At 41.8% G+C, this 144,179-nt stretch overlaps 2 protein-coding genes and 1 long non-coding RNA gene across 3 annotated transcripts; 1 reads left to right on the forward strand and 2 right to left on the reverse strand.

Annotated features, from left to right (window-relative positions):
* Positions 1–9,585: 9,585 nt before the first annotated feature.
* tnfsf10l (TNF superfamily member 10, like) lies at positions 9,586–62,467 on the reverse strand. Its single transcript, XM_070855090.1, has 7 exons — positions 62,116–62,467; positions 38,008–38,157; positions 12,996–13,032; positions 12,781–12,888; positions 10,544–10,707; positions 9,979–10,089; positions 9,586–9,884 (listed from the first exon to the last, which is right to left on the reverse strand). Exons 1-7 carry the CDS (start codon positions 62,362–62,364, stop codon positions 9,699–9,701), a joined length of 1,005 nt encoding a protein of 334 aa, XP_070711191.1. The 5' UTR covers positions 62,365–62,467; the 3' UTR covers positions 9,586–9,698.
* Positions 62,468–70,259: 7,792 nt separating this feature from the next.
* LOC139222887 (uncharacterized) lies at positions 70,260–75,054 on the reverse strand. The gene is made up of 2 exons (XR_011585941.1): positions 75,014–75,054; positions 70,260–72,283 (listed from the first exon to the last, which is right to left on the reverse strand). It is a non-coding gene; the product is annotated as an uncharacterized lncRNA (long non-coding RNA).
* A 2,818-nt stretch (positions 75,055–77,872) lies between these two features.
* Positions 77,873–84,573, forward strand: ccnb3 (cyclin B3). The gene is made up of 12 exons (XM_070854727.1): positions 77,873–77,986; positions 78,228–78,363; positions 78,557–78,640; positions 80,332–80,444; positions 80,549–80,702; positions 80,804–80,902; positions 81,079–81,171; positions 81,755–81,892; positions 82,143–82,298; positions 82,443–82,592; positions 83,648–83,778; positions 83,897–84,573. The coding sequence occupies exons 2-12, from the start codon at positions 78,280–78,282 to the stop codon at positions 83,964–83,966; spliced, it is 1,272 nt and encodes a 423-aa protein (XP_070710828.1). The 5' UTR covers positions 77,873–77,986; positions 78,228–78,279; the 3' UTR covers positions 83,967–84,573.
* The last annotated feature ends 59,606 nt before the right edge of the window (positions 84,574–144,179 follow it).

Consider the following 144,179-nt stretch of genomic DNA (forward strand, 5'->3'; position numbering starts at 1 on the left):
AAGTGCTTCGTTCACACCCGCGCACAAAAACACCAGCATCACAGCTAAGAGCACGCCGATGTTATTAAGACCACCGGACTGGCGTCAGTCAGGAGAAACACATCTGCTGGATTTATCTTTCACCAACATCACACAGCATCTAGTCCAGACAAATCTGACTGTTACGTTTAACGGGGGGGGATGTGTCTGAACATCTCCATCCCCGCTGCTTCCAAATGCTTCCAAACATCTGATTTTCAGCTTCAAATGCAGATTGAAGTTTTTAGCAAATGGATGATTTCAGCAAACGAATCAGACACGCTGTAGAGACTGGAACATAGACAGAGAGAGAGAGAGAGCGAACGTTATTGTCCCTGAGGAACCAAAGCAAAGCGATGAGAAGCAGGTTTACTTCAAGTTCAGTCTAAGTTTTGAATTGAAAAAGTAAAACAGAACGCGCTCATGCTCAATCCATCACACTCAGTCTTAAGCCTGATTTATCTACACAGAGCCTACAGCGAAGCTCTTCAGGGGACTAGTGGCTAATGGCAGCCAGGGTTAGCTGACTTAAGCTGGATATTTACTGTGTTACTGACATTTCTGACTCATTTTTCAGACTTTGAGTGTTTTTTTTCTTGTGCTTTTTGCAGCAAAAGTCTGTGTTCAGGTGCAGCAACGAATGTACAAAGAGTCTGAAGTTGCTCATTAAAGCATGACGCGAAAAAGTTTGACTTCCCAAGTATAAGATTAACTCCATCTTCCACACGTGGACGTCGATGCTTCTGCACGGTGGGGTCCATAGAACAAGCCTCCTGGTAAACCCTCCGCTAAGCCCAACGGGGATAAAATGACCAGTTTTCAGACGTAATGATTAAAGTTCTGATTCTGAAACGAGTCATTTCACGTTTAAAAAAAAAAAAAGCTGATTCTTTTCTCTCGATTGTGTGCAGGAAAAATACTTTTGGGCCCAATGCCGTCACATGTTGGACACCATTGTTGTAATAACACGCTTTGGCCACTGTGTTGAACTTATATCAAAGCCCAACGCACTTCCTGGAGTCTTGGGAGGAGCCCACAGCTGAGTCAGTGACTCCATGACAATACGTCCTGTTTGGATCAACCAAAGCAGGACTGGAAGTGCTGCGCCAAAACTTGAAACATATTCACCCCAGTCGAAAACAAATCCAAAGGGTTTAGGAGCTATTTGTGGTGGATATTTCTGACGATATGTTGCTGATGAATTACCCGATGACCTTTCGGCAGCTTGTTCAGATAAGATAAAGCAGAGTCTGTAATTCACTTCACATTTTGTTGACATGATTTGCTTCCAAAGTCATTACAATAAAGCAAATAGGCTTAATCTTCCCCAGTGCTTGCATGCATCTAATCTAATTCTTTATCTTCCAGCAATGGATTTATTTGTCCATTGATTTGATTTAGCCTCATTGGTCTCAGCTGCTGTGGGGTTTGCACTGTGAAGGAAACCAACACCTCCCTTCATTAATCTCCAGCATTCGTATTGCACATAATTTGAAATCATGTGTCAAATTTATATCTGCAGAGAGTTCAGTTTTCACAAGATCTTTATTACCAGGAAACCTCCATCTTAACAAAATTATAGTTCCAAATATGCCTGTCTCTGCAATTATCACAAATTACTGGACGTCCCCAGATAATAAAATCCCAGTATGATTATGCCGTGTAAGCTTCAGTTCTGTATTAACCTATTAACCCAACGTTAATGTGTGATTATGGTGCCAGATTTGAAGTAAAGACGGCATCTGTAGACGATCACAGCTGCTGCCTGGATCCGTTTGGGCAGCTGGGTCCAAAATTTCAAGATCAAATGAAATGGTGCTCTATTATATACGGTATGTGCAGAGAAGCTGTGATAATAAGTTACCAAAACTTACAAATCTGACCAAACTGAAGCATTTTAGAGCCTGTTAAAAGTGGAGAAAGCAGTTTGCCAGTAAATGTTCAAGCTCGTGAAACTTCAGTGTTTTAAATCTGGTTCAGTAATGGCTTAACTGCCTGCTAATAAAGTGCAATTTAATCCCCTTAACCTGAAACATCCAACGCAAGTGATACGTTTTCTTTTTGGGTTTAATTGAGACAAAAATAAATGACTTGACACTGACGTCCCCGTCTGACAAAAGGCGCTTTATTTGAGCACAAAACAGCACAAAGGAGCATTATTTTAAAAGGCACTGGGGAATCAACACAAGAACTTTACATGTACATTCCTCAAGTGGTATCAAATTAGGGTTCTAAGAAAGGAAATATTTGAACAATATCTACATTCATAGTGTTTTTTTGAAGGAGTGTTATGTGTCTCAGATGTGAAAACGGAAATATAAGTGTACAAAGATCAGGAGAAATAATTGAGGAAACAACAGAACAGCTATATTACAAGTCTAGTTATGGTGATGAAATAAATTAAGAGTGAGTTTTAAGCATTAGGTTGCTCATTCAAATCCCTGGAACAGCTGAGAAATTGTTGGATGATGTAGTACGTTGCCCGTAAGCAAGGCTCTGAAAGTTTTAATCACACAAGTGGAGCTGCTCAGTTTCCAGTTACACAGAAGTGGGAGACGTTACAGTAAAACTTTGGCGAATGAGGCCATGATGCTTATGTTTATGCTTAAAACTGTGTGAGTAGCACGTGTTTCCACTCGCTGCAAATGAGTTATTGTATATGTGTTCAAGTGAGATCCAAACACCCTACAGACCTCTAAAGTGAGGACAATTTGCCTGTCCTCGCCTCAGCAGCGACTGTATTTACGCTTTGATGCAAGGTTAAGTTTAGAGTCCTCACAAGTGTAGTTGTACAAACCCAATTATATTTTTCCTCAAACATATTCTGAAATGGAAAATTCTGGGGGGCTGAGGGTCTGGATTGCATTTTACTCTCTTGAGTTGCGGCATTTGTTAAGTTTGCCAAATGTGATTACACCGCTGCAAACATTGTTTCTCATTTGTGTCACGCTCGGACAAAAAACTGGCAACAGGAACACTTTCGAGTCGGCGGAACAATGTCCGTAATCTGGTCCTGATGGGTCGATATGTTGATCCATCTCGATGCCAGCAACGTGATGTCACAGCGTATTTGCTACAGTCAAAGCATGTTAATCACCAGGAACGGTCGGGGGTGGATTTCAAAGCTCACTACCCACTTTTGCTTTCAACGACCATAAATTTTATGAGCCGCAGATGTTTCTTGGACCTGGTGTGGAGGAAGAAATAAACTCATTGGTTCAGTTGCACCTAGAGGAGTCGTTGAATTCGTTAATAGAATGTAAATGTGAGCTCGTTTTACATGTTCGTTAAGGTGGTATTTGTGATGAGAGAAGCTCATTTTAAACTTGGAGTAAGGCTAGTAAGTGTGTCCCACTTCCTCCAGCACATCTTTTTTGGTGAGATTTAACTCAAACAATGAGATTATTTCTGCCTTGAATGTGTGTAGCCCATGCTGCATAGCTACCACTACAATCTGCTGCTGGTTTAAGGCTCCCTGCAGAGGTTTTGAGAGTTTAGGAGAGGGAGCAGACTATATACTTGGGCGGCCTGATCGTTTCGCACTATTCCCCAACAGTTATTGACATTAACATGCTGAAAAATGTAACAATTCGCCAAAAACAACACGAGGAGGAAGGATGCTAGCTAACAAACATAGAAGTTAATGATGCAGGTTTAAAAAATGTTTCATGAGGATGGAAATGAACTGTTTTTACTTGTCTTCAAAGATATATGCATTTTGGTGAAGTTCAGCGTTGGAAGTACCACACAGAACAAGAGCAGACGAATCTCAGTCACACCTTCGTTTCTACCACCATTTTAACAGAGTTGGTGCTTTTCCAGCCTCTCCGAAGTATTTGCAAAAGAAACTGTTGCTTTTGGACAATCAGTCTGTCAAACAGAAACGGGGCTCGTGATGTACTTCCCATATGAAATATATAATTATGCTCAGCTAGCCGCACTATTTTCAATATATAAACACTGCATGGATCTTGGATGGGAGCTCAAACGAAACACAGCTGGAAACTGGTCTCAGCACTGATTTATATGAGGTCTAGAGCTCAGAGAGCTGCTCAGTATCTTTTTCCAGGTCTAGCAAAGAGCAAATGATGAATAACGTGTCTGAATCTTGGTCTGGCAATTTCTAATATAAAGTCACACAGGCACTTTGGTCCAAAACCACTTTCACATATAAGACGAACACACAAGACATAATCATACAGAGAAGTGGGTATTTTACATTATTCAATTATACAAATGGAACTGCCAGGTTCAGGAGTATCGAGCAGTTTTCATCCGTGGGAATGTAATTGATTAAGCTGGCCTCTTATTGGATTCACTGCAGACCGCTAACAAAGTGCACACATTAGGCACACACACACACACACACACACACACACACACACACACTATCCCTCACTCCCATAGATAAACTGACAGTCCTGTTCTTTTTGGTCCAGCTGATCTGATTTTAAGATAATTGGTTGTTTTCCTTTAGATATCTGCATGTTTCAGTGCAGCACTGAGATAAATGAAAATTCAATCACCTTGGTTGCACAAGATTTCATTGGGCGCCTCAGTGGCTCAGTGGTTAACAAAAACCTGGGTCCTGGGTTTGGACCCGACCCGAATGGCTGTGAAATTTGGGTACGGTTTGACTTTCTTCCCGTTTCTTTGTGGGTTTTTCATGTGAATTGGAGACTTGAGTGCAGCCATAAAGTACAGTGACACATTTTTGATGTGTTAACTCAGAACTCCTGCACACTGACTATGAAATAAAACAGAGACCGATGTTAAAGTCTCAGCTTTAATTTGAGGGTGTTTACATCCACTTAGACACTTAGAACTGTTGCTGTTTTTATACAAAGTTCCCAAATTTTGGGGGACTGAAGGTAATTGAACAAGGCAATAGAAACTTAAATGTAATTCCAGCAAACACGTTTTCATAAATCCTTTCAGCGAAGTCTCTGGCCACGTTGACGCCACTCTGCCAGGCCTGCACTGAAGCCAGCTTCACTTGAGCCAACATGGATGTAAACACTAATAAAACTGAAATTCAGTATTTGACCTCCTACAAGACAATTACAGCCTATCAACAGGCACCAGGACCTCATGCTGAGTCGGTATCTTGGGTATAACTGGCTTCTACTTTGGGAGAGACGCTTGTTTTTACTTGACTGCTGAGTTGAAATCTAGATTTGGAGTCTATTTTTACGACGGTAAGATGATGAACTTTTGTCTTTAAGCCTCAAAATGCAGCCTTGGATTTAGATGTCTCCTATTACTGAGATGATTGGGCATGACATGTGCCCCGCTGTGCAGGCAGGCTTATGATTTTCATGTGTTTAAGCAACTAGAGAGAGCTACGACAACATGTGTATCCAAAAGCCCTTTTATATTTTATTATTAATGGAGAGTAAAGAGTTGTGACAGTGCTGATAGATGAATAAACTCGCTCTACAGGGTGCCGCAAATGAAAAACATTTTAAACTCCAGAAACTTGATTAGTCAAAGCAGGAAACAGCGGGAGTCATGGGTTGTATTTCCAGCAAAGAAACTTTACAAAGTGAAATTTGGACTAAATCCCAACAGAACTACTGCCAATCTTTTGCAGCAGTGATGTACCTTATTGATCCCTGGGGGTATTGGCTTGTCTCAAAGGCCCACCGCCATGCAGGGAGGTCAAAGGTCCTGAAGACCGGAAACCGCCTGAGAGCATTCGCCATCTTTGGCAAAGTGATTGCATCCTGAGCACTTGGAGAACGGAGGTCAAACGAAGTGTAGAAGTAGAAGTCTGCTTGCAACCATTTGTCACATGTTCCAGACGTGTTGTGTGCAGTTACACCGAAGAGTGGATCTCACCTCTAAACATCTCCAACTATCTCGAATTCACAATTTCACAAAAAAAAAAGCAAACATTAGAGAAAAAATCCCCAAAATCCAATGCAAATGTGTATAGCTGAACTTTCTTTTTTCTTCTTTGCTTTCTCAGTTTCTCATTTTGGAACCCCTCTAGGTGATCTTGTGACCAGTTGGTTGAGATCCCAACCCCCAGGTCGCCTGAATAACTATAATGGTGGATCTCATCCAAACTCTGTGCTTTTCTTCCACCTTTGTTTGCCTTTTCGGTCCAAATTGCTTTGCATATAAACAATGCAAGTCTGCCAATGCAGCATTTTCGCCGTTCAGTGTGTAGTAGCTAGTATATTTACTCAGTCGTGAGGTTCATGCTCCTCCCTGACTGTCAAAGACTTATGAATCCGTGCAAGGTAGAAACAATCTTTTGACCTTCGAATTACCAAAACCATGCTGGCTGGGAGGCTCTTTGCTCACTACACTCGCTTCTCTTCCCATGAATAAAGTGTTTCTAATTCTGGTTCTGATACATCACCGTGTTGCCACACAGCACTGTAGATCTCCACATACACAGGGAAAGTTCAAATATTTGTTTATTTCCTCAGCAACAATGTGCTACACATGTTCACAGCTACAAAACTGTCCAGTACAAACACGCCTCAGACACATTCAATGCAAAAGCTTTCCCCGCTGGCCCAAGGATTTATGTTATAAAGTAAGTGTGCATGTTGCGTTATGATCATCGCTGGACCTGTTTCAAAGAACAGTTTGTTCTGTTTGGAGTGCAAGACAGAAAAGGCTGTATGGTTGTTGAAGTTATCCCTGGATAATAAACGGAGTTAGGCTCAAGTTCACGGAGGGGGAGCGAGCTCAGTGTGTGTGCGATGTGATGGAGCGTCGGAGGGCCGAGAGAGAGCCACGACGGAAACGTGACCAGGTGCATGACACCCAGCAAAAAAGCAGCTAAAACAGCAAACAAACACAAAATGAAATTTTGTGCTTTGCACTGAAAAATACACAGGCTGTGTTGTTGTGTTTTCATAGCTTCCCTAACTAACCTAGAGTGTAACCTTGCATACACAGAATATACACAGGCATATGTCAACCACAGTGCCAGAAGGATAGACTTAGATTTAAAGTGTGTGTGTGAAGCGTATAAATCCTTTTCTCTCATGGAAAACAAATTGAAGGTTTCATACGCAAACAAAGAAATGTGTGTGTGTACGTTTGTTTGACCTCGTTTTATGAATTGTCCATGTGAACCAAGCCCTCTGGACAAACATGTCATGTAACTGCACACACACACACACACACACACACACACACACACACACACACACTGCATGCCTCTGCCTGATCACTGACAACTACCAGATGGCACGGGGAGGCTAGACAGTGTGGATAAATGAGTGTGAGTCAGAGTGTGTTTTATCTTTACATTAGATGTTACACTGGATGATGTGTGTGTCTGAGGAGCACAGACTGGCCTGCCTGTGTGTGTGTGTGTGTGTGTGTGTGTGTGTGTGTGTCTCTCCTTTATGTGCATACATGTGCATGTACATGCCAGAGTAAAGAACGCAGAGGGGTTAAGTCTACACATGGTTTATGTCTATATTTACCTTAAATTCACCTTTTCTTTGGCTGCTAGACAAACTGTTCTGCTGGGGCACGCTGTGCTCCACATTTGGATATTATGGATGTTTCCAGTTGGCACATAGTGTCAAAATGTTTGCTTGTGGTTTTGTAAACGAACCCATATCTGCTGGATGATTACTATAATGTTGAAACGTATCTGGTGGTTGCATATGCAGTTTGACATTTTGGGAAATGTGCTTATTTCCTGACTTATAAAGACGTTTAATACCATAGTGTTAACTGTCTGTTATATATGAAGCTGAGCTGAACCAGGACAACGTGCTGCAGTCTGGCCAAAAGAGACAACATCCTCCCCCTGCTTCTAGTCAAGGTGCGAAGCTAAACTAACTGTCTCCTGGCTTTAGCTTCATAATTAACAGACAGACACCGTATTTTTCTTTATCTGGATCAAGGGTGTGAGGATGGAGGGAGTCATACTGTAAAGCCCCCACAGGCACATGGTGATTTGTGATTATGAGCTATGTAAATAAAATTTGACTTGACTTGACTTGAGGGTGCGATCAAAGCCCTGATCCTTGCCAAGAAGGCGAATAACCATCTTTCCCCCGAATGTCAAACTATTTCTTCAATGTTAATCATAGTTTCTGTGCCAAAGTAAATGAAGTCTGTCCCAGTTTCAGATCATCCGCTTTTATTATCCAGATGTTGTTTGGGTGTTTTTGTGTGCCCTTAATTCTCCAGTGGACGTTAATATTTGCGGCAACTTTCATTTTTTTTCATTTGTGATAAAAAACCAAAAAGCAAATAGTTTTGGTGATTTACAAAATAAAAGCAGTCAAAGTTAACTTTGGCTAAATGTGACATCCATGTGTCCAGTGTGACACTGCCCTTCAAATACTGTGGAAACAACAAAAAAAAAGCCCCACCCACCTTCTTCTTTTGATCTGAAAATCACCGAAACCATGCTCTGTGAATATTGTATTGTGTGTGTGTGTGTTGTTCCTAAAAATAAAACTGAAAGCAGCTTCACAGGGTAAACAAGAAAGGCCAGATAGATACGATTCTTTACAGGAAAAGGAGGAGAAAGATCGCGAGAGAAAGCAAAAGAGAGAGAGGACAACAACACAGACTGGTCGGGCTGCATACCACCCTCTTTCATCCTCTTTCTCTCTTTCCTTTCATCCTCATCTGCTGGGCTCATTCTTATTGGTATTTACAAGATTTCTCCCACGTTCCCCTCCTTGTTTTCAGTCCTCCTTTCCTTGCAGACTCCTTTTGTCAAAGAGGCACTCTGTGTTGCTTCTCACAGTCTTGTTACTACATCCAGTACAAAAAGCACTTCTTCTTATCCTCCTCTAAAAATGTCTTTGCATAAAATCCACACTTCTAGTGTTGCGGGTACATAGTCCTCAGCAAGGTCCAAGTGGTTTAAGTCCAGTCAAGGTAAAATACATATGAATTACCTTTAAATCAACACAGTGCATTGTCTAAATCTCATTCTCAGCTATTCATATGTACAGTTCTCTCATGGCACATTTTAAAAATAAAAGTTATATTCCACAAATTTGTTTTGCTTTGGTTTGATCGCTTGACTTGCTTCTGCTACCATTCCACCATCCTTCCTCACATCTTTGATGCAGAGGATTCAGTTTTTTTTATTGTGAGTACATTCTTCGGTCTTGAATCCAAATCCGAGGGTCCGATTGCTTCCCACAAAAGGCCGTTGACGCGCGAGATACACCGAGATTCGTGTGCTAATTTGGGATACAGGCAGCAGGGTGGCTTCATTTTTTGGGTGATTCTCTTCTCACAGGAAGAGCTCGTGGTTTTAAATGTTTTTCTGGGGTTTGCTTGTCTTTTTTTGACATCCAAAAGGCAATTTCCTTCCCCAAGAATCAACAGAAAATCGATATCCTCACATTTATTTTTGTGTGATTGCACGTGTATCTTTGTATATCTTGCTCTCGACGATTAGGTTTCACTTAATGGAGAGTTAGGAAGACAAATCCGCTTTCTTTTCCCTTTGACTCCATCCTCTTGCAGCGTTCCCCTCTAGCCAAGCCTTCAAACCCCAATCCTTCCATTCTTCAATGTGTCCGTCCAAGCAAACATTAAGGATCCAAGATCCAGGCCAGCATCCCGCAGCTCCGTCTAAACGACCCATTTTCCAATCAACCGATATTCAAAAGTCTCCAGCCCACCCATTCATCCATCCGCCGTCCCATCTTGTCCTTTTCCATCCCTTTGTCTCAGAGGTCCAGGCGGAAGGCACCGAAGTAGCTGGAGGAGTCGTCTGCGTTGACCATGGTTGGGGAGGAGACGGAGACGAAGAGCTCGTCGCCGGCCCTCAGCTCAAACAGCCCTCCTTGGTAGACGGAGTGGAGGGCGTACTCGGCATCAGGAGCCCAGCATTTTGTTCCCACCCCCTTCAGTAGCTGCACAGACAGGAAAAAGACGGTAAGAATGATATTTAACAGTTTGCATCAATCATCGGGTCCATATTGTTTCCGCTGAGATGGGACAGTGTACCTGTATGGGGCTGGGGTAGGACGTTTTCTTGTAGACACACTGCACCAGCTGGTGGCTGACGCTGCGCTGGTCTCCGTCGCTGGCCGCTGGGGACGGATAACGAAAATACACCTGAAGGCAGGAGAGAGCAGAGGTGAAAATACTGGATTACTATTGTTCCACTTGGTGTAAGACACTGAGAGGCACTTTTCAGCAACTTTAAACATCGATTATTCTAAATGATCAACTAAGTTTAAAAAAAAAAAAATCCAATTATATCTAATGTGTGAGGATTACCAATGTGAGAAATGATAGCTTTTCTTTATTTGACATGATTATACACTAAATTCCTTTGAATTTATAACTTTTATGAACCCTCGGATGCAGTCATGTCAACTACCACTTTAAAAGTCATGAAAAAACCCAACAACACTAAAATATTTGCAACTAAAACAGTCATTTCTATCATAGACAATATACATTTCTGTTGGCTTTGTTGTGCTTTTATGGAAAGGAAAACAAAGTAAAAACCAAAAAGTTCAGTTTTGCTCTGAACTGAACAGTACAGAACGTTCGTTATGGTCACCTGTGAGTACAGGTAGTACCGCCCATCCTGAGGCACCCGCAGCTTTCCATTGGACAGGGTCATGTTGTGCAGGTGAGCTCCAAAGCTCTGATTGGCCCATGAGCGGACCACATGGCGACAGGACTGGTGGAGGTCCGGCGCGGGGATTGGATAGGGAGGGAACCCTGCAGGTGAGAGGGAGAAAAGAGTGGTTAGAAAGTAGGAAGGATGAGCTGCACCGTGACCGGTGAGCCTCTGATTACTACAGGGAAGGTTTACGATTTGTTTTGTCTCTGTGAGAGACATGAATCAGCGTTCGCAGAATTTTATAGTGGAAAAAGTGAGGAAGAAGATTTGGGGCTGTGTTGCGTGCACGTGGCGGTCATAACCTTGCAAACTACTGTACTTGAAGCATGATAGGAATTCTTCCTATCGTGTGGCACGTAAACTGGAAGCACATTATATTTTCACTTGGAGATAGGAGGGAATAGAGGGAGACGTGTTGCAGCAGGAAGAGCTCTAAGTGCTCCAGGAGAGCTTTGGGAAATGCTGGTCTAACATACTTTGCACATCGATTCAGCGTAGTTGACCTGTTGATCCTAAGTCTGTATGATGTGTCCTGTTTAATATGATCTTCACAGGCAGACAGTTAACATTCCACGTGTCTTTAAACACTAAGATGGCGGCTCATCTTCTTTTTTTTTTTTTTTTTTTTAAAACACACCACCAGCTCGTCTGCCAGACGGCTCAGAGCCAGATTGCCATTAGCCAGTAGCCACCAAGTCTGAGTCCTTCCTTCCACATTCAACGAGCATCTTTTCCTGTGCGGGCGGCCGTGCATCATTTCCTGTCTCCCTAATGAATGTCTTCATCCTTCATGTGCATATTTCAAATGCAGATATTCCCGCTGTAGTATGGTAATGGCTCGTAGCTACGTCTGTGTCAAATGTGGAATTTAAAGGTGTGTGTGTGTGTGTGTGTGTGTGTGTGTGTGTGGTAATGCTCTGGCTTGGCTAACACTGTTGTTTCCTTCACATTCACACTAGTTTATTAGAAAAAACATCAAAGGTCAACCCTCGAAGTCTCTTACTGCTTTACTTCCTTATGAGAAATCCAGGCTGAATGTGTGAACGTCACCCTCTCTTCCCTCTTCCCCTCCACACACACACACACACACACACACACACACACACACACACACACACACACACACACACACACACACACACACACAAAACACCATCCCTGCCCTTTGTCACCTCAATCGAAATAACATCAGGCGGCCTGTGCCAGATTGTCAACACCCCTCAGCTTGCACGCCAGTCTCAGATGAAATGATACAAAGGACTGGAGAACACACACACACACACACACACACACACACACACAGAAACACATTCCAGCTTTAAATTCACACACACGCTTACCATTATTCTTATCTCTGACCCTGACTTAATATGTCTGTTTTGCTGCTGCATATATTTATACACCTCACTGATTAAGCTGACAGCTGAAGAGTCTCCAGCGTGCAGGAAATGGTTTATTCGAAGAACAATCGGTCAGGCAGAAGGAAGCCGAAGGCTCCAATGCACAGTCAGATGCTTCATATGAGATTAAAGTGTAATGTGCACAGAAAAAGTAACTTTAATGGATAAAACAAATGAATTTGATCCCTAATACATCAAGTCTTAATGTTGCTTATTCTTCTTAGCCCACCTTTATTAAGGGATTAAGGGGTTTACCTAGTCAGTTTAAGGTATATTTAAGCAGCATGTTCCTTAAGCTTGCACAGTAAGGGAAGACTGAGGGACACAATTAAGCAGTCTAAGAGATCATGAGTTTTATGCGGGACAAAAAAAATGACAGGGCAGTTTAAAAGAAAGATTTTCAGGGATTTTTTCGTCTCCTTTGTGAGTTACCGTGAACAACAGCTATTCAGACTTTAATGCATCACAGTTTGAGTCTAATTATCTTTTTTCCAGCAAAAGAAAAGGTCTTATTCACTATTCACTGAGCACTGCTGCACCTAACATCTCACCCCTGCTCTTTTCTGTTGGCACCTTAATGTTATCATCTGCAGCAAGGAATAAATACTGCTAAGTGTCTTTTAGGGTTTTATTGCTTCAGTCATAAATCTTCCTCCAACCTTAACGTTAATGACACACACCGACACACAGAAATATCACTCTGCCCACTTCCTGAAACCTTTAACCCAAAGTAATAATCTCAGCCCAACCGCAGACACACAACTGTCTCACCTTGAGAGCTGGTGTCTCTGAGGGTCAAGTGGGCGGAAGGCCTCTGGGCCACCGAGGTCATGAACTTTGACCCCGAGTTGTTGAAAGGGCGAGGCATGGATCTTGCCTCTGGGGGAGAGAGGAAATGAAGGAATGTCAAACATAGCATTTGTTGCATGCTGGTCTGTGTGTGTGTGTGTGTCTGTGTGTGTGTGTGTGTGTGTGTAGATACTCACCTATGAAGGTTTGTTTGGAGATGATGTTCTCTGTCACCTGAAAGAAAGTGTGAAAACGTTAATAAAATGTCCTCTTGTACAGGGCACAGTCGTGGCGTTTAAAGTGTTTATAGAAGTTTTGAGTGTGTGTGTGAGTGTGAAGTTTCTCTGCAGAGATGGATGAATAACACTGGTTCAACACTGGTTCCACAGACTGAAACGGTTGTAACAAACCTGGTTGTAATTTCTTTTATTGTTAACTCAATTTTATTTATCCAACCCCAAATCACAAATTTGACTCAGATGGCCTTTCAGCTTTTATTTACGGCACACTCCTCCGACAGTTTTAGACCTTTGACTCGGGGGGGAAAAAAGGGAAAGACTTCATGTAAAAGAGGAAAACAGTGGAGAGACCTAAAGGAAAAGTAAAATTAAGATAAGATGAGACATTATTAGTCCCACGACAGGGACATTTACAACAGTATGGAGAATCAGAATGAGGTAAATAAAGTGCAAAAAGATATGAAGTAAATGCTAAGTTTGCTCTCAGGGAGAGTAAAAGAATGAATAACATACTTCTGTATGTCTACTTTGCTCTGCAGCTCCTCCACAAAGAGATTCAGTTTCTCCTTTGTCAAATCCTATAGTATATACACCGTATGGCCAAAAGTCAGTGGACATCCCTGCTAGTTATCGAGCTCAGGTGTTTCAGTCATACCTGCTGCTAACAGGTGAATAAAATCCAGCACATAAACATGAAATCTCCACAAGTTTCATTCATTCATTCACAAGTGAGTCTTAACTACACATCTATTGTGTGAATAAGATTCACCGAGCACAATAGGAGCTTTTGCAATTTAATTTTTTCACTCTCTCGCAGAAGTGAGCAGCTTCACCCCTCTAGGACAGTCTTCTCTGTCAACATCACTCTCAGTTACTTTACTACAGATGGGGGCATTTCAAACTCTCTCCAGTCCAGTTTTTTTTTTCAGTGAGAAAATGTGATCGTCGTCAAACTCGAGGGTAGAACTGAGTTAGAGTTTGGCTACAAGTGGGAATACAGGCCACTTCTTGTTTTGCCTTCTCTTCTCTGGTATCACCGCCTCCTCCTCCTCCTCCTCCTCCTCCTCCTGCCACCTTCCATCGTCACAGTAATAAAGTATAAATGTTCCCTGGTTTCTCCTTAGAAAGTGCACATCTCCTCTCCATTCTGTCTCTGTTTTATTTCTCCTGCTCCTCTATGTCATCCCCCTCCCCCCAACCCTCCCTCCAGCAGGCGGCCTCTGTTTCATCTCCCCAGATACACACACACACACACACACACACACACACACATGCAAACATACTCTCACACTCACACACTAATGCTTTCTGACCTGACTGTTGCTTCTTGTTTTTGTCTTCCACACTTTGTAAATCAACGTTTTGTCGCTCCTTTCCATATATTTTTGATTATATATACGTCTTTCTTTATCCATAAATCCCAACTCTTAGTCCTTTAGTCTTACCCTCTCTGCATGCTTACCTTTCACCTCCTTCCCCTCCTCTTTCTCATTCCCTCCTATTCTTATATTTTTCTCAATGTCACTCCTCCTTTCTATCTGTACTTTCCTCTTCATCCATTCACCTTTTAACCGAAAGGTCACGTTAAATCACCTGTTACGAGTAATGTGGCCTGTCTAGAGAGCCCCGAAGCAAGGCACCGAGCCCCCTGTGGCATAAATCTCCCTGATTAATTTGCTAAAATGGCACAAAATCCTGAATATGATTAATTTCACCTCTGTTTTTAATGGTCATCCTGCTATAACTGTGGTGTTATTCTTGGCAATGGACCTGTTTCTCCTGCACGAACACTCAACCCAACCTGCAAATTGGACATGATCGCTCTGGGGTTTGGCGTGTGTGCGTGAGTGTGTGGGTCTGTGCGAATGCAAGCACTGAGGCCCCCCACTTGTGTATACCCTATATACTCTAAGGGGATCCTAATACAGTAAAGTACAGAGTGTTGCCCCGGCCGCGCTAGCTCGTCTCGCTAGGCGTAGCGTGCCTGTCTCGGCCTCACGTTCCTCAAGTCCTGAAAGCAGAAAATTACCCACACGCACACCCACACACACTTAAAGAACAAGAGTAAATTGCCAACAGATTTTCTGCTCTGCATGTGGCTGCAGCAAAAAAAAAAACAAGGGATACTGTGGGGGAGTTCAGACGTTCGGGCCCACTGTGAGCTTTCAGGCCTCTGTCAGGGAGAACAACATGTTTTTAATATACAAGTTCAACATGTCGGCTGTCTTTAGCGCCCTAAAAGCTCACATGGGAAACTACTGGATGGCTAAAGAGTGAAATCAGCTGTAGATGCCACAGAAGAGAGTTACGCTCCTCACAGGCCCGGCTCAGACCTGCTGCGTTACCATATGTCTCTCCTGATGTGATCACAAGCGGGCAGCTCTGAGTGCAGGTGTGATGAAGACGCGCTGACATAAGAACACATTTGGAGGTAGCTGGGGTCACATATGAGCGCATTCTTTCAGCAGTGGGTACACGCGTGTGTGCTGGGCCACATGAAGGGATGCTTACTCAACTGATGTCCTCTGCCTAAGCTAAACTAAGCAGAACTAATAGAGTTTTATAAAAATCATCTGCAGAACCTGCAGCCTGCTGTGCATTTAGAGATGTTTCCAGTAGAGAGACATGTCTGCCTGCTGAGCTCTGTTAATCAGCACGAGTGCCGAGTGAATTTTAAATCCTTACTGTCTCTGTCCCGTCGATCTGACACCCCACATCTCTGCTCTCCATACGCCTGCTCACCAAAACCTTCCTCTGCGCTCCACAACAGCAGTTAACTGTGTGGATGTTTAGAAATGTTCCTACAAATGATGTAAGTGTTTAGTTGCACACAGAGCAGGGAGATGAGACGTACATGTGTTAATACCAGGAGTGAACAGAGCTCAGACTTCTGTGGAGCTGTGGTCCATTTGCAGTGTTTTCTTACTTGCAGTTTGATTCTGGTTTGTATTTAGAACACATTATATGTAGATATCAATATACTGAGTGAAAGAATTTTCCTTGGAGCTAATTACAAAGACTCAAGGAGTGAGGATCTTTATTTTTCAAAAGTTAGGCACATTGGCAACTTTAAATTGCCGCAGGTCTGAGTGTGAATTATTGTCTGTCTGCGTGTGTCAACCCTGTGATTGACTGGCAATCTGCACCCGGCCTCCCGCCCAGTGTCAGCTGGACCCCCGTGAACCTTTAAGGATAAGTGGGTCTGATGGGAGGACATTTCCAGAAGGAGCTTCCCATAAAGATAAGAAAACACTCAACCTGGCTCAATAAATTACAGATAAAACAGAAATAGATGTTCTCAGCAGCACACGAACGAACGTGAATGAGTATTTAAATGATTGATTAGATCACAGTAGTTATTGCACTTCTAACTATGCAGAAACAGGTGGTTTCAGTGAAGATGTTGTGCCTCATTTGGATGATCGCAGCTGGAAGTCATTAAGTCATTATTCTGCCCTTTTAATGAAATGTCAAATACGGCTAACATCATGGGACAATCCCAGGTAATAGAGGCTTTAGTTTGTTGTAGCAGCACGCTAATGGCAACAGCACGCACTGATATCAACATTATGACTTTTCCATTTATGAGAATGGGGTATTTATAGCATGTGTATACGAGGAGATCCAATAATGTAATGACATCAAATGATCTCTGCTTACTTTAAACTAAACTGTTGTCTTTGGAAAGAGGGAAATCAGATGAATGACGAAGGAAATCAAAGGACGACGCAGCAGGTTGCTTAACAACGTCAGACCAGGCAGGAAAATGTAGAGGACATACAGAAGTCCAAGCGAACACGCATCAACTTCCACCGCAGCTCGAGTCTGTCTGCGGGCTGAAACTCTGAAAGAGTTACCACGTGTCGGAGGTCGAGACAGTTTGAGTCCCTGCAAACGAGCTGGAGCTGCTATGTATGCATGCTGCACAGACAACATGTCACAGCTGCATACGATGTTTTTCAAAGTATTTTTATGGCATGGCCTGAGAGCTGTATAAGTTTATAACTCTTTCGTTGGATGTTTTGTAAATCACGTCTCCTCATGTTAGATATGTCTCCTCAACTCTTACGAGTTTGGAAATATTATGTTTTGCCTCTCTTTGACTTGTTTTTCAAACTATTCAGTCATTCATACCATCTGAAGTCAATCATTCTCTCACACGACCTGTCTGACAACAAAAGTATAGCAGGATATTGGCCACAGTGTCTGTAATAGAGCTAATATCAGCTGGCTGAGTCAGCCGACAGAACGTAGAGAGACAGAGACAGATTATCATACTTTAACCACCCAATAACATATTACAAAAAACGTGTCATGAGGAACAGTGTCTAAGGCATCATCTTTGCTGATTAGCAATGTTTGCAAAGTAGGATTGTAAAAAGATATATCTATCGACTATATGATAACACTAGATGACCTGTTTTAAGAAAGATTAAATCTGTTTATGTCAGATATTTAAGCTAGCATTGTACAAAGTAAGGTTGTAAACAGATATATCTGTCAAATATATGAAACACGGCATCTAGATGCTGTATGAAGAAATTCAGTATGCTAACATTATAATAGTATTTCGTGTCCACGGACGTGAATCAATAGGTTACATTTCCTGGTTATTTCACCAACTTCTGTGAGGCTGGGTTTTTATGGTTTGAAAAATGAAAGAAAACAGCAAAAAACTAAATAATAAGCACACAAATGTGTTAATCTTTTATCTAAATGACTCAAACAATAACTGCTGGCAGCAATTACTCAGCATGTCACTAATTCCCATTTTAATCTACAGGCAGGTGAGGCTGAGCATTTGTCTTAAGCCAAGTTGACCACCAACCTTCTAACTTTGCAGCCTTTGCGTCTTGCAGCCTCATCGTTATTTTCTGTCCCCCAATTCAGTGGATTCTAATTCCAACTACTGACTGCCATGTTTATGAGACAGTGGAGTTTTGGTTACGCAGGTCATTATTCAGTCTTTCTTGGCTACAGAGAGCAGAGTAAATATTTGGCTGTAGTCGGCAGGAGTTTTAGCAAATCTACCTTCTTTTCAGTCTGCCAAAACGCACTCCCAGGACAGATGGGACCTATATACTCAAACGAGTCAGACGTCTCTCGTCAAAAGCTGTAGAAGTCCCAGCACTTTCACAGGATATATATGTGCGACTACATTCTTCTCCACATTCCCTGCAAATGATCTTTTCCTTGAGGTCTTGTACCTCTAGTTCAAGCCCGGGCACTCCCTGTTATTATTATTCACCTCTTGTTTCGGGATTTCACTTAATCTTAGTGATTATTCCTGAGACGTTTCTCATTTAAAAGAGACCATATAGGATGGCTGAAAAGATCATAAGCTGGGCTGAATGGCATGCACGCCTGTGGGGGCACCAAGATGACCGCTGATAACATCTCTCAGGGGCTCCTGCAGCTTTACTTACCCCTTGACATCTGCCTTTATCTAAGACTTCTATCTCTTTGCAAGCATGATAGGTAAGCGAACAATATCATTATTTAGACTTAATTAGAATTAGAAGCATCATAGATTTCACGCTCGGTCTCAATCAGTTGCATCTTTTGCCTTCGTGAATTGACATTTGCAAATGCAGTTTGGTCAAAGTGTAATGCAATGACACCAGGCATGATCCTGCAGGAAAGTCTTCAGTATTTGGCCCCTGGGTCCACTTTCTGCCACCTGGAAGTAGGTTTTGTTTATGTGTTTGTGGGCTTTGCCCTTAACGAGGGCTTTATCAGCTGTCACATGGCGTTTTACGGTGAAAGACTAGACTCCAGCCCTCGTTTAGTTGTACGCTTTTGTTTCCAATAAATCAGCATTCAGCCTCTGATGTGACAACCTCAAAGTCCAAGTTCACTGTCAGCGTGACCTCATGTGTGTGCATATATAGGCTTGACTGACACGAGGGCACTTTGAGTGTGTTTGTCTGGGTTTCAGGGCAGCCTGAAACACCCGTATAAAAACCCTTCCAGCTGCAATAACACCAACAACAAATAAACCCTGAACTCTCCTCTTTTACCCAGTTTAGAACAACAGCCGGAGACTAAAATAGTCCGATTTCTTCACGTCATACTTTGTCCGGCCAAAAGCTAAAAGAAGTCGGCAGAAATAAGAGAAATGGTGGGAAAAGTGAAAGGTTACTGTGGGGGATAGAGATAGAGAGTACGATGATACGGTTTAAGTAAATCCTGAAAAATTCATCTATGGCATGTCGTATCCACTTCTACTGATGCTGCACTTGAGGCGACAGCCACAAACACTGATGTCACAGGTTTTTTTACCTCTAAAGGTAAAGGTGCACTCTGGCTGGGATCAAAATGAAAGTCTCAAACAGTAACTTAAATGGCAACCTCATGATGACGCTATAGAAGAAAAGAGTTGGATACACCTTCTGGGAACTATGAATGTCATATAAAATCCATGGTAACTCATCCAACAGTTGTTGAGATATTTCGCTCTGGACCAAACTGCTGGTTACACGTTATTTCCATCCCCTGCCGACATCATGACTCTATGGGGTCTCAAGCCTTTTTTGAGATATGATAGAATTATGAAAAGATTGGTGGCGTGCCCATTCAAAACACCAGATATGTGGTGGCTGTGAGACATGATTTAAGAGGTGATCATCATGTTCATGTGATGAAACATCAGTGATGGATCGAGAGCATTATTCCCATTATTTATAGCCTCAGTTCAAATGTTAAAATATCCTTTGAGAAATGTTGCGACGACAACCGATCAGTCATTTGTAGAGAGTGAATGTGAGTGTCCAAGCACGCAGAATGAGTGAGACTGCTGTGCCACAAACCATCAAGTTGGTGGGAAAAAAAGAGAGAACCGGAGAGCGAAAGATGATGGACAATTATGGGAAACAAGAGAAGAAGAGGAATGAGGATAAAAAAGTTGGGCAAACACAGAGGAGAGTCAGAGTGGACGAGTATGGAAAAAAAAAAAAAAGGGAACAGGAGGAGCACTGAAAGAGGGGATTGAGAGAGGAAAAGAAGGAGAGTGAAAGAGGGACAAGTATGCACATGAAGGAGCGTTTCTTCTGCAGATTAGCAGTAGCTGCAACCCAATACTTTAATATGCTGCCCGACCCCGACAGGTCTGGACCAGCAGTGTGTGTGTGTGTGTGTGTGTGTGTGTGTGTGTCAGCAGTGTGTAGTTCTTTGAGCTACAGTGACAAACTCTTATCACCACTAATCTGGGCTAAGGGGATACTCATTCCTCACTCTGTGTGTGTGTGTGTGTGTTCAGTTTTGGTGTACTTGTAAATGTGACTTATGGGAAGTGTAGTGCAGAAAAACCGGAGCAGCCGGTTGAGTGCATGTGTACCAAAGATGGAGACGAAAAACTTGCCTGTTTGTGTGTTTAATGGCTAATGTAGCTCCTTAAAGCTGGCTCGATGATTAATAAGTAACTCAGACTATGTTGAAAGCCAGATTAGTATGTTGATTTGGAGAAAAAGGAATGTACACAAAGCTTTTTTTTTTTTTTTTTTTTAATTAGCTTTGCTGTTCTTCCTGGTGAGGCTTCGTCAAAGGGAGCAGTTTAGTTTAAGATGTTTGTCATTCTCGGAAAGCGGCACCAGCCCCAGAGTGATAACACCACCAATTTCACGGGTCTTTTGAAGGGTTCCTTGCATATTTGTCTTAAAATAAACCAAACACCGCTGCATTAGCAACCTACCTACTTCTACTATGTCTTGTTTTTCTTTTTTCCCTTTCTGAAATCTGCCCAGACCAGCAATTGATGCTCGAGTTAAGCCCAATGGAAAATGTGACCTTAGTTCTTGCACACGTCTGCACTGATAAGGTTCTTTGTGCCAAAGTCAGGAAGCACTTTGCCTGTAAAACAATGTTCCAGTGAGTTAAACAAGGCTGTAACTACTGATTATTTTGCAATTAAAAGCAGGCTCAATATTTTAGAAACAGTTTTTCGTCGTATTTGTTGACCGTGGCAAAAGAGTTTTGTATTTGTCAGGCTGATAAGCTGAGAGAGGCTGTCAGTCCTCTACAGAACGACAGCGGCAGCCGGTCGTCTCATCACTGTCATGGACTCCAGCCCGGCGGTAACGTTAGACAGGAAGTGCATGTTCATGTATTTTGGGGGAAATGATAATAAAGAAAGGACAGAAGGGAGGGGGCGGATGATTCCAGTTATCTACTCTTGCTAGTTTCTCCAATTCTACAGGACCTGCCTTTAATCAATTAACTGTTGATTCTGTCAGAAAATAATGTAAAATGCAAATTGCAGTCCCAAAGCCTAAAGTGATGCCTTTAGATATCTTTGACTGATCAACAATGGAGATGAGGGGGAGGAAGGTTAAGAGGATTAAGTGTATCTGTATGCAGAAGGAAAAAAATATCCCTCACTGCATTTGCTGTACAGAAAGCAGTCCAGCCTGGTGCTGCAGAGCCGAGGTGGCCTGCCAGTGATAATGTGAGTCTTCACCGGTTCCTCCACACGAACAGACATGAGTGGAGGAGGAAGCCAGAGGAGCAGTGGAGGGTTTGGAAGAAATCAAGATATGTGGCTTATATGGCTTCTCTCACGGCATCTTTTGTAACTCACAGCTCTTCTTTGGTGTGCAAGTGAGTTTTTTCACATTTGTTCCAACAGTGTCAGCTTTTTCCTCTTGTTTCACTTACTTTAATTCACCTACTTAGTAATAATCACAAAGATTACCATTTAAATGAATGTCTGCTGAGTCGCTATCTATTGCCGGATGAAGTAACACAGTGGTGATGGACTCCATGGCTCACTGATGAAAGCCCTTGGATTTGCACAATGAGTGTCAATGGCGACATTTCTGGGAAAAATCACAAGCATCACACAGTTAATGATGCGTTTTCCATCACCCAGCAGTGGTTGCCCCACTACCGCAGCAAGACTCTCAACAAGACTCACTCTTATAATAAATCCAAGTCTTCAGCTCTCTCGTGTGTGAAGCAGCGGTCTGTTTTTGGCCGGTCTCTGCTGTGAGTAAACCAATGCATTCACCACTTACTGCCATAGGTTTCGCCAAAGAGAACCAAGCGCAGCTCTTTCAGATTGTGACTTTAAACAAGTTGGCCAGTTCCCTAAATCTAAAAACGTCATATACCTTACGGCACACGGATCTACTGCCAGTCACTGCGTGCATGCAGCACAGTCATCTGACTGCGATTTACTCACTCTGCAACCAAGCAGGAGTCTCTCATTAGAGGTTTATCGTTGAGAAGCACCGAGTAAAGGTTTTGTGACAGGTAACGCACCAGTGGCCGACTCGATGCCAGTCACTGATAAGCGACCTGCTTGGTGTGGGAGTTTCCGGCCAGACAAATGTTGTGTACAGCTGAGGAAGCAGTTGGTTTCACACACATGACAAAGAGGAGATTGATATCACCCTTTATTGCTTTTCGCGTTTAGTCACATAGACGAGACCTTCAGTTATTAGGACGTTTTTTTCCTCTTGCTCTTTTATCGATTTTCAGCATACAGTCTCCCAACCATGAACAAAAACAGGATAAAGCTGTTTACACACAGCAAACAGCGCATTATTGAGTCGGTTCTCACTTTAAATGTGTATTTACCTTCCTATATATGTTTGTTTGTGTTTCTTTCTCTATTGTTCTCTTCGGGTTCCTTTGCAAAAGACAAACAGCAGGAAAACTGTAGTGGAGGAGGCCGTTTCTACACAGCAGACAATTTCATTACTTCTCTCGCTTCCTTCTCTCTCCCAGTGTATCTTAATGTCTCTCTTTCTGTCACCCTTAATCTCTTTCACAACATGGTAGTCACTCCTAAAGACATAAACAGCATGAAACTAGGCCAGGGGCGGGGTTGTTTTACAACCTCAGTCTTCTGTTTCTCCGTTTCAAGTTTCGTTTCACTTAAACAAATACTAATATCGATACAGATGCCTGTATGAAGACGTCATAATAAAGAAAGAAGCATCTGGAGACATGCAATGTCTTTATATCATGTCTTTATATCATGTCCACAGATGAAATAGTTCAGGATTTTGGGATTTATCATTGCTTTTCTTTCTCTTCTTCCTGGCAAATACTATTTTTTTTACATATGTTGGGTTTGAAATGACCAGTCGTTACAAAGCATTTTGGAATTGGTCTGGTAGAGTGAGAATGGGCGGGGAATGGGTTGTCGTGGGCAATTGCACCCGATGAAGCACATCCACTGAAAGTGCTTGTTTTTGCCACCGACAGGCTCAGATTGTTCTTCAAATCATCTGGCAGCATTATGGAAAGGATCCCTACAGAGATAGACATGTAAGATCCTTTTTGTTTAACCAGAACCAGCCGTTGTGTTGCGCTATTCAACCCCACCAGACTCCATTTACAAAAACAGCCTTTTTAGCACGCAGAACCCAGGAGTGGCTGGTCTACTGCTGTCTTAGTTTGCTGCGGTTGGTTCGTTTGTGTTGTTGTGTTGGATCAAAACGTAGCCGTTAAAACTCTGAAGTTACACAATAATACAAACAAACTAACTGACTGTGACAGCGGTAGACCAGCAACTACTGTGTTAAGTTGCCATTTTTGTCAATGAAGGCTGGCAGCTTTAAAATGAGCCTTATAACTATGTCTGATTAAACAAAAAGGATCTTACAGGTCTCTCTCTGTAGGGATCCTTTCTGTAATGTCATCAGACACTTTGAATAACAATCTGAGCCTGTCTGTGGCAGAAACAAGCACATTTATGGATGTACTTTGATTTGTTTTTGTTAAAGTCATCTGAACTCATTTCTGTGTCCATCAAGATCTGTTCCCAGAAACATTTATTATTGTGATGTGATGTGCCATAAAAACAAGACCATCTCAGATGCTTGCCTCAGTAAAACTCCGCACATGTAAACACAGTTATTAACCTCCGCGTTATAATCCTCATATCTCCAATCTCAATCACTTTTATTGTTTCAGCAAGGACTCTGACCTTGTCAGTTGCTGCTGACACAAAGTCAGTCCAGGAATATTGTGCGAGACAAAACAAAACCTTTTGAGTAGTGCTGATAAAGCGAAACACTACTGCACGTGAGGTTAGGTAGAGAAGTGGCTCTGTGCAAAGTGATATATTGGCCTGTTAAATACATATTTGGTGAAATGTGGATGTAACTGCAATGAAGTAAATTGAAGTGAATTGTGGATATTTTGAACATTGAATCTTGTCTGTCAGGTCAGATCCAGCGTGTGCTACGGGCATCAGAAGACGCAGCATTGCATAATGTGGTCGGCCAACACAAGCTTGTCCAAAAATACTGAAGTCGAGTGAAGAAAAGCAGCGATGTAGATTTTTGGATTTGATGATCTATGATGACAGAAAGTGGGATTTCAGTCAAGTTAAAAGGAACTTGACTGAGACAGCAGTGCTTTGTTCCTTACACGCAAGTCTGAGTCAGTATCCATGGTGCATCATTTACTGTGCTCGTTTGTTTCAGTTAGAGTTTCAGTGAGATGGTATTTCAACATTTCAATATTAATTTGGTTGTTTTCCATGTAAATGGGATAGTGCTTGGTTAAGCCTTGTTTTTGCAACACCTAGTTGGGAGTTTTTTTGTTGCAGCTTGTCTCTGGCAAATGTGCAAGATAACAGTGTTCCAGCATGATAAAAAACGATTCATCAGCAAAACATCTTTCATATCGTAACTTTCTGTATTGTCCGATGACCCCAGCCAAAGCAAATGCTTAGATCCAGTTTAGCCCAGACCCGCCTGTTTGTGGGTTACACTAAATCATCTCTTAAAAGACTACAACTTCCTTTAAATGTGCTGCAACATTTGGAAAACTGAAGCCCTTCGATAATATATTTTCCATAAAAACAGTCTTTCTAAAGCCTGCAAGATGGTCAGCCTCAAACGCTTATTGTTTAGACTGTCAAAACGGGCCCATTTATCAAACGCAGAGCGCGGTTTCTGACTTTCTGCTCACAGTGCGATGACTTCATAGGAATGGTGTGTTTATTCTTTTATCTCACAGTCGTGTTTACGCCAGCTTTCCCATTTTATTTCTCATGCTGACAGCAGAGGCAGATTGTGGCCCTGGAAGTCGGTGCACATCTAGAGAATGGCTATAAATAATAAGAGATTAAGGGCTGAGCCAAGGAGACCGTGTGGTCAAGAGATGATATTAGACATGGGCACAACAATTTGAGGATTCACAGAAGCTCCTCCTGAGGCCGGGGGACTTTATTTTTACCCAGGAATGGAAGTCAATAAAACCTAATCAACAGAAACATCCTTGATCGTGGTAATGAAACCATGACTTCATCAGACACGACCAACATGTCACATTTTCAAGGTTGCAACACAGCCTGCAGTACAGTGCAGCCACAATGTTGGGCCTGTTTATCCCAATAGACCTATTGTTGGGCTTTTAAATGAAGCTGGAAACAAGTCTACCAGCCGTGATGCTATAACAATATGTGGTCTGTGATGGCTCTGTGTACATATGTTGTTAATGGGGACTTACCCAACGCTTCCCCAAGGTTTTATACCGTTTTAAGAGTTTATTGGGGCAGTGTGGCCTGTTTTAACCTAGAAAATATACAAAACTAAAGCTGTAACTACTGGTTAGCAAGCTTGTAAGCTCGTTCGCCAATGGTATAATTTACAATAACTTCACATAGTTTATTCATAATTCTGCAGCGGGTGGTTAAGTCGAATTGAATGGTGCAGCACAGCTACTAAAACTTTGTCCAGTTTGGACGCTCTGTTCCCTCAAACGTCAGCTCTCCCAAGAATTTGTGTGCCAAGGTTCATCAAAGTTGGACGAGCAATTCCATCTATCACGCCAGTTCTATCAGAAATTATTTTTATGCAAATAGGTTCCACTTTTATTGCTGTTTTCATCAATGTTTCGTTAACCAGTTGATAAAATTCTCCATTTATTTCATACTGCATAAGGAATAAAATCCAAAGACTTTAATTCAGTGTTATTTCCCTTTAGCAGCTGTGAGCTGAGTGTGTTGCAATGTTCCTTATTGCTCACACATGTATTGTTAGGTTCCATCAAGAGCAATAAAAATCTTGTCTCCTTGTCTCCTTTTTTTTTCTCTTGTTTTCCACGTTCACTTCTCATCTCTCACTCTGGTTGCCATTTAAACCCTGAAACCTCCAGTTTTCTTCATTTTTGTCTTTTCTGCATTTGTTTCTTCATGAAATGTAACTTATTGGATTGAAAGCCTTCAAAAGAACTTTCATTCTGGCTTTGTTTGTCTTTTATTATCACTCATAGTCTGGAGAATAGAAAGGGAATATATGAATAACATCATTCTCCAACTCCTAAGTTACACAAGTGTTTTTGGCTGATCATCAACAGGGTCACCGAGTCATATTTTAAATTTGTTTACAGGTTGTGAGTTCAACTGAACAAGGATCGCAGTACGAAAGCTATAGATGAAACCGCCGCTTTGGGTCAAAGAAGCTCAAACAATAACACAAACAAAGGTGCAATAACGAAAGGCTTTCTGATGTTTTGCAGAACTGGTCAGTGAGATAAAGATGGAAGGGTCAGAATTAAACCTTTGCATTGGCTGGCTTATGTTGGCACATATCCATCTCTGCAGTACATGTTCCAAAAGCATCAGTAGATTATTTCTTCTTTATTACAGTGTGTGACCTCAAATGTTTAGCTGAAGGTTGGTAGGAAATAGATGGGTGAACCTATAGATCTTTCAAACATTGCTTCCTTATTTTTATTTATGCTTTAGTAGTATGAGGGAAAATGTAGTGTTGACATGGAGAGGCAAAGTCTCATCAGTATATATATATACATACATATACATATATATATATATATATATATACACTACTCACTAAAAGTTAGGGATATTCAGCTTTCAGGTGAAATTTCAGGATGGACCTAAAATGCATTCTAACCTTTCCAGGTGAACTTAATGTGACCTTCTCTAAACCTTTGAATGCACATGTCCAACTGTTCAGTGTCTCAGTACTTTCTGCACCGGCTGCTGTTCTCTAACAAGAAGCTTAACAGCAACATTCACAACAGGTTTGATCCCTGAATCCACCAATACATTTCCTGCTTCAGTTAGAATTGGTATTTAAACAGTCCTCCTCATCCTGCTGTTCACATTCTGACATCATGAGACCAAGACGACACCTAACAGTTGATCAGCAGCACCTCAACAATGGAGGCTTCAAACAGGAAGTCCTCAGACGGAGGTGTTCACTGAGCTTAGAGGGTCACAGAGTGTCATCAGGAGGTTGGAACAGTGATACAGAGACTGGAAGAGTCACAGAAAGGAGAGGAGTGGACGTCCTTTGGCCACATCCCAATTTATTGAGACACTGAACATTTTTTGTTGTGGTATACCTACCACTGTTGGTAGATTTTAACAAGAAGATGTGCATGCACACTGTTATGTTGTTGCAAAACGAAGCGTGGGGCATCATTGAGCAGTGAACCATGTTAAACCTGTTCTAGTAGAACCTCCAAATACAAGTGTGAACTTGAATAATGATCAGAATATGCAACCTTTCATACATATGCAGTATATTGTGACGCTGATGAAGGAACTCAAGGGGAGTGAGTTGGGATGTAGAAATGGGGGGATTTTTGGGGGTCGCTGGACAGGAACTGGGCCCGAGGGATGAATGAGGAGAGGGAGGGTGGTAGACGCCAGACACAGAGGCCTTTTGTTTTTGTGTATCAGCTGGAAATCACTAACAACACTGCAGCCCTCCACCCCTCCTTGTGTGTGCGTGTACAGCATGTCAGAGAAACTTGCTTTTGAATAGTCAACTGTAGAACAGATTATAAGAAGATAAGGAAGCGGTGCTCAAAAAACCCCAGACCAGAGCAAGTGACTGTGACTGTCACCCTAAATAACCGTGTTTCTACAGTTACGTCATGCCGCCCCACATCTCATCATTCCCAGAGAGTGAGATGACCTTTTGATTAGTTTTGGTTTATGATGAGGTGGTCACAGCTACATTTAGAGTCTGTTCTCAGTGTAACAAGTATTTCTGTGTATCCAAAGCCTCGTATACCCTTTTCTGTTGTGACTCAGTCCTCTGTTTTGTCCAAACATCATTAAAAACATGTAATTGGGGCACACCTTTGCAACAGATGACATGTTCCTACATTGTGATCAACATGGGCACTCCCACATAAAACGTCCTACTGCTGTAAACACCCAGCGGAGCGCCAAATGTGGATTAATCCACAGCTGAAAATAGTCCCCACCAAATGCACAAGAGATGGAGTAATGTATTGCTGCTTTATGGTGTTTTCGTGGGATTTGTTGGCACCAACAAATGATCACAGAAGCCGATGAAATGGTGCAGATGGAGCTTTTCTGTAGCCTTGTTGTGTGTCGACCTCAGTGCCGTATATCCTGATACGTTGATGGGCGTCAACACCTCCATTGGCTGAGTGGAGTGAGAAAACAGTGGGCGCTAGTGCTGCCATCTACGTCATACACCAACTGTGTTTTGCTCTTTAGTATTCCAAACGCTGGCTATACATGAATGCTATTGAGCTAATAATAAGCACTGGCAATTGTGCACTGATTTTCAAAGAATACACTGACGGATGTTAATTCTTACATGGGCTCAATGATTTTCATGTTGGAAAAATTATTTTTGAATTCAAGTTTTGCCTGCTGAACTCACAGGTTTGAGTTGATGAAATGTTCATGCTTGATGACAAGCTGCAGAGCCATGTGCCTCTGATTCTTTGATTTCATGAGTTACAGGTCATTTTTCCTCTATGGAGGTTATTTCAGTACAATCTCTTTGCTTTCCTTTATAAAAGAGCCATTAGCACATATTTTACGCCACGCACTTGTAAAACACAAAGGCACGTAGCAAATGAGAGCAGAAAGCACACCTAGATTCTCACTAAATGTGATGTTAAAAAAGATAAATAGTCCACAGCCTCAGACGCTTTGTGTTATTCGTCAATAAAATGGTACCGCGGAACAAAAACGCCCTAAAGTTGAACCTCACACATCCAAATGCCACCATTCACTGTTCAGAGTGTGTAATTCTGCTTCGGAGAGCAATTTAACACCGAATTACCGACACTGAATGCCTTCTGAAGGATACCACTTTGAAGCCTGCGGCGGGTCTGTCCACACCCTGACCACTGATGTCAAAACAGCTGTTTTGCATCAGCAGTCAAAAGCCAAATATTTGCTATGACATCACTGCTTTGACATGGAGCAGATTTAGAGATAAGGCACCCACAATACATCTGTGTGAGACCAGGCGACGCCAGTGGGGCTTTGTTTCTTTAAAGACAGTGACGTCCACAGTAAAGCAAAAGTTCAGTCTTGCTTTTGAAATCAGCAGCTGATGCTAATGAAGACAGTGTGATGTGGTTGATAGCCTTGGAAAAACCTAGTAAGTGGCACTTAAGTTGGGATTGTTGTAGATGTAGAGTTTCTTTTTTACTGAGCATGTTCGGGACTTTTCTCTGCCCATGATGATGATGATGGAGATCATGTGATGCGGTCAAAAGCTCCCAAATGGACTTTGAGGTGAGAGCGTCGTGTCACGTGATGTTTCCAATTTCAAGAATGAACTCTGAAACTAAAGGTTTCTAACTAAAACCTGGAAATTTAAACATCAACTCTTCCCAGCTGGCATTCTTACCCATCATTATTACAGAGAGACAGATCTCAGCACCGTGAAGACAAAAGCATGATAAAGTTTTGCTTAGAGGGCAGAGAAGTAAATCCGTTGATCTAAGGATTTTAGATGTTCTATCTAAACCTAATCTAACCCCGACCTTCCTAAAACAAAAGGCAAATCCCTTTCCTGTGCTCTACTGGAGCTGAACGAGTGCAGCAGAGCCGGTTTTGACCCTTTGACCTAAAATGGAGGAAGGAAAATCATTCTTCTTCACACAAAATAACTGCTGTTCACTGTTGCACACAGCCAGTTATGTGCCGTACACGTGGTGAAATGAAACAAAGAAATTCTTGGAGTGAAACAATCAGAGCGGACTGACCGCCAGCTCTGCGAACTCTCCTTCCAGTCAGATGCATGCAGCCATTATTCACTTACACAGGACTTAAAGTAAGAGTGATAGTAAAATTAAGCCCCATGAGAGACCACTTGAGTGAATACCAGCCGTGGACGTGTTTACCCCACGCTGGGGTCCCCAGCCCTGTCTCCGAGCATTATCCATCACTGCTACTGGAAGCTGAGAGCTGACATATCACCAATTTGTCTCAGCAGGTGCAGATGTTACAGAGCTGTTCCTGAAACGGAGAACGGCAGCCAACGCAGGAAGAGTAGCGAAGCAAAGTTACTCTGGTCTCCACGAGGCCTGAAAGCTTAAGACCCGTGTTGAGTTACACGCATGCCATCCTAAATCCCCCGGTGCTGCTTTCTCTCTCTCTCTCCAGTCAAATCTCTCTCCTCCCTCTTGCGCTGCCTCGTAGCTTTGCTTGTCTCACTTTAAATCATTTACTCGACAATCCAATTGCTGTGCACGAGGAGGAACGCACGCCCCTCACTGCCTGCGCTCATACACGGCATAAAGGATCAGATGCCTGAGAGGGTGAATTCTCCAGGTGAGGAGATCGTCGAGACCGAAACAGGAGGAAACTTCAGGAGAGCACAGCTTTCCTGGCTTCCCCTTCTCGTCTCTTGCTTTTCTTTTCCTAAACCCTGTTTATCACATTAACTTTAGGCCCCACATTGTGCAAAATGCACTTATTAATTTGCCTAGAAACCGCCACACTATGAGAAAAGATCCTCTCCCTCTTTCTCCCCCCCTCCATCTTTCAGTAAACGTTCAGTTATGATGTTGCAAGACGACCTGTTGATCATGTGAGCCCCTCTGGCAGGCGGACTGTCCCCACCCGCTGAAAACCACGCAGACCGTCCTGTTCCTCTAAGACGGAGCGTACACAGGCTGCAAACTGCTGCACCTGGACCTTTAAATGAGCAGACTATTGGACCTTTAAATCATTTGTCCTTTACGTTATTATTAAGCAGATGATATCATTTCTTAATTGATTGCAGAGACTTTATAATCACACATTTACTTTTGAAGTCAGACAACCTTTTTCACAAATGGCAAACTTGTCTACTGAGTTTTGATGCGATGCTGGAACATCTCTCAAACGGTCTCTGCCTTGCGAAGGCTATTGTCCTGCTATTATAAAGTAAAAACAAGCGTATCATTGGTTGATCTTGACAGATATCACAAGCAAATCTGAAGCATCTGCAAGTAGATTTTTATACTATAGTGACATGAACGGACATGTATCGTATTTGGACACTGAGTTCAACTTCCCCCTCTTCTGCCTCCGCACGATGTTTGTATAATTAAAGCCTCATTGCGGGACATTTTATTCTTTCGTGGCCACTACCTCACCGACTCCTGTTTCTCCTCCCAGCTCTCCTGTAGCATCTGTTTTCCGCTATGTCAATGCACGTCAAGGGAACAGGTTTTAAGACTTTAAGACTTTAGAGTCCATCACATTGTACACTTTATATCGTTACATCTTTATGATATTGGCTGCGCTTTCATTTTTTTCATAGAGGCAACATCATCTTATTGTCTACTGAGATCGAGATCATTGTTTCCTCCTGCAGCACCTTTAATTTCTGCTCTTTTCCTCCATGTCTCTCATCTCTTCCTTCTTTATTTGTTCCTGTCCAGCTGGGTTTGCTGACAGCTTCTTTCCTTCCCCTTCCCCCAATTTTTTCCTTATGAAACTTTTTCCATTCCTCCCCTTCAGTTACTTTGTTCGGCCCAACTTCTGACCTGGACGCCTTTCGGTGCCATAAATCCTTTGCTCTACATTTCATCACTGTCCTCATCTAATGCCAGCACTACTCGTCCTCTCAGACACATATTTGTCATCATCATCATCATCATCATTCACTGATGCCTTTTACTATGGCCTGTATGCGCGTGTTCCCCATAGAGGAATCTACATGCCAAGCCAACACAGTTTTCTAATGATTTCCAGGAGATTAACTGAAGCCAAAACTGCGCTTATGATCTTCTTTTTTTTTTTTTGTCTTTTCTAAAAAATGTTCCATTATTTCCTCTCCACCTCAGTATTACATACTCAGCCCCTCTCGTAAACTGCGTGTCATTCTTTGTTATTTATATAATCGACATGAGTGGGCGAGGCTGTAGCGCACATCCAAACTGCATAGTTTCATCAGTGAACCAGATCCGAGCATCTGCTTTGGACTTGTTGGACTGTTTGTAAGAGGCAGACAGAGACGCTGTGTGTGAGTTTATGTGGGTGAATTCTCAAACTTATTACGGGAGAGTTCGGTATGTTTACAACATCTATGAGGGTAGTTAAACCTCATTTTTGACTTTGGATTTGTCAGCTATCTGACGTCCAAATCCAAAACCAGTGATGCATCTATTACAAGCCGTTCTTCATAACATTTGCTTCGTTTTCCTCTGAACTTGAACAGATACGGTTCACTGTTTCATCAGATCCTGCCGGCGCTACGGGCTTAGCATTTCCATCCAGTAAGTCGAAAATGTTTCAACTTGTTGCTAAAGAGTGCTGGATCAAATGGTTATAAGCAGCTGATTTGCAGTAAAGAGCCATGATCAGCACTTCCTCCCAGCACCTGTTAGCTCTAACAGCTGGGACGCCCTACAAACACCAGCAGGTCATTACAAGTAGTTTTGGCAACACTTGATTTATATTTGTCCACAGGAATGTTGCTTCTCTCATCCAACATTTATCGGCAAAGTGCAACCACAGCGAGTCAGCAGTAACTTCTGGTCATCGTTCATCACTGAGGTTTAAAGGAATAGTTTGACATTTTGGAAAATATGTCCATTTGCTTTCTAGCCAACAGTTTGATGGGAATATCAGTGCAAAGCCGGAGCCAAGAGATGGTCGGCCTCAGTATTAGCATACTTTCGGGTCACAGAGGTTGTTTTTACTTACAGCTGTTCTGAAGGTATTTCCAGAATCCCGCTTTCTTTCTGAATCAAAGCAAATGATGGCAGCCAGATTTCTAACTGGATAGAAGACAGTGTTGCAACTTGGGAAATGGGTTAAGAAATCTTTCGAACTGAATACTGTATTCATCCAGACGATCAGAAGAGTTGTATGCTAATTTCTGAGAGGTATAAACTGGGGCAAGGACCTGGGGCAACCTGAAAGCTAGCCCGGTACTCTCTAGGAGGAATTTGTTGGTTACACACTTGGATTTCAGTACAGATCAACCCAACATGATATAATATGCTAGTACGTTCTAGAGGTGGATCTTTGGACAGAGCTAGGTGAGCTGTTTCCACCAGCTTTTATGCTAAGCTAACCAACGCCAACGTCATGCTGACTGGCCAGACAAAGAGTGGCATCTCATCTTCTCATGTAATCGTATTCCCCAAAATCTGGATAAGTGGTCATGTAGCAACAGGATTATTCCCTCTGAGCGAGGTCACCCCACCCCCCCTCTCCTACGATGGTTGGATGCCAACCAAGGAGAGAAAGAAACCAGCCCTGGAATGCCATACAGCCAAGTCAGTAGCCAAGCCAGTGATCCAGACCATGTGAGCCACAAGATGCAGCAAATCAATCATCCAGTAAGTAAAACTGCCACTGAGAGTAATAAGGAAATACTCCCCAGAGCCTCTCTAATGTTCCACCTGCAGCCAGCTTATCAGTGGCCACATCAGTTGCCAGCTTCAGTAAAAACATGCAATCGGCCCCAGCAGCCTCTTAGTGGTCTGATTAAGTTCGTATTTTGGGACTTTTAGTTAGAGATCTTGAGCTCTTTCTCAAACATCTCTGCTACTCTTGTCCTGTTGTGACACAAAAATACCAACCAGGGGTGAGGATTTCATGAACTCTGTAAATTTATGAGCATTTTAGGATGTAAATGCTTTGTTTTAGTTTGACAAAGCATCACTCATTCACCTCTAGATTGGTCTGATAAGTGGAAATGTTACTGAGGGTGGTACTGATGACCTCTGTGCCTTAGAAGATACGTAATTAAGGCCCTGAATGCCAAACATTATAAAATTGGTGTAATTCAAACTGTATAATTGCTGCCCAACCTCAGTATTCATTTGTCTAAAATGTATTTTAAAAAGCTTTAGCTTACAGATTGTTGCTACGATTTAAAATCTGGAACTCCAGTACTTTCAGTGAAGCATTTTATATGGAAAGACACGGCGCCTGTTTGGTCTGCCAGCTCGATCTAACCACCATTTTGGCTTTTCGACTCAACAACTCCTTTCTTGACCTTAATCCAGTGACGCAAGTTGATGAAGAACACAATTTGGTGTTGTTTGTAAGATCGGCTTTGACAAATCACTCAAAGTGGACAGCTTTGTAACAGCTAGCTGGACTGTGCTAAGATGCTTTACTGGATCAGATGGGGGTCAAAATGCTTTTCTCATGGGTAGTTTGCCTTTCCCACGTCTCTTCCTCATGCAGCATCAGTGGGAAAAACATGGCGGTGAATGGGATTTGGATTAGCTTGACATGTCTGTACGTGTGAAAGTTTGGGAAGGAATACTGGATGCAAATCTTGTTTGGATGTTTGTCAGCAGCCCATTTTCTGCGTAGTCATTAACACTTGTGGAAAACTAGACATTCCTGTTCCCGTCCACTGAGGACCACAGCGGCACGGAGCAGCACTCTCCGATTGTATCGTACAAGCAGAGCAGAGGGCTGGGTGGGCGGTGAAAAGGGTAAAGAGGTGAGAGGTGAAGGAGAAAGAATGATTGGTAGAGAGAGTAAACCAGAAAGAACGATTGACTTAAAGAAAAAAGGACAAGGAAGGCTTAAACAAAGACAGACGGTGGTTTGTGAAGGAACTCAGGGGGCTGAAGATATACTGCTGTAAGCGCCCAGACATCCAGGCTAAGTGGGAAAAGTCCTCTTGGCTATGTCTGCAAGGAGATGACTTATATCAGTGGAGTGACTCAGGGGGTTTAGGAAGGACTCTGTGTGTGTGTGTGTGTGTGTGTGTGTGTGTGTGTGAGGGGGTGTTTGACAGAACAACGGGGGACTCTCCAACCACAGCTTCCTGGAGTCACTGGTATTTTCATGCTGATTCAACATATGCACCGAGGGGAGTCTGGCCTCAGTGTGTGTCTGTTTACTCACTGCATGAGTGTACGGATATTAATAATGTGACTGTTTATTTGTGTATACTTTAGTGTTTTTTACACCCATGTGACTCTAAGTTTAGACCTTTGAGCCCAAAGGAAACCATACATACAAGAGCTATTCATGACAGTGGACAGTGTTTTTTTGTTTCTTTGTAGGAAATATGGGATGTAAATCCCTGCATTGTGAAACAAAGGCTATAAACGTATTGTTTGTATGATCAGATCTCACTTATCGAGGCCAAATAAGCCAGAACTCAGTTGACGCAGATTGAGGCTGAAGTGTTTCTGCACAAAGACATTATATTCAGTGCGCACGTTTATCCGCACTGGCTAATGTTTTTCCTAACATAAACGCAATCAGGAGAAGGGGATGGGGGAGGAGGGGGGGTTCAGTGTCTTTCTCAAGAACACTTTGACATGTAGACAGAAGGAGCCAGGGGTCATAAGCACCAACCCTGCCGTCGATGGTTGCTCAACCATCTGAGCTACAGACCTGAGCTGTTGTTTGGCCGGCTGATTTGGCCCATTCACCCGCACAGTCGACAGTTGGAGCTGCAGCAGTGGGTGTGACGCTCAGCTCATGGAGGCAATCATCCTGCGTGCAATATATGTCCAAATTCATACTCCTCCAGACGTGATGCACCTAAAGTGCAACAATCTCTGAGGATATCATTATCCTCCTCAGGAAGTTATTAAACTTCCATCAATTAGCCTGGAAAGCAACAACAAAATGGAAAAGCGCATTGGAGGCAGGCTGGTTATAACACATGGCCATATGGTCACAACTATCCACTCTGCTGGTTCTGGTCTGCCTCTACTGTCATTATCTAATAAAGGCAAAAATGCCAAATAAGAAATTAAAGCAAAAAAGATGTTCCTTACATAATGGCGACACATTGGCACAGCAGAGGGGGTGTACTCACATTTTTTTGAGTTTGTTTCAGTGAGGTGAACAAGTGTAATCTGTGAGTGGGCCCCCGCCTTTATTTAAACTGTACTTTACTATATTTTACTGGCGTCTGGCACACGTTCATCAAGCACTGGATTTACAGATAAAAACCAAGCAAGTTCAATTCAAACTCTGCAACACTCTCTCAAACACAGCCACAGTGTATTTGTAAATCGCTGTCTGTGCTAACGTTTGTCTGAAAACACCCCGGGGCAACTCTCAAGTACAGGCTCATTTATACACAAGTTAGAGCACATAAATGTAAACTTGTAGCCTAACAGGCTCAGTGGTGTTTATGCTCTGAAGTCTGGCATTGTGTTAGCTCTGCTGACAGAAATGTCATGTTTATGCCTCCACAGTAACCAAGCGCCAAAGGTCAGGCTCCACCACAGTGCCACAAACGCTTTAATTCACCACCACCACCACCAGCTACCTCTCCACAGACGCTGCGAATGAGGAACCCAAATGCTTGATTTAATTGTTTCTCACACAAATTCTCCTATTTCCTCAGCTAATGTTGTATGTTTTTTAAGTGGGTCACGCTTACTTAAGACAGTTAACTGTGAGGGCTTGTCAGTGGAAAACAAGTTGAGCTGCCAGCCAGAGTGCAGCGTCAAGAGTGTCAGGTACAAACAGTGAGAAATGAGGTGTTACTTGTAACTCCCTCATTTCCAGCACTAAAAACACTTCTCTTCCACTCAATCCATCATACATGATACTGCAGTTTCCAAGACAGGTATATATTTAAATGATTAATAATCACTGTCTTATTAGGGCCAGAGCACCAAGCGGTGCGAGAACCCTCTTGAAATGCAAGGAATTCTTCTTCTTCTTCTTCTTCTTCTTCTTCTCCGAAATAAATTGCAATTTTGAGGGCCTAAACATCCCCGAAAACTCATGAAACTTTGCACACGCATCAGTCGTGGTGAAAAAACTTATTTTAAATGGACGTGGCAAAAGGGGTCATGAATGAACGAACTAGTCCGAGGAGGACAAACAGGAAGTTGTTAATAATTAGACTCTGTGATCCAATCAGCACCAAACAAACAGACATGTTTGATAAGAGTCTACATGTCAAGCGAGGGCCCGCTCATCGCTGCTTGCAGCTTTAATTAGGTTTTTACTACTTCTGCTGTTCCTTTATTAATAAAAATGGAACAATTCACCAATAAATTCCTTTACATTCAGTCATTTTAACCATTTGTTGGACATTCATTTGAAGTAATCTTGTAATATTTGAAATGTTGCACCTCTAACACTAAAACTAGGGATTGTTTCTACCCACTTGCCCCCTCGCAGCTGAATGTTTCTCCAGTACGATGACAAATATGCCCAATTAGTCCCACCCAGGGGTTCAGCACTGCATCAATCCCCGCAGATGTTTCTCAGCTTACTGTAAGCAGATTCCTTCACGCTGAAACCATCTGTTCTTTAACCCTCGGGGCCCCAGAGCCGGCTGCACAAGCTTCACTTAGGGTTAATATCCTAAATATATAATTTGGGGATTCAAAATTATAGTCTGGAGTTTATCAGTTAACACTGTTGACATATAAAGTGGATAATTCAGAGTGAGGGAGTGGTATTACTTTAGCAACAATGCATTTAATTGATCTTGGTCCCTTTATAGCCTACAGACATTTTAAATATTTTCAATCATTTTATAAGGAAATGTGCCTTTTGCCCCTATTTTACTTATGATCAAGCCTATATGGACTGATCAGTTCTCCTGTCTCACATTCACGAAACACCTGCAGCAAAACGCCAGCAATTTAATTCATTGAATCCAAACTACAGTTTAAAAAAAGCAGTTTCCTTTGCATAGACCGACTTTCCTGGAGAAAGTATTCATACTAATATCAATATTCTAAGACATTAGAGGTTATTTACCATTAAGAACCATTAATTAATTACTCTGAATGTCAGTGATGTGTTTTTTCTTACCTTGGAGATGTATGCTTTGATGCCTTCAGCCAGTTTGATGCAGGGCTCTCCGAACAGCTGGGCCAGCTGGTCGGGGATGTCCTGGTCCTTATCCAGAGCGTTCAATAAACTCAGGCACTTGAGCTCCTCCGTGACACCCTGGCTACGCACCTACAGAGCAAACACACATTTAAAAACAAAGGATTACCAGGGGTGTACATAGGCTTAAAAGGGTTTTAAAACGTTTTTTACTGCCTTGTAGCAAAAATGTGAAATGTCTCTGCAGGTTGTTTATAGTGATGTTGGTTAATACCTGTGGCTGAAGTCGTGAGCCTTCTGGCTTTCAAACAGACTTTATATTCTCTGTTTTATACCACAGGCTCCAAATCCATTATGGTGGAAGGAAGTAATAAATACAGTCTGAATAAAATAATATATACCTAATGAAAGTGCTCTATGCCCTCCCGCTACGACGACGAATGCAGCCTGTGTGTGCCGTAATGTATGTCAACAAGTGGAACTGAACTGTCTCGATATAAACTGCATCTAAAACTGCTGGTGCCTCCATTAATAGAGCATTAGAAGAGTAGCAAATGTTAATTTTCTACTCCATTTTTATCATGGAAAAAGTCCCACACTGTCTCACATGCTGTTGGTACATTTATTAATAAATAAATGAAAGGTCGGTAGGCGAAGAAGACAAGTCAAGAGTTTAGAAGAGGACAAATGTGAATGAGTGCTGATATTCACTATAAATAGTTATCTTAGAATAGTATTACACACAAATGGAGCATTACAACATTTATATAACAATCCTCGACTGAGCACTGGACACTAATGTGACAATAAATATTGATTCATCTCTTTGATTATATCCAACAACTCTCACTTGGGACCCTCATGTTAATCATTCATCAAGCCAAACTAGCTGTCCTCTATGGAGCCATCAGTCTTTCTGCGCTGCTCTAATACAGTATGCTACATTGCATTTTGAGTCTCTTTCCTCTTGTATGTTTTGGTTTCTTAATGTTCTTGATGCGTTTGTTATTTACTGCGCTCCTGGATTTGGTGCACATTTCCCTAAATGTGCTTTCACTCTTGAAGTGTCCCTGAGGGGATGCCATATATTTGCCTAATAATGACTTTTAGACACACACAGTAGATGTTACATGATCGTTCTGAAATTGGAAATGAAACAACCTGAGATCAAGTGTAACCACAATGTTTTGGCACTCGGACTGGATCAGCCAGCTGGAAGCGCAACCCCTTATGTAACAGCACTGAAGAGTTTCTCCTGGACTAAACTGAAAGTGAGCGCACACACACACACACACACACACACGGCCCAATTAAGAGAAAATTAAAACAATTTCATTATGGGGGGGAAATAGCTTCTTTCCCCTGCTGCTGCACCTCCTGTTTGGCAGCAATTTCCATCTGAAATCCGAAATGTTGTCATGTAATTTCGGGCATCACGGGTCGAATAAGGCATCTTTGGGAACTGAAATGTGGACAAAGACCTATGTAGCTCGCTGGCTGTGGAGTCATGTGCATGTTAGTGTGTGTGTGTGTGTGTGTGTGTTTGTACCCTTTAGGGAGGCTGTAAGCGTCACGGTCTGATAGCCCTGCTAATGACTCTATAACAAGCGCTGATGAGGAGAGAGAGATTACAGAGCTGCACTCCTTCACCCCTTCTTTATTTTTATTAATTTATTTCCGCTTGAACTACATTTGCAAATTAAGTCCCCTCCTTTTGTTTTCTTTCTCCACTTTCATTCCATTTATTTTCAGCTTCATTTTTTTTCCCACAGTGATATTGGTCATGTTGATGAATGAGCAGATTCCCCTGTTCCTTGTGAAGATAACGTCGCGTCTGCGTCCAAGTGTGTGTGTGTGTGTGTGTGTAAATTACTTCAAACCAAGCGGGAAGGACAGGGCACTTACTGGAAAAAGCTACGATTCTTTTGAAAAGAACGCGGCCACTTATCAACCGTCTCAACATGCAGCTCTGTCCTGAAAAGGATGATTCATGTCTGTAATGGCTTTACGTGTATCTGTGGGGACAAATTGTAATGAGTCTAATTAGATACACATGTCGCTGTTCCTGTCGGTGAACATTGTGGTTACAAGCTTCAATCCAGATTGAGGTCAACTTTAGGAGGATTGTCACATTAAATAAGGTCAAAGGGCATAAAGCTGAGAAAGAGGATTTGAGAAATGATGTAACATGTGAGAAAGCTACACACAACACTGTATTTAAACACGTTAGATAAATGAGCTGAAGTAAAAAAAAGTACAATATTTCCTTTCCAGTATATACTTATATACTTAGTATAACATCTCAAAGTATTTTCATAGTAGTTACTTTAAATCACTGCCAAAAGGCTTCGCTTACAGAACATCCATCTACTCCTCATTGTCTTTCAGCGCCGTGATGAGAGGAAAGGAAACACAGTAGGTTTTTATAAATCATCTGCATACAATCAGGAGACATCCCAACAAAACTGCTGACAGCGCAGTCTGGTCAGAGACAAAGGGGTTTGTGATGACAGCTACCCTGGCAGAAGTGCTGGGGAGGTTCACACATGCATGAACGGCTCTGAGCTCGCTCTGCGCAGCAAATGGAGTGAAAGTAGGCTTCGTTTCTTCCTCCTGCCTTTGCCAAAACACACTCCCTGCTATGGTGGTTCTGGTTGAAGGATTGATTGTTATTGAGGAGTGTCTTTGTATATGAGAATAAAAGGGTAGACTTTTACTTGTGTGTCCATTAAGCTCTGACAGGGCTGGTGGAGAGTGTCTCGTCATGTTGGCCAGGAGATAAATCCCATGTACATCACTGCACTGGGCTGAAAACAAGATTAGAGGAAACTTTCTGCTCCATTAGTGTATGGAGACGAGGCCAGAGGCTAAACCAAGCTATGCAGAGAGACATTATCATCTTCTCATCTTTTCTCTGGGTTTAAGCTGCACACAGAAACTCCTCTTTGAATGTAGAAAGTGAGAAAGAATTCAATTATCCTAAAAGTTTGAGAACTTCTTTACCTAGAAATAATGTGACAAAAACTCAATAAACCATATTTCCACATTTAATTAAGCCATTGCTGCATTTTCCCAAATTAATCTCCATAATTTGATGAAAAGGAGCAAACATGATTATCCATCACGTATTAACTGAACTCCTGAATACATGAACTAACTTGACAGGGTTTTTTTTTTTTTGTTATAGTGTTTAAAGCTAAATGCTAACAACAACATGCTCACAATGACAGTGATATTCTGATTTTAAGCAGGTATGGTGTTTGCCATCTTAGATTAGCATGTTAGCATGTCCGCATTTGGTAATTAGCACTAAGCACAAACTACAGCTGGCAGGTATTTATTTACTGGACAAAATTTAAAACATGAGCTGATGCTGGCACTAGATGAAAGGTCATCATCCCGAGGGGGATGTTAAAGCTGGCACCAAATATTAAAGGACATACACCCACCCTGTTGACACATTGTGCTCAGAGCCACAAATGTTTAACCAACTGGTGGAAAACAACTGGAGGAGATGAAACAGAGATCACCAAAATCATTAGGGTTCATCCTTTGGAAATCATGAACATGTGCAGCAGCTTTAATGGTAATCCATATGGCAGCTGCTGTGATATTCCAGTCTGGACCATTTGTCGACCAATTGTCAGATATTGCCTCCCCTAGAGCCTCGCCACCAGTAAAACCACCCAACAAATATGTAAAGAAATAAATGGCTTCTTGGTCATAACATGTTACAACACTGTCAAGGCTCACACACACATTTTGTGTCAAAATGCATTTACCCTAATTTAAAAAGATGCCATGTTTTCTCTCTCAGCAGTTGGTTCTGTCTTCAATAGTAACGTAATGGCTGGATCTTTTCCCCCCTCTACTTTTCTGATCCCTCCAAAGCCCCGAAGGCCAAATTCTGCAGCTCTGACGTCTTGCTGGGCTGCGCAGTGAGCTTGTCGTTCTTCCACTACAGCCATTCTGCAACCTTGTCCTGTCATTGTTCTGCATCACATCAATGTTGTATAATAAGGAGCTGAAATGTTAGTTTTTTCCTCAACTGATTGTGCTTTTGGTTTAGTAAAACTGCCGGGGAGCAGATGGGAAAATGTGAGCGATTCTGTGGGCCAGTAAAGACATGCAAGCCTCCAGCAATGGGGGACTCAGCCTCTGCATCATTACCCCGGGGGGGCACATAACTGGAACTGCTCCACAGGTTTTAAACATGAGAAGTTAGGAAGCCCAAAGCCCCCACCCCTTATCTCCTGGGTGCACCTTTGACAGTCGTTTCTCTTCTCCAAGTCCCAACTCCACTTAGCCAAATCCCAAAATTGCATAGCTGGCCCCATTACCTATCATTTCAGGAATGAGTTACACCCCGATGATTCAACATTAACAAATCAATAAGCTGACAAGCAGATCAGCCTCGGTGGCTTGAATCAGAAAACTTCACGTCGCCTTCATGCTTTAATAGGAATTACTTCTATCAAATGCCTATTAATTACTTTTAATACCCAAACAAACTAGTAGTCTATAATCTGCTTTGCTGTTATTCTTTTATCAGTATACTTCACTCTTCACAAGATCATATATCCTTTTTTGGCAAGGAACTCCTAAATTCTCATCCCTGTAACATGTCCCCTGTGCGGCGTATTTTCTCAGTGAGTTGACATTGATGAGTTGTCCTTCCCTTGGCTCTTCAGCAATGAGTCCGTGGGGGACGTTCAGCAGCCAAACGCAGCCTAACACATGCTAAAAACATTCAGCAACACACACGATCTGATGTAACTCTCCGTTGTGTTGTTGAGCTACGTGGAATACCTATGTGGGATTTTTGGCTCAGTTGTATGAAGGAAAGCGTCCATGAATATGATTTTCAGTCCTGTTTGGACACGACAGCTCCACATCTTCTTAATCTATATCTGTACATCTCTTCTAACTGAATTGTTACATTTTTCCAATTCTTGTACCAGCGCAAAAATATCCGGCTTTGCTTAAAAGAGGGTGTCATTATTCAGATGACCACAGGAAGTTGTTTTCAAGCACATAAATATTCTGTCTGAACAAACACAAACAAACAAGACATATGTAATGTAATCCCCAGAGGACTAGGACTAAAGAAAAGACCCTTAGATATGCAAATATAATCTCCAATAGGACTGGAACAGCTAAAATGTTTGAGAATGTTATTTTTGGGTTTTGGATCTGGACTTTGATTCATTTACAGCTAACTGTTGCTGTTGTTGTTCCAAATACAAGAGCTAAACTGGGATAGTCCCTGTTGGCCTGCTTTTGGAAATAATCCTTGCAGCTGCAAGAGGGAATACACACACATATACACGCTAGTGTTTGAGTGGTCTATGTGCTTTTTATCCCCTCTCAACCAGAGGACATGTGGTGTCTGTCCACATTGAATTGGATGACTGGGCTCCAGAGAGAGGAAGGGTCCAGGCTGACAGAGCTCCTGTGATCCTGATGCCGACTCTCTCAGGAAGCAGAGAACAATGCTTTACTGTTCCCTCCCTGTGTGAGTGTGAGCGTATGTGTGTGTGCATGTACATACGTATTACGTGTGTGTATCTGTGTGTGTGGCCTATCTTTCAATGTGTATGTGCAATAGAGTGTGTGTGTGTGTGTGTGTGTGTGTGTGTTTGGCTAGCTCTCGCTGGACACCAAACCCTGAAAAGAATATCTCAGAGGGCCACTTGGAAACCCGGACACAATTTTGTGTGTGTGCTGATGTGAGAGTTCCTTGGCAGTCCAAAACTCTCATTTGAAGGGATTAGGAAGAGGAGAAAGCAGCCACGTAACTCAAATCCAGCAGGCCAGAGGTCCGGACCAAGACCGTGTGTGTTGAGGGCTGAACAGTGAGCACAGAGCGAAGCAGAGGGAGAGAGTTGGCTGTATTTCCATATACTTTCTCAGCTTTGTGATGAAACAGACAGGACAGGGAGCGGGGTGAAATAACAGCTGAGACCTCGCTAGCAGTGGCACTGCACATAAATAACTTTACCCAAACACAGACGCAAGGACTGAGCATACAACACAGAGCAGCCAGCTTTATTGTCTTGAGTTATGTCCTGCTGTGTAACTCTCAGCCGAAGCCTTAAGCATCTGAAGGAGAGCAGCATTCTGGCTAATTTTAGGTGGAACCATTGACAAGTAGAGGTAGCCATCATGACGTCACCTATTGGTTTCTGGACCAACGTTTTGAGGCCTCCACTTTGGCATTTTCCATTTAAAAAGTATTTACTGAGGTAATAAATCAAGTAAAGCTGCAACAATTCATCGGTCAATCGACTAAATTTCGCCGTCATGGGAATAAAGGAATATCTTATCTTAGCTGATAGCTATCAAAATACTTGCCCACTAATTTGATAATCGATTGGAGTCTGGTGCCTTTGAAGGGAGCAATGTGAAAGAGAGAACAGCTTCTGTTCTGTTGGAAAGGAATGTCATTGTAAAGCGGTGAAAATATTCAAAATGTAGCGTACACAGAAGTGATGCTAATTTATTTCAGATGGCTAAGGTATGCTTTTCAGGGTCTCACTCCACAGCAGTGGAGTGCTTAGCATCTCCTGTCTCCTTCTGCAAACTCTTGAATTGGCATAGTTCTTTGATGGTCGTGGCGTGCATTATCTGCTGCAAGCACTTACTACGGCAGCTTTCAAGTCATCTCACAATGAATTCCGCAAAACAAAACCAAAAAAAACAAAATAGGGCCCAGTCCCACAGAGAAATCGGCTAACGTGAACTCGATGAACTAAACGACCTCAACCCAAAAGAAATTGGAGCTCAAAACCATGCAAAATAAAAACAAATGCAGTCACTACTTTAAAGAAAGTCGCATACTGTGGTACTGCTTTGTTGGCTGTAATGAGACCTGGTGGAAAATGCATGCTGAACTGATTTAGTGAAAAGCTTATGTAGTCATAAACACCAGTGCATAGCTTTTACTATTAGGTGGTTGTGCTGGTGATTTATGACCTTTACACTGTTTGACTGTTTGACGGTTAAGGTGAGACTTTGGCAAGTCCCCTTGGCGCTTCATCTGGACTCATTTGCACTCTTGACTCTCTTTTGTGAAGATTGGCCCAAGGCAATCGTTAAAAACTGCGATGCATGTAGTTTATTTTTCCATCTAAACCAGGAGACTCGTGTGTTTGCATGAAACATACAACTTTCTGGTAATTAAGTGCAGTATGTGTTCAAGGGCGAGAATGAGTCCATTTAGGTTTTTATTTGACAAGGCATGTGTGTGTTTATATACTTGCTTTTAAGTGTATGTGCGAGGGTTTACAGTATATCCGTGATTTGTTACGGTGTTTTATGTAAATGCATGTGAGTGCAGGTTGGCATGTAGCCTGTGTGTGTGTGTCTTTCCCAGTTTATCATCCCTTCAGGGCTTCAGTGTATCTGGCAGGCAGCCAGGGTGGTGCTGACATTGATTTACTTGCTAAAGCTGTCCGAATCATCCCTGCTATTCATTTAACGGGCAGAAGCTTTCTCAGCAATCCACCACGCTAAAGGGCAATCATACCGGGAAAAGTACAAGGAGTCTTCTTTTATCACTCGCCATACACTAAAGTATTTGAAAGGGAAAATAAAGGCCTTTTTGATTGTGAACAATGCACAACCTATGGGCTTGTACCTCACTTCACAGTACATGCCAAGTTTTTGTCTGCAGGGAAAAGACAGATTCTCCTCTAAAAAAAGGCCTGCCAGAGCTCAGCACACTTACAGGGCAGCTTTCAGGGGAGTATTTTGAAATTCTGAGCCAAAGGTTCAGTCATTAGAGGGCTGGGAAACAGAAACAACTGTTTTTAACATGGGTTCCTGCAACCACATGTGTTCTTGCCTCGTCTCACGTGCCAACATCAGTTTGCTTTAGTAATAGCACCAAACTGTAGACAAATATCATATTAAAAGTGTGTATCAACCAGTAATAGTGATGTGTGCTGTTGGTTTTACTCTTAGTAAGTGTCTCTTTTGCGATATGGGACTCAAATGTAAATGTAGGCTAACTGCTGCTCTGGATAGCAGACACAGCTGTACAAAGAATTTGGCACCGTGAATAAAAACGGCTTTGGAAACGTATCCACAAATCATGAAACATGAGGAGGCACCAGGCTTGGCCAAAGTGTGATTATTAAAACCACCAAAACTAATCCTCAACTTCCGATCTCTGCCCCTTCTTTCCCCACTCTCAATGGCTCACTTGTCTTTCCTTGAAATGGCAGTCATCTCGGAATGTATGTTTGGTCTTTGTAAATTTCCACAGATAACAGCAGCAGGTGCCTTAAAGTGCAGAGATGAGTCGTCTTCGTCAAGGTCGAGACAATACTTAAATATACGTAAAAGCAGCAATAAAAAGTGAAACAGTTTAAGTTACAAGATCCTGCCTTGACATGACTGTGCCATGATAAGGGGGTCTTACTATTTCACACCAGATTTTAGGCATTTGGTTTTCTCCCCACTCCCACAGTGCAACACTAAAAGAGCTTTGATTATGAGCGAGTACTTAGTGACGTTTGAGAGGATGTGTGGCTCATACTCTTCTACTTTATGTATCACATTTCTTCATCTTTCCTGCTTAAATGTCTGTGTGGCCAAGTCTCAGAGTCACCGCTCTGTAGCTGTAGCCATTAAATTTCAATCACACTGTTGCCAGAAACTCATTAAGGGCTGCCTCTCTCTTACAATTACCTCACTCTAACTAATGTCTCTTTGAACCTTGATTTCTGCTCTTTTGATATGAATAAGTGGGTATTTAGCTGACACACAAAACGCCTTCAAAAAGCAGCTCTGATTGCAGCTTTGACATTGATTTTGATTACATGCAATCAAAGGAAATTAATTAATGCAGCGATTTAAATACAACTTCAAAAGTATATGAGGGTATATATCTTTTGAGTGCAGGAGAGCCTTATGAGCACAGCAGACCGATGTGCAGTGCAAGGGACAAAAGACTCCATATATCTCCCTGCATCAAAACAATCAGCATTTTACTGCTGCACATTAAAGAAGTGGTTGCAGCTGCAGCCAGAGAAAAGGCCCTTGTTGGGTAAGTTGTTTTAAGATGATGTTGGGAACAAGGGATCGAGAAAAGAGACAAAAAGAGATATTCCCTATTTCCTGATATCAGAGCCACCATCACAAAAGTGGTGCAGTTGGAAAGATGCTATCTGTGCAGCTACATGAACATAAAAATGTGTTTCTACATGTTCCTACAGACGTTGTGCTCATGCACAGATACAGACGAACTCAGGCAGGAAAAAAACAAAACAAACATCCTCTAGCAAGATTACATTTCAATTGAGGAGGTCACTATTTAACACGCCATTATTTCTGGCTAATGAAGTCTTTAAAATTGTCTTTTCAAAGTTCCCCTTTGGAGCTTTAAATCACAGCACACAAACTGGATTCTGAGCAAATGAGAAAGTATTTAATAATGAGCTTCAGGTAGTGATTCCTCCTCACCAAAATGGACATGAAAACTTTACACATGGCACGCACATGCTTTATTTCTCACCCAATCTGTTTTAAAAGCCCTCCAAAAAGATAGTCTGCTTCTGCTTAGAGGCATTAATGTCATTACTGGCAAGCACTTACTCTCCTTGTGCCCTGCTCAGTCAGAGTTAGCTCTGCTCTGTCACGAGGAATGCCATAAGTGATCTATGCGTGCTGGATGCTTCGGTGCTTATGGGTTATTGTTTTACCTGCGAGCTACAATGATAATCTGTGCACGCTTCTCTTGAGTGTTTGTGTGCGCAGGATTGCGTGCACACGTTAATGCAAATGCCAGTGTTCGTGACACTAGAGCATGTCAGGAGAACACCACTCCCAGTCTTGGTGTGTGGAGCTATGACCTCTCTTTGTCAATTTTGCTGTTTTGGAATCCATCCAGTTTAAATAAAGTTTAACGGACTTACAAAAGCAGGGTGGGCCTGTCTGATGATATTCCAGTTGTTTCATTCTTTTTCTTTAACTCCCTTGTCCCTTAAAACAATTGACAATGTTACTGTTTGGGTAAAAAGAACTCTTAAGATTAGTTGTGATAAAGACAAAGGCTCTCAGTGGGTATCTGGGAGTTGTTTATAGGAGTGTGAGCTGTGTTATCTACGTCAGTGGCATTGAGAAATTAAGAATCACCATAAACCTTTGCTCCTGTTTCGAGGGTTAGGTTTCTGGTTCTTGTCACCTGGCTTGCAACGGGGAAGAGAAAGAGACAAGGAAAAGAAAAGGAGGAGGATGAGAGAAGAGCAAGAAGAGGTCAGGACTTTCCAGTTCGTCTCAGTCACCTGTGCACACATACCGAAGGAAACGCTCGAGGCGGCTGACTGACAGAGACAGAGAAAGATTTTGAAGGAAGAGAAATGAGCTGTGAGTTTGGAGGCTGGATCAGAGGCTGTGAAAGTCCCAAAATAAGAAAGTCAGGTCTCACAGAAAACAAAACAAAATGCTGCATTCAGGAGAGTGAATCATTTCCAAGCTTATGACCAGGATGTTGTCCTCAACTGGCTCCTAAAACTCAAACACTGGACAACTTGCAAATAATGCAATATGAATTCTATTTGTAATGCCTTGTAAATAATACAACCGGGCTCATATCAGGAACAAACAGCTGTGTTTACACTTGGCATCCATTTCTAGGTTTGTCTGGTTTAGTCCATGTGAACCAATGATTGAGCACAAACACCTGGTAAATCATGTGGTCATGTGATATTTCCCAACTCCACAAAGTGAAGAGGATGGCATTAATACTTGATCGAGGACCAACACAGCTTCAACTGTTGTGTCCACCAATTTCAGACAAAATAAATCTGCATTTCTCGGTCCTTTTGGCTCAGTTGATGCACTATTGTTGATGTAATCTGTCTAGACATGTGGATTTCTAATCCAACCCCAAACTGGCACGCAACTAGCAATTGAAAATGAGCCTAATGGCTCCTACGTGACAAGCAATCTAAATTAGGCACCATTATAGGCATCATTTGAAGCCCTGGTGTGCTTTTACCTGAAATAATCTCAAATTATTCAACTGCAATTCTGAACAGCTAGTGTTTGTCATCCAATGACATATTTTAGTCTGCTTCATGGAAGTAAATGCAGGTGTAAATGTATACTTTCCTCTACTGGATGATTGCATTTGGGAAAATTACATTTTCTTTGTTTTTTTAAAACATCAGCAGTTTAGGTCAGCTTGCTGCTGTGGGGTCTTCTGGGTGGCTGTGGGTGGGCAGGTCCAGCATGGGTGGGCAAGCGTGTCTGTAAATGTGTTTTAGTGTGTGGAGTGGGTGAGTAAGTATGACTCAAGGGGGGCCTTTTACACGTGTTATTGTGCTGGCACAAATCGTGGCTGATCTCTGTTTTCTCTGGTGGGATCCAGACGTCCCCACAAGGAAAGTGGCCACTTTGAATGGCTGCAAAGGCTATTTTTACAACAAAGGTTACATTTATCTTTAGGTGGGGGGGTTAATGCACAAGTGTCTGTCTGTGGAGCTGCTGTTCTGGTGGATGAGTAGCTGATGGTCTCACCACAATAAACACACAGTTGACTTCTGGGAATGCTCTCCCTACACTTTCTCATAAGCAGACAGCACAGCTCCTGTGTGTGTGTGTGTGTGTGTGAGGACTGAGGTCCTTGCATTATCTTGTCATGTCAATATTCAAGACTTTTGTGAATCTGATGCGAGACCTATACGCAATTTCTGCTGCGGACAAATGTTCTTAGAATCACTTGCGCCTGAAATATATCATGCTTCCTTATGACTATAGCTTTTAATGTAACGAACAAATAACAGTGTAATACGTTTATGCTGCAGATTACAGCGTTATTTGCAGCCACTGAATGAAAACGAAGCCCATTATTTGCACAAAAACACTAAAAAACTATTTTCTCAAATTTACATGACAATGGTTTCCTGCTTTACCTATGATGCCCCGGCTAAAAAGACTAATGCAGTAGGGTGAACAAAAAACATAACCTGTTTATGGTTTCATAAAAAAACACATGCAGATGCCTGTAGAAGGATTTCTGTCATCAGTGGTTGTTCAGTTCAGACTTTGTAGAATTTTATCTGGTTTTCTTCAGCAGATGTGCTTTGATGATAGGGAACCAGCCAATTATTATTATTTTTTTAAAGTAAAGCCTTGAGACTGGAGAAAAATCTGGCAAGATAAACTTTCTCCTGTAATGAACTCAAAATGACCAAAATGTGAACTTTTCTTGCATGACAACAAGGTCAAAGGTCATCATGAGCTGTGATAAGTGATAACCCGGCTCCAAATCCTTGAAATAGAAGACGATTAAAGGTTCATATTGCTTACTGGGAAATGAGTATTATTGTGACTTGCATTCAGGAAAAGCGAAACAATACATAACAAGCAAAGTCAGTGAATGGACAGGGAATTCTCCAGAGGATAGATTCCACATGTTTTCTTCTGAATGTAAAATCTTTCATGCAATGTGTGTCTCATTTCAGTTGTGACTTGGAGCAATCCAGTCTTGTTTGGTAAAACCATACCAACTGCAGTTCAAGGCCACACCAGCATGATACTCTGCAATCGTTTTTCTGCAGCATCTATTTGTGGATGTGCTCTGATTTCACCTCGCACACTTGGTCCATCATCCTACATGGTGCAGCACGTCGAGAGACATCTTGAACATCTCATGGAAAGTATTGAATGCTGCCTTCACTGCCAGCTCACACATTTGCCAACTCTGAAATGCCAGAGAACCTGTTTGTGATCTAAACTGATGGGATTTTTTCGCTACTATTATGTTGTTCTCAAGTACCTTCACCTTTCCAAGAACCTATAGCAGGATGGTGAAGTTATTCCAGTTCTTACTGACAGCTACACTCCTTTTCTCACATGAGAAGGTCAACGTTCTGAGCTTGTTGCTGAGAAAATATGCTCTCAGTTTTCTAAACATTTGCCCAACAGAAAAGCCCTTTATGCTATTTCAGAGAACCTCTTATCCTCATCCAGGGAGAAACACTAGAGGAAAGACAAAAAATGTGCAATTTTTTAACCATGCCAGCAGCATGGCTCTGGGGATTGCAACATGGTTGGTCTGTCAATCCTAATGACATTGATGATCCTCTAACTTTTCTTTTAGTGCCACCATGAGAATGACATCTCAACTATTAGATGGATTGTATCCAAGAAATTTGCAAGTTTCTTCTACCTGATATCCTCAGAGAAACATGAAGCAAAACACTAAAATGTTTAAAGTTTAGAGACAAATTTATGAAATGTAAATAAATTCAAAATTAAACCTTTGCAAACTTCACAGTCTAGAGGTTTCTCTGCTGTTCTGTCCTGTTCATAACATTTTGGAAGCTCAAACCCCTTGAAGCATTCATTCATGCAAGTTTGCAAGTTTTTAGAGAGAGACAAAGACATCCAAGTAGGTATTTCTGGAAAAACGGTCTTCCGTCTTTCTGTCCAAACCAGAACAGTTGGTTAGAATTTCTTTGCTGCCTCTGGAAAGTCGTGGCATGTTTGATTTAAAGCATCAACTGAACCTTGAATTAAGACATTGAAATCCAGCCATCTAAGATGTAATGAGACATACAAGAAGGGCCGTCTTGTTTCAAAATGAGGACGTGTCCTGATGCAGATCTAAACATAATCAATTTGACGATTTGTTCATCGAGAGCTAAAACGAAGGAACAACTGAGTCAACTTCTGCTTTCTTAACAGTAGGCAGGACTTCTACCAAAAAATGTCCAGAAAGTCACGGCCTGAAGGGAGGCTTTGACAGCCTGCCTGACAGGTCCATGATTTCACCTCTTTTCCCAGAGCTTTTCTTATGAAGGTTTTCCATACAGTTGCTGCAGAGAAAGCCAAATCAATGATTCATTGATTCATGGATGACCTGTGATCGCACAAGTCCAAGAACCTTACAAGGCTCTAATGAGGCACTGCTATGTTGTGAGACAATAAGCCAAAAACTAGCAGCTGAGGAAGTGAAACATCGCTAATAATTACTCTTGTGGTTTTTTAATCCAAGTGAGCGATGAAGATTGATGACGATGAGATTTCGTTAAAAGCCAAAACCACTGTGTTCTTCACAGTCACTGAGACATGAGAGAGACAAAGGGACGACTAACAAGAAGGCTTATGGAGGAGGAAACTGCTGTGGAGGTTTGACAAGAGGTTGGAAAGATGGAAAAGATCATTTGGGGGAGATTAGAGGGCAGGAAGAAAAGGTTGTTTAATTGGTACAGAAATGAGAGCTGACAGAAGGACAGGAAGGTCTTGTTACTGTATTCAGAGTCAAAATGCTGATATGAGAAGAGAGAACGAGAGTGTGTGTGTGTGTGTGTGTGTGTGTGTGTGTGTGTGTGTGTGTGTGAGGATGAAAAACATTGGAGTAGACAGACTTTCGGCTGACATTAAGAAGCCCTCCCTCTTGTGCCAGGCCAGAGATGTCTGCCCATTCCCAGGGTCAGATCATGTTAGACCAACTGAGAACTTTCCATCCAATCAACCACTAGCTAATGAGGTAATACACGCATGAATTCATGCATGCACACACACACCTCTTTTTGGACACAGCAGTCTGAAATAACACTTCACTAATTTCTCACTTTTCATACGCATGCATCATGCCTGCAAAAACACACTCACGGTGCACGCAGGGGTTGGACGTACAAGCTGGTTTGCCAATATAATGGGCCATTATGGACCTTCTTATCAAACACTGGATATCATCCATTCGTGTTGCTCACTGCCAATATGGTGGAGGTTTCACAGTCACTCTTTCATGACTTTTTGGTTATGGGAGGGTGAATGGGCTAAGCGCTGTCACTTCTCTGTGGCGTTCAAAACATCAAAAAACGTAACTGAGCCCATAAGATTTAACCTCATCGCAAAACAGAGCACTAAATTCAACTGTTGTGGCGTCTAGAGCTGCAACTAACAACTATTGTACATTCATTAAGGATTAACCTGTGGATTTTTTTGTCTCTTTTAATGCATTAATTGTTTTTCTCTTCTATAAAACGTCAAAAATGGTCCCTCAAGGCCAAGATGATGTCATTGTCTTGTTCGACTGACAGCTAAAAATCCAAAAAGTTTCATTTTCTTTCTCTAAGACAGAAAAAAGCAGAGGCTGTAACTGCAATATGACCTTAATGATTATTAGCTAAATAACCGATTATTATATGTTGATCAAATTATGGGCTAGTTGGTGATTTATTTCCGCTCGAGTGGTGAGACTGGAGAAAAATTAAGTCAGGGAGTTTGTGATATCACAGTATGAATAATGTTTTCAGGTTTTACAGGATGTGTGGAAAGTGCATGTCTGGTACTTTCTCTCCTATTTTCTCCACTCTGGTGGACAGTTTTGGATCACATGATGTTTTTAATGCAATTTCAATATTCCATGAAAAACATTTACATAAATTGAACATTTGTGGCAGGAAAATGGTCGTATTTAATGACACTGAAAATCTGCCTCAGTTGACTTGATTATTAAAACATTTATATTGTTTTTGGTCCTCTGAAAGAGCACATAACCACCTTTAGACAAACCTAAAGACCTCATTTTCAATTCTTTCCTTTTCAAACACTGTAATTTCTCCTCTTTTCCTTCTCCTGTCACCCGCGCCACACTCCAGATTTAGCTGTGGTTCGATTGGACGTGTTCCAACAGGACAAAGCAGCTTCTTCTCCCCCTCTTCTTTGATATGAATACATGTATAAAAGGAAGGATTTGGTTACCATATGATGGGAGCCATATGCGGCCCTTGTGGTGGAGATCGGAAATGAGGGAAGATTGATAGAGGAGAGTAGACAGCGTTTTCGTTGTAGATCAACATAGAGGTGAACCAATTCATATACATTATATCTTCAACCATCTGTTTCGTAGTAACACCACAAATTCAAAAATAGTTTCTGGAGCCTATGCTTATCCCAAACTGAACAATTCTGCACCGGCAGAAGCATCAGTTTTTCATTATCAGACCTTATATGGGACCTAAAGCTCTCACATCAACTCCACTACTCTGCAAAGTCTGTATCGTTCCACAAACACTTACTAAAAAGAAATGGGCTCTTATCCAGGGCCAACACACTCAGTTCCAGGTACTTAAAGACCACACTGTCGGTCGTTTCTGACTTTGGACGAGTTATTATAGCAACTATTTTCACCTCATCATAATTCCGGCACAGTTATTGGACTCATACAAACGTGTGTTTGCACTGAAGCAGCAAGTAGATGCGTTGGGTAAATATTAAATGTATTCCCCAAACAAACCTCTTTTTCTGCGGTTCAGGAAGTTTGAGTGAGGTTCTTTTCATCGTTGCTTATGCTAACTATGCACTTCACTTGTTCTTTTGTTTGATTTTCAACCACGACAAAAGGTATAACTGAACCTGAAACATCTCTTCTTATAATTGAGTAATCAGTTAAACACTTTCTTAAGTAAAAATGGCAATAAAATGACTGATTTCAGTATTTTCTGGGCTCTGAGAGCTCTTTATCAACAAAGCAATTGATTAATTACATGAGAAAGTAATTGTTATTATTAATGCACGATGAAGGTAGTTTCAGTTTTGCCTTCAGTAAAAACATTCAAGATAAAAAGGTAAAACTGCTTCTGATAATATCAGAAAAATTCAGCTGACTCTGCGCTCAACATGCTGTAAAGGAAGTACAAACTGAAAACATTATACTACTATCAGGTGCAGTGAAAGATTAGCAGCACTGATATTAGCTACCAGATGTAGCAGAGGGGTATTAGGAGCTTTACTCCCTGCAGATCGTAGGAACTGTATTTATCAGCCCTTTATAGCCATGTTGACTGGGCAAACAAAGTGATAATACACATCACCAGCTGTTGGTACACACACACACACACACACACACACACACACACACTCTCTACAGCTGTAGCCACATCCTAATGAGCATTCCAACGTGGGAACGCAAATATCCTGTTTTCACGTGTCGAGCTGTTTAACCAAGGTCGTGTGTGTATGTGTGTGGCCTGTACATCGGTAATCCATCAGATAACATAATGTATAGCAGCACACTCACTCCTCTCTTGTTCTTTTTGAACATCTGAATAATCCATCTTGTTGTCACAGCTCTCCTCTCTCCATCTCGGTCAGCTTCACTCCTTGTTTCCTCTGATTTATGTGACTTTTCAGACTTGGTAACCACTGAGCTACTATTGTTTGTTCTCTAAGAAATGTTGGTCTTGCAATTTTTGGCAGTTGAAATGACGCATTTTGAAGATTACTTAACAGTGCTTCACTGTTATCAGCAGAGAGCAACAGGAATGATAGCAATGATGTTGAGCCAACGCCTCAAACACACAATAGCTGCAAAAGTTTGACACAAAATCAGATTTTTAGAGCACACATGTGGCTACATTCACACCGCTCAGGTCCGCTTTTTTTGTTTGGCCAGTATCGTACTCCAGCGTGACCTGGTGAGAGTCCTGAACTGACCTGTATGTGCAAAAGAACAGCAACCCAGACGTCACATGCTGTACGCGGCGGCACAGAAGTAAACATGGAGGCCACTGAAGTCACTGTTTACAGTTTCAAGTCGATGTGCAGTGGAGGCAAGCTAATGTGTGAGCTGTTGATGATGAGGATGAGGAAAAAGAGATCCTTTAGTGGAGCGGTGGCTGCTACTTCTATACGAAGGTGTGAATGTTTGGATGTGGACGGGCAGCCAGCTGACCCACAGATTGAAATGATGCGTGTCTGATTTAGGACCACATATGAACGTGACCCAAATCAGAACTGGAGAGATCAGACTCCATGTGACCTGTGCTGATCACACAATGTTCTCATAAAAAAGAAGAGACACAGATTTTAGTCACGTGTATGTTTTCCATCCAAATTGAAGGGTTTTGTTTTCCTTTGAATGTCTCAGTTGTCTGGGATGATACAATTGTTGCAGCTGAATTTAAACTTATCTGACAGTAAAAGTCAGAATATCTCGATCTTTGACTATTCTTTTTTAAATCTGTCCCACGTGAATCCCTAAAATTTATGGGAGTGCAATACTACCAAACTTTTTTAGACCTCATGTCTTTTATGTCCATGTATCATCATCGCCATCTCTTCCCATCGTCTCCCCTCACCTTTGTCTCTTTCAACTCTCATGCCCACTTTCTCCTCTCCCCTCTCTCTTCCCTGTGATCTCTGCCTTCCTTTTCATCCTCATCCAAATGACCTGGCCATGAAAACACTGAGCCCACATGCAGGTCTGTGCAAAGACACAACACCATGTCTGCACAAGTCTCCAAATACATACAAAACCAGGTCATCAAAGCATATTCCAAGTAAAAGAGAGCAGGATATTTCTCTTTATTGGTTTAAGAATGACGCACATCATGTATGATCGTGGCGTTTCACCAATACCAACAAATAACCGATTCTTGACCAAAAAAGGGCACCAGCCAAGATGTCTGTTATTCAGCAATTTTAAGAGACTACTCAGTCGACGTCATTTTGGCCATGTCACCATTATTTAGCCGTGAAGACACAAGGAAAGAAGCAAAGCCAGATATATCTGTCTTTCACCGTCACTCATTAACCAGATGTGTGTGAGTGTACAAGCACATTTTAGCCTCTTGCTTTCTATCTTGTACTGTTAGTGTGTTACACCCACATAGACACCTGACATAACTATGGAGACATGCCCAAATGTCCTGTTTAGATGCATAGAACACACACACACACACACACACACACACGTCCACTGCCAAAGAATCACTTAACTTCCAAGCTCCGTCCTCATAAAGGAAAAAAGAAAAAAAAACTGCTTGTGTCACTCCTGAAAAATTCGTCCCCCCTCAAGCCCTAAAACTGACTGTAACTCGATTCTCTGATGTGGACTTGAACCATAACACACAGAGACTACAGGGGGGCTGGAGGTGAAAAGACGGGGGGGGGGAGAGGGGAGAGAGAGAGACAGAGAGAGAGAGAGAGAGAGAATTGTGTGTTTTGGCAATGGAGTTTGGTGTGGGAGGTTTATATTAGTAACTTTGAATTAAATCTAAATATTTGTACTCTGAATTGGTTACTGATGATGAACGTGAGTCCACGTGTGTTTTTCACACACACACACACACACACACACACACACACACACACACACACACACACACACTGCTCACACACGCTGCATGTCCACACACATCACTCACTCACATATTGCCATACTTGTTAAGGTCTCCATTGATTCTCTAATGCTAATGTTAACTTTGACCTTCGCTGATAAAACCCGATCTAGTGTGAAACTCTGGGATAAATTTACAGCAGATTTATGAACTAATGGAACAACTGGCCTGTACTGTTCTATACGGCGCTATAGGGGGTTGGGTCAGAAATGTCTTGGCAACAGCAGCTGAGGCCACACAGGGAGGCTGGACTGAGAAATGGTTTCTGTGTGTGAATGGATGAAGATATAAACATGCTTCCTACACTGTTTTCTACCAGGTATCTGTGTGTGTGTGTGTGTGTGTGTGTGTGTGCGATCGCTCAGTAGTCAGTGTTGATTACGTTAGCTTAATTTAGCAGGGAGCTTTCAGCGGGTGCTGACGTGTTGCCAGCCAGATCCTGGTTCACTTCCACTCACTTAAAACGCCACATGTTCCTGTGACTGGATGTTATGTCAAGTGGATTCGGTGGCCAACAACTGTCAGCGTGAGCTGGAGAAAACACGTAGGCAGCGACCCAAACAGCTGAGGTTATTTAACGCCAACTCTGAAACTCAAGCAATGTCTGGCCCAGTGGTTAAGGCGTATACCATTGAACATAATGTCCCTGGTTTGATTCTGGATATTTCCTGCCTTGCTCTTCTTGGTCACTATCTCATAATTTGAAAAATCAAGGCACTTTGTCTTTTTTTGTCTTTAAAATGTAGAGAAATACGAAAGAGGAGCAAGAGAAGTGACAACAAACAGAGGTGCTTAAACAGAAAGCGTCTCAGACCACACGAACATGGTGATGGCACCTGGAATTTATTTTTAACAAACCACCAATGGAGTCTGGAGAGGAAACAAGTGTCTGTTGAATATTTCAAACTCAAATAAACCCAACAAGAGTTGTGTAGTCTCACAGTCACCATGTCTGTCTGTCTGTCTGCAAATAACCAGTATTTTGCTCGGTTTCTCTATTAGCTCATACATCGTTTTGTCTAAAAAATGTGAAAGAAGAGTGACAATGCCCTTTACAAGCTCTCAGAGCTCATGGAGGAATCTTCAGGTGTCTTGTTTTGACCAACCAACAGTCTAACAGCATTCACTTTACTATCTTAACGGCAAATAAAAGCATAAAATCTTCACATTTAAGAAGCTGGAACCAAGAGTTTTACTTGGAAGTGCCAATTGTTGCCTGAACCCAGACAAACTGACACTGCCTAAACAAAAAACACTCTCACTGCACTGAAATGATCCACATGAGCTCAGTCCTGTTCACCAAATCCAACTGAAAATCTGACTGTGACTCTTATCTGTAAGCCTGAAATTGCTCCTGTAGGTTTCTTTGTTGACCAGAAAAATCTATATTTTGAGGGGGATTTTCCTCATCTTTCTGTGCCCGGAGGTCATCTGGCCATCACATGATCACACATATAAAAACACACACTTAAACCACATAAACACAGATAGAGGGGACAAAATTTGTGCTGCGTGGACCACACAGACGTCCACGCACGCCCCTTACAAACATCCACATTAAGCTCAGACTTCTTCTGTGTGAATCAGACCACACACACAAGACACACAAAAAGGCTGAGTCAGAGTCTATCAGTCAACCCAAACAATAATAAAGTGGACCAGTGAAGTGTAAGGATTGGAATGCCAATCACACACACACACACACACACACACACACACACACACACACACACATGCAAATGTGCATGCATACAATCAGTATACATTGACAGCAAACATCAAAGGCCTCCAACAAGAATAGTTTTATATTAAAAACAAATACTGTTGCTGTTACACATCTGGAGGCTCATGTGACCCAGATCAAGGAAATCATAAAACATGTGGAGAATAATGAAAGTTTTATAAAGTTAATCTAGTGGAACTGTAACTTAAACATGGGCAAATATAGTTTCATCCCTCCAGTCTAGTTTTTCATCCGCAGAGACAAAGATCTTAAATATAAAGAAGACATCTTACAAGATACATTAAAGGATGTTCGGCACACATGATTGCAGTTATTTAATGTATGAAAAACATCTGTTAGAAGCTTATTCGATGTGCCTTTGAAAACCAGTGACCTGTAAATATAGCGCATTAAACGCCACAGTGTTTTATATCTATAGTGAAGAGAAGCTTTCTGATATAAAAAGAGTTATTTCAAAAACAAGCAAACACAAGAACCTTCCCTTTTTTAAGTGTGATTTTCAGTCTTATCGACTCGGATCAGAAAAATCTGACTGCAAAGGCACCAAAGAATCAGACGCATTAGTCACTTGTATTCACTTTACTATCTGATGAAAACATTTAGTTATTACAGTGGGCAAAGCTATGAAACAATTAGGATGCTTTTTTAGAATTTGTTTTTAGAAGTTAGATACCAGACAAACATAAAAGCTCTATAAAATTTCAGGAAAAAAGAGAAAAAATACACATCACAACTTCCTAACCATCGAGCTAATGTCCTCAGATGTCTTCTTCATCCAACTGACAGCCCCAAACCCAAAGATGTTCAGTTTATTATCTTATAAAACAGAGAAAAGCACCAGTTCCTCACAATTTAGAAACTAGAACCAGGGCGAGTTTTCCCTTTTTTTGCTTGAAAAGTGACTCCAGCAATTAATCAATTAGCAGAATTATGGACTTCCTGTTTCCTCCTCTTAGCTTTTATTCCTTTAAAATGAGCGGCCTTAGTCTTAAGACACCGATGAGATGTGACTCGACAAATGGATTTATCTCCGTCTCGTGCATTTTCAATCTTTCCAATCTGTGCACAAAACACACATTCAAAGTAGATTTCTGCATAAAGTGAATAACCGGTTTGCACAAACCAGCAGCAATGGATGTAAAATACACAGGACATGAACCCATGGGACCAGGAGCTTCTGTATTTCCATGTGTTTGTTTGTTTAAGCGTGAATGCTGCAGCAACGAGGCAACACCGGAGCATTCCTCATTGTGCAGCGCTCATTGTTCCAAGTGTCTTTTGTCTTAAGCGGGCTGGCATGGGGTGTAGCTCCACTGCAGCTCAAAGAAGGGCCTGTTTCCAGATTAAAAATAGCTGGCCTTCGCATGAGAACCAGGGGATTCCCCACATGCAAGATACTTAGCTCCATGTTTTTCATTTCGTCTTTGTCCAGTATCATCTCTAAACTATTCCTTATGTGACTTCCTGCCACCTCCCACATGTCTGAAACAGATGAAAATCGGCCCTGTGACCTACATTAGCTTAATTAATTAATAAGTGTATATATTCACTTATTATCTAATCAAAGTATATGACGAAGGTCTCTAACTGCAACTACGCCATGAGGCTGATGCATCAGTGCTTGATTTAAAATGAGTTTTCACACTTTAGTACGCCGTGATTATTTAATTCCATCTTTGCTGCCTCTACTTTCAACATACAGATACTTGCTCTTCACACTGAACGCTAACTGTAAGTCACTGCGAACAAAAACAGAGGCTGAAAAACCCCGAAATGCAAACTGTTTAACACCTTTTTGAACGAAAAGGCGCAGACTTTACTTCTATTATCTGGAGAAATGCTGGGAACATTAATTTGCTCCACAGTCCAAGAAAGTGTGTCATGGAGATGCTCAGAGTTTGTGCATCAGAAATAGATTAAGAATAAGAATAAGAATGACTTTATCTACAGTTCTGGAGCAGGAGACATGTGCTCCGTGGAGGTCCTCAACAAAAACTTCAGCCTCTGAGGGGAAAAGAAAAGCATGGCACGTTTCCCACCTTCTGATTTAAAGTTTGCTCCTGAGGAGATGCGGAGCAACGGAATAAATATCCTTACACTTCAAATGTGGCCTCTCGCTGGGATTCATGCATCATCCGGGCCATACATCGCTTTCCTACATCCCCCCTGCAGGTTCTTCAATAGGCAAACACATAGAGCACACCTCCCATGCAGTGTGTCAGGCACCACATGTAACACCTCTTGCCGTGGACCTCACAGCAACACACACTGAAGCAGGCAGATATCATTTCCTGAACACCACATCTATTCCACAGAAAGGCAGAGGTCTGATAGTGGAGCTCTACTGATGTACTCACACTTTCAGCTTCAGTGTGGCTGATTTTTCTGCCATATTTCCTCCCGGTGGACACTGATAAGGCAGATGAGGGAAGTAATGAGTCTGTAGTAGTGACAGCAGCTCTGCTTATTGATTCCTATACTGATTTATATTGATTACTAACTTCATCCGCACAATAAATTCGCAGCAAACTTAACAAAAGCTTCCTCTAAAGTGTGAGGGAATGTTATATGTTTGAAATGCCTCCATGCATGATAAACTGGGCACACGGCTGGTAGTAGATAACCTGTGTGTGATTATGGCAGGAGATAAAATGGGCTTCAATCAGACCCACCTCCACCACTGACCTGCATATTTCACCTCTGCACACAACATCTGTAACCTACTTAAAAAGCAATCCCTCTCGGCTGCTTTCTGCCTCCCCAAATGGCTCCAACATGTTCCTTTGGGCTCGCAATTTGAGCTGTTTGGTTCGATAAAGCGCTGCAGCGCAGTCAGACACGCCGCTCGTTCCCTCTCTGCCTTGATTGCTGGTGATTTGATTGCATTGTTTAACAAGTCCAGTCAGGCAGAGCTGTTTTCCAAAGCGCCTGACACGCCAGAGCGCGGGGGCGAGCCTCGCCAACGTCTTCCAGAAGTGAATTACTCCAAAAGTTTCACTTCATCTCCAAACAGCTGCAATATTATAGCATAATATTGCGCACAAATCTTTCTATTACTTAGTGTTTTTCTAGCTTCACTGTATTAGTAACACTGTCCAACTGTATGGTTGTGTGCCAGTTCCGTGCGCAAGAGGGGCTTTTCTGCTCTCACATGGCAACAAAACAGCGCTTTAAGTGTTAAAGTGAGAGGAAGGCAGCTCTTACCTGCGATATGGACATGTTCAGGTAGAGGAAGAGCCCCGTGGTGGAGGCTATCTGCAGCACCACCACCACTATCACCACCATCGCCACCCACATCTTGGACGGCGCTTCCCGGCGCCTCGTCCCGCTCGGCCCGCCGGCCGGGACCATCATGTAGGTGGTGGACTCGCTGCTCACCGATCTGAAATAATCCTGGTGCTGCTGCTGTGCGCTCGGAGTGGCCATGGCATTCCCGACGCATGAGCAGACCATAAAAACCAAGGGAACGGCAAAACAACAACAGCCAACAACAACTTCCACAGACTTGACCCGAAAATTGGAGCACAATTAGATCTCCATGCGTCCGCTGCCAATGGGGCTGTTCATTCGGAGCGCGTCGGGACGAGCGACGGGAGGAGAGGAGCTGCGAGAGCGGGGCTGAAAGTTAAAGTGTGGGTCTGCCCATGTCTGCTCAGCGCTCAGCCGCTGCGTAAAGTGGGACTGGAGCCGCTGGAGGAGGCAGCGCAGAGCTGATGAGCTGCACCCGAGAGAGAGAGCAGCAGAGAGGGGCTGGCTTAACCTTTTCATCACCCTGGAGCTGTGGAGGAATGCTCTTTCTCCCCCTCTCTCTCTCCCTCTCTCTCTCTCTCTCTCTCTCTCTCTGTGTGTGTGCTTTCTAGACATAGGACACTATTGCCACACATTGCCAAAGCAATAGCAGATAGATATCTTCAAAGTACATAATTTATCTCCAGTGTTGTTCACTTTTTTGTCCATATGCACCCAGAAAGTGACTGAAATTGGTATTTTTTTTTGCAGCTGATGTCTCACAAATGAATTATTTTTCATTCTTTGAGAACAAATTCAGGATATATAGACTTATTGTCCATCTTTTTTTTTTTATTTCAGGGTAAGTCTGCTCTGTCCTCTGAGTACAAAGTGGTTTAGTACAGACAGAATGGACTGACCCACAAAGATTTTATACATTTACTTAGTCTTGATTAAAGGTTTGGTTCTTATAATTTCTTCCCCATGCATGCAATGCTGTTTTTGTTCTGCTTGGTTTGGTTAGATGGATTCTTGTCCTGTCCTCAGTTTCAGGGTGAGCTGACAGAGGGCGCTCTCTTTGTTTGATTCCTAAAGTTTAAGAGTGGATCAGAGAAAAGATGAATCAGCAACAAGTCTGGTAATCAAATGAGGATATTTGTTGGTTTTCTTAGGCTTCAAAAATATATTATTTTGACATGATTGCTTATTTTTTAATAATAGAGAATAATAGTAACAAATCACTCTCCCTTCCCTCTCTCTTGCTATCTCAGGTCTCTGAGATGCTATCTGCGGTGTGTGTGTGTGTGTGTGTCTGTGGTCTATAGCTTTATACTGTTTGAGAGCAAATATTTGTCCAACGCCCTCCAGTTTATCTCCGTGAAACAAGTTTAGCCACGTATAAATATTTGAACTGCACTTTCAGAAACATCACAAAGCTGCACACAGGCTGCTGTCTTCGTTGTTTATCGATGAGACGTGAGAGATGTGGAGAGAAGAATCCAACATCTATAAATATTGTTGCCATTTCCAGCCAAAAAAGTGCAAAAATTTCTGATAAAATCCTCTTAAGCCTCTGTCCTGTCTTAACCCTCCTTTAAACACAACACAGATTGCTGGCTTTGTCACCTTGTCTTGTCTTTGGACACATAATATTGTATTACATGGTATTAGGTCAATATGAATTCATATTAAAAAAATATAGGCCCATTATCAATCACTCAGAATAAAAGTGAAGAGGTGTGCTGCAGATTTACAGACATGTATTTAGCCAAACTTCAACAAAAAATGAATATGATTAAATCCACTCATATGTTTAATAGATTTCTTACATTTTCTTCAAAACTAGAAATTTGCTGATATTTAGGGTGTGCAGGGACAAACGGAAAAAAGGTTTTTGATGGTAGAGCACAGAACCTGCAGGTTGTTTCCCGTCTTGTTTCCATGAATACATTTATGATGTCAGGAACATACAATACCGCTGTGAATGTGCTATCGGACAATGATGGACATCTTTCCTCCACAAGCAGTCAAAACCAGTCTCTGAAGCTGTTTGCCAAGCAATCTGATTTAAAGTTTTGTTGGCTCAGATTCAGTCCTGTCAGACTGTATCTATCTATCTATCCATCCATCCATCCATCTATCTATCAGCTGCTCTAAACAACAGCATCTCCTTTGTTTCCTTTCCATCACCACAAACAGCTGGAAAATGGTCTGTGTGTGCCCAGCAGACAAAGCTGTATATTACTGATAGGAGGCAGATGAGCTTGGGTCACCGGTAAACCAACATCTATGGACCATCAGAGGGTCACGGGGCTCCTCCTGCTTAGACTCTCGATAGAAAGGAGGAAGTTCAGAAGAGGTCGAAACCAAGTCAAGAGTGAGGCCATGAGAAAATCACTCCCTCGTCTGCACGGCTCTTTTTGTTTCGGTCCATTTAGAAAAAGTGAAACTTTCTTTGCTGTAAAACTCCTTAGCGTCCTGATCTGACAACCATTTCTGAAGTCAAGCCCTCAGAATACTTTTTGATCCTTTAAAGCTGTTGTCAAATCCAAGAGTGGTCCAGAAAAAATGGTCCCAAGTCAAGTTCTCTTCAAGCCAACTCTGGTGAAATCCATCTGGGGTCTGCACCTGATATGAAATACATCTGTTTCAGAGACTGGGACTTTACATGCCCATGCTATCAGTGCGAGGTTTGGGGAGGGGTCGCTGTGGTCTGCAGGTGACATGGAATAAAATCTGGACTGAAAACAAAATCAAAAAACAGATGGTTCTGCCGACAGCATGCAATTTATCAGAGAGACATGAAAGAAGGGTCAAACACTTTCCACATCTACAAAAGTGGCTGTTATGATGTAACTGACAATGCAGGGTCATAAGTTTTACCCCTGAAACAGTCAAGTCTCTGACAAAGTTAGCAAGAGGAGGAAAGCACCTGTTCCTGCTTGTACAAGTATCCCAGTTGGATTTGCAAAGAAGCATATTATCCTGTTTGGTAATACTGTGGCTGACTTTCTGTGTAATTTGTTTTAAATTGCACCTTTCCCAGGTTATTGTCAAACCACTTGAGGTATATTTCAGGCTGAGGACAAATTCCTCCAGTAACTTGCCAGAGAAAAGTTAACCACAGAATATATTCTCTAAAACCAAGACACCAAAGCCTGAGGGGATATTTTATTGCTTAAATGTGACACTCGACCCAAAATCTATCTTTTCAGCGTAAAACAAAAGCCTGTGGTTCATTTTGGATTGACAGCGGTTACAATGGATTCCATTAGGGACATGTCCTCACAATAAGCCATAGAAACGTCTCAAAACCTCTCCTGATAAAGATATGGCTGTTTACTGAGTATACGGATGAACAACAGAAGGGTGGATTATGTGGGAAAGGCTGCAATTATGTCTAGATCTGTTTGGAGCCAGTTAGCCCCAGTTTGTGCCTCACATGGTTTACTATCATACTGGACTCATAGAGATGAGCCTCAGAGGTGATGAGCATGAGAATCCTTAAAGCCACCTTTAAACCATCTAAATGAAAAAAGTCTATCTGTTGCATGATAAAAAAATATTTCTGACCCAGTTTCTCAAGTTGCAATTACATTTCCTATCCAAGGACCCAGAAATCTTTGTCCTTGTAGTTGTGCTAGCGCCACGACTCTGCGGGTCTGTTGGTCTCAACAACCATCAGATTGATTATCATGACATGTTCCTCAAAGATTCGTGGTTCTCCATGGATGAGGCCCACAGGCTTTGCTGATCTCCTGACTTTACTTGTTGTACGGAAACTTCTTGACAGTTATGGGATGGACTGTCAGAAAATTTGCCACAGATGTTCCCAACAGGGTGAACTGTTACAACTCTGGTATTCCTCTGACTTCTTTTTGTGTTTCATCATCAGGCTACATTTTCCATTTGTCTAAGACTTTGGTTTACCTAATACCTTCAAAACCAGTGACATTCCCATCAGCTGTACTAATTAACACAGCATGCTAACATGCTACATTAAATTGGTGAATGGCCCCAAGAAGTGCACCAGGCTTTGAAGCCGATTTCACATTGTGGCTGAACCGTATAATTACAACAATGGCGTAAATCACATGACACCATTGAGCCAGAATTTGTAGCTCAGAATTGCTTGTTAAATCATTTTATCCCCATTCAAGTCAGTTGAGGGATAATCAGAAGTTGGCCTGCTCGTCTGGCCTGAGACGTTCCTGGTTCCTGTCCGGGTCAAACTTTTTTTGGCTTCATAGGAATGAACGGGGCACCACCAGTGACCTGTGACCAGTTCTGTTCATACATCCATGGTGATTAGTGCCGCATGTTAACATGTTGACTTTTGCATTTAGCTCAAAGCAAAGCTCAGCTGAAGTACAGGCGGGTTTTCTTTTTTTTTTTTTTACTGTGGCAGAGATGGAATTTTTTTCCATCCAGATGTTTAGAGGAGTCTTTGAGGATTCTGGAAATACATTCAGAACACTGATAAATGTTTTCATTTGACCCTTCAGATTTCTCAAAGATAGTCGAGTATTTATCTTTTGTAAGATCTGATGCCTAGCTCTGTTACTCAAATGTAGTTGTACAAATGACAAAGCTTTTGCTGCACATTTCCAAATCTCTGTGTCACTTTGTTTAGCCACTATTCCAGGCTAGAAGAACAGCATCGGTTCATCATTACTCTTAATTCTCGGTGACCAAGGCAGAAAAACGAAGCATTGCCTCTTGTGTCTCATTCTTTTAACAGTTAAGCTTGCCTGCGCTACTCGGTGTGCTGATCCAACCTGCATGAGCTGCAGAAATCTGAGTGACAGTCAGTATGGTGCCTTCATAAATTGGGCCGATAGGTGCACCCAGAAGCCTTGATATGCTGTTCTTGCTGCCACCTATACTGACCCTGAAGATTGAAAGCTGGATCAAATAGTATTTTCAAATTTTTGTTTTTCAGCTCCTCTATTTTATTATGTAGAAAAATTCACTTGAGCACATATGTTTCTCTTCTTGCATTGGCTCCCTTCACCATAAAAATTGGAAGAAGCAATAGAACATTTGTTGATTAATAAATTGCTAAAGGGCACTACAATGCCAGTTGAATGAAGGACAACACTTTCCTGTACAGGCAAGCACTCGAACCAGCAGTCTTCTAGTTACAGGCCAATTTCTTTATCTTTAAGGTTACTGATACGCCAAGACATAGTAGACATAGTATTAAACTTTCAAGGTTTCATTTTTGAAAATCAATTTAATCAAACTCAACACTAAATGTGAAGTGTCCAATGCGATCAATCAAACAAATCTGGAAATGGATATGTTTGAAAATGGAGCTATTGGTACAAATTATTTTCTATGTTTTAAACCCATGACTGATAAGGCTTTGTATCCTACATAAAAAAAGTCCATATCCACATGTCTGAGCTATGTGATTCTGGCACAGCGATGAGATGCAGTCAAAGAAGATAAAGTGGAGGGTTTTGTGGGCATGTGGATATGGAATTTTTTTTTTTCAGAACAACAAATCAAACAATACGTGTAATGTGAAAAGGGTTGATCATAGTAACAAACCCTTACAAGTTTCCCTTAGCTCCATGGAGCGTTTTAACACATTTAGCTCATGGTTTTGTTTTTTGTTTTGGCCTCTAACTTTTGATTTGACAAAGTTATGAACTAGTTGATGAACATGGTGGAGCATTTACCAGATATTTCCTGTGGTCCAAAGTAGAGATACAAAGAGAGTGTAAATCAGATTAATGTTTATCGCGTGGCCAGAAACAGCATTTTCAGGCAATGATAATGTTCCTACATGTCTTTTGGATATGTAAATGCCAAAAAGTGTTGTTTAACAAGTTTACTATAACAAGTCTGTAAGGTGAAAATGTGCAAAAGTTGCTTGTTTGCAGCCAAAACAATCCCCTTTTAATACAGGAGTAAATATCCAACCTACACATCGGAGGATGTCAAGCAATTATGCTGGGTAATAACTAGGTGTCATCTGCATAATAGTGACAAGACACATTATATATGTGACCCAAAGGAGGCATATAAAACGAGAAAAGGACCCAGAATAGAACTTTGTGGCACTCCACAAGTGGTGGCTGGCTGAATCAATACAGTGGCAGTTTGATCTTTTTTCAATGGGTTGTTTGACAGCCAGTAGAGTTCTGGCCGTTTGGTATAACAGGATAAATGGTGGGCTTAGGGTGTGGTTTTTACCTCCCTGCCCTCTCTGTATGCATGTCGTTCACGATGAGCATGGCAGTGTGCTCCTTTGGTTTGCATTTTTTAAGGGTGAGAGGAGTAATAGCATCCAGAGTGGAAACACTGTTGTTATTCCAGAGTCTAACTAATCCATCAGTGTTAGCAGCATCAGTGTTAGTAGCAGTGGTGTAAGCCTGTGGACTGGATGCAAGAGGAGTCTCTGAAAACGGAGTAACAGAGTTTAAATCAAAGACTCAAAAGTAGACATAGTATTATATTGATTACTCAGAATCAGTGATTCCTGTTGTAGTTTAATAGATTGTATAAGTTTGATGTTTTTCCCCAGTAAAGGAGATCTGGATCACATCACAGCAGTGATTGGTTTAATTTGATGTTGTTGACACTGACATAAACAATGGTTGATGGCATTTTTTGTCTCTGCAGGGTGGGAAAGAAATGCATCTCCATCCTTTCACAGTGGCTGACCATTTTGTTTAAACATTCCCAGCCACATGCATACCAAGACAGCCACTAAGGATTCCTGCTGTTCTGTAAGATTTTCTATCGATCGGAGCTCTGTCTTTAATCAACAGCTCTTTTGTTGAAATCCTTCTTAGTGGCAGTGGAGATGATATTATTACAAACAAACTTCGAGAGCACAGTCGAGCCACGGAGGCGAACAAATAAACTGGTATCCTTATGTCTCAGATTAGTGAAGTGAAAAGTGGAAAACCTTAAAGCAAAGGTGCCTCAGGATTGTATTTAAGCACTACAGTCTAGTCAGAGCCCCTTTGAGACATGTGGAAACTGTTAAAACCTCACAGACGCATGTTTTTTTTAAGAAAAGAAGATGTATAGTATAATTGGTGTTATATCTTAAGTACTCCCAGCTCTATAAAAAAATACTTGATGATGATGATGATGGTGAGGTATGGTGTAAATTTACACATACTCTGTTTCACTTGCATAATGGGAGAATAAATCGAATGTAGGTTGGTTTACCCTCCGCTAGTGCAGACAAAAAGATTAAGTGCCTCCGCTATTTATTTCCCATTATGTAGTATAATATTATGTAGAGAACCTTCCTGCTTTACATCCTCTGTATGTCATCATGCTTTTCCCCTTTTCCATCCTCCCTCGGTCTCTCTTTCTGGCAGCCAACCACCTGACAACACAACAACCATTTTTCCAGATGTGTGTGTTTGTGTGTGTGTGTGTGTGTGTGTGTGTCCTCTGACACCACAGCTGTCCACCCAGCCCTGCAGCTTATCTATGTGCACTTGTGTGACTGTGTGTATGTGCGCAAGGGTGTCGAGCGGTTAGTGTCCCGTGGTGAGAAAACATAATGGCGATCAGCAGTGGGAGTTAAAAGTTCAAACTTCAAGCATTCCATGACATATTGTGTGTCTGAGCCAAGGGACCCTCACATACTACAGCCAGGTCAACGTGTGTGTTGTGCTCTGTTTGTGTGCGTGTGTGTGGCTCAAATTAACATTTTCATTCACATTTTGTCGCATTCAGCACAAAAACTGTTTCAAAAACAGCTGTAAGAATATTTTCACGATACCCTGCAGCTAATTTTATCAGTAAAATACAATAAAATGTAACATAAGTGCTCAATTTATCTTATTTATCTTAAAATTTAAGATCGGGCAACTGATAGACGGCCTTCCCTACAGCTATTTCACTACAGTTAAATCAACACACTAATTCTAAAGGAAATGGTGCCTTAAAATGTTATTAGTTTTTGCTGAAACTCCTTGTTGACCCATTTTCGTCCCACCCAGATTAAGTTGTCAGTGATAGCACACACAAACACTCCTGTTAGTGTGCACCCACTGACTTTGTTTTTTCTCCCACTCGCCCCATCTGTGTTGGACAGAGAAACATAGAATGTGTGTTAAATAATGTATGACTGGGAACAATATGACTCTTTGTTCAAAACCTCTTTTATTAAACGCACTTCAACTTTTCTTTCAGTTAATTTGACGTTCTCTGGCTGTGTTTTCTAAGTCGCTAATGATTTAAAAATCATCCCTCTACGGGATATCATCAGCGATTTGGCTCACTCTTCTTCCAGATCTGACCTCAGTAAGTAAGTGAGTCTGAAAATTTGTTTTCTCAACATGATCCCAAACGCCAATATGCACCTCAGTCCAGAAGATGAATGAATCACACTGACTCCATCAAGATTTTTAGGATGATTACAGGGGAAAATAACTGAATAACATCACTCTAGATTTGAATGTATTGACAGTGATACTCAAAAACATCTGAAAGATGTTTCAGTACATAATGGAAAAGTAATGAAGTCGTATTCTAGGCATTCAGCAATACATGGATATTACTTAAATGAAAAAAGACAAATAAAACAAGTTTTTAACAATGCACATATGAAGCCTGAACAATCTAACATGCATATATGTAGATAGCAAAACAACGTTTTCCACTAATGCAAAATTGAATTCCACTTTAATTCATATTTGAACTCTCAGGCCAACCTTACTGGCCTCATGCTGAAAGTCACATTGCTCCTGTGTTGCCATCTTAAGGACATTTATGGTTACTGCAGTTGGATCTCATTCAAAATTGCATTCAAAAACTGGTTTTCCTGCCAGTGAACTTTTTATCCATCTTGGACTAAAACCACCTTCTCAAGTTCATCATCGTCTAATCGCATCGCATCTAAAATATACAGCTTCCAGGATATAAGTGACACTGAAGATGATTTGTTTTAACTCCAAGTTGACCCATCATCCCATCATTGTGTTGGATCTCTGGTCAGTTTTTATTGTAAATAGCTAATGTTTCATAATTAAACTCTTATCTGAATGTTATTTAACTGAGCTTTACTGAAAAATGAATTCAGTCAACAATAAAAAAGACTTCAGATTATGGAACAGTGTTGTTGCAATAAACCAGACTTCAATGAAAAGGTCAACCAGCGGCAGTCAGCTTGGAGGCAATGTGTGTGCATGTCTGTGCTCATCACGCTAATCATCACATTAATCACTTTAAAACACTAGAAAAGTATTTTAGCTTCATCAAGCGAGGAGGTGATGATGGTTTCAGCCAGCTGATGAGCCAGCAGGTAAAGGTCGCTGTCGTCGGCTTCCTGTTTTCTGTTTTTGGCTCTTAAGACCCGGGCAATGATGTCACATGAAAGGGCCTCTGCAAAAGCCTCCATCTTGGCACCATGATGAGATCCCACTTCAAAATACTCTCTTGCTAAATCATCCGTGGGCAGCGAGTGCATCAGATGCTCGATCAACTCCACCTGGGGGTCGCTGACAGCACCGTCTGAGTCGTCCTCTTTGTCCTTTGGGGTTGGCGGCGGAGGTGAGGGCAGGAAAACCTTCGCCAAGCCTCCTTTTAGCTTCCTGGTGAAACTGCGTCTGCTCATCTCAAGCTCAGGGAGGAGAGGCGTGGTTGGAGGGGCATCGGGGTAGTCGAGGGATCCCACGACGGGGAGCCCCGAGTGGGACAGAGGTGGGTGGCAGGGATGGGTGTCTTTGGAAGTCTGGATTTCTTTGCATGGATCCATTTCTGTGTCCATGTGCAAAAAGTTTCCTTCGCTCTCAGTTTCATCCATAAAATGCATGTTTTCAGCCTGTCCACCATCCACGTGTACCACTGCTGATCTTGAACTCTGGCAGCCCTCTAGCTGATGACCTCTACACGCTTCCCTCAGGGCAGCCTCGATCACAGCTGAGGCGAACGCTTCGGCTGACATCTCCTGGTTCTGATTAAATGTGGACACTCCACAGTCCACCTCAGGTTCCACCACTTCCATTTGGCTCACAGACAACTGGATTATGCTCTCGGTCATATTTTGGGCAAACTTCTCAAGGACTCCATTGTTTAGGTGGCTTCTCTTGAGGCTTTCGGAGATGCCAGAGTTTTCTGGAGAAGGCTCTGGCACACTTCGATCTGCACTTACTGCCTGCATCAGATCCTGTGAGGATAAAAGCAGTACTTTTATTAAAGGTGAAGGAAATGTTGCTCTTCCTGGAGTCTCTCTGAAGTAAGAATATGGTAAAGACAGTAAAAATGTCTAAAGATGGTTTGAATTTCTGCCTTGTTCCAATAAGTAGTTCTTTTTTTTATTGTTTGCATTGTACTGTATTATAGTGCTGCCTGCCAGCGTGTTCAGTTAAAGCCAAGCACGACATACATATTTCCCATAAATGGTGCTGCATTTGCCTTTTATTATCTGCTCTACAAATATTTCTACATTCCTTGCCTGTTTCAGATTAGGGAAGAAATAGATAAGCTACAAATTGAAAGAATGTTAAACTCTATGTACAACAAACATCAAAAGAGAAAGTAATCAGGGGTGGCGTTAAAACAGAAGAAGAAACGCGGGAAAAAAAGAGAGAACAGAAAGTCCTCTCTGAGGCTTCATGTGGAAAGTAAGATTGAGGCCTTGACCACAGCCTGTCACCATATGAGCTGTCAGCCAGGCAGGAAGTGACAAGCAGAAAGTTCACTTTGGTATTAGATTAGCACAAAAAAAAAATAAAAATGTGCTGGCGTCTGCAGCAACCTGATGTTTCTCTGAACTCTGTATGCATCTGTAGTTAATAGAGATAGAGCTTTGTTTAATTATTGTAACTTCAAGTTGATAAAACAAAAATGGAGCAAAGCAAATGTTACATGAAAAGTATTGTGCATACATGAAATGACACATCTGTCATTTCATAACAATGGAAAAAAGCCTTTGGACAGACACATGAATCTATGAAAGGGTCTTTGTTTCGCTGAACTTGATTTAGAAGTGTTGGTTTTCACATCCAGCGAAAGCCTGAGCCTCTGAGTGTGTGTGTGTGTGTGTGTGTGTGTGTGTGTGTGTGTGTGTGTGTGTGTGTTAGTGCAAGCAGTTATTAAGATGAAACAACAAAGTCATGCAGCTATCATTGCCCTCCAGGGCATGGATTCACAAAGCTATGTTGAAATGTTTTTTTTTTTTAAACTGCTGTTTCAGTCAGTCTAAAGAATAAAATCCAGACTTCATTTTGCGCTTGGATTCTATCCTCTAAAGGGATAGTTCAACATTTTGGGAAACACTTAATCGCTCTATTCGATTATCTTTAGCTCTCATATCTGGACAGTAAATATACCGGCAACAAGTTAGCTTAGCTTAGCACAAACAATGAAAATGGGTTAAATCGTATCGACATTGATTTTCTCATCTAACTCTCAGCGAGAAAGGGAATAAGCGACGTCAAACTGCTTCTTAAAGCTTTGAAAATGATTCTGACATCAAATAGTTTCATTAACAAGCTCAATCTGAAAACTTATTTACTCAAGTTTGGGATAATTAGGTTGACAACATTTCTCCTGTTGACCTCTTTGTGTCAAATGTTGTGCAAGTTGTGAAACTTCATCTAACTAGCAAAAATGTATTAATGTAACCAAACGTACTTTAAACTAAATTTAAACTAAACTAAACTTTTTAACCTCATCTTAACCTCTAATGTAGCCTTATATATGATTTAGCACAGTAGTAGTAGAAAGAAATGTGAAACTGAACTTAACATCCTGAAAAACTTCCTTATCTTCCTGTTTGGTTCTTCTACTACTATTATTGCAGAATACATTGAATCCGGCAATAGATAGAATAACCTTTATTGTCATTGTGGTACAATTAAATTAGGAGTGCTGCTCCAATTTGGTGCAAGAAAATTACAGTTACAAAACAAAATAAGAATAAATGGAATAAAAGAAATATAACAGTATACACAGTATGTAAAAATATATGTACAAAATTCCACATGTCCACTTTGCAAAAAAGTGATGTCAGCATTTCACACTTTACGGCCAACCAGCGATCAAAACAGTTGAATTTTAGCTGTCAAAGTATGATTTGATGGATATGTGCTACACATTCACCCCTGTCTCTCCTAACTAATTTACAATAGCAAAAATGTTCTTAACACTGAAGGCTGAATTATGTTTTCTATTAACATAATGAGGAAATTAAGTTGTTGTAGAATGTAGCTTGGCTACAGAACTGACAACGCCTGACAACTAACAATCATTTATTTTCAGTATTTCTTTTCATTGGCTACATATTTCATGTGTTTGCTGCCAAAGTAACTGAAGCGATGAACTTTTCCTAACCTTAACCAAAGTGCCATCACCCAGTCAGTGTACCACCCAGACGTTCTCGTCTGACAAAACCTCGTCCAAACAAAGTCTGGTGATTCTGATTGTATTTCCTCATTTGACCACGCCAACATCTTTCATAACATCCAGCGTTTCTACATAGTGCCATTCAGTGCAAAGCAATATTGTTGAAAATTTAAGGCTTTAGTTTTATTAACTCTAGGTCCAGTGTTTCCATTTACGGTGTTTTTCATGAAATGTGGAGTATTTGGGGTTTTAGAATCCACTTTTAGACGATTTATGACTAAAAATTGAATCATCTTTTGTTTTCTGTGTTGCAAGAAGTTTGTTCACTTTTGTTGGCCCAAGAAAAACTGGACAGATAAGATCAGAGATTAAATACACATAAAAGCATGCTGGATAAAACAAGAAAATACATAAAGGTTTACAACCAAAAAGAGGCACTTTGAGAGCCATCTGGATCAGACTGAGGCTGAATATTACGTAAATGTACTAAAATGTGGAAACAGAATACAGGAAACATCAGGCGGTGCATCGTGCCAGTAGACTAACTTACCAGCTAGTAACGGGGAGACGGTTCGCTCTCTGGTGACTCCGATGTGAATGAGATACACGGAAATGGTTTGACAAATGAGTGTCACTGACTTCACACTCACTTCCTGTGTGTGTGTGTGTGTGTGTGTGTGAGAGAAAGGCAGAGAAATCTATTGCTGTGCTATGTAAGGTGTCCTTGGATTTCCTGTAAGGTGTTATAGAAATCAAAGCTACTATCATTATCATTCCTACTATTGTTATTATTGGTCATTAGAGGAACCAGTGGAGGAGATAGACAGGATGTGGACAGGTAAAGGATCACAGACGCAGACCAGTAACAGCCGAGTAAAGTTTAAAAATTTAAAACACATTTTAAACAGTTTCAGTTGTGGCCTTAAGCTGGGGCAGATAGTTCTCTCCTCCCGCTAGACGAGCAGGAGCAGATCATTAGTGTATAAAAGAGAACTGGATACAGCGAAGGAGGCTCTGTTCAGTCCTCTGAAAGTTGCTCATTACTGCATAAACATTACATAAAAGTACTCAGACCTTGTGTATTGTTGGGCCCGTGGAGCACGCACACCAGACACTTCATTTTATCATGTCATTTTCTATGATGTGCTTCTTCCATGACCCTGACTTTAATGTCTAAACTCCACCCATTACGAGTTCTCAGCACCATCAAACAAATCCTAAGAATTACAAAGCGATCCCTCCCTGCTCTGATGGCAGTGTGGATAGAGGCGGCTCTCAAATGAGGGCTTTTTGTCTTGCACGAGGACAACAGGGAGGGGAGGTGGAATGAAAGCGGTGTGAGATGATATCTCTCCACAGACTTCATTAGATGCCAGATTGCACTGCCTGACCCGCGGGGCCGTGAAGCCCCGTCAGAGTATCCTGTTTAAATAAAGCCATCGTGGGGCGACTGTTGAAATGGATTTAAGCCTTTGGACTTATTTGTTTTTCTTTTCTGTTGAACCTGCTGTTTTTTTTTTGGGGTGTTTTCTTCTTTTGCTACACGTGGAAACAAAACAAAAACCATTGCTCATTTTTCGTTTCCTTTAACGTCATATGATCTACCGTTTATGGTACATTTGGAAAGTGTGTTCAGAGATGACGCAGTGCTGTTTGGAATTAATGGCGTTGTTCAGATCTGAGGAGGATTAAAATGAGTTCATCTCAGATTTATTTCATTCTCTTAATAAGACTGATATGCACTTTATGGCCTCTTTTCCCATCATTCAGACAAGAATCAAAGATGACCCTCCCAAACTACTGGCAGATGGATGGTTGTTAGCTGCCAGCTTCCCCCGTGTCCATCCCAAACCTGCCCTCTGGGTGCACAAATGTGGTTTTATGAGTCTCTGTTATCCAAACTGTTACTGCAGTAACTCCGTGTTGTGGGCCCCAGTGGGCCCTCTGTGCTCTTTCTGCTCCATGTCAGGAAATACTTATCTGTGTGTCGGTGAGCTCACTGCTCGACATGATCATTCAAATAGGTTTTAAGGGTCATTTTAGTTTTGTGTGACCGCCTACAGTGAAATCATGACCGGCCAAACCTGCATTACACATGCGAAAGTGAAAAAACTAAAACCTTTAAGGGAAAAATACATCTTCTGTCTTACAGAACATGAAATGATCCATTTTTTTGTCCTATTTATCTACATTATGGGATGTTAAGTGGGAAAACAGTTAACGTCATATTCTCAGTGATTAATTAATGAATAAATTACATTTTGCGTGAGGGTTGTGAATGCAGGTGAAAAACATGGAAAGAAATCATCGAATGTCATTATGCACAGAATAATCAGAATCATCCCCCACCTGCGCTCACAAAGAGTCAGTAAAATCAGATAATCTTGTAAAATTGTTTGGACAATAATTCCTAACTCAAGGTCCATTCATTAGCTTTCAGTTACATCTCATGGTCTTCATCAGCAGATGGACTTTGCACCATTGGCATGATGCAAGTTAGACTGTATAAGACCATAAAATTAAGATATCATAATTTAAATGATTTGCTTCAGCTCTTTAATGTTTTATTTTTAACTATCTAATTTAAAAAACAGATGTGGTGTGATCACAACAAATACACAAATACTTGTGGATTGTGTATTTCTATTTTCTCTGTAGGCAACATATTAAAAAATAAGGTAGACAAACAGCTTTATTCACCCCAAAGTTCATTTTTGTACCACAGGACTTCATACCAAGGAAACTGAATATCTTATACAGAATATAACATACATACACACACTGTTAATTCAAATATTTATAAATGTAAAGAATGGGAGCAGAAACATATGAATAGTGTACTAACGAAAAGAACAATAGTGAATTATTTCATGATTATTAGACATTATTACAGGCACCATATAATCAGTGTCACATGTTTATTTGCTTTACCTGTTTTCTGAAATGATCTCCATCAGTTAAGAGCATCATTATTATGAAGGAAACATCAATAAAACCTCTAACATTTGAACTGCTATTGGTTGCTAGGACGTTTGAAAATCCTACAGTCTCCTCCTCCGGGGTTCGTTGGATTCAAGTCCATGTAAACGAGGTGGGCGGAGGTAAATCTGTAAAGTCACCTTAAACACTTTAACAGATTTTGCTTGACTAGATATATCAATAATGTATATAAGACTATAACATGATATGTTCTTCCTGTATTATGAGTTATCCCCGCTTTTGCTTTGGTAATCAATGTCTCCCACAGCGTTACACCGGGCGGAGCCGTTACACAAAAACAAGCGCTCCCTAGCAACGGCATCCCAAGCGACGCTCTGATTGGTCCGCTCGGCTTAAATTCCAGCCAATGGGAGCGAAGCGCAGCAGATTTGGATCCGCAGCTGAAGCACTTTTGTTTGAGCTCTCGTCTGCGAAGCAACACACCAAACCTGGACTGTTTACAACCTTCTTTACGGCTGAATGCTGCGTTTCTCCCCCTGAAAGGAAGCGACGGAGTCAAAGCGAGCAGGAATTGTACGACACGGTGAGACAAAACAACACTTTTGGCTCATTTTCAGCTCGATATTTGCACCAGTGAGTCGGTTCACGTGCGGTAGCCCCACAGAGAAGCCTCAGCTGTGTTTAAACTCTCAGTTTTACCTTTTTAATGTTATGTAAACACTCTTAAACAACTGCAACACGCCGCCTTTTTGTGCTAAAAACCGACCCGCCATTTTTTTTTTTGTTTCTGTGTTTGTGTGTGTGTGTATTTGCTCGCTAAGCAGGCCACAGTGCATCCGCAGCAGGGGTTGTTTTCGGAGGATAAAGGAGGAAGCCATGCCTTTATCGAGGGGGAAGAAAGCCGCAGTGACCGCTGGGAGCAAGATACCCAAACTACCTGCAGCCACCACCGAGAATCAGGTAACAGAAAGACGTAGGCAGGTTTAAAGAACCAGGAGAGAGGCTGTAAATAAAGCAGAGTTCAAAAGGATCCTGTGAATGAGTGCTCACATGCATCATCATCATCATCATCATCATCATCATCATCTTCTCCTTCAGTCTGTGCATGCATGTGATTTGCATGTGATGATGATGTGTGTGTTTGTTGTTGCAGGAGGAAGGCCCCCAGGTGAAGAGGTCCTCCTCTCCCCCCCATGGAGCCCCCAAGAAGAGGACTGCCTTCATCGACATCACCAATGTAAGTCCTGTCCTGCGGGTTTGTGGTTTTGGCAGCGTGAACTCCCTTCTCATTCAGGGCTTAATAAACATACCAGATAAAGTATTTGGATTCGCTTTATCTCCCATTAAACAAAAAGTCTCCTTTTGTTCACTTAAACCAACCTACCAAGATTTCCTAGTTGCCAGAATTGCTGGTGGCGTCAGTAAATCACCCAGTCTGGCTAATAAAGCCTGGCAGGAATGTTGGCATGCAAAAACCCCTCTCGTACGGATCTCCCTTAAGCCGTCGTGTCTCCTGCACTTGGCTCTGTTTTAGCAGCTGACCGAAAAGCCTCCGAATATCACATTAACTTTGACTCTCCTCTGTTTGATTAGTCATGGAGAACCATCACGGGCACATCGTTGGCTTCATTCACACTACAGTCACGGGGATGCGAGGAAAACTACTGTAACTTGTTATAGTGGTCGCTGTATATCATAAATGGTCGACATTTTAATAACTTGGCTTCACCTGGATACTGAACAGAAATGGTGTTACAAGGCAAAATCTTGACTTGTGGGGGGAAATTATTAAAACTGATTATTTTTGGCAGTTTGCCCTATTGATCATAGCTTCAACATTTTGTGTTTAAAAGCAATTTCACCTGCAAATATTTGTCCAAAGTACGTAGTAGTATGTTGCTCAGCATGTGAAGGAAGCTGGAACATACTTAATAAATCAATATGTAGCTTTGAGGACCTTCAGCATGCTGCAGAACTCTGTACTATCTTAATCTGACAAATACGTTCTCCTCGTAAACCATCCAGGTTTTTGAGTTATTAGGAGCTGGAGTGTCACACTGTGTTTCACTAGCTAGAGTGACTCTTGTCCCGTTCTGGATGATCTCCCACCGTGTGTTGTTTTCGCCCCTCTTGACGACAGGCTGTCGGTCTGTGTCTGTCAGATTGCCGGCCCGGCAGCGATGGCAGCTTCAGGACAGTAAGTGCGTACCCATCAATATGGTGGAGGTGACGAGAGGAGCACGGTGTCGAGCCAGGGTCTGAATTTAATACATCCGGCAATACTAGTGTTGTATAATAACACTATCACAGAGACATGCCACAAACTGTTGTGGTGTGTGTGTGTGTGTGTTTATGAGTGAGTGACACATTGCATCCCTGGGTTTTGGTGTGAGGGTGTAGATGTGCTCACAGTAGGTCTCCACTGTGGTGTGAATGTGTGTCCTCTGCTGCCTCACCTGGGTGTGAAACGAGCACCCTGTTGGTTCTCCTCACCTTCGCCAAAGCTGCTGCTGTGAAACCAACGGGGGGGGGGGGGGGGGGGGGGGGGGGGGGGGTAATCAGTAATCATCACTCGTTTACTATCGGGAGAAAGAAAATGAGCGAACAATTGGCCGATGATTAATCGATTAGTTTTACATCATTAGATAAAACTTCAGCTATTTTGATCGGGAAAAAAAGTCAAAATACTGATTCCAGCTGCTTAAATATGAATATTTTCTATTTTCTATCCTCTGTGACAAACTAAAACTCTTTAGGTTGTGAACAAGACATTTGTGGACGTCAGCTTTGGTTTTTGGGAAGCACTGACATTGTTCACCGCTTTATGGGCCGAACAACAAATCAATTAATCAAGAAAATAATCGACAACAAAACTGTTTACTTGCAGCCCTGAATCTCTATCATCTCCTTCTCTGACTTTGTTCGCAGGCTCATAAGGTTCAGATCAGCCTTCCCGGGAGAAAGAAGGATGCGGCGAAGAAGCAGGTGAAGAAAACAAGCTCCACCTCAGTGTCTGCGAAGAATCACGTCAACCTGAAAAAGTAATAAAACAACGTTTTTCTTCTCACTTCTCGTGCTCCCTAAAATTCAGCCGCTGCCCTGTTACCTCCTGGATGTTTAATCCTCAGCCCCTCTCCCTCCGCAGGTCTTCCTCCGTGAGCTCAGAGGAGACGACCGCTGAGAGAGAAAAGACTGGCGAAGAGGAGGCGCAGAAGGATGTAGCAGCTCCAGTAAAGGAGCTGGAGGCTGCTGCGCCCCCTGCTGCCCTTGAAGTGCCGGCACACCTTCAGAAACAAGCAGTAAGGAAGATTCTGCACCCCAAAGAAGCTTCTGGCCTGTACAAATGTTCTGGGAAAATGTTGCCACCTCCTCTTTACTCATATTCTCTCCATTCTTACAGATCCCAGAGGAGTTTGACATCGACTCTGAGAGCTCTGAGGACTGTTACATGTGTCCAGAGTATGCAAAGGACATCTTTGACTACCTCAAACAGAGAGAGGTGAGCCAAACCAAAGCAAAGTTACCACATCCAAGAGGGGTTTGACTAGAAACGTGCTCCCTGGATTGGAAGTAGCTCCTCTGCCAAGAGGAAGAGGCTATTTTAGGGATAAAATCAGAATACCAGGGCCATCTTTCTGTTCTCATCTCGTCTCTCCCCCGGTTTATTGTTTGCAGGAAAAGTTTGTCCTCTGTAACTACATGTCCAAGCAGTCCAGCCTCAACACTGAGATGAGGGCAATCCTGATAGACTGGCTGGTTGAAGTTCAAGTGAGTTTTCCTTGTAGCCTGTTCTGTGTGTGTGTGTGTAAAAACGTAAGCGATGTGAAGTGGGTGAGCTAATCCACGTGTAAATTTAAAGCAAAATCCTTGCTAATTAAAACTCCAGGGGGTTCTAATAAACTTGGTTTTTGAAGCCCCTAATTATAAAAATCAAGAGGACGCTCGTGTTGCTGCTCAGTGGGACGCCAGAAACTAAATTACAGCTAAACAGTCGTTCTAAAAAGGTGTGTGTTTGTGTGTGTGTGTGTGTGTCTTGTGCGTTTGTTCATGCTGACTACAACAATCCCGATACTGATATTGGACATCAGACCGATACTGACTCTAATTGCTGGATCGGGCTTCACGATCAACTAAATCCTGTGTTTATGTGCCTGATGCTGCCTTAAACAGTAAAGAATGATCCCAGTCTCTTCTACACAGTGAGGCGTGCAGACGATTGATTAAACAGTGGTATCAGATCGGTTCTCTGTATTGGCTGATGCCCAAAGCTCAGGTATCTGAGTCAGTATGGGGACTGAAAAGGTCCGTCCGTCCCTAATGTTGACTGGATTGTGTTCGTGTGCTTGTTCAGGAGAACTTTGAGCTGTACCACGAGACCCTGTACCTGGCTGTAAAGCTGACGGATCACTACCTGTCCCAGACTCCAGTCCACAGGGAGATGCTGCAGCTGGTCGGCTCCACCACCATGCTCATAGCCTCCAAGTTTGAGGTACAGCATGCACTTCATACAGTTTGTTTTTTTTAAATGTCAACCATAGGCTTTGTGAAGCCCACTCAGTATGCCCAGTGGGTTTTCTCTTGTAGAACAGTTAGAAAAATCAAGGTGACAAACAAAAATCTAACAGACTTGATTAAAAGAGTCTAGAACGTAAACAATGATCATAACAAGAAGAAGAATTACACTTATACAAATAGTTTTTCCTGACGCTGCCTGATGTCTTATTCTGATGACCCTGCAGGAGCGCAGCCCGCCGTGTGTCGACGACTTTCTTTACATTTGTGATGATGCGTACAAGAGGGAGGAGCTGATCTCCATGGAGGCCAGCATCCTGCAGGCGCTGTCCTTCGACATCAACATCCCCATCCCCTATCGGTTCCTCAGACGCTACGCCAAGGTGTGTGTGTGTGTGTGTGATGACCACCTGACTCTGCCTCCTAATATCTTCATCACCCTTTAAAGGCTGCAGAGAGCTCTCTGGCATCAGTCTGTTTGTGCTCTGCTTTCCCTCATGAGTGTGTTTGCTGTGCCTTCTCTGCAGTGTGTGAATGCAGGCATGGACACGCTGACTCTGGCCCGCTACTACTGCGAGTTGAGTCTCATGGACATGGAGCTGGTGATAGAGAGAGGCTCCCTGCTGGCCTCTGCCTGCCTGCTGATGGCGCTGGTCACCAGAGACCTCGGAGGATGGGTAGGTCCACTTAACACAGTGAACTCATCTTTGTTTCAGCTTCTGTTTGACGTGGCACGTCTGGTTTTGACATCAGAATTAGTATTCCTGTCTGATGCTGTTAGCAATGACAGACGTTAAAAAAAATGTCAGTGGGCAAGTCACCTGATAGGATATTTGTAACGCTGAATAACACAAACTAAGTGATCGAGGCAGTAGTAGACCAGCCTCGGCTGTGTGCTGCAAGGTAAAATGAGTGTTTCTCTCAATGGAGTCTGGAGGGTTTGAATAGTGCAATACGATGGTTGTTTCTGGTTAACCAAAATGGATCTCACAGATCTATCTCTGTAGGGATCCTTTCTATGATGTCGTCAGACACTCTGAATAACAATCTGAGCCTGTCGGTGACAAAAACACACTTTTAGTGGACGTTCTTGGCTGGCGGAGGAGATCTAGTGGACCAATTCCAACAGTTTTGGTACCTACCAGTCATATTGGGCCCAAAGTGATGCCCAGATTTAAAAATAACAGTTATCCTTTAAGCATTTCAGACAACACACAGGTGCATTACAGGAATGGTTTTCTGTAAACAAAGAACATTATAATGCCTTTTTAAAACCAAGTGGTTGTTTTTAATCTGTTGTAATTTCCCTAATATTTGCACTCATTTCAACGGAGAAGAAACCCAAACGTGAGGCGCTTAAAAAAAAGCCTCCACTTTATGACTTTGTCCTTGTGACTGTGTTTCCTAAAAGTCTTGAATTCAGCATGAAGAGGCAGACTGCAGCTCTGCCTACAGAACAGTCCCCCTGCTTTCAATTTAAATGCAAATAGTTTTTCCATGTAAATGTGAGCACTATCATTGCAGTAGTAGTGCGGACGGTGGGTAATTTCTTTTTGTTCCCGGGCTGACTCCAGAATTAGCTCCTTGAAGGTTTTTACAATTTAGAGATGATGATGTTTATTTGTCTGTTGAATATGCAGAGGCTCAGTAATGAAACTCTAACAATGAGTTTTGTAGCTTTTTTTGAATGAGCGACAGTCCAAATGTCCCCGTTGCTTCTCTTGTGCTGCAGCGTCCCATCCTTCAGTTCCACTCCGGCTATCAGACGTCAGATCTGGCGCCTGTCGTCCGAAAGCTCCACGCGATGCTTTTAGCCCCCCCCGACGATAAACTGAGAGCCATCAGAAACAAATACTCACATAAGTAAGTCCTGTACCTTTTTTTTAAAAAAAAGCTGTGTGTATAAAACCAGCTCATTTATAATGAAGTGGTTTACGTAGATCAAATCAAAAATGCTAATCGCTTTTTTGATGTTTTTCAGGGTGTTTTTTGAAGTTGCGTCCTTGCCTTTGGTCGACATCGACATTTTGGAGCGAGCTTTATCTCAGTGAGATGTCAAGAAGTCAGATCTTGCCCGTATAAATTGAGCGAAAATATGAACAGTATTTTCTCTGTATATAATTTGTCAATATGTTGAGTATTTATACACGTAGTATATTGGAAATAAATCTTCAATCCCAGTTTGTGATGGAAAAGAGTTTTAATGTGGGCATTTGTTATTAAGAGGTTTGCCAGTGTATCATGTTATGGTTGTTGATGATTTTTTTAGAGTTACATTTGGGTACACTTCATTTGGCATTCATTTTATACCTTTTTTATAACAAGATTAAGAAAAAAGACTTAATTCATTAGTAATTTGTAAGCCCCCCCCCCCCCTTCTGTGTGTGTGCGTGTGTTTAATTTAAAACAGGTGTGTTTTAATGTAATGAGAAGATGGAGACGTTGGTAAATGCTTACTTTTACTGATGAATTATACATTGGCCCATAAGTTTTATAGGTTCCATATATTGTTGTAGTTAGCCAGTATGCATGTGTGTATTTCTATACGTTGTACAGTGTTCATCATGTTAATATCACTATGCTAATTATTTGTACAAAAGACGACCGGATGATGCTGTGCTATTTTTAAATGGCTGTCATGCGTACTCTTAAAATAAAGATGTGTTTTTTAAAAAAAAAAACAAACCAAGAATATTGTGCTGGATAAATGGCCGTTCTTCACGAAGCATTTGAGAAGAGATTTGAAGCTCATTTGTATAAGATGTGTGATTATGTTAAAAGGCCACTAGAGGTCAGTAGTGCACCGTGGTCCTCCCTGTGTCAGACAGGTTTCAGGTGTAGGAGCAGATATCTGCAGGGGCTGCCTGGTGCTTCTCCCAGCCCAAAGTGTTTCAACTACTGTTCGTTTAATAATCTAACATAACCTTTTCTAGTTGAGCTTGAATATTCGTTCTTGACCTTTTGAAACAGTGGACGACTTTCCAGCTCTTCATTGTAATATAATCTAAGGGGAAGGGGCACATGCAGCACTTAGAAGCAGCAGCCTCAGTCCTCCATCAGTGTCGCCACATGATGTGTTCAGGCACAATATTCAGCTGTAGCTGCAGCATAATCCCCTCATACAGATGCTCACACTGCAGCGTTCCTACCTCATCGTGAATGTTAGAAAGATATTAAAGAGCTTTGTTGAACACTCAGTATGGCGTTCTCCAGTCTATGTACTATTCAGATCACTGCACTTCCTCACTGAAATGTGCTCTATAGATGTAATTGTCCACGTGTGCAGTAACCTGAACCAGAGGACAAAGTGCCCAAGAGTGCGACAATCAGAAGCTCCTTGTTTGCTACAGTAAAATACTGGCATTAGAGCTTCTGGACACAGATCAATAGAAGTGATCACCGAAGGAGAAGCAAATGTAACTTGATGGGTGGGGAGTACATCTTGAAGTCAGCGCTCCTCCCAGACTGCACACATTAATTATAGCTTCTAGTCGTCGGTCTTGTTTTGCACAGAGCATCTTTCCCCTCTTTGACACGTACAGAACAAGCCAGTGTCTCTTATTTTCTAATGGTCTCCCTGCATGGAGCATGAAGCAGCATCAGCTGTAACGTTTATGTTAGAATGCATCTTTGATTCATTTAAATGAGCTTCAGTCCTCAGCTTGTAGCCAAGAAACTACAGATCCACAGAGAAAAGCCCCCCCCCCCACCTCTCTTTACTGCCTCATTCTGCAAGAAACCTGCTGTGGCAATAAGTGACAGCCTCCAAGAGTGGGGTGAAGGTGTGGAAACTGATTTTGTGTCCTCAGATGGAGTCTGAGCTCCAAGTTTCACTTCTGACCGTGACGAAGCGCACACACACCTCTGGAATCCTTTGTCCTGCTGAGCACGTATCCAGAGAGCAGACGCGCTAAATACCAGCGATGTCTTCCATTTATTAATGTTTTCTTCTTTTAGCCACCGGGGTATTTACTCAGTTGCTTCTCCCGAAACAACTTTCAGCAGCAAACTTGGCTCCCATGTGGCGCTGCATTGAGCTGTGGATTTGCATCATGCATCGAGGCTGCTGCCAGTTCCCACACATGTAGATGTGCTTCTGGATGACTCCTCAGCTTAAGGCTGCAGAGTCTTGGAGGCAACTCTTGTGCTTCAATTCTTCACATTTAAATTGTTCTGCTTTTTTTTTCTTTGTAAAATCCTCTTGTAGTTCCCCAGGAAGTGCTAGTTAAGGTAAGAAGGGAAACACGAAACAACTGAAGGGCCCAGCTGGCTGTTTTCCAGCAGATTTTACTGAGGGTGTTAGATATTTTTCTTTTCTTGAAGTACTTCAAAGACGCTGGGATGGCGGTGGCACAGAGAAGATGGTTCACTCAACTTTGTTTACCAAAAGACATTTTTCGTCAAACCGGCAACCATCTGGATCTCTGTGACTGAATTTTCTTTTTAGATGTTTATCTGGGAACCGAAGTGGTGACCCTGACTCTCAGAACAGACTCAGACTGTTAGCGCACACATACACAGTATATGGATCCATTCAAATCACTGGCCGTCATCTCACAAACACGTGGTGTGTTTTGCATCTGTGCCTGGAGCCTGAGCCCATTCCTCTGCTGTTCACTCCATCTGTCTCTCTGTCTCTGTCTGTCTGTGTGTCTGTGTGTGTGTGTGTGTGTGTGTCTCTGTGTCTCTCTGTGTCTGTGTGTCTGTGTGTGTCTGTCTCTCTCTGTGTCTGTGTGTCTCTGTGTCTTTGTGTGTCTCTCTCTGTCTCTGTGTCTGTGTGTGTGTGTGTGTGTGTGTGTCTGTGTGTGTGTGTGTGTGTGTGTGTGTGTGTGTGTGTGTGTGTGTGTGTGTGTGTGTGTGTGTGTGTGTGTGTGTGTGTGTGTGTGTGTGTGTGTGTGTGTGTGTGTGTGTGTGTGTGTGTGTGTGTGTGTGTGTGTGTGTGTGTGTGTCTCTCTGTGTGTGTGTCTCTCTGTGTGTGTGTGTGTCTCTGTGTCTCTGTGTCTCTCTGTGTGTGTCTCTGTGTGTGTGTGTCTGTGTCTGTGTGTCTGTGTGTCTGTGTCTCTGTGTCTCTGTGTCTCTGTGTCTCTCTGTGTGTGTCTGTGTGTGTGTGTGTCTGTGTCTGTGTGTCTGTGTGTCTGTGTCTGTGTGTCTCTCTCTGTCTCTGTGTGTCTCCCTGCATGTGCATTCATTCCCACAGTTCACTCTGAGCCGCACATCCCAATAACTCGGCCTGATTAAAGTGCGCTGGGTGAGATGGTGCCCATTCGGCCGGTCAGATACGCATCTGAACTGGTGTTGCCAAACCGCATATGAGCTATTGATCAGCGGAGGGCTGGGAAACGAGCTCTCACTCTGTTAGCTTTGCACAATCAGAGTGAGCTGGCAGCTTTGCAGCCTTTAGTTCTCACTTCTGAGCCGCAGAGGCTGTTCAAGACTCCTGAGCTGAGGAATAAAGGGATAGTTTGGTTTTGGGGGGATTTTCCATTTTTTCTTACTTATCCAGACTCGTCTTGAAAGTCCCCCTCTAAGCTTACGACTGTTAGTTCATCCTGTAGATATCCGCGAATGAGCTAAGATCAGCAACCATTACTATTCACACTTCAAACTGCATGCGGAGTCATGAGTTTGTCTCCCTCTGGATAAATCCCCCCCCAGGCCTCAGCCTCACAGCCTGGCTCCACACTCACAAGCAACTCGTCCAATTTCTTCAGAGTCAAATAGTTCTGGTATTTTGCCGACTCACGGCCGTTTCTGCTTTCTGTTTCAGTCAGAAAAATACCCACAAAACAGTGAAAAGCAATATAATATGACAGTAAATAAATATATTCATTGAATGTTCGTTTGTATAGGGACAAGTGTCTGCATTTATTACCCACGCTGGCGTGCAACGCCGGTCCCTTCAGAATACATTAAACTCAACAACACGTAGACAAGAGATGGTGCAAAACACACACTCGAGCATAAATATGTACATTAAGAACAAAGAACTCAGCGAGAAGATACAGACAGAACTATACGAGGGGCAAGTTAGCCTGCGATAAGACAAGTAGAAGAAGAAACTGCTCCCATTATTTAACCCGAAGAGGATTTTATTCCAGATGTTTTTTGGCCTGTGGAGAATAAACATGAGAGACTTCATCTTGCAGTAACAACTGATTTCCTGTTGCCTCCCCGCACATAAATGGTGTGAAAATATCTTTCTAATGCAGCTCTTTCAAATGTTATTGAACCCAGTGGCTCATATTCGGATAATTGCTTTGTTTTATCTGCATATCCCCGTCTCCGTGTGGACTCGGCCTCTCCTCTGGCCCACCAACAACTGGCTTCATTTTGTTTGGTGATTGATTAGTTAGACTCTTTCTCTGTAAAGAGCTTTGAGACACATTTGTTATAAATCTCGACCTGGCCGAGCTCAGCCAATTAGATGGATGCTTAGGGAGGATTTTGGCTGCAAGTTAAGCTAGATGGAGCAGCAGGGCTGGGGTTTTAGTCCCGTATTGCACTTTAAGTGCTGACATGAAGCACAATTTGCTGCCACCAGTTGTAAAAGATTAACAGCTAAAAATCGAATCACGGCGAAGTTGATAATGGCAAGGCCTTTTGCAGTTTGCACAGAGGGTTCGCCTTCAATTGATTAACTTTAACACCAATTTTAAACATCAACGTTACGAAAAAAAACTTTTAAAGCTGTTTGCGGCTCTACAGACAGCAGTGCAAAGTCTGATAAGCTGCCTCAAGTGATGTCATTTGAGTCAGACTCGGTCGGAGCTGTTGGGCTTCACTATACAGTGAATAGTGAATGGAAGACCGCATGTTTCTTTGTCTGTAAAACTATTGGGCTCCTTTCCCCAATGCCCCCCAGTTTCACAGATAGGTGTGAAATCACCCCCGCGCCCAGCTCCACAGTCACCATTGGCCGGAGGGGACACATGATTTTACGACCGCAGGCCCACAAAACCAGTTCACCCCCACTGAACTCTCTCTTTTCTCATCGTCTCTCCTGAAGTGGAGAGACCAGCTCTCTTTCTCATCGTCTCTCCTGAAGTGGAGAGACCAGGTCTTCCCTGCTCCCTCTCCTCCGGCAGAGGAGAGACCAGCTCTCCTGATCTTTCCTGAAGAGGAGAGACCAGCTCAACTCAGCTAAGCTCTGCCTCAGTGTGGTCTGTACCAGAGCAGCCACCTCCTTCATGGTAGCGACACAAGGTCCTGCCTGAAGTAAGCAGATCAGCGCCAGCAGGCACGACCCAGAGTCTGCCAGCTGATAACCAGAACCAACAACAGAAGCACACCAGCAAGTTAGCACAGAGCTGCTAACTAACAGGAACAAAGGAGCGACCGGATTCCTCCAGCCTGCAACCACAGCACGGACACGAACCACACCTTTCCTCCAGCAACAAGCTGAGAAAGCAGCACCCTCAAGGACACTTCGTCTCCCCTTTTAAGGACTGGTAACAAACTCTAACTGGGCATAATTAGCATAGCATTACTACATACATGGTTTACCCTTGTTAATGTATTGACTTGCTTTAATGTTCATTGAGTTTGATTATTGTGATGTGTTGTAGATTACTGTGCATCCATTAAGTTTAGTTGATGTTAGCCTACAAACTAACCATCCTGTCTTAACCTGCACCTTTATCTCTCTCACACACACAGTCTGGCAACAGGCCACTGAGGGACAAGGCTAAGCTAACAGCACTTAGCTTTCCTTTGTCTGCCTCTGACCCACACCCCAGGGGGTCTGGCCATCACCATTTGGTCTCTCTCCCCCACCTTTGTGGGACCCATCTCACATTCCTCAGCCTTAACACACACACACACACACACACACACACACTCTTACACTCATATTATTTTAGTTTAGTCATAGAGATTTAGTTAGATTGTTTGATTGATTTTGTTTCTGCAACAGCAGATGTCTTTAACACCTACTCTGCTTCAGCCGTACTTACAACCAAAGTACAAGTCCTTAATGCATAACAAATGATGTCCCTGAATTTTGCTCTGTTTTAATAAATGTTTTAATACTTGCTGTCTCCGTTAATGTTGTACAATTGTGGACACTGCCAACCTCTACACTGTCAAGAACTCCAAAAATCCTTCAGCTAGCTATCAATGTGGTAATTTTGGTAGTAATTATTAAATTAATTATAAAACATAATTCCAAATTGATAGTTTAGTATTTTTATGAGACTAAATCAATTAAAACGGCTGTCTTTTCCTCGTTTTTCGAGGTGGTGCCCCAATCGAGGTGGACTTTAATCAAAGTTCATTTATTTTAATAATTATTAATTATCTTTGATAATTATTAATTATTTCTGATAGCCAAATTGAACATTACCACTTGTTAAAGCACAACAAATGGTGCGTCCCGTGTGAGGCAGAGTACTGTTGGCAATTGTTCATATTTGTACAATATTAATTTTCAGCATAATTTTGGTCAAAACCAAAATTTTTGAAAAAACTTAAAAACGAGCAAAATTATCATTTTTAACCACTAGTCAGTCACAGGAGTACTTCCAGCTGTACTTTCAAGTGCATTGTGGTGAAAATCAATCTAACTAAATTAAACTAAAACAATTTGAAGAGTTAGTGTACTGTGAGTTAAGGCTAAAGCTAATGCTAATACTGGTGCCTATGTTTGAAAGCAAACATTGAAAGCCCCATAGTGTTACATTTAGAGCTTGCTACTGCTGCTAACCTTTCAGGTAAATCTATCCTGCAGGAAGATTTTTGGTTCTGCATTTGAATGTCACACATTCAATGCAATCTGTCCATTCGCTGTTAACTAAAGTGCTTCCTGTTTGTTAAGACACAGCGTGCCACCGGCCCTGTGAACTTAGAGCTTGAACCTGACTGTTACTGCCGTGCATTTCAGCCTGATTAAGAAATAGAGCCTGAGAGAGAGAGCCACAGCGTGCTATCAGCCCTGTGAAGTTAGTACCTAGCTGCAACTGCCACGTGTTCCAGCTTGAGTAACTTAAAGAGACATTCCTGACTGTTATTGCCGTGCATTTCAGTTAGAGAGTCAAAATTTTGGTGAGTAAACTTATTTTGTGTAAATCTACATTTACCTTAATTGGCCTCAGTTTGCTATCCCCACCAGTTCCACTAGATAGTGTATAGCTACCTTCTAGTGTAGGCCACCACAGTGTTAGGCTAGTAGTATTCCCCAAGCTACACTTCAAGGTGTCTGCCACCGCAACACCACAGCCAACCACTTGAAATTTTATATTTTAACTTGTTTTACCTCACCCCTTTTTAGGCAACAATGGAGAACCCCTGTGTAGAGCAGTTTATTTCTTCCCTAGCACAGAGCCTAAAGCCTGGCTACCCCGAATTCATCAACAAGTTGAATTTCAGTGAGTGTACAGAAGAGATAGACTCCCTACTAAACGACAGGTGTGATGCACAGACTGCATCCAAGGGCTCCTTGTTAAAATGCTTGCTTTTGACTTTTCACAGGCAAACCAGCCTCGCCCTTCAGAGTAGAGCAGCCATAGAGAAGGAGGTAGAAATCCTGAGAGCGCAAAATGCTAGCCTCTTCCATGAGGTTCAGATGGCTAATAAGAAAGCCCTGCGCTACTTAGAAGACCTGCACACAGCAGAGTTAGATCTCTGTTCGCAGAAGGAAGAAATGTATAGACTGAAGTCAGAACATTTGGCCCGACCAGAGTCGATCAGCCAGTGTGATTCCGGTTACTCCGATTCACACTCTTCTACCAGTGACAGGTTCAGTTTTTCCCCAAACAGAGGACATGAATTATTCCCACCTGAACACAAGTTCTTGGGAATGAAGTCAGCTCCTCAGCCTCCGCTGAGAGACCGAGCTCAAAGCCACCTGACTTCCCATCCCTCTGAAACAGACATAGAGGAGTTGTCTAGCATATCTTCTAGAAGATATTCCGTCCCAAGTCCCTCATTCACATCATTGCACGACACATTTCTCCATGCTTGTCCCTCCAAAGATGGGACTAGAACAGTCCAGGACTGCTCAGCCTCCTCTCTGCATCACCGTCAGAGTGGCCGCTGTTCAGCCCCTGTTTCTCCACCACAGAGAAGTGTAGGGCATGATTTACATATCAATGACACTGGCTTAGTCTCGCCTTCACAGAGTCCCCGCCTTGAAGAGCTTGAGCTTCTAGCTAGAAGCATTGACAGGTTTGATCCAGATAACTGTGATCACCAAGTTGAGGACTATTTCAGGGAGCTAGAATACAACTTAATTGACTTACCCCATGCAACTGAAAGGGAGAAAGTTAGACTTGTGTGGAAAACCAGCTCTAAAGCGGTCCACAAGTTTATACAGTCACGACCTCCCAGTGTCAGAAATGAGTATAAATTGCTACGTCAAGCACTGACAGAAGAATTTTCCTGTGCCACTGACGACACCACAGCAATAGTTGCAGCCCTTCAAATTAAGCATGCCCGTCGTGAGCATCCAAAAGAGTACTACAAACGTTTGAGACACGCATATTTCCAGGGAAAGAATGCACCAGGCTTAGAAGAAAGCTCCACCTTCAAGGCCTTATTCTTGAGGAACCTCCACCCATGTGTGCGCACTCACGTTGTACTCAGGACACAGGAAGGTGACCCCTCATTGCAGGAGATACGGAAGATGACACAGGTAGTCTGGGAAACTATTGTCTCTTCCAAAGCAAGAGGGGGGACAAGTGAGCCACCCAGCTCACACACCAAGGTGTTAAACAGGTCAGCTGCCCCAAAAGTTCACCCTCACAACCAACGAAAGGGGGGTGACAAAAGACCACATAGGGACACTGAGCGTAACCGCCAGGTCCATCCACTGCCCAGGGATAGGCACTCCAAGCACAGGAGCAGGAGACTGCCATACGCAGAAATCCAGGCAAGGAACAGTGACCAGGTAGCGTACGGGTCAGATGATGACTACAGCATCTCTGACTGCAGCTCAGAACATGGCCATAATCTACCAGACACTGACAGTGACTTTGTATGTCTCTCTCCCTCTGGCTACCAGGAGCGTTACAGCCCTGAGCCACGAAAGAGTAAGAGCTCTAGAGCTCACTCCTTTTGGTCATGGCAGCACTGACTGGATGACAGACACCCAATCTTGCATCTCACCTTCACTACAGTTATTTAGGCAAATTTGAATTTGTTAGCAACAGCAACAAACTCATTTGAGCACTCAGTGATAAAACAAACATTACTGAAAGCCTAAATTCTGATTGGATTCAACACCACTGCTCAACTTCCAAGTACACTTGGACCAACTTCATATTTTGTCAGTAAAATCATACAAAACACACGTAGGACACACTGTTATGACTTTGTCATTTTAGGTGCCTCTATCTCTGCTACATAACACACTGACATTTCCTGTTCCCACTAACCCTCACTAACAACTGAGAAACACAGGTTATTTGGATGCAGTATGTCATTGTTGTGTATAAAGAACTGTTTTGTAACGTATGTCTGTTCTAGCTTAGCCAAGATAGATTCAGCATATGCCCAGTTGGACAACAAACTGCCCAGTAGTTACCAACTTGTTTCACCTGGACTGACAAAAACGGACAATGGCCGAAACATGCACAATTATCCCATCAGCATCCCACATCAGGTGACATCCTGATGGCAGGGGGGATGTTGGGCTTCACTATACAGTGAATAGTGAATGGAAGACCGCATGTTTCTTTGTCTGTAAAACTATTGGGCTCCTTTCCCCAATGCCCCCCAGTTTCACAGATAGGTGTGAAATCACCCCCGCGCCCAGCTCCACAGTCACCATTGGCCGGAGGGGACACATGATTTTACGACCGCAGGCCCACAAAACCAGTTCACCCCCACTGAACTCTCTCTTTTCTCATCGTCTCTCCTGAAGTGGAGAGACCAGCTCTCTTTCTCATCGTCTCTCCTGAAGTGGAGAGACCAGGTCTTCCCTGCTCCCTCTCCTCCGGCAGAGGAGAGACCAGCTCTCCTGATCTTTCCTGAAGAGGAGAGACCAGCTCAACTCAGCTAAGCTCTGCCTCAGTGTGGTCTGTACCAGAGCAGCCACCTCCTTCATGGTAGCGACACAAGGTCCTGCCTGAAGTAAGCAGATCAGCGCCAGCAGGCACGACCCAGAGTCTGCCAGCTGATAACCAGAACCAACAACAGAAGCACACCAGCAAGTTAGCACAGAGCTGCTAACTAACAGGAACAAAGGAGCGACCGGATTCCTCCAGCCTGCAACCACAGCACGGACACGAACCACACCTTTCCTCCAGCAACAAGCTGAGAAAGCAGCACCCTCAAGGACACTTCGTCTCCCCTTTTAAGGACTGGTAACAAACTCTAACTGGGCATAATTAGCATAGCATTACTACATACATGGTTTACCCTTGTTAATGTATTGACTTGCTTTAATGTTCATTGAGTTTGATTATTGTGATGTGTTGTAGATTACTGTGCATCCATTAAGTTTAGTTGATGTTAGCCTACAAACTAACCATCCTGTCTTAACCTGCACCTTTATCTCTCTCACACACACAGTCTGGCAACAGGCCACTGAGGGACAAGGCTAAGCTAACAGCACTTAGCTTTCCTTTGTCTGCCTCTGACCCACACCCCAGGGGGTCTGGCCATCACCATTTGGTCTCTCTCCCCCACCTTTGTGGGACCCATCTCACATTCCTCAGCCTTAACACACACACACACACACACACACACACACTCTTACACTCATATTATTTTAGTTTAGTCATAGAGATTTAGTTAGATTGTTTGATTGATTTTGTTTCTGCAACAGCAGATGTCTTTAACACCTACTCTGCTTCAGCCGTACTTACAACCAAAGTACAAGTCCTTAATGCATAACAAATGATGTCCCTGAATTTTGCTCTGTTTTAATAAATGTTTTAATACTTGCTGTCTCCGTTAATGTTGTACAATTGTGGACACTGCCAACCTCTACACTGTCAAGAACTCCAAAAATCCTTCAGCTAGCTATCAATGTGGTAATTTTGGTAGTAATTATTAAATTAATTATAAAACATAATTCCAAATTGATAGTTTAGTATTTTTATGAGACTAAATCAATTAAAACGGCTGTCTTTTCCTCGTTTTTCGAGGTGGTGCCCCAATCGAGGTGGACTTTAATCAAAGTTCATTTATTTTAATAATTATTAATTATCTTTGATAATTATTAATTATTTCTGATAGCCAAATTGAACATTACCACTTGTTAAAGCACAACAGAGCTGAGGACTACAAGTTTGAAAATGAAAGCGGTCCAAGGGTGTGGAGTTCAGAAAGAACATCTCTGCAGACCTCTCCTCATCCACGCTTGAGGCTAGCAGCTCGAGGCTGCATTAGCCGCTCTCTAGTGTGACACACCAGAGCCTCCGACGGAGCTGAGTTGCATCGTGGGTACTGTAGGCAACAAGTTTTGACAAGGAAGAAGAATGTGCGGAATAAAAAAGCTTATATCTCTGGTTCTGCTGCATCGGTTTGATCCTCTCTTTTGTTAAACTGCCAGTCATGAGTCAAGTTTGGGTGAGAGGGTTACTATGTACATACTTTGTAGATGGTGCTGCGTGATGCTTGTTTCATCCAACGCTGGTTTGTAAATCATCTTTCTTAAATCAATATTTTCATTCATGTCTGCTGTTTTCTGTAGGAGTGAATCAGTGCAGCTCAGCATCAGCAGACTCCCTCCCTGTCTCCATCTCCCTCTGCCCACCTTCTCGTTCTGCCTCCACTGTTTTGCTTTCCCTCTGTTTCTTGGACATAACTGCAGGTTTACAAAACAAAAGCCAGACACCAGCAATTGTCTCTCATTGTGTACGTGCGTTTCAGCGTGTGTGTGTGTGTGTGTGTGTGTGTGTCACAGCGTGTTTCCTGTTGCTCACTGATATACAGTGCTCGCGCTGTGTGTGTCGGGCTAATTGTCTTGGCCTAGCAGCGTTGCCATTAGCATTCCCCCGGCTGGACGGAGCCGAAAGGGCAACCTCCCCCTGTCTGAGAAAAGAAGGATTGAGAGAGGAAAGACTGAGCAGGAGGCGAGAAAACAGATGAGCCAAAACAATAGCTTGTTGGATTTGGCTGTTGCTGCTCCCAGTGATTGTGTTTTGTGTGTGTGTGTGTGTGTGTGTGTGTGTGTGTGTGTGTGTGACCGCCAAACGTTTGAGAATCGAAACAAGCAGAATGAATATGGATGCAGTGTCCAGGGCTGCAGAGCCAGAGGATGCATCGTCAGAGACAGTGTAGTGAGAGTGTGTTCAAATATAATGATAACAGTAAAGATGTCTCATTCTCTGACCTCTGTAGTCCAGATATTTAGCCTTTAATGACAGAGGCAAACAAACCTGGAGGACTTCAGATGATTTAATGATTTTATGGAGGTTGTAAATATTACTGTTATATATATATATACTTACTGCTTTGTCTTGTCATGCATTCAGTGATGGATTTCCTGCTTTCTTCTACTTGTAACTGCACCTTTAAGTGCAATTTTGGTGACAACAAATGGTGACTGAAGCTCATTTTTAAGAGCGGGTGATGATGTCTGTTTAACATGTTGCCAAATTGATTTGAACATATGTCTTTTATTGGCTAACAGCGAAACTATTTGATAGTTATGTTACAGATGCTTCTGTCTGTGTTCATATTTAAAAGGTCTGTGATACAGCAAAGCAGACTAATCTAGAAGAGACACTTTAAAAGACTCTAAAACAACTTCAAGTCCTTTCAGTGCCACTACAGCTTCTTCACACCTCATGTCCTACTTACTTCAATTGCCATTTAACTCATTTTACTAATTTTCCTCCTCCTCTCCTTTCGGTGTTATTCTCCACCAATCCAGGCCATGACTCTGTAAACTTTTAGCTTCATCAATAAACGCCCAAACTTCACGACGGTCGATCCGATCGACTGACGCTCCAGCTTTTCTAGGTGCTTAAATCGGTTTTAAACTGTTTGTAAAACTAGCTCTTCAAGCGATGGCACCTACACCTGAACTGACGGTTGCGTTGCTTTCGCTGTGTTAAAGACACTTAACTCTTTGTTGTGTTCATCTCCAATGAATGAACGCCTGAACTTTATTTATTTATTTCTTCCATTTACACTTCATGTCCCGTCAGTGCTTTCAATTCAAGGGCCACTTCTTTTCCTTTAGTGTTTACACTTTAACTCACACTCCATTTCCTATGAGTGTCCACACAGTGGCACTTAGGACTCCACTTGGTTCCTACACTTCAACTCCTGTCAGTACACTTCGACTGCCACTTAGCTCCTTTTTAGTAAATACACTTGAACTGTAACTCCTTTTTGATTGCTTACACTTCATGGCATATCCACTGACACTTCCACTTCATTCAGTCCTCACGCTTCGACTGACATTCTAACTGTTTTACGTGCTTACATAGACTTAAACTTAAGCTATAATCTGCCTGTAAAAGTAACACTTCACTGCTAGCATCAATGATTCTGTGTTAACGATGCTCGATTTTTTTTTATCCATTTATATCCATCGTCGTTACACTTTCGGTTCCTTCACTCCACCTGCCGCTGTAACTTCTTTCAGTGCTTCAACTTCAGCAAGAAGTTACATTTATTTAAGTGCTTTAACTTTTAACTTTAGCTGAGCTTCAAGTTAGCTTGAATGTTTTCCGTCCTACAAGTGCAGCTGAATACATTTTAACAGTTTTAATGTACTTTTTGAGTGGATGTGATCCCATTTGATGTTCCTGCCTAGCCATTTTATACCGTATTCAATTTTATTAGCATCCGTGTCACCGTAGATGTCATTATTTAGTAAAAAGTCTTACCTCATCTCGCTTTTTGAATGCTGGAAGACAGTTGAAGCAGAGTTGAAATAAGGGACAGAAAGCTAGTTTCCATGGCAGCAAAGAGCTTTTGCCAAGTGTGCAATGGGCTTGGGGGCTTTTAGTTTTTCATTGGTTTCTGTTGATGTCAAGTGGGCAATTTGTTTCTCAGAAATTAGAAAGCCATGGGCACATTGGGAGCAACCATTTTGAAATCAAGTCTTTCCAGCTGGAAGTACACTGACACTGAGAACTATTGTTAGTATGTTAGCTATCAGTTTTTTTTCCGTTTGTGTTTGATTGACACAACTGCTGGTAAAGAAATTGTCTCAGGATTCATCAATTACAGTTTTGAATGGACTTATTTTCTAAAATAGCTCTCAGATGCTGGATCTCTCTGGTAACTTCAGTGCTTTATTAATTACATTTTCACTACAAGTGTTTCAGTAAGACACATCAGGTCCCTCCCTGGAGAGAGCCATCTTATTCAGCACTTCGCCCGAGCTCTTTTCATTCCTCTGAAGTAAATTGGACATTAATCCAGTCATCTGTTATTGTCACTTCTCTTTACCAAACCGGGGTACTTCCACTCATTTCTCGCCTCTATTGTAACAACTTCTGAGGGGTTATTTCAGCTGTGCAGCTGAACAAATTCCTTTACAGTCATTTCTCACTTTTCTTTGTTAGATATTGCTCCTTCGTCTTCAGTCCAGGATAGTTTCATTCCCTGGATCTTGCTCCAGACACTATCTATAAAGTTAGTTCTCCAAAGTCTGGCACAGATTTGACCCTTTTTGCTGTAGCACTGTTCTTCTCATTTGATTCTGTGCTTTTTGTACTCAGTCGCATGCAGAAAATGATGAGATTTGGTAATTTAAAAGTAATTCACCCCTTTCTGTTTGTCTCAATAGCTTCCTTTATCCTCTCAGAAACCGCCGTCCTACAAATTTCCTCCTCTCTTGGCGACAGATTCTGATCCCACTCAGTGAGAAAGTTATTCACACAGTTGACCTCAGCATCAGTATGGACCCGTGGTCTTACTCTACTCAAGTAGCTCCCAACATGCCTCCCACAGAGTTGCTTTTAAATCCCAATCCACTTGCCTAACCTCCTGCTACTGTTTCTGTATCCGTAATGGTTAAACATCCTGCCTCTTGGATGGCCGTATGGTAGACAGACCCTGAAAAAGTACCCCAGGGTGCCCTTCCAGTGGAGAAAAAGTGATGAAGTGCAATATAGGCTGTCATTTTTGTAGAGAGAAGATGATGTAGTGCCATATTTGGTGCCCCACATGCTAGAAAATTAGATTAAGGCTGAAGTTTCAAACAGCTTGAAGCATGTAGTAAACCGTCCCAGATATTTCAAGTTGAGCTTGTCTCAGACTGTGTGATAGATGACTGTAGCGCCAATTTTGTTGAATTACAATTTTCTGATTCAACAAAGGACCGTATCACAGAGAGTTCTTCTCTTCCATTACACCAAGACACCTCAGCCTTTATCATCTGTCAGGACCAACAATACATCAGGTGGCTGATCTTTTCCCAGCTGAAAAGAGCAGGTGCAGGTGTGCGTGTCAGAGCATGTGCATGCACAGGTGTCTATTTCATCCTCTCATCTCATTCGGAATCACTTTGTGTTGTGCAGTGAACATATCCGCCTTTCCTTTTACGCCGAAATGACACCCAAAAGCCCAGAAATGGTGACAGGAAAAGAAAAAGAACACATCATAATGCCCTAATCTCTACCAATTGTGTAGAGAGCAGGATTCCAGACTTCAGTGTGAAATGATTAGAAAACATGGTAGACATCCTAAAAAATACATCGTTATGATGGTTAAGGTTAGGGCAGGTATTACGTCAGTGGGTGTCCTCACAAATATAGAGAGACAAGAATGTGTGTGTGTTCTTGTACTTGCTACATAATGAGGACTATAACAACTTTACCCAACAAATTGGGGACATTTTTGTGATGTGAGGACATTTTGGCCAAACAGACCTTCAAAGATCTGTTTGAGGCTTCAGACTTGGTTTTAAGATTCAGGTTAGGATTAGGTTTAGGTTAGGGTAAGGCGGGGTTAGGCTTTTAGTTGTGATGGTTAATCTAAGGGGCTGGGGTAAGCATTATGTCAATGACGGTCCTCACAAGTGTAGAAGTACAAGCTGGAATAACAGAGACTTAAAAAAAGAGAAACCAAACACACACGGTTTTGAACAGTGTGTTGCTTGGAGGTCAGCGTCACTGAAGTCTGAAACCTCCAGAGAATAATGCAGAGAAGTGAACTTTTCCCTCCAAGGAACTGGATTTAACACTCTGCACTAAAAGCTCAAATCTGAACCCAAACACATCTCACAGATGTTACGTAATGTGTGTGTGTGTGTGTGTGTGTGTGTGTGTGAGAGAGGTGAATCCAAGTGGAAGCTGAAAATAATCATTCTTCTTTTGAAATCATTTCAGTTGTGCTGAACGAATTGCAAAGGAAGGTTAGAGTTTGATCCTACGGAGATGGAAATTCAGTTTTGGCTTTTATTTTGGCGGTACTCCCCGCAAACCAACCAGTTAAAAATCTTCTCTTAGATCATCATACATGGTTGTGTATGATTTAAGGCTCATTGCTTTTTTCGTTTTCCCCATGAAAGTAATTTAAACGGAGCCCATGCATCCCAGTTTTCTTTTGTGGTTGTATAAAACTACTGAACCCTGCAGTTTACAGAAAACAAGGTTATCCGGTGACATTATGAACTCAGAAAAGCAAATAAGTTGCTGATAATACTCCAGATGATATATATATATTTTAAAAATCCTTTCATAAAGTATAGTATAAAATAGAATAAAAGAAATACCATATTTTTGTGTTATAATCTTGTCAATGTTTCTCTTGTTTTTCATTAGAAAATAGCCACCGATCCAGATTGAGTTCAGCATAATCTGATTTCTTTAATGGTGAAATAACAACCAATGATGAATGACTTCCTACAGTTCCCAGGGTGCTTTTCATCAACCTACAAAGTAATGGCATGAACATATTGTTTTTAATCAAGGGTGGGTGTATGGCCGAGTAATAACGCCCGCTGCCTCCCAGTTCATGATCATTTGGCCGCTGTGATTGCAGCTGTGTCCCTGTCTCGTGGCTGAATTGCATTCTGGTCTATTTTCTGCCACTGTGGGTGGAGAAATTGGTGTCGCTGCCTCTAGCGTGATGAAGTTCAACTCTGTGTGTGTTGAATGGAGCTGATACTGAAGCTGTTACCTGTGATAAGAAAATGACACCATTAGATGACAAAATGAGCTCATAAAGGAGTCAGATTCCCATGTTGTGGGCTTCTCCTAAATATTAGAGGGCTTGTCTTTGGGTTTGTAGTGAGCTCCTATGCAGGAACATGAATAAACACTCTGGGTGATAAAACCCTCAGGCCTGAATTCACATGAGATTTGTGTGTGTGTGTGTGTGTGTGTGTGTGTGTGTGCGCTTCAGACTGAAAAAAGATTGATTTACAGACACAGATGTTTCATTTCAAGTGGGATGCCCTCAAACACGCCCCTGAACAAAGCAAGAATACACAATTTTGGATTAAAATGAGAGAATCAACATGTGGCTGCCCCATTTTTGTGCAAATTAGTGGTGTGTGTGTGTGTGAGTGTGAGTCTTTTTAAGAAGTCTTTATTTGTCTGTATTTTTAGACAGTGAGGCCATATTCATTAAGAGTCCTTCCAGTGAGAGCTGAGCCACAGAGCAGATTTCTCAATTTACCATCCCGCCTTTATTCTGACTCTTGCTGATGATCAGCGAATGGAAGACTGAGATTGCGGATACAAGAATGAGCTGAAATGAGGTTTCTCTGGGTGGCCGGCCTCGCTGTTCGTGCCAGGGCGAAGGGCTCACCGATTGAGGGTGACCTCTTCTGCTCCTTCACGTCGAGAGGAGCCACTACAGCTGGCCCGGCGGTCCGGCCAGCTGGTGATGGTGATTGGAAGGTGGATGGAGACATCGGGGCAAAAATCCAAGAAATGCTGGAGGGACTACGGCTCCCAGCATGCCTTGGAGGGGCTGGAATTCCCAAAAGAATCACTGGGGGAACAAGACGTGTTGTTTTTCTAACAATTTCCACTGGATGTTAACCTCATCATTGTCATATATGACAGCACTTTTTTCTTTAACCAAAATATTTTTGACCATATTGACCAACGTGACCATAAAGGAATGTTTCTCCCAGCGAATTGTGGAAGAACTTGATCGGCCTGCACACAGCCCTGAACTCATCCCCATCCAACACCTCTTAGATGAACCGGAACACAGCCCGAGTCAGTCTTTATCATCCAAAATGTCCAACTGAGAGTCCAACTCACTAATGCTCTTGAGGCTGAATGGGAACAAATCCCTGCAGCCAGATTCCGACTTCTAGTGGAGAGGCTGTTATTGGCAGCAGATTAATGCCCATGGTTTTGGAATGAGATGCACGACCTTATGGTTTTTAATACTGTAAACCAGTATGCCATTTATCTGATTTTCCACCTTCTTGTTTGCTCTCTTGCCCGCTCCCATCCTCAGCTTTGTTCTGAAATCTCCCCTCCCTGCCCCCACTCTTCTTCCCCTCGTTTGTCCGATCTCTTTTCATCACAGCTGGCTGTCAGATCTGCCTGAATTCGAACACAGAAGCTGCAGCAAGCAGTTTGATATCAAGCTTCCCGGCTGATGAGGCTGTACTGTATGGCACTAAAACATCAGGGGTCCGTGGGAACCGCTCGACTGATGGCGGATTAGAAACGTGTAAAAACTAGAAGTGTTTGAGAATTTTTACATCTTTAACCATCAAACACGATCTGTTCTCAGGACTGTCTAAATGATTGACTACTGAAGTCTGTGGATTTCATGCTGTCAAGTAAGGAACAGCTTGAAAAAAAAAGCTTTAGGTATAAATGTGCTCTTAAAATAATTCATGAAATCAAGCACAGATGTGATCTAACAGGTTCCTGTCTCGTCTGAAAGATGGAGTGCTTTTATTTTATTTTTTTTTACTTTGCCTCCACAAAGCAGTGATGAAATGCAGAGAGAAGTGATGCAAATTGCCAATTTTTTCATCTGAAATCTGATACAACTACAGGAAAGAGTGTTCACTTCAATATGCTCCCTCTTTCTTACCTGTGAAAAAACCTTTTAGAAATTAGATTCCTCGCTTTTTTCGGTTTGTTTATTTCTCTCCTCTGACTTTTTCCCTACCTGAGCTCGTCTCAAAGCTACTGAACTGTACAGCTGTAAATGAGCCGTAGTCGGTCTGTTTCAAACAGCTGGATTTTTATCTATTATATTTTTTTATCTAAAAATGTGGATCTAGATTTAAAATCAACTCAAATTGAAGTCAAAGTTGCTGCTACACTAATTTGTCTGTGTGAAAGACTTTTGTATTGCTCGTACAAACACACAGTCCTGCAGTCCCGTCATTACAAACTGCTGCCACTCTAAGGTAGCTGTTGCCTCAGCGTGTGTTTGTGTTCATTCATGTAGCAGAAAGAGTGACAATCAGCGAGACAAATGATGCAAGGAGCAATGTTTGCGTAAAGAACAACGGGTGTACATTAGCCGGAAAGCCACACACACTCACAGATGCTCGTGGAGGAAGGAGGCACAGGAACAATCCCAAGTGCTCAGCTTTGTCTAATGAGCCGCGGACAAACACAGAAACCCAGTGTGATTAGACGTGTGAAGAGCTGCGAGGAAGAACTGACAAGAGCCCGGCGTTGAGCTGACGCCACCACACTGTGTTCTAAGGAAGTGTTTCTGCAGAATGAGTTTGACAGGGAATACAGTATGCACAGTGTGCTGTGTGCAGCTCGACTGTGTGTGAGCCTTGGCAGCCTGTAAAGGGAAACCATGCAGCGACCTTAGATTGGAGTGGAGAGAGAAGGGGTGGTAACGAAGTACTCCAAACAACCAAAACTGTGCAACAATAAAGTAAAATCTGAAATCTGAAAACAGAAATACAAGTGACCTCCAGCACTAATCAAAATCAGAGCCAGCGCAGCATAACAAAAGGGCTTTCTGCCAGCTGGGAGCTCGTTGTGTTCTGCTTTCTCTCCTAAATTGGCCACGCTGCCTCAATCAGCTCAGGTGCCCTCAAATTTCCAATCAGACTCTCTGGCAAAAAGATGATTAAGAGCAGGGAGTGAGCTAGGAAGCAAGTTCAGCGTAGCCAGGCTTCCTCTGCATGAGCTGGCTCAACGTGCGTCCCAAAGGTGGCGATCAACTGCGATTGTGAACGCAGGCTTTCTGCCTCAGGCTCAGCACGATGCTGATGAAGGTTTTCCTCAATAGAGACTCAGATCACAGGACTCATCATGTGCCGCCTGCTTCGGTCAACCTGAACGTGTCATTAAAATAACGAGCTATGGAAAATAGAAAAACTGTTGTTGCAAATAATGCAAGCGAGGAATGCTGTCAAAACACGTTAAAATATTTATTTCCCCACTCAGTGACTCTCAGTCCGACTGTTTATTTCTGCAGCTGCACAAAAATACTCGAGTCCGTTTAGACCTGAGTCTTTCCAATAATGAAGGAGATGTGGGAATCACTTTAGTTTTGGCAAAATCAAAGTGAAATGAATTTTATTGATTGAATGATCTGTTCTATTAGCTGCAGTATGAGTACCAGTAATCAGGCAGCTAATGACCAAACATTAAGACCTGATGCACAGAGGTCTGTAGCCGCTGAGCCTTCATCACTGTGAGTGTGAGGATGATCTGCTGTGGAATATTTGTTAGTGTGTGTGTATTAATATTACAGCATCACCAGTTGAATGCATGTAGGTTCCTGTGTGCTGCTACAGTTTGTTAACGGCACGACTTTGTTTGGTGAAATTGCAAATTTGTAATTTTCACTTGCTGTAACTAGTTTTGGGACCAATTATGTGATTAATAACGGAAGCAACAATAAAACAGAGATGTTGCCAGTTATTTTTGGTGACTGTTGACATCTATACGGTATATATGTGTGCGTATCTGCATTTATCCCGATCAGAACTCCTCTAGAAATATCTTCTGCTGCTTTGCTATTCATATGCAACCATCTGGACTGTGTTTTAGCCTGCGCGTGTCTCCCTATACTTAACTCATGACCAGAGGAAGAGATTCCTTTATTTTAGGGTGTAAGAAGCGGATTTGAGGATTTGTTAATAATGCTGTAGATATTTTAGGGACTAATTGAAGGATTATCAAGTTAAGTCTCTGTAATTGTGAGTTCTTTATCAAAGCCCTTACAAAAAAAGAAAAAGACTCTGTGATAAGAAGCCTCCACTTTCTGGCAAGAATACTGAAAGACACTGAAGAGCAAGGGATTGACAGTTTTGATGAAAAGGGAAATCAGTTGGGAAGAACAATCTCTGCTAGAGAGGAACAGGATGATTCCAGCAGTCTGGTCTTTTTGAAGGAGGAGAAGAAGATTACAGGATGAAGACGGGGGATGAATGAAGGAGAAGAAAGGGCTAAATCCTTAATCCAGAATTTAATTTCCCACTTAAACTGATATTTATATAGATACATTCACGCAGATGCCAGCTGTTTACCATGAAATGAAGCGGAAATGTCGAGCCTTTGTAATGTGGGAAGATATGAGCAGCTTGTAATGAGAGAAAAATCTGCTGTTAAGAAGGAATCTGTGACTGTTGTCCTGGTACTGAATTTCCCAGGTTTAGAGGAAGATATAATAATATAAGGTTTGATCTAAAGGGTAAAAATTAGACAGGTTGCTCTGCGGCTCCCAAGTAGCTGAATGGGGAAAAAACCCACTAAAATCACTTTCAACAAAACTTATGAAAAAGTTTACATTTTGGAAAATGTTTTGCATCTCGATAGATATTCTGGGACCTTTTTGGGGCGTCCAATATATTTTCAAAATGCCTTTGAAGGCAACAATAAAAAGGAAAATCAAGAGGAGCAGTGTTCCTCCTGTTCCTCCTCACACAAAGGAGCAGATACTGGTCCTGCTGCTGGGTTGATGCCCTCCTACGGCCCTGTCCAGCTCTCCTCGTGTAACCACCTGCCTCCTGGTATCTCCTCCAGGCTCTTGAGACACAGCAAACCTTCTTGCGATGGCTCGTGCTCCTGGAGGAGCTGCACTACCTGTGCAACCTGAATAGGCTGCAGGTACCAGTGGTGACGAGGACACTATCAAAACCCAAAACTAGAGAAGTCAGGAAGGACAAGGAGAGAGCCATTGTCCTGTAAAACCACTCCCTTTTTGGGGGGTTGTCATGCTGTTGCCTCTTCAGGGCACCTGTTGTCTCTTTCATTTGCACCAAAACAGGTGAAATTGATTCACAATCGTTTGGGTTTCCTAACTGAACAGATTAACATCTCCGAAGTTTAACTGACTCTGTGTCATACTGTGATGATTAAGTGTTCCTTTAATTCTTTTGAGCAGTGCACACTGGTGACTATTTTACAAATCACATTTGGATGACATATCCACCATAAGCCAATTCCTTTTGAATCCCTTCAGTCGTCCCTGCAGCAGTCTTATCTCATATGAAATGCAACTCATCATGAGACAAATTCAGCAGAAATCTGGAATAAATTATATTTATCTCCTCTTTCTTCGTGCGACATTGAAACTGACCATCTGGGAGGGTTCCTTATCCCACCGATGCAGTTTTACAATGAAGAGAATCCAATTTCTGTTTGAATGACCAATGCAGTTTTAAATCATTTTGATAGGTGATTGGTAGGAAGATAAAGTGGAAAAGTAGTAGGGAAAATTGAGTAATAAAACTAAGACATATAGAAGTATGAGGAGGAAAAAGGGGATGAAAGGAAATATATATAGTAGGAAAATGATAGAGAATTAAGAATAATTACCGTTAAAGAGCTGAAGAAGAGGAAAGAAAGGAGGTGGAATAGGAATAATTGCAAGAGAAACCAAACATCAAGGCACAGAGATGACCAGATTAGAGAAAACCATGAACAGAGGATTTAATCTTGTTAGACTTAACACTTTCAACTCTCCGCCAAGAGCAAAAAAACTCTTTTAACATTCTTCCTTCCATACCTTATGACGAATCTTATCAATAATTATCGCAGCGGGGGGGCGAGACTTTGTCAGCCATCCCATTTTTTTCTATCTTCCTGGTCGCTGCTTTCTCTTGGTTTCATTTTGTCCTTTATTTTCCTTCATTTGACTTTATCAATCATCATGATTGGACAAAGGCTCAATTTGTTTCTGTTTAAAGCAGTTTAAAGAAGACTAAGAGTTTAAATACCACGCTAGAGGCTCTGTGGAGTCACGCATGGCCTCAGCTAAGCTACTTTTAACGTCTCCATGAGCATTTTAACATGTTCACAGTGACATTAATGGCTCAGAGGTAGAGTGGGTTCATTAATCGGAAGATTGGTGGTTAGATCCCCGGCTTCTCTAAGTCAGCATGTCGAAGTGTCCTTGGGCAAAACACTGAGCCCAGTGTGTGAATGAACAGTCTCCTCCAACTTAGACTCCTCCTGTATGACTGATGTGTGACTGAGGATGTGATGTAAAAGTGCTGTGAGTAGTCGAGATGACTAGAAAGGTGCCGTACAAATACAGAGCATTTAAGGTCACCACCTTATTTTGGTGAATAAGCATTCTATCTTTTGCTAAAAAACCCTTTTCACCGCCGAAATGTTGACTTGTTGAAGCAGGAAAAACACAGGTGGAACTAATGGTGCCTTGAAATTGGCTTGTGCTCACCATGTTCACAATAAGACTTTCACGGCAAGTATTCACGGCTTCTGAAAGCTCTGAGTTCATAAGGTGTGATGTGTTTTTGGCGAAGGCCATGGAAGGATTATTCAGTGCTTGATAAATTAATATATTGTAATTTTAGTCATAGAGTTTTTCTGAGTAATCTTATGTCTGAGGAAAATGTTGATATTCCCACGGCCTCACATTTTCTGCATTAATGTTACATTACCGTCTCTCTGGCTAAAATGTTTCCCTTGCTGACTTCCAGACACCTGCAGTAGCAGCTGTTGTAAAAGCTGCCTGTTACAGAGAGAAGTCTTTGGCATCCATGTCGTCTGCCAATGGAGTTCTCACAACTTTACCACTAGCAGGAAAAGCATATCCTGTACACGGCTTCCCACGCCGATGACTCAAGTATAACAACATTAATGATGGCTGCATTCCATTCAGGTGAGCCTGATGACAATCCATCCGACAGTTGTTCACACATTTCAGCCATAATCATGAATTTGAACCTGCTGGTGGCGCTAGAAGAAAGGTCAGGGGGTCACATTTGTTCTAAATTGCCAACCTATCCAGTACATATAGAAATATTTCAAAGAATAAGTGAAAACTTTGACCTGCTGGTGGCGCTACAGGATCGCAGGCACTACAGGAAGTCATGGAATCATCAACGTCAGTAGGATTCAACCTCAGTGGATCATAAATGTCTGTACAACATTTCATGGCGATCCATTTAAGAGATGAGATGTTTCAGCCTGGACCAAAGTAATAGACCAGCTGAATTATTATTCTATTAGCGTCCATGTATGGAGATCAAGATGTCGCTCCCTATAATTAGTGTTCTGTCAACATGACAAACATCACTGTTGTTTTTTCTTCTCTGGCCACACGGCGAGAAAAGTGCTGAAGAAGACGACATTTTACAGACTTTTGGCAGACTAGTTGGAAAACCAGATGACTATATCCTGGCAATCAATCGATCACAAAGACACGGAGGCAGAAATTAATCAGCACAGTCTGCGCAGATAGAAGTGAAGGGCAAACAGGGTGGAGGGGTAATGCTTCCACTGGCTGAAATGCCTGATGCATACAAATATCCATTGCTGATTAATGAACCTGTCAATCACACATCAAAGTCAATGCCAAGGAAAGAGCAGTGTTGAGACTCGCTGATTCAGGAGCAGAAGTCTTTCTCTCTTTGGACTGTTCGTAGTGAGTTAGCGAAACATGTTCCCACTGTTTTCGTCTCCCGTGGAATCTGTAATTTATGGATGCAAACTTGCAATCAGTGGGATTTGTCTTTTGTGTGTTTGTCTTTTTATTTCTTTTTTTTTTTCAGTGCATTGTGTCGATCCAAGCGTGTCCTTGATTTCTCTGTACTGACTGAGTTACCAGCACAAGTCAACCAGATTGCCAGATGGTCCTAAAATGCCAGATTTTAGCCCTGAATTGGTCTCTCCCCAACAAATATTGTAATCGAAAACTGTAGTCTTGAGACTGTGTTATAAAACTAAACCTCACCGCAGAGCAGACAGACCATATCGTCTGCATCTTCCATCTGCTGCTCAGTATTTTTATGCTCGTACTGCACCTCTTATTTCTGTCTGGAGGTTAACAGAGTCTGTACCAAAACATTTCAAACCAGGAAATAAAGATGTAAACTTGTGCTTACGTTGATGTCACCAAGATGATTAACACCTATTTAGTTAAAGGTGCAGTGTGGAGGATTTAGTGGCATCTAGCTGTAAGATTGCTGATTGCAACCAACTGAATCCTCAACCTTCCTTTTCCAAGCATGTAGGGGAGCTGCAGTGGCTGATGAGGATTAGGAGGAGGACCCTCCCCCTATGTAGATATAAAGAGATCACTTTAAAGTAACGAAAACACAGCCAGTCTTAGTTTCAGGTGATGACTCACTATTGAAAACATAGTTATTCCATTCCATTTCTACAAATCGCCCTAAATCCTTCACACTGCACCTTTAAGAAAGTCATACTTTGAATTTAATGTAAGAATAAGTTAGGAGAAGTTCAAAGTAGAGAATAAAAGTTCAGAGAGATAAAGTTGTGTCAAGTCAGTGGGGCGATGTGGAGCGCTGTCATCCCTTTACTTCACTGCAGAGGCTTTTCTGTACATTAAGAGTTCAGTGAAGGGCGAGAAAGAGAAAGTAACAGAGTAAAAGAATGGTGACACTGTGTGTGTGTGTGTGTGTGTGTGTGTGTGTGTGTGTGAAACAGCCCCATCCTAAATACATATGTGTGCTTACTTAAAGATTGTGAAGTATTTTTGAAAACCTAAAAACATTAAACTTGTTCACCGCACTGTGAAGACAATATGCATCAATATGATTTATAACCAAACAAAGCAAAGCAATCTTAGTAAAATGTGTTTGTGTGTTTGTGTGTGTGTGTGTGTGTGTGTGTGTGTGTGTGTGTGTGTGTGTGTGTGTGTGTGTGTGTGTGAGAGACGCTTATGGCCGCTGAAGCAAGCAAAAGTCAGCTCAGGACTGTAGCTGAGGCTGCAAAGAAGAAGATTAAAGCAATTTACTCTTGTGTCTCTCAAACGCACACTTGATCTCTTTCACACACACCCGCACACACACACACACACACACACACACACACACACACACACACACACACACTTAGAAATCAGAGAAATGACAGAAGGGAAACAAAGATGGATGCAGAAAAAATGGAAGGTGGGAGGGTAAAAAGGAGGGAGAAACCCGACTGAACCACTCAGGTGCACACACACACACATTCACTCAGGTGAAAGGCATAGACGAAGATGTGCACACACACACACACACACACACACACACACCATACCAGTGGCTCAGTGCTTAGTCAGATTTTGCTCCAAGGATTCTTTTTTTTTTCTGCCACAGTTGTCATGAGACGTTCTGAGCTCTGGATCTTCACACCAGCTCCATTACTGAATTGGGGGAATGTTTTTGATAAGATTTTTTTTTTTTTCCTAATCAATGTTTTTACAGTATATCAAAAGACGACATGAAAGGGCTTGCTGTTAATGATAAACCTGCATCTGCAGCTCCCCTCAGCTTTACTTTCCCGCCTCAGATATTCTCAGCAATTTCAAATTTGTTTAAAGGCATTTAAAATGTAATTCAAAATGTATTAATTAACTAACTAATATCAGTATTAAACTTATGTTAAAGACGTCTATGTACTGACCTGCAGAGATGCTAATCAGCTAGCCCCGTCTAGGTGGTGAACATAGTGGAGCATTTAGCAGCTACCGAGGGAGTTGGTGGAGACCAAAACAGAGCTAAAAGAAGTTTCTTAAATCAACTTAAAAGGTGATTACATGTAATTGTAATATAATTACTAGATGTTAAAAATTTCAGGCAAAATATGTGTATTTACAAAATGTTAAATAAAATGAGCATCAAATAGCAGCTGAGGGTATGAGGAAAATGTTTAATATGAATGGTAACAGCTTGTATTTGTGCATTATCCAAGTTTTAAACAATTTAATTCATACAAAAAAATATATTGCAGGGTTTCTAGTAAAAAGGACATGAAGCAACAAAACAGAACCTACTGCTGCTCCTACTAATCGTGCTACCACTTGTATTGATGAAAGGAAAGGATAGCGATCCACGATGACCGATGATGATGGCTCTTTTCCCTTTAGGTTGTGTAACGGTAATGATGTTGAGAGGTTCAACAGAAGCTCACTAACAACGGCAGCGCCTTAACTTCACCATGAGTCATCACACACAAACAGTGAGTCAGCAGTGAGGCTGTGCTGCAGTGTGCTGCTGCTGATAATGTTCTCGTTTCCAAAGTGAGGTGTCACCAGTATCTGTTTGTCTTGTCTTTGCACTGATAGTTTGACGGTTATTGGTGCAATAATCACTGTTGTTTTAGCTCCTGTTCACTAATGTTTTGACTCTAGCTTGGTCTAATATTGATTGGTGTGTGAGGCCTGCTCTGGCTTAATGTTAATGAGTGTTCTGTTTTAACCCTCATTTGGTTGAATATTCACCAATGTGTCAGTCTTGTTTTTCTCACTTGTTGTTATTCACTTGTATTTTTGTCAGTGTGTGACTATATGAGTATGACTTACACAGGAAACCATGTACTAATAAGTAATAACTTAACTTTGGCATGGCAGACTTGCAGACCAAGCCTGTAGTGAACTTTGCATTAGATTTATGAACATTATGATGGGAGTCATCGATTTAGGATTTTAGGACAAAAAACAGGACTTGTTTTTTAAATAGTGTGTGGCTGTGGCTGTGCATTATTGGAAGACAGTGAAAATCTTTTAGAAGGGAGACAGGTTTTAGACCACGGAGACTTTTTTTGAGAACGATGATCCCTGGTTTATAAATTGCCGAGATCTCATCTTCTAAAAAGTTCTCTGTTTTGGTCCACAGCTTCTCCTGACTAAACCATCATCTGCACTGCAGTGATATAAGGTGATTGTTTGGCACATGCTGACAATAGATCACAGGTGCATACGTTATAAATGGGCTTCTTGGAAACTGTGTAGGAGGTTTTTCTGCTCTGGATCTGCTATGAATCAAATGTATGTACTCCACTGGAACTGATCTTGACACTAGCATAAATCTAAGACCCTTTTTACAAATGAGGCCCCTGGTTTGGTTTAATGGTCACGAATGTTTTGGTTCTCTTCTAATCCAGTATTCATCAGTGCTTTAGCCCCGGTTAGGTCTAATATCCATGAGTGCTTGCTTATTTGCTGGTATTTAAGGCTTCATGTTGCACCGATCCACCTTTTTTCTGGAGTGATGAATTTCTTAGGTGTTGTTTGTGCCTCTGAACTGACGACCTTTACTGCTGCAGTGATTTTCTGCCTCTCCATCTTGCGTCTTTTGTTCTACGTCTGTTATCATCCTCCTCCATTGACGGTTTATTTTTCAAATGCCATTGTATCTGACATTCTGCCTTTGCAGTACACAAACAGGACGATTCACTGTTTACGCCGCAAGGTCAAACATTTCTGCTGTGGTAAATGTAGCCTGGACATACTTGTATGTATGTGTATGTGCAGACATGTTTTCACAAAATTGGGACCACATGTGCTGTGAACTTTTAAGAAAGGTCATTCTCTGCTGTCCATCTTCCTCTTGTTTCAAATTATATTTGCTGTTTTTGTCAGAAGCATTATGCCAATGGCTTTGTCATAACGGCAACATTTCAATGTGTTTTTTTGTTAAATGCCACTCAAGAGTCACGATGTTCTCTCTCTTAATTGGCTTTTCTTGTCTGACTTTCTTACAGGGTCACTTGTTTTTCTCTTTTTCTTTTCTTCTCATGGCTCTGCTCTTTGCACTAATGTGATGAAAAGAAAACCTTCAGCAAGCTTCGTTTAGCATGTTTAGCATCTTCCTTAGTCTCATTTTCTCTTTATGGAGATTCATCTCTCTCATCAATCAAAGAGGAGCAAAATTATATAAAATGTGCATAAAGTAGGCATAGCAAAATGAGACATATTATTTAAGAAAGCACTGACAAAGGGAATTGAAAATGATGATAATGGAAAACCCTACCAGAGATGCTTCTTCATTAATCTTCTCTAAGTCATATTGCTCACTAAGAAAGAGGCAAAAGGGAGTCACACTCAGAAACGAAGCGCCTCTGCATCAGGGAAAGAAATCAACTCTATTTTCAGGAGGGTGTTTTTCCTGCCCCGAGTCAGATTTGAAATCTTTTCATCTTTGTGTTGTTGTCTGTGAGTTTCAGTATGAGAAGAGTCCGCGAACACACAACTGGCACCACTGAGACTAAGATAATAAAACACCATCACAGCCCCAGAATAAGAACGAGACAGTTTCTGTTGCTTCTGGCTGTTTGCTGGTTCGTTTTCCGATCAGTCACCAGAACATATTGGGAGTGTGGCTTTGTCACAAATTATCAACAGTGGCCTGTTGGGGATAGTAGCTGCATTCATATGTGAATATTTGAAAATTAAAATGAAACTAGTGAAAAGGAATGAAAAATATGGTACATTTGGCCCCATTAGGTTTCATTTTAGAGGAAGTTGGTAAACCTTGAAGGGCATTTAGGGGTAATGTGATCTCAAAATACACAAAGCCACCTGCCTGCACCCATAATCAGAGGACAACGTGTGAATGCAGATGCACACAGAAACACACACCTTGTGAGTGCTCGAACACACTTGGAACCAGTGCATGTAATTTTTCACCTGATTGATCCTGCAGGCTACGGGAGAAGGGCTGCACATCCCTGGGAGGTTAACAGGTGTGCATGTGCATGTCTTTGCATAGTTATGTGAGCACATAGGGGGAAAAAAACCTGAGGACCCACCTTGTGGAAATGCTGCATTTTGTCATAACCCAAAATCTTTCACAGTGTCCTACCAGTTAAAAGTTAAAGTCCCATATTTGTCAAATAACTAATAAATAATAATGTGTAACAAAAATCTGCACCTTAGGCAAACCCCACATTCATATTCACTTCTTATTTGAATGGCGTGTAGTTTCTGACATCACATCTTTACCTCTGCGTGCCTCGCTGTTCACTGAAACGCATAAAAGAATTCAACGCTGCCACTTCCAGTAAACAATAAAGGAAAAAACAATGCGAGAATCCAAGAAAATGTGCAGATACACCCCAACATGAACTTGTGTGAACCTTTTCTCACCTGTTGCCCTTTTGTGGTTAGTCTGGAGACACCAAACTTCAAGGCTTCAGCTGTATACACTACACTACACTTGCATTGTACCTCACTTATTTTTATGACAGGGAGCTCTAGTTGAATATTATCACAGTGACTGAAAATGATGTATGTTTTGCCCCTTTGCGTTCCCCTCATGCAGCATTGTGTGAAAAAGCTTTTTGATAGAAAAAAGATGCTCATCACGATGAGGAACATCACTGGACTGCAGAGTGAGTGCTTGGTGTAATGCATTCATATTGAACTGGTTCCAGGCAGGATGACACACAGGCTCTTTCATGGCAACCAGATGGAAAAATCGGACCCAAGAGTCGTGTCTAAAAAGCAACTTTTGTTCTTTTACTTAAGCAGATTTAAACCTAAGTGCCCTCACTTCAGCTAGAGTACGTAATAATAATACCAAAATGTACAGAAAACTCAAACTGCCTTTCTCACCTTTGGGTAAGAGCAAGAAAATCACAGTTAAATCAAACAGACACTGGCAGAGAGCCATTTTAACTTTGCATCCATCACCTTCCATTAAACTGTCATGTTCCTCTTCTTCACCGATCTTCCCACATGATGTTGTAGGAAGCTCTGAATGAGGCAAAGTCAAACATATTTGTCTTGATGCCTGTGTCTTGATGCCAGCTTACATGTGCTGCAGCTGCACACTAATTCGTGCACCCACACACGACAGAGGAAAGAGGTGAAACCAGGTTCCACGTATGAATCCTTTAAAAGATCATACTGATGCAGGAACAGAGTTGGCAAAAAGAGCTACGTATTAGTCCTGCTTCAGTCTTCAGTTAAGTGCCTTTAGCAACTTCAAGGCCAGTGGATGGATATGCCGGTTTAATTAATGAGACATTTATTTTTTTCATTTAATTTCATCAAAGTGCGACGACTTTTTGCTGAACCATCAAGTGGAAACCATGGCACTGTGGTGAATGCTAAATCGCAGTATGACAGTATGACAAGTACAGAAGACTACAGAGAAAACAAACAGACGTGGAGGCTTCACATCATTGTCAGTCGCTCATTGTGATTAAACCCAAATGGAACAGATAATAAACGCCCAAGTGGTTAACAAGGGAATCTTTCATATCTTCACCGTCCATCCCATGTGATGTGAGCTTCTTTCAAAAGTTACATAGTCTTGCTTTAAAGAAAACTGTTATGTGTGTTTGCTCTGGTATTGTGAACTGGCCTTAGATTTAGTCTAAATGTGAAAAAAAAAAAAAACCTAAACCCAAATTTGACATCACTATAAGTTAAAGCCTGTGGTTGTATATGACCTGAGGTCATGTTTGTAGCTTCTTATCTTATAAGTGAATCTGTTACCTCATCATACACAATCAAATCAACGAAACTGCTCTAATTCGATTACCTATCTTTTATTAAGATGAATTTAAAGCTTGATTTAAAGGTGCCATTAACCTTCATGGAGAAATGTAAGGCTAGAATCCCACACAGGGCAGATTTTTAACACTGAGATTTTAACTTGGCTTGTTTTCAGTACAGATAGTTTTGTATGCTGGTTTTGAACTCCAGGTGACTTGTGTTTTCCCTGTATGAGAAACTAACTATGTAATCCAAGTTTGTTCAGTTCCAAGAAGCAGAAAAACACACTGTCAACACAGCTTCTGCCTTTGCTGTCCAACTTTTTCTTCCTTAGATAACTTATGGCCCTAGCTGCTGAATCTGAATCCTGCCACTCTGTGCTGCTACTGTACCGACCACAGTATGGGTGCTGATAACAGGAGAATTAACTAAATAGCTTTTATTTCTGGTGGGTGAACAGTGTGTAGTAACACCACATAACACAGACTACTGTGGCAAGCCTGGAGTTCACCTTGTGGTTTAGACTATGGAGTGAGTACAGTGTAACTTTTAATTAGTATACTTACACTATTCTATGATGTTATCAAAATATTTCTGTGATCTCCAATTTGGAGTCTAATTGTGTTCATGGCGTTATTTTTTGTGTCTCTAAGCTCTTGTGAGCTGCTCCACGTTAAATTTAGAAGATTACCTAATGCCTTTTTGAAAAGTCTTGCATAACGTTCGTTGAGCCACCCACTGCAAGACAAATGCATTCCAATGGAAATGCCTCGATCAGAGGACTTTTATTTAGCCCCCTCTGTTAAAGAGGGATGTTTGTAGACGGTTATGAGACAGAAACGTCTTTTGAATAAACTTCATGTGAACTTATGTGGATGAACTAAGCTAAGAAGCTAAGAGCCTTCTTTCTCTTATTACCTGTTTGTAATGTGTCTCCCTCCAGACACGTGAACAGGTGGATGATGTCTCTTATTTACTGGATTACATTAGGATGTGCCCGCCAAGCTTCTGATCTTTCTGCCTTTAAATGTGTACCTTCAAAGAGAGACAGGCAAACAAACCCACATATCGTCTAAACATATTTCAAGCGCACCCATGAAAATCATGTAATACGACTCCATAAAAACCAAAGAATTCTATTTTTGTTTTGTATATAAAGCAGCAGCGGGTGGCAACATATTTCAGCTAATTATCTAACACGCATGTCATGCTGATGCAAAATTACGTTTATAAAGTCTAGTGTGAGGACACTAAAACAGCATTTAACCTGAACGTCTGAAGTTTCTCAGATACAAATACGCAAAAGTTTCAAAAATCTTTTGTGAGTCCAGTTTGTAAAAGAAATGTCTGAATCTTAAACATTTGGTAAAATAAACAATGCATTAAGTAACAATCACCTGTTTTCTTCCACAAGTGGGATAATTGTTGACATCAAACTTGGAAATCATTCTGGAGACATCAGCGGTAGCCAACAGCTCATGGGGACCTCATGCTATAAAGTAGCCTGCTGCTGTGATATGAAATGAATACACGAGGAGGTATCTGCTTGTTTACTCCCAGCAGTAACCTCAGTGCTTAAACAGGGGAATAATTCTGTTTAGTGTTCTACTGCATCAGTTTTAAAGTTTCATAGCACTGCTAGTGTGCCGATAAATCCACCTCTGCTATCATCAGTCAGGTGATGTACAATTCTGACGCGCACTAATTAGGCAGCAGGTGTTTTCCAGTTTTCCTATTACTGCACGTTTCAATCCTCCGTCAGCGAGCAAGGTACCGAAGCCAGACCAGCACCAATTTCATGAGCATTTGCAGAACAAGACTAAAAAATAGGACAAAGGATGAAAAGGTTCAGCTTTGGCCCATTTGGCCCATTGTGAGCGAAGAATGAAAAGCTGCAGGGCACAGTGAAGGAATGAGGATGGCACCGAGCACTCCCATCAAACATTGCATGACATTTAGCGGCTGATTTCTGTGCAGGAGCACAGCAGGAAGTACGGCTCTGCATTATGCATGGCACACCACAGTTCTGATGCATTTTAGTCTCTGAAATTACACAAATACATCTTATGTGTGTGTTTGCTTGTCTGTCAGATTTTTTTTTCTCATCACGACAAACCTAAAAACAAGGCGGAGAAAACATAAATGTGTAATTCTTACAAGAATCTCTCACTTCAGGTAATGTATGTGTTTCATCTGCACTCTCTTGAGCGAGGCTCATTCTGAAATCACCCCATATCCACTTATTAAACCGTACATAACAAGTGCTCAAGTGCTGCAAATTAACCATTTGAACTTCTGTGCCCCTGTGCACGTCAAACCTGTCGGCCATGATTTCCTGTTTCCACACAGTTTCTTAGTTTATGAAGTGAAAATCATTTGAGGGTGAAGGCGACATTTTGGGAACATCTGGACAATATGTCCAAATAATGATAATAATTTAAACTATTACCACCAATCTTACTCCAGAAGCACTGGTTACTGGAGCAACAAGTAGCTCCTGGTGCACCACATGTTTTTCTCAGTACTGAGTACTAACTTGGTCGGTTTGGTGCGAAGGGAGGGTGGTGCTGCTCACGCGGCAGGTAACTGCCTCATTAGCACTTTCCGCGCTGCTAGAGCAGCTGTGTTTGTGGTGAGGCAGCGTGGCTCCCGCTCATGGGGTCGTCTGGTAATTTCCCATTAAATTGGTTTCTTTTTTATGTAGTAAAACAGGTTTGAGTGGGAAAATAGCAGAGGTGCCACCTGAAACACAATATTACAGAGAGAGAGAGAACAGTTGAAACAGTTCAGCCACATTGTGGGTTTATTGTGGGTTTTATAAAGTTAGCATTGAAAAAAGGAGAAGTAGTAGTGGGGTCAAAGTATTGGTTTCGCTATTCGGAACATTTTTGAACAATACCGAGCTGCAGGTTTGATACTCGTTGAGTATGATGTCGGTGTCAATGATGAAGGGAAGACAGTAAAGAGGAGGAAACGGAGGAAAAGTGGAGGTATGCAAATTGAAAGTAGGAAAAGATTGACAGGTGGAGGCTGTGATGGACGAGGAGAGGTTGATAATGCAGCAGCCACACGGGCTGTAATGACACTGATGAACTGATGCAATCACACGAAACCTTCTCATCCTTCTCAATCAGATGGACAGGCACACACAGGGAATATTGATTGGAGGTGAGCAATGAACAGGGCAGGTCTCCTCTGAGTGTGTGTGTGTGAGTGATTTTCAGCCAAAGTGAAGTGTACTGTGGTGTGTAATTCATTCAAGAAGCGAATTCTTCATTCTCACACTTTAATCTTCCTCTCAGCATCACGCTATTTCTGTCGTACTTGTGACAGACTCAAAGACTTCCTAATAAATACAGCTGGATGTTGACCGGTGACACATTTGTTTTCGCTTGATGAAATGTGACGAGTCATTCTGGCTTTACGGCCAAATCTGACGCAAGTATTATAATAACCGAGCTTTCACAAATCTTATTTTTCAGACAGATTCGTCCGTACAATCTTAAGGAACTGACAGATTAGCAAAATTACAGTCATACAGAGTCAATCACGGTGATTTTGCTAGATGTAGCTACGAACTTGCTGCCTGCCATCTTTTTTTAAAGCTTCCCATACATTTTTAGATTGTTCAGAGTCTCTATCCTTGATGGTGTCTGTGGGTTAAAGCCATATTTCACTGCAGCATACAAATCCTCTTGCTACTTTTATAACACAAATTGGTTTTTCACATAGTTTTACACACTGCTGAATGTCTTTTGTGCAGATATGTACAGCTCCAGAAGACGAGGATATTTCAAAAAATCTCCACAAAAGAAATGTTGTCCTTCCTTCAGACCCCTTTTAGGGGAGGCAGGACTCAACTCTCTACTGTCAGTATGACAAGAAATGGTGTTGGGCTACACAGCTGCACTACAGATACGTTTCCATAAATCCCTCCCTAAGAGCTTAGATGGCAAAAGCACAACTGAAAATGTCGTCAGTTATGATTTTCAAAGTCGAGCATTGTTCTTTCACTAACAAAACAATACCAGATAAATGCTTTTCTACAGATCTTAATGGTTATTTTTGCTTTCCACAGCAACAAAGACCTCAAGGCACGAATTGTAATGATTTACTGTCATTCCAACTGAGTTACACACCTCCCTAAAAGCTTCTGGAGAAGCGTCCACGATATTATCGTCATCACAGCCGAGCACGCAGCCAAGTTTTCTTAAATAGTCTGTAGCTTCGGCAGACATTAGCCCCTGATGTTGATGAATCACATCCACTTACAATTTCCATATTTCTCTCCCCCGACTTTCACTCAGAACAGAATCATCCTGATTGACTCATTTTTCAAATGCAAATGTTCTCTGTGCTGTTCTGTAAATGAGGAAATCATAGTGGATTTTTGCAGTCGGAACTTGATTTGAGCTACTGCAAAACTTTCATTGAGGCTCTACGTCTTGTCTTAATGGGCACAAAGCTGACCTCACAGTGAGAAAGAGTGCAAGCTGAAGCAGGTGAAGCAAATTACATGAGGAGCATGAGGGCGACGCAACAAGAGATATTATCGGGAAAAAAGTTGAACTTTTACAAATATCCAGAGTGATGGTGAAGTCTGATGTTTCACAGGTCGTCTCTTGGCAAATTGTTTGATTTTAGCTGACTATGCAACTTTAACCCAGACCTGATTAAGTGCACCCTAACATGTTTTACCCTATACTCAACTAAAGTATCTAAAAATGAGTGGCTGGGAATGGAGGGGAAGGTCAGACACATCCAGCCACTCTTTTATTTTATTTTAACAAGTCTAAATGAAGTCCCATTATATTCAAAAGACAACATCCAGTTAGGGTTATGGTTAGCTACCAAGGTGCAGTATAAGATATGCAATATATATATTTTTTTTGAATATTTGAAATAACTGATGTCCATGACTAATTAAACTGAGACCAGAACCCAGAGAAAGGTTCAATAAAACAACTAAGGACCCTCGTACCGGAGAGCTGATTCTGATTTTTCCATTTTTATAAAATATCAGCGTGGGGCATTACAAGCGGTGTACCAGTGGTTCCTTTGTCTCTTTGTGTCCACGGCAGCCCGACTGCAGACCCTCTGATCGGTTTTCTCCTGTTGTCACATTGCCAGCTCTCAGTTCTTTAATGTGTCTGAGCACTTGCACTCATTTTTAATAATATCACTTAGATCTTGAATTCTTTTGGAAGTTGAGAGGAGTTTTTAATCAAAGTCACCGAAAGGAACATTGAAATTATGCAGCAACGATGTTCTACCCCCCCTCAAACGACAGATTTTTGAATAAAACCTCTTTTAAATGTTTTTTCTGTCCTGTGTCACATCATATCTAACCATCTGCTTTCATTTTTCATTTGGTGGTTATCTTAATGGAGAATGCAGAGCTGCAGCTGGTGGCTCATTCATTGCAGCTTGTACATTTATCTAGCCAATATATTGACGCCTTAGCATGTGCAAACAGCAGCCGCACTGATAATCCTCTGGCTAACACTTGTATTCAGAGTGCAGTGTTGACAGAGTGTGCGTTTAAGTGTGTGTGTGTGTTTTATCACTTGGCATCTGATTGCTTTTTTTTTTGTGGCAATGAAGATTTAGAACTGACGGTGAGGATCTGCTGTGTGTGTGTTTGCATGTGTTTGTGACTCAGAAAACGACCGAGAAAGCTTGAATGTATCTGCATTTTGATGCATCAGACATCCCACACACAGATAATTCTTTGGTCTGCATCCATGGAAACCACAGTGCCATCACTGCCATCTATAGACTGGACAGGCTGGTGAAAAGAATTTGTCCTCACCTGAAAAAACGACAGCATCCATCATTTTCTTTTTTTAGATACCTCTGCTTGCATTTACTTCACCAGCTCCTCTGTTGGTTGTTTGAAATATGGCTGCTGCATCACAGAACACAGTGCAGAAGTAACACCAAAACCTTGGAAACAAGGGTTTGTTCAACAACAGTCATTCCCTGACCTTAGCCAACTTGTCTTTGTGCCTAATCCTGACCAGACCTCATCGCACTAATATAATGTAATTTACATGTAAGGACTTGGTTTAGCAGCACTAAATTACTCATGTTTTCACATCTTTTGTCAGTGATTTGCAATGTAAACATTACACAAGGTGGCGCCACGTCCTTCTGCTTTGTCAGGGAATTTACTACTTTGACTGTACCGTTCGTATGAAATGTGTCATGTGAAGACAGTTGCCTTCCCTTGAATGTCACGTGACACAGGACACGTCTACCTCTTGTGACTGGCTGGTTCTCACTGTTCACGTAAGGCGGAGTGAATTCAGCGCAGGCCACGGGCCACATTTGGCCACAACGATGCAAAGAATGGTCCTCATTAAGTACGACTTGGTTGTTCCAAAGAGCTGTTGAAAAGAATCTGATTGTTTGTGAACATAATATCGCCATAGACAAATGGTTTTGTCCTGATGAAGGGGTCCCCAGATCAGAAAACACTCAAGTGGGTGGTTTTAAGAGGCAATTACCAACCACCTTATTTGGAAGACGATTTTTACTACAGCAGAAGATCTCAATCTGTTGCCTTTCAAAATAATATGTGTACTGGTGAAACCAACAGCTGCTAAAGCTGTTAAATGAGAGATGAATTGGCAGCTCATAACAATATTTATTGAGATCAGCAACAGAGGAAGACCTTGGCAACATGACCCCCTCTGTGTGAAGCTTCTAGATTGAGTGCTTGAACTTATGGGGAATGGGACATAGAACAGGATGGGACCAGTGTGTAGATGGTGGTTGAGTCTCCCTGGACATTACGGAGGTAATGACGAGGTGGTGGGTTACACACTATTTGAAAGATGGCACCCAAGAGCCGAGTAGGATGGAGGCAGAAATCTGATTGGTCGGATGCTATTGCCATTACAGTCACCAGATCTCAACCCAGTCAACTTTACCACCGCCATTAAGGGAAGAATCCCATTCATTCCTCCAGTGGACTTTCACTTCCAGACTGCAAAGGATCATATGAATTATTCTGGAAGCACAGAAGACAGTTAGGTATTTCATATTTTCATTGTAACAACACAAAGTTTTATTAGGACGCTTAGCTCTTGGCAGATAAAGCTAGCTCAGAAAAATAAAATAAGAAGGTGGTGCAAGAAGCCCAGTGAACGTTTTCTTATTATCTAAATTATGCAGCCATTAATTTAAGAATTTGCTTTGTCAAGAATGATCAAAACAGCCAAATGAAAATGGTGCAAACCCTTGTCATCTGCCTAAAGGACGTTTTGTCCGTGCTTTGTAAGCATGTGCAGAGATAATCAGTGCAGACTCTGTGCTTCTGCTATGGCGCGTACAAACAACAAGTCCCGTGTTGCAGCTGTTACGCTCTCCCGTCTTCTTTCCCTGACAAAAGGTATTTGAAAATAGAGAGCAAACACGCAGAGCTGAGAAGCTGTTGGAGGATATTTCTGGATCAGTTTGTTTTGGCCTTTTTGAGTCAAAGCGCAATCAGATTAGCAGCTAACAAGCTGTTTCATGCTTATTAGAAGTGTGAACGTGAAACCTTTGCCTTCATGCCACCTTCTCAGGAAGGCTCACGTAAACGGAAGAATAATGGGGAGTGAGTGTTTGTGTAGTGAGTGGATAAGAGTGTGTGATTCGTTTGAAGGTGTGAGTCAACGAGTGTGTCCCAGAGTCTAAGCTGGTGAAATGTGTTCATATGAGGATAAGGATGTGAACATGACATATAAATGGTGTGTGTGTGTGTGTGTGTGTGTGTGTGACCTGAGGGCTGCACGGTGGTTTTCAGAGTGTGTCTGTTCATTTCTTTCTGTGTGTCTTTTCAAGTAGGGATGACTCATGTAGGAAACTGAAGGAAACACGTGAACTGAAACAGCTTTTAGCTCGCTCTTTAGTGGGATGGATGTCAAAATAGCATCATAAGTGTCAGTAAAGTAAAGACTAATAACTTCTAATTACTTGAAGAGCTTAATAGGTTAAGTTTGCACTTTTTCAGTTTCTAAGAAAGTGCAACTTCTGGAGTTAGAAAGAAGTCGGACCTCTGTAGGCCGCTCCTCATCTCTGTTTGAGGCCTACATCAGTCTCCTAACTAACTGTCAGTGCGTGAGATGCATTATGGGTAACGTAGGCATCAGGTTTTAGTCCAGTGTAGTAGTTCAGTGTCCAGTATTATGCAGGTGCGTTAGATCAAACATGTCACACCCTGCAGGCTCTTTGTGAAGATGAACTGCTCGAAATAAGAAGGATGGCATTCTTTATCGCTGATGCTCCTCTCTTGGGCAGCTGAATTCCTGGTAGATGTCACAGTGTGGCTGCAGTGAAGCGCAGCTGAAGGCAATTATTGCACTGAGAGGACACATTCATTCTGTTTTAAACTGGGCTACTCAGCTGCATCAGTTGACATGCAAGATATATCATGAATGGACCTACTAATTAAATAAATCACAAACATCTGTAACCAAAAGAATGGAAAAATGGGTGGATTTCATGTGCTGATAACGTGGTGGAATAAACGTAAAGCTTCCTGACTGGATTTTACATCCAGCATGTTTTTCTGGTAAAACTCTGGTTTGGTAGAAGCAGTCATTTCTTTATAATTCCTCCTCCACTGTCATGTCTTCAGGTTGTCATGCAGCCGTGTTTTTCGTGTCTCTGACATTCTTTTTTGATTTGACAAGACTTGACAATACATGCATTCCTCTGTGGGGGAAGGGCCGAGGATTCAGAGCAAATTTGGTGAAGTCAAAAAGACTCTATAGGAACTTAGCCTATATCCAGAAACACGTATGAATGCAAACTTATTCCTGTCTCCTGTTGACTGACTGACTTACTGTTGTTATATGTTGCTGTGTTTTACTCTCACCTTCTCCCTTGATGTTTTTTGGTCTCATTTGTCACTCAGCGTCTCTCTTTTTGTCTGTCGAATGTCAACACAGACAGACCTCAGAGATGACAACTATACAGAGACTTCTCAGTGTGTATTTCTAGGCATGTGTTACTGAGTCTTGTGTAACAGTGTTATTTTTGTGTGTGTGTGTGTGTGTTTAATAGCAATTTTTCCCTGTGAGTTATGTGAGCTGATTGGTGTGTTGAAATCCATTGGCTCAAATCCACTTTTCAATCCCTCTCTCTGCATTAATCAGGTGTTGAGTCTCTGGTGGTCCTAATCCCTTCTTTAAATAACACACACTCACACACACACACACACACACACACACACACACACACACACCACCTGCATGTCAGAAAAACAACACCAGGAGGAATGAAATTTCATTCACAGAGACATACACACACTCGTAGTGCCTCATTATGCCACATTATGCAAACAAAACACACACACAGACACACACACACACACACAAGCAGTGGACTGAAAAAAATATGAAAACTCTTGTGTCTTACATAAACTCACAGAAACACACACACACACACACACCTGTGCAGCAGAAAAATGAAGATTGTACTCCTACAGTGGACATTATGCAAAACGTATTCAAAACACACACACACACACACAGACACACATCGCTCTGCCAGACGGGTCCTCTCCTGACCTCCTTAGTCGACCTGAGAGAGTACAGCACTGTTTGCAAGCTGTGAGCGAGTGTGCGTTGCATCTGTGTCAAAGCCAGCAGTGGTTTTTGACCCTTGATCGGCTTATCTCTTAATAACCCACAGCTGTTGTCAGCCACAGTGTGCGCTCTGTGTGTGTGTGTGTGTGTGTGTGTGTGTGAAAGCACTCGGAGGGGGTTCATTGGTCAATTTCTTCTTTGAGTTTGTGAATCTGCTTGCTAATAGCTGCTAAACTCATTATCAGCTTGGTCGCTAACGGGATGATACCTAAATTCACGTTATTCTAAAGACTTGAGCGACCCGCACACCTCTCCTCTTTCATGGAACAGCTTCTAACACAGCTGATAAGCTACGACAGCTTCCTCTGTTTAGGATTCTTTGCCCCCCCTCAAGGTCAGCACTGTCAAGACAGCTTACCAATGGTCAATATTCCCCTACGTGGAATATTTGCACAGATTAATTTCGCCTCCTCGAGCAGATCCTGACTTCCCTGCAAAATGGTGCCATTTTAAATCCTGATGTGTTCAGGCCTTTAAAAGGACACTTGAACATAGTGGAGCCAAAGTTAATGTTATTAGTAATAGTAATAGTGATTTTCCTACTTTTCCTTAAAGTAAAGCGCTTCTTTTTAACACCTGGATGCTCTCGTTTGACCAAGGTGGCGTAAGTGGAGGAAGCCACTGTAGTAAAGTGGTAGATCAGATGGCAGCATACAGAAACTGGGGATGTTTTGCTGCTGTAGTCCTTAATTGAACTGCTGTGTGGTGTAGACAGAAAAAAATAGCGCTGAAACAGTCAGTCTACAGAAACAACTTTTAAGAATTATTAAATGATATGGTCGTTAGTGAAGCAAACGTGCAAAATATTCATTGTAAGGATTTAAGGCTTTTCTCTGGACTTTCGCTGGTTTGGTCGCCAAAATAAACTATTTGAAGATGCTTTTTTGGTCTTTGGAAATGTGAGGAGCAATTTAATCAACTGTCTTATGACAGACCACAGAGCAAAACTAATGATTTAAATGATAAGTTAGGATTTAGAGGCTTAATATTGATAAGATTGGTGATTTCGTGCTTTTGTTTTGTGTTTTTGCATTTTGCAGCGTCAACCTCTGGACAACTTCAATCTGAGTGGAGGTCTGATAAGGTAGAATAAGTGGGGACATCTGTGTGTGTGTGTGTGTGTGTTAAATTAACGTTTGGGCCCTCAGATTTATAGACACAAAGGGATGCTCATGAAAAGCCCTTGAAGACAAATCTGAATCAAAGACAGGTGAGAGAAAGATGAGAATAAAAAAAAGAGCAACAATGGTTTGAAATAATTGTGTGATTGAAGGCTTGGCTGATATCGAAGGTCTTCTTCATCAAAGCAGATCAGATAGTTTGAGCGAAATCAATAGACAGAGCAGGCTGAACAGTCGAGAGAAAGAGTGCGTCTGTGGGAATCAATGAAAGAGTTATGATCATCTCTGAGGGCTGCTGGGGGAAAATTACAGCATTTCTGGGGCATGATTGTTGTTTTGCAGATGTCACGCTGTCCAAAAACAAATTATGCTTACAATAATTAGAAATTATGGTTGTTGTTGTTTTTTTACAGCAATCAAACAGTCATGGTTATTTCGCTGATGGGAACTGTCAAATGGTGACTCACATTTCATCTGCTGCTCTCGAAGCTGACACATGCAGAGTGACTACACCTGCCACATAATTACAAACTCTATTCGCCGTTATGACTGCAGCCGATCTCCATTCGTTTCCGTTTAATGACCATCTCTAAATGTAAATTTCAAGGTTGTTAATGTATGTCAGAGCTGGTAACTCTTTTTTTCAACAAATCACACTTATAAAGCTTCTAACAACATGTTTTAAATGTAAAATGCACTTTTTAATGTCGTCTCAACATAAATACATCTCCCTGGTGTACCTAGAGACCACCAGCTTATAATAAAAGACCGTCCTTGCTCTTTTTCTCCCCCTTCTCTGCTCCCTCTTTCAGTAAATGTGTGTGAAAACGGCCCATTTAGATTTGGCCCCCTTTGTGATGTCATAAGGTGACCTGTTGATCACGAGACCTCCTCCAGCCCGATGAAAACCTCCTGAATCCACCTCTCTGTCCGCTGTTGTTTTCTCCTCCCTGACTCCAGCTCCTGATGACAGGAAGATGTCGAAGGTGAGAGTGAAGCAGCAGATTGTTTCTCTCTCTAAAAGAGAGCGTTCAGACTGAGGCAGAAAACAGCTGCAGCTGGTGATGTGAGAAAATCCTGTGAGTGTGAGAAAAATAATGTGTTTTTTTGAACACTGAACCATGTCATCCTGCTCTAGTGGGACCTCCACACAAGTAGAAACTTGGAAATGAGTAAGAACATGGGGCCTTTAATGCAGCAGCGGTAGCACCAAGTTGTCATTTCAGGCAATTATAGAAAACAGAAAAAGCAACTAATTCTAACGCTGGAGGTGGAACCGCAGATTTTTTTGACATTTTTGCTGACAAATGTTTTTTTTCCTAAATAAGCGGTTTGTTAGGAGTGAGGGCTCTGTTACACCTAAACAAAAAGAAGGACTGGCACCAATTACTTAAACAGACGTGCCAGCAGAAAGCAAACAGACACACTGTTCCCTCACGTAGTTTTGTGTGGTGCATTTTTATTGAGTTCTCTCAAAAAATAGCAATGAATCATTTTCAGGAGTGTGTTGTTAGTAGTTTGAGATGGACGTGGACGTCTTTTAGTGAGCACTTGTTCTGTGTTCCTCCTTCTTTAAAGAGAAGTGGAGCTGATATTGAATGTACCTTTGGAAAACTTTGATCTTTCTTTTGCAGGAAATTGCTTGAAGCCACTAAACTTCTACTTGCTCATTCATGCTAATTTTCTCTGAAATTAAGGAACTGACAAAAAGGCTACAAGTGTAAAAGAAATGCTCAAAAATTATGTTAAGGCATATAATCTCTGTTTCCCCCGAGGACAAGAAACAATTCTTTTTACTCTCTCCAGCTGTGTTTTATGTGTTTCCTCATCGCAACAGTAGAGTTGTTTGCGGGATCTGTGTGTCCCATTGCTTTTTATGACTTGCTCTTCATAGAAACAGAATTAAGACTTGTGTCCCTTCTCTGTGTGTGTGTGTGTACATGTGTGGCTCTTTGTTTGGTTTTTGCAGACGCGCACACACACACACACCAAAAGACCTCGAATCCCTGACAAAGTGAAATAGCATGAAATAGTAAATTGACAGCTGGCAGATCACACACATGGTGAGTGAGAGGATGTCACAGTGAATGAGTGCAGTGCAAAGTGAATGGATTTGTTAGCGTGTGCACACGGCGGGATATTGGCTGTCATATTTTATTCTGGCGCTCATAGTTGTTACCCATCTGTTACACAGCAATGCCAGGTGGGTAAATGAGTGGCATGAGCACAGGGGGTGTGTGTGTGTGTGTGTGTGTGCAAATATTACTCCGAGCCTTTGTGTGCGTTTGTATGTCTGCCTCTGAGGGTAATAAATAACCTCAGTGGGGAATCTGAGGCAGTAATGAGAGAACACGCGTCAAATTAGTTCATTTAATTCAAAGCTTTTCACCAACACAATGGGGTCTTCAAAGGGCTTTTCTGGAAAAAGCACCCCAAAGACACACTGACACACACACACACACACACACACACTTTTCAGGAACCGAGAAAAAAAAGGTTTCTTGGCGCTCGGTGTCCTTGTATGAACTTTTCAGCTGACAATGGCAATAATCTGTAATTAATATCTATCTATCTATCTATCTATCTATCTATCTATCTATCTATCTATCTATCTATCTATCTATCTATCTATCTATCTAGCTATCTAGCTATCTATCTATCTATCTATCTATCTATCTATCTATCTATCTATCTATCTAGCTATAGATCGGTTGATGCAGCTCTTGACAACAGGCGTGTTGGCAGAAAAATGATAACAAACCAGCCGACACTCACCAGCAGTCGTACAATTCAAAATAATCTAAAATAATCTACCATAATACACAGATGTTATCTGTAATTCCTCCAGTAAAATGGTTTACCAATTGCCTTGAGTGCACAAATGTAAGCAGCATAGAACATTCGGAAGAAGTGGAACTGCCAGAATGACTGGAAGGATTTAATTACGCTTAATTTGCTCTCAGCCGCCCATGAAATATCCTGTAAATACCCAAAATAAAATATATGAGAAACATGTGGCTTCACGAACTTGAATTTCTCACCTAACCTTTCCAAACACTCCCGTTCAGGGGCCAAACCCACAAACGCTGGCCCATCAGTGGGGAGTGCAGGACTGAGCCGTCCAGCTGGGAGGCTCTTCGCCAGGAGTTGGCGTGGTTGGGCGACGCAGGGTGACGCACTTGTGCATCAGAATGATTGCTAGACCCACACTGAGTGAAAAAGATGAGGAATCAGGAGGATCAAGGGGGGGGGGGGAGTCTGGACTACAGCATTTGAGAGAAGGCCTCTGCTCCCAGTGGGATTCAGCCTCCACTTGTTCTGATCTCCTACTTGTGTTTTGGAGGCAACATCATTCACGGGGTCCTACAGGCTGGCGTATTCAGAGAGAGACAGAGAAACCTTCAGTAGGTAGTTAGTGTGCCTGTCATGGCTTTGTCAATGTACTTGTTCAACAATGATAAGTTTAGCAGATAAGTTGTGTTCTCTTGTTCTTCTGTTATTTCTCCAGATTGCTGATTTATGGACACATAAATATTGATTTTTAGCTGTCAAGCTCTTCAAGGTAAGAAGCCCGTGGGGTTGTTCAAGCAAATAAACTAAAACTAGAGGATGTTTTCTTGTCTTGTTCTGGCTGAATATGTTAGTACAAGTTATTTTCTGACAGCGGTGACAGATCTTTGAGGCTGCTGTTTGTTGTTCTTACTTCAGAGTGAACAGCCAGCACTCAAAGGTCCAAGTGTGTCCCTGAACTCATCACACAGTTTAGTCCCTTAAGAACAGAACCCTTCTCTTTGCTTATTCGTTCAATATCTGTCCCCTTCAGGATCCACACACGACTGAGCCTCTCCTTTGTCTGTTTTAGAGAGTGGACAACCTCCGGGAGAGATAAAGCTTATTAGAATATTGGAAAACCCAGGGAATCCCACCAGGACAGGAACAGGGAGGAGGGCTGCCCAGCAGGAAAAACCCACTGAACAAACACAACATAGCAAATCTTATTAATGCTGCAAGATGCTTCACTGTTAAAGAGAAAGCTTATCAAGAGTAAGAGTCAACAGATTGGCCTGATCAGTAGAGGGAATGCATACAAAATGATTTTGTAATGAAAAAGCTCATATCTTTGTTTATTGATGCTTATTTGTTGTTGTTGTTTGATTAATTCTACCATTGGTGGTATGATGATGGATGGCCTTTATATCAGCTAAATTGCTACAATATTAACATGCTGCAGTTTATATTAATTGGGATATTATTTGGGATATGACGCATATTATTCTCTCATATTATTATAAAAAACAATTAAACAGAGGTCCACCAGTATCAATCATTTAAAAGAGATTATGCACTGTTCATTACTCCAAGAAGAGACGAAGGCTGAAACAAATAATGTGAATAGTTGGAGTTAAGATTTGTATTGATACATGTACATGTAGCCTATATTACGCTTTGCCTACAAAAACACACTTACAAAATGCATTCATTATAGTTCTGCATGTCCCAAATATTCAGTTCACTGCTCACTGCAAAATAGAAATCCAACCAAGTACAGCATCACAACTGAAGCTAGGAGGTTAATTTCAATATAGTGAATTTCACACCTATTCTATTTGAAACACAAAGATGAGTTACCACTAAAAGTGATATTTCATGAGTCTAACTTCACCGTACTCTTACCTTAGAAAAGTTTAAGCATTAAGCAAACAATATTTAAGCAGTGTTACCTCCCACTGCGGGACAGGATGAGCAGCACAGCTTTTTAAGGACATGTAATGTGTCATGTGCAAACATCATAGAGAAAACAAAAGGTTTCAGGGGTCAAACACAGGACTTTCAAACAGGATACCAGCATTCGTGTCCTGTGTGAAACCAAAAGTTTCTACTTCTGTAGCCGACATACTAAACTATTATCTTTTACTAAATCGAACCACATAGATTTAGTGCCTAAACCCAACAAACCCCAGCAAGCTTTAATATGAAAATGTCAGTGGACATTACTTATCTTTTACTGCTAACTTGACAAAGCTTAGAATGAGTATATTTCACATGTGGAGCTTAAAATGTATCTGACAAGCCAGGCTTTTTATATGCAATTAACAGGATCAGGTCGGGAAGCCTCTGGCCAGTCCAGCTTCGGTGAGAATATAAGAAGACGGTGAGAGGAAAAACTGGCCAGATGCCTGAGACGTTGTAAATGCATCGAAGGAGACGTTCAATAAAGTCAATAGGCTTTTTGTTCTTGTAAGTCTAATCAAAACACTCTAAATTAAATGGCTTCATTACATTTATGGAGCTCGTTATCTCAAGACCTACAGTAGGTACCTTTTTCTTTTTTCTTACTTGATTGGCAGGACAACCTTTAACGATAGAGATACAGATAAGAATGATTACAGCAATATTTGAATTTGAGGCCGAAATGTAGAAACATAAATAGTAATCTAAACATTGACTGTTTTTAAAAGAGGAAAAACTGCCTCAGTGTTTCAGTATTTTACACATTTGTTTGTGTGTGTTCTCCTGATCCCAGAAGAGAAAGGCTTCGTGCCAATGACAAAATGTGACCAGATTGAATAATTGATTTACAACTGTGGCATAAACAGCCAATCATATTTGGTCCGTCACCAACTCTTGCAGAACTAATTGGTTTACAGTTAACACACAGGCTGTGCAAGGACGTTTGTTTTTTCTTTTTTTTTTTCTCTGTCTCTTTCTCTCTTGTTCCAAAAGTCAATGAAGGAGAAAGAGAACAACTACCCACTTCCCTGATGAAATGAAAATAATTTAAACAAATGCTTCACCTTGAAAGCGCTTTGTTGTGGCTCAGGCAGCTCGGACACCGACACACTGGAGTGTAAGCGGCTGCTGTTGAGCGTCTGCAAGTGTGCACGTGAATGCAAACTAAGTATGTTTCTATCTATGCGTGGTTTGTCTCTTCTCCTGCTGCCACTCTGTTGCATTTCCATATGAATGAATTATCCTCAACCTTCCCCTTGACTCAGCCTAGCTACCACTTCTGCTTCGTTTTACCATCAGGGACAGCCTTTGAGACGTGTGACATGGAAGTAAGGCACCGGGACCGCTGACCTGATTAGGTTGATGACACCTGTACCAGAATGGTAAATTAGAGAAGCTTGGCAGAGGTGACAGGTGGGGAATGGGAATGAAATAGATCAGTATTCTGGTTAAGACCCTGCATCTGCAACAATCGAAGAGGATCGTGGACGGAGACAAGGCGGCTTTGGAATGCGTTGCCGTGGCCCGACAAGGCGGAACAAGCGAAGGTGGTGGACGTCCGCATGTGTGTGTTTTCACCCACAAAGGAGTTAAGATGTTAAGGGGTGCTTTGTTCCAAGCGGCTGGCAGCCCACTCGCTGCTATGAGCTCCATTCAGATGAGTCATGCTCTGTTGTTTGCACCACGTAGAGAAAGTCGGGTCGGTTGTTAATATTCTTCCCTGCAGCCTGCAGACACACAGCAGCAGTTCCTAATCTTTAGCAGAGACACATTGAGAAAGTGTGACTGTGTCTGCACTCTTTGTCCAGCCCTCACTTCTTTAAAGGGCTGGTTGAGGTTAAAGCTTTGAGAAAACATCATTGTCAATAACGGGCCCCACAATTAGAGAAGGACATGCATTTGTGTGTCTACTAGGGTGATCAATCTAACACAGAAAAGATAATCACGTCAGGAAGCAGTTCTGCTCTGACTATAAAAGTGATAAATAACCAATGTTGCCATGTGTGACGTGTCTACAAACTATCACACGTATTTGCATACAAGGACGGATCGTTTGAGCGTGTCTCCACAAGGAAACCGTTTTCCATCTGTTGCTACCTCATTGAAACTGATTTCTTCAACAGAGGAAAATGTTTCTGTGTGTGTGTCTTAAATGCATTACATATGTTTTGTTCCTGCAAGTTAGGAGAAGTTAATACCAACCTGGTGAATATTCTCCAAACAGGAAATATTCAAAAACTGCCTAGAAGGACACACACATCTGTGTCTTGATTGAAACAGATTGAAATTAATTGCATCCGCACATTACGCATCCTCAAGGTATTATTGTGGCCCTCCGCAAGAACACACTGGAATTATATTGGCTCCAGCAGTCATGAGTAACACGATCTTGCAGGAGTCTCAGGATCTCCACAACTAATGGATGAATTGCTGTGGCATTTAATACAGACACTCATGGTCTACAGAGGAAGAAGCCAACAGACTTTAGTGATCCCCTAACCAGCACCATCATTTTCAGTTACGGCTTCAGGCCACTGAAAAGAAGCCTTTTGCGAAGAGCCACACTGACACAGTGATGCTAATGGATTACCTAATTGCTAATCATTTGCAACCATAAAATCATTGTCAGGGTTCATAAAGCACTCGTAAAAGTACGCTCTTACAGTCATGCCATCAGGAATGCATTCTTTAAGGTTAACTCACTAAATATTTGTCGTATTGGTAACTTGGATTGTTGGTGTCAGAATGTTAAAGAAATACATGAATGCTGAAATTGACTAAACTTGTTTGGTTTGATTAATCAAAGTAGGAGCTCAAAGACTGATCATTAGGTTTAAGGGCTGCGTGCTTAATGCAGCGTGAATATTTGAACTATTTAGGTAAAGAACGATGTGTGACAAGGTGTCAAATACCTAGATTGTGGTATAATTACGAATATAACAGAAAACATAAATGATTAAACCTTTTTTTAGTCCTTTTCTTCCACCAAAGAGTCATTTTCTCCTCTAGAAATCTAAGGATTGCAGCAAACAAATATTTAGCAGCGATTACTCACAATGAAAGCAACATTGCAATTAAATTCAGTCCGTCCACTGCAACTAATAGGAGGAAGTGAATAGGTCAGAAAGCCATATTGACCTTCCAATATTGCTTTGACTCTTGAGTGTTCCTGACAAAGTCCAGCACCAGGACATGAAATAAGAGAAGTAAGAGCTAAAAAGAAGAGAAGCTGGAAAGGATTATTCTTTTTAATGATAAGAGCTTACTGGAGCAAGTGGAAGAGGGCGCTTATGGGAAAGGAGATATGACTCACAGGGAAGAGGATAACATGAAGTTTGCTCTCAGATAGATGAGTTTTCAGCCTGCAGAAGAAAAGGAGAGAGATCCCGCTGCTCAGACAGCAGGTGGAAGGTTATTGAACCAGCGGACGGAGAGTCAGTCACAACCAGTTCCACATCTGGTGTAATGAGGGAGGGAATCTAAAGCGAACGGTCCAGTCACCTACGACGCAGCATCCCTGCCTGGAGCTGGGACAGACTTTTTTCAAGGGCAAATTGTATGTTGTTTGTGAACTCAGTGGTCTGACCGACTGTGAGCAGAGTTTATTTCAAGTTTTTGCAAACCTGGCACAAACTTATGCTTCAGCTTATGGTACACTTCACTCAATATACATTTGTTTTCATATATAAACCTGAGAAATGTGTCAGTGGAGGGGAGTGGAATCTCATTTGTACAGCAGAAAATGCTAGAAAACAATTCACTATCAATATACTTCTCTGTTTTTATTAAGAAATATTTCTTGGGTGGAAAGTGGTCAGTGTATTATGGAGGATAGTGCTGGAAATGTCAAAATGAAAACTTGCAGGTGAGCGGACCAACTATTCCACATGTGTACTTTCTTTTTGTAATCATTGTAATGAGACTTTGACAAGCTGCCAATTAAACTTCATTATCAACATCATAGGTATTGTATCATTTCCTGTTTCCTACAAATAGTACAAGAAGTTTGCTGATATTTTTGTGTGGTATCTCCTAAAACGGCACACGAGTGTGTTGTGGATTTACTGTGTAGAATTATGTAGAATGGATTTGGGACCCGGCTTGTGGCGCCGTCCAGTAACAGCATCAAAAGACAACAGTGGCAGTCTATTTGTGGCGTAATAACATAAAAATGCTTTACTTAGTGGATTTAAGAAATTACTTAGGAGCGTTGGGAGTTGAACTTGACTTTGCATTTAAAATCCATGAGCAACGCCAGCTGTCATTATCATTTAAATGACTTCCATAATTGGCCAATTAGTTCAGGATCTTACTGCCAGACTCAATCAATTTTCAGACAGTGTTTCCCACATGAATATCTTGTAGCAAAATCTGGTTTTATGAGATTTAGTCCGGCTTTATTGACTTGGCAGCAAAGTTAGAATGGTTGAGGAGGATAACAGGAGCTCGTATACAGTTGGATGACACATTAATACTGTGTGTATATGTACTTATAAACACATACTTTTATTATCCTCTGATATTATCTGTAAAAAAAAAAGCTATGTGTGATTCATATTCAGTACTGTGATATATAATCTTATATCATGCAGCTGTTAAGGAGTCCATTCACAGTGTGGTCATAACAAACCTCCATTTCCTTGGAGCTTTTTTAACTCCAGATATCTCTTTAGCCCCCTTCTCTGCTCCGTCCATTTTCCTCGGGGGAACAAGAGCAGGGATGACTCACCTATTTTAAAGATGCAACACAAATAGCACTGTTCTCATCTCTCACTCCTCCTGTGTCTCAATTGGTCCACGAAGTCTCCCTCCTGCCTCTCTGCACTTTCTGTCTTAAGATGGTCCGGCAGATAAAGTGCTTCATTTGAAGTCGCACAGAGTCGCACAGAGTTTCAACCCCCCTGAAATGAGCTGTTCACCGTCCTGCACTTCAGTGACTGCTGTCGTGAAAGAGAAGCACAGTCTGGGAGGCCATTATAAATATGAGTCACCTTTTGTTATTATTCTGTTTTTGAAACTGTAATCATCTGCGGATTTGAAATACGGGTGAATTTCAGGTAGCAAAATAGATAAAATACGACTCGGTGTGTCAAACCTGTTTTGTCTCTCCCAGAAGGTCACACATTCTCACACACATTCCTCCACTGAGAGATGCTTCACACTTCTGACCCGTCATTTAAATCTAAATAACATTTTACTTATTCAAATGTCAGTTTTGTTGTTTTCAACCTTTACTGAAGTAGATATTGAGATTAAAAAACTTTCTTATGATTAATCTTAATGATATTCAGCCAAGACAGCATCAGTGGGCAGCCGGAAAATTACACCATGCAGCAGTACGCACAAAATGAGGAGTCTAATGGAAGAAAGGCAGCTCAATAATTTTGGTTCATTGTGTTTTTTTTCAGTAACACATTTCACAACCAACATTTTAGAGCTCATTCAGGTCACTGATTGAATCGCTAGTGCGGGGAATGTAAATCTTTGCTAATCTTTCACCGTGAGTTCTTCTTTGGAGAGAATAACCGGCAGATTAGTTGAAGGCAAAATTTATTGCACATTCAAAAGTCTCCCTCGATGAAAGTCAGAAAAAATCCTAAAATCCTAATGAGAGATGGACAAAAGCGATTAGTAGACATGGTCGTGCTGCAAAAACCTTCTAAGAGCTGCTAAGTGTCTTTCTCAAACACACACTCACACACACACACACACACACACACAGATCTCACAGCACAGTCAATTTTCCGTACATAGTGACACAGATTGTAATCATCCACAGACATGACATGCATTTTAATCGAAATCTGGCTGAACACAATGCAATGGTTATAGCAAATAGCCTCAAGATTGTATGTGTGTGTGTGTGTGTGTGTGTGTGTGTGTGTGTGTGTGTGTGTGTGATCCGCTCTCTCATTCAGTAGCCGCTCAGGCAAAATGTGACTTGAATTCTGATGCGTTTAATTGAAACCTGTTTTATCCTCCATTTACCACACTCATCTACGGGGGATTATAGATGAAGACAGAAGGATGATGATGAGGAGGAGGAGGTGGAGGTGGAGGAGGAGGAGGTGGTGGTGGAAGGGTGGAGGAGATAAGAAGATTTTGGGAAGGAGATAAGAGGAGAAAGGAATCTACTCAGGATTAGGACAAGAATTAGTCAATTTATTTGTAGAAATATGCAATTATGGTGTTTTAATTATTATGCTGGCACATTCTGTATTTGGTGCAGAGTGTAATTGCTGGTTTTCTGCGCTTCATTTCCTGTTACTGAGATCGCCTGTCATTTTAATTGTAGTGGTGCTTGTGGCGTAATATTTCTTGTGGGTTTCTGTAGGTGGAGTCTTCCTCTTTGTTCAGCATTGTGGCTGTCAGCATACACTATAACCATCCAGTCCTACCGTGTGGTCTTTGGACACCTCAGGTCTATATCGTTATATTATTCCAAAATACTTTAAACTCCACTATCCAAATGAAGTGCAAAGCTTTACACAATGAAAAAAAACATTCATACTCTTCATATACCACTATCTGGGTATTTTGTCACCACACATTGTGTAAAATAAATAAATAAATAAAGATATGCATCCACAGCCTTTCACAGAGTTAATCATGAAAAATTATCTCTTAATTTGTTTGCTAGAGGTGTTTCAAAGTAAATACTTAGGATGTGTTGTGGTGCAAACAACTGCATGGGTGTAACACAGGCTGCACTGTTATGAGTCACCTTATGTGCTGTATGCTGATGACCTGCTAATTCTTAGTCCACATACTGCAGGGATGCAGCTGTTACTGCAGGTGTGCTCACAGTATGACAAGGACTATGCTATTAAATAAAATGCCAAAAAGAGTAATGTCATGGTAGTCAGCAGCAGGGAGGATAGAAAATATTTCGTATCTCGACTGTAATATCTCAACAACTATAACTTTCAGCTCTTACTCTGTGGTGGCGGCAGGAGTAGCTGAACACGAGGCTAATCTGTGTAATATACTGTACAGTTCATGCACAGTGTCTGAATTAAGGGATTTGGTCTTCTTCTTCTTATCTCAGCGCACTCTCTCTTCAGTCTTCAGTCTGTATTCGGATCCCCATTGAGATAGCAGCTAGCATCTCTAGCATGTAAATTAAGGCACCGACACATGCGATAAGCCTATAAGAAGAACAAGTTTAAGTCAAAAACAAAAATAGCAGAGACAAACAAAAAAAAAACAGCCAAAGAAAATGAGCTCATGACATGGTTTGCTGTTGGAGCAGGCACCCGTGCACCTCCACCTGCGTCTGTGTGACTTAACATGGCAGCACGTCTGAGTCGAAGAAAATCAATCTTTATTATGTCTCCCGGCATGCTCATGGTGTATATATGAATATGTGTGTGTGTGTGTGTGTGTGTGTGTGTGTGTGTGTGTGTGTGTTTTCGCTAGATTCTCAAGAGTTATTAGCATCAGTGTGAATGTGTGTGTGTGTGACGCCTCACACTAATTACATTAGTGCCAATTAGCTATGCAGGGTGCTGATAAATACCTTGCTACATGTATCAGTTATCTCAACCCCAGTGGGTCATACATGATTAGAGAGAGGTCCGGGGTGGGGTGGGGTGGGGGGGTGCCCGGGGTGAATAGCGGCGGTAATATTTGCATATCCTCAGGTTATTGCTTCATTTGCATTGACGCTGAGTGTATGTTCAGTTAGAGCTGTCTACATTATGTACGGAAGTGCATTTGGTCTCAGTATCTGCTGTCATGCCCTCGTGCAGACTTTACTGATCCATTCTGTCTTTACTGGCATCGCTGTGATCACTTCGCTTGAGCAAATTAGCATTGACGTCTGTAGTCATGGCTCATGGCTCTTCTATTTTTTTTTTTTTTTCTTTCAAACTACAGTGAATAATGAGACAACGTGCAACACAGATGCTTTGAAGATGAAGATGAAGAAGCTCCACACAAAGCAAACGCCTTTATGTGTCGTTTTGAGCCATTTTACCTTGGTATAGAAACTGAAACCACTCAATATGTAAAGAATTTTGGAATGCTCTACTTTGCCTTTACCTTCTCAGTCTTAAGCCGAAATAGCTTCAATTCAGGCATTCAGACTTTGGTACTGAAGAAAACTTTATTCCATGATTTCTCAGCGGGAGACATTTATTTATTATGTCGTCAACAGTGTTTTCCTACACCAGGGGACTTTCTTTAACTTTAACCAAGCCAACCAAGTCTGAGTTGCCTAAATGTAACCAGGATGGCAGACGCTCATATTATGGTGGATGTGAAACAGTGAGTTGCTTCAGTATTATGTCCTGTGGGCATAACAGATTATTTTAAAAGCTCACACTGCAGCGATAGCTGAAATAACAGCAGCGTCTATGAAGTAAAGTCCACTTATCACCCATTACATGTGGTTACTGAAGTCATGTTCCTTGCTCACTTGTCTTGTGACTCATCGAGTCTGATGGGAACAATGTTATTCAAGCTTATCTAACAACCCCGAAAATATGATCCGAGAATGTGATTATAGGACATAAAAAAAGCAGTTCATTGATAAAAGGAGGAAGATGCACACGTGTGATTAGCCGGATGTTCCTTTTGTATTATGGACCTAAATGAGCCCAGTTAAACATCTTGAAATAAACTGAAAATGTCATCATTTTCATTTAAACTACTCCTCTCTCTTTCTTTCTTTCGTTCTCTCTTGCGCACACACTGAGGAGATTTCACAAGGACTGAAAAACCTTGAAAATAAAGTAGAATTAATAAAAAAAAAAAAAGTGAAATTGCATCTCAGCAGTGTGATTCTTTCCCTTTATTGAACCTACCTCCTCTTTGAGCTGGACATTGACTGACTCATCCACTTTCTTTGGACATTGTGCAGACAGACACAAAAATACATGACACACACTCACTCACCCACAGATCCTTTCTATTCTCTTGGGATGAATCAGCAGAGGGACATGGCAGCGAGCCATTTCTCCTTGGTAAGGACTGCTAACCAAGTCTCTGATTTAATGCAATTTTCCCTTTATAAAACCTGGGATTAAATTTGATTTCTGTTCATAGCGTTATTCACTTAATAGCTTTTCCAACTGCTTTCTGTACTGAAAGTACTGAAGATATGAGGTTATGTTGAAAAGGCACGGCTAGTCACTTCACGAGCTGCTAGGCTTACACTAATCATATTAATCTGTGTTTCAGGGGAGAGTTTCTGCGCTCAAATGCTGTTACAGATGTTTTTCCACGTTGGTGTGACTAAAATTCAATTTTCTTATTGGAGAAACCCTTTTTGCAACAGGTGTTTAACAGAGATGGGACAGAAGAGAACAGGTGGATGCTGTGTTTATGGAGGCTGTGATGCTACTGTGGCTGTAAATGAAGTCATGCATTCACTGAATCTGTTCAGTGATTTTAACAGGGAATATTAGCGTACATTAAAATACACAATTCATTTATTTAAATACACTGCAAAACATCATGCAGGATTTTGTGGCACCAATGTGATATTTTGTCATGAAGTTAATATGTAGATTTCTAGTAATTTCATTTTCTAGAGAAACATAAACATGAGTGTTAAGCGTCAATTTCCTGGTCGTCTACCTCTATATTTTTTAATTTCATGCCAGATGTGTGTGTGTGTGTGTGTGTGTGTACGTCTTAGTCCAGCAAGAGGAACCAGTTTTGTCCATGTCACTCCTTCACGTCTGTACGTGCTCACAGAAAATATGTGTATCTCAATCAAATCTCTTGCTGACACGTAACAACACAAAAGTGAGTGTGATTCAGTCGTGTGTCGTGATCTGACAGCAGGCTGACACCGTTCTCCGCATGAAGGATTTTATTTTCCTCGCTACGGGATGCCTCCATCCTCTCAAATCCCCACAGAGTGTGTGTGATACGGGGGCGAGTGTGTTTGATTGAATATATGAGTACGAAGCGCCTCCTTTATTGGAATATTATCTTCCGGCTCACTGTGATAACAAAGATGTAGTTTTAGTTCCCTTTCACAGGGACAATTCACTACTGGGTCAAACATTTTAATTTTCCAGCGTGCTTATCTCGCCATGACTTAATAAACTTGGGACATCTGACCCTTGCAGTGCCTGGAATGTGTATTTGGCACATTTATAGGCTTTTATTCTGAATACGGGAGCTGAAAATAGTCTGTGTCAGGTTAATTTGCTCCATAACCGCATCTGCTCCTCGTCGCTTTTCCTTCAGTGTGCCTGTGGCTGCTTTCCCGTTTGTCCCTACAACCACTGAAGCTTAATGGACTGCATGCTCCGCTCACACTGCTGCTCTCACTTGTCTTAGCCCATTAGATCATACGCATCACTACTGACCATTTCCCAACGCATACAATCTGCCTTTTATCATTTATTCATCATTTTCATGTGCGTTTAATCCACAGTGACAGACGCTGATACCTGCTATTGCTGACTGGCAGCCAGTCTGGACTTCTAATTACTCATATTCCACCTTTTTCAGCTACCGGTGGCAGCACTCAGATCATGTCCTCTGTAATTATTTATATACTTATTCAATGTAACCTGAGGAGTTTACATCCTACAGTCACACGTGTGCACCTTCAGAAGGTGACTGATGTCTTTTCAAAGCTTACTTTGACACTTCTTAGACTTATTGTCTTAAAAAAGGACTCAGACCATCGTCTCAGCTATGCCAACAACATTTATAGAAAATAAAGCTTTTGGTGGCAATGGCCCTGTTTCTAAAACGGCTCTGTTACTGTTGCCTTGTTCTTGTTATGTGCAAAATTTGCATAATAAAGAGTGCTGGCACATCCTAACCTTTTTAGCCGTTGAAGTGGAAGCACATACACTACTCACTAAAAGTTAGGGATATTCGACTTTCAGGTGAAATATATGGAAAATGTACAAAGTGAATGCTACAGTGATATTATATCATGAAAGTAGGGCATTTAAGTAGAAGCATGCAATGGTAATTTCTTCATCTTAAACAATGTATTTAAAGAAAATCTACCAACAGTGGTAGGTATACCACAACAAAACATTTTCAGTGCCTCAATAAATTGGGATGTGGCCAAAGGACGTCCACTCCTCTCCTTTCTGTGACTCTTCCAGTCTCTGTATCACTGTTCCAACCTCCTGATGACACTCTGTGACCCTCTAAGCTCAGTGAACACCTCCGTCTGAGGACTTCCTGTTTGAAGCCTCCGGTGTTGAGGTGCTGCTGATCAACTGTTAGGTGTCGTCTTGGTCTCATGATGTCAGAATGTGAACAGCAGGATGAGGAGGACTGTTTAAATACCAATTCTAACTGAAGCAGGAAATGTATTGGTGGATTCATGGATCAAACCTGTTGTGAATGTTGCTGTTAAGCTTCTTGTTAGAGAACAGCAGCTGGTGCAGAAAGTACTGAGACACTGAACAGTTGGACATGTGCATTCAAAGGTTTAGAGAAGGTCACATTAAGTTCACCTGGAAAGGTTAGAATGCATTTTAGGTTCATCCTGAAATTTCACCTGAAAGCTGAATATCCCTAACTTTTAGTGAGTAGTGTATAAAAAGAGCTTAAGGGACGCAGCTTTTGAAAGAAGAAATAACACAGCTTTACTCTTATGAATGAAAAGTTCTATCATATAATAAAAGAACTAAAAGACACCCTCGATCAATTCGGTATAGTGAGGCGTTTTTCCATTACAGCTTTCCCTGGGCTGGTGTGACCAGTGGGGAAGGGGGGGGGCTAACCCTTTGTATTGTTCAGCAAAAGTTAAATGATGTCTGTGAAGTTTTCTGATCAGCGTCTGGTTTCTTTTTCCTGAGTTCATTTTCTGCAGCTATTTGTCCTGTCAGACAAGACGAAGTGCTCCTCTTTGTATGCACACTTGCTTCTCTTCCCGACGAGAAAGATGTGTTTGTTTGATCCTTTATGAACTTTATGGGCAACTCCAATCACAAGCATATTTATCAAGTTTGCATCAACATTTTCTTCTGACTCATCTCACTACTTCATTCATCATTCATCCACAGTTCCTCAAAATGTTGAATCACTTACCAGGAAATGTGTTTTATAACTAATTGAAGATTTTAAATGTTACAGTTTAATCGGTAACCGAGCCTCTATGTGTGTGTGTGTGTGTGTGCACAAAATGAGCCTTTTAAATCCATTACAGCAAATGACAACAAAGCACCATCAATGTCCAATCGTTTTTCCGCCACCATCCATTCACATTTTGGATGCTCAAACATACACACATGCTCAACACAGACGCCATTTATACACCACCATGCATCCTAATCTATTCTACCCTTTCTGGGGTCCACACGGTTTAAAAACAAATCTATGAGTCCAGACAAAAGCAACTCAAAATCATTGGATTTTCGAACTCCACAGGCCCTCAGAGCATCTCCCCTCCGTCTGGAACAACAGGGCCTTTCCTGAAGTGAGTAACTGGGTGCTGTGATTGTACTATGACTGCCAGCATAGGCATGATTGGCATTGACGTCAAGGTATTTTCTCACAATGATTTATCTTCAGATTGTCTGAAATCACAATGCATGTAGTGGTTGATTACACCTGATACGGACCAGCTCTATGACTGACTGGCGCCCAGTTCCACATCTCGTGCACACACACGAACCAAAAGGTGGGAACGAAATGTGTCCCGTGTCCATGAATTAATCAAAACGTGGGAACAAATGGAATCTCATGCGCACACAGTAGCGTTTCAAGCCAGTTTGAATTCACAGTTTAGAGTTTAGGCAAAATACATGAAAACTTACATTCAACAGAAAACAAACGTTTACAACCATGAACATTGTAGGTATTATTATGGTACAGCAGTACTTCCATACTATCTGGCAACTCATGCAGTGTTTGATACCGTCCCATCTTTACTACTGTTGCCTCCTTTGGTCAGCAGAATCGTATCCAACTGGCACAATAATCCAACATTTCTTCCATATATATAGATCGTAGTTAAAGTGAGAAAATGTCCTTTTATAAACACATAGTGTGAGAATTATTTTGTCCTCATGGTGGGAGCTCAGAGTTGCTATGGTGAAAAAACAAAATTAGCTTGTGACACAGAATGAGCTGACAAACAGTCTTGTTTGGAGAAGTTTCAGCTCTTAACTATGAGGGCTGGAGGCAACAAAAGTTAGCAGGTAAAAACGGAGGATGTACATTGAAAAACCGAGGAGGGAAAATTGATGTGAAATTAAAAAAAAAACAAAACAGAGAAATAAAAATCACCAAGTGATTGAACCCAATTGAAGCCAATTTGATTGAACCAGTCTTTATGTGATGA

This window comes from Pempheris klunzingeri, chromosome 23 (assembly GCF_042242105.1).
Source record: "Pempheris klunzingeri isolate RE-2024b chromosome 23, fPemKlu1.hap1, whole genome shotgun sequence".
Lineage (NCBI taxonomy): Eukaryota > Metazoa > Chordata > Actinopteri > Acropomatiformes > Pempheridae > Pempheris > Pempheris klunzingeri.

Excerpts from the sequence above, each read along its gene's own strand:
- ccnb3 (XM_070854727.1), top strand. The coding sequence starts at position 78,280 with ATGCCTTTATCGAGGGGGAAGAAAGCCGCAGTGACCGCTGGGAGCAAG. Across the intron at positions 78,364-78,556 it reads CAGCCACCACCGAGAATCAG|GAGGAAGGCCCCCAGGTGAA; the intron begins GTAACAGAAAGA and ends TTGTTGTTGCAG. Across the intron at positions 80,903-81,078 it reads ACTACCTCAAACAGAGAGAG|GAAAAGTTTGTCCTCTGTAA; the intron begins GTGAGCCAAACC and ends TATTGTTTGCAG.
- tnfsf10l (XM_070855090.1), bottom strand. The coding sequence starts at position 62,364 with ATGGTCTGCTCATGCGTCGGGAATGCCATGGCCACTCCGAGCGCACAG. Across the intron at positions 13,033-38,007 it reads TCAAAGCATACATCTCCAAG|GTGACAGAGAACATCATCTC; the intron begins GTAAGAAAAAAC and ends ACTTTCTTTCAG. Across the intron at positions 9,885-9,978 it reads CCTACCCCAGCCCCATACAG|CTACTGAAGGGGGTGGGAAC; the intron begins GTACACTGTCCC and ends CTGTCTGTGCAG.